The sequence below is a fragment of the Mirounga leonina genome, unplaced genomic scaffold (assembly GCF_011800145.1).
Source record: "Mirounga leonina isolate KUSES-001 unplaced genomic scaffold, KU_Mleo_1.0 Mir_166, whole genome shotgun sequence".
NCBI classification, from domain to species: domain Eukaryota; kingdom Metazoa; phylum Chordata; class Mammalia; order Carnivora; family Phocidae; genus Mirounga; species Mirounga leonina.
In genome coordinates this window covers 454,676-565,067 of record NW_023270418.1, presented here as the reverse complement: position 1 = coordinate 565,067, position 110,392 = coordinate 454,676, and the positions used below count along the sequence as shown (strand labels likewise).

Below are 110,392 nucleotides of genomic sequence, written 5' to 3'. Positions count from 1 at the left end.
ATTCTGGAAGGAACATCAAAACTAAAAAACTGCTGAAGAATCAGTCCTTTTGTCCTACGATGGGCTTTGCAATCTTCACACATTTCATAAAAACCCGGACATGGCAACAAAACACGGAGTTTGCTTCTATGTTATAAACAACGGGAGGATGATTTTCTTTTATTCTGGGACAATTCCCTAGGGTTTAGCAATTTTCTGAAAACCTCTCCTACGTCAAATTACCAGCCTCACCCGTGAAATGCAGCCAATTAAAAATGTCTCTGTGCCTCCTCAGCAAGTTCTTGGCAGCCCAGGCGTGCACATTTTCTTGGGGCTCTGCTTTTAACAACGACCGCATCTCTCCCGCCCCCATGCAATTCTGAATTATGGGAGGAAATGAAAGCAAGTGAGTATCTAGACTAAACCATGGGTTCCTCTATGCTCCAAGTCTCAAGAAGGCTTTCTTTAAAATGATCACTTATTTGGGGTTGCTGTCATAGACAAAGCCCCGCACTGACTCTATTACGTATTTATCTACTAGTTTTTTGATGCTCAAAATGCAATTACATTTTGTCATTTTCTCTATTGGACTGGCATTAATAGAATGGCTCAGAGAAAAACAAAGAGCTGGCAGAGGTTGTGTCCCATTCCACTTTCAAAGAGGTAGACGTATGCTTTCTTTGTCCAGAGACCCCTGCTGGGTAATTCAGCCACAGAGTTCCACCAAATGACCTGAGGGTGGAAATACTATACACTTCACACTCTCTGGGGAAGGCAGCACAGGGCAATTGTTTTTAATTTGTAAGCTTTTGGCCAGAGTCGTCTGGGATCCCATCAGTGTGACTTGTACAATTAATAACACCAGTGAGAAACTGAAATAAGTCAATCAAGTCCCCTGTAGCCTGCACGGATTTTAAAAGCAATATAGTCCCTTGGCCTTCACTAGGAAGTCCCCTACCCTAGAGACTTCCAGGCTTGCAGCGGGGTAAGATACGCACGTGAAACGATCACCAGGCAGTGCAACTTTCTCCTCCTTCACCTCATCTCACAGTTACCAGCCCCACCACCCATCCACCCGGGAGACTGAGCTCAAAACTCGAGCCATCCTTAGCTTTGCCCTACCCTCCCCCTCCCTTGCCTCACTCCCAAGCCTCCTTGATTCTGACTCCAAAATGTCTCTAGAATACATCCCTTCCATTCCTACCCTTTGGTATACATAGTCAGCGAGGGCTTCCACAATGAAGGACCATGGACAGGTTTGGCTCAAACAACAGAAAGCTATAATACCAAATTTGGCCCATAACAGTATATCATATAAGGACTTTCACAAGTTGACTTTGGACTCACCCTTCAACTTAGCTTTAGACCATCTCTTCCAGATGAGCTCCAGCTACACTCAGATTTGAAGATTTCCAAATAGGCCAAGCATCCTCACCCCATCATGCTTTTGCTAATACTGATCTTTTTGCCTGAAACGCCTAGAAGGCAGAGCCCCACCCCCCACCCCCATCTTCACCACCCCACCCAACTTCTCAGCCTGGCGAACTCCTATCATCAAGTCAGGCTCAAATGCCATCTCCTCTGCAACATCTTTCCTGAACTTCCTGAACAGAATTAATCCACCTCTGGATACACAGGCAGTATATAAGTGACGTAGCACTGCTCTCTCTACATTGCGATTTTGAATTCCCCTCCGCTTCCTTGTTAAAATGTGACATGTATGTATTCATGGTGCTCTAGGACCAGTAGGCACTGTGTAAACATTTGTTGAGCGAATGAAGTGGGAGTGTAGGCTGGACTACAAGCAAATTCTGCTAGAATGTAAAAGAAGAGATTATTATGTGCAGAGTGAAGGAGTTTGGAAATGAGAAAAAAAAAACCAAAACACAGCAAAACAAAGAAAGAACCTTATTGTTGTTTAGCGGTCTTTGTGTTTCCCCTCAACTTCCTGGGCAATGTCCTACATTTTCCAGGCTCATCTACCATCAACTGGGACATGGGACATGGGACACGGGACTTGAGGCCCCCAAGACCTCCAGGACAGTCTCCATTCTCTTCCCACATCTGTGGATGCAGAAGGGCCAGGAGGCCCTGAGGCTCTAGAAAATGGTGGGAGCACTAGCTGGGAGGGAGCTTGGGTCCCTGCAGGTTAGAGTGTCTGCAAACAGCTATGTGGGCTGTAACAAGAGGGGGAAAGAAGGCTTCTGTTAAGGCACTGAGATGTGGGGGATGGTTATTACTGCAATGAACTCCCTGCACTGAAATACTCGCAGCTATAATACCAAATGTGCTATACCCAAGATATTCCACTTCTCGCTGCTCAGTGTACAGCCTGTCTGCTAAGCCACAGGGAGCATCCTCAGGATGCTAATAATTATGGAAGGGATTCAAATGCAATCTCCGATAGGTCTACACAGATATATGGGGAAAGGAATGAAGTTCTGGCATCGCAGGGTAAGAGTCCCACTCCCCTGGCCCCGACAAACCAAACAAGCCCAAACCTGGCCACTTCGCCCCTAAGCTACCACCTTCTCCCTGCTCCTCTCAAAGCCAAGCCATAGGACTCTGTTCCATCTGGTCCTTACTGCTTGCGCATCAGGCGGTGCCCTCCCTGTTGCCCACCCCACTCCCCGCCGCCACGGCTCCACTGAGCCCACCACTACCCTCCTAGCCACAACGCCCATCTTTCTTCAGTTGTCCTCTCCTCAGCTCCTGACGAGTGACTCCGTCCTCTTTGAATTCTTCTTGAATTCTATGCCACTGTACTCTCACCTCCCCGCTGGTCCCTCCTCCTCATCTCCAGCTCCCTAAATCCATATTCTGTAAGGTCGTGTTCCTGCTCCCCGCCCCCACCCCCTCATATTTTCTTCGTTTGCATGAGTTGTCATCTTTGGTCTCTTTCTAGAATTGATCTTCCCATTCCAGGTGGGCAACTCCCCATTTCATTTGCATCTCATTTTTCTACCTCTTTCCTGTGACAACCTCATCCATCTGTGTTCATGACTCCCATCCATGCCCTGGTCTCTTTACAGCTGCCTTCCAGACTTTTCCACTGCACAGCCTGCGATACCTCAAATTCAGTAGCCCCCACCCACCAAACTCATCACCTAGTCTCTCCATGGCTTTCTTTACTTCTCAGGAGAGCACTGCCACCCTCTCATTTACTGGGTTCCAAGTCATCTTTGAACTCTCCCTTCCCTTCCCCCCACATTCAATCAGTAATCTGCGCCTTCATCACTTCTTGCCTAGAATATTATTAAAAGCTTATCTCTAACATTCTAGATCTGTCAGGGTCCAGTCAGAAAAACAGAGACCACACTAGGCTTTTTGTTTTGTTTTGTGTTTTTTAACAGAGAGAAAAGAATGGAATTGACGAAGCAGTTGCTAATCTTTTTCAAAAAGTAAAGAGAAGCACACTGATTTAGCGCAGAGATGGGACCTGCGGGAAGCAGCCGTGACAAACAAAGAGAAGAGATAGGAGCGCCCTAATTCAGATGCCTCCAGGCCAGGTTTCCCAGGGCTAGGAGCCAGACCTCCCAGCAGACAGCCCTATCTGGGTCCTGCTGGGGGTTCTAAGGGACAACAATGGAGGTGGTTTGGGGAACTCAGGAGAAAAGCTAGACAGATTCCAACTGTCACCATCAGGGTGAAGGGCCACCATAGGAACAACACTGAGAGGACTAGCTGGTAAGAAGAGTGGAAGGAAGTCTCTTCTCCCCTCCTCCTCCTCTACTGGCCAAACTTAATGGAAAATCAGCTGACAAGGAAAACTGTAGTTTTGAGAATCGTAGTCCCCAAACACAGAACACAGAGTATGGAAGGGTGAATATGGCACATTTCCTTACCTCTATAGTCAATTTTCCAAAGATTCCTGAATTAATAGCATTTATCGAGCATTTATTATGTGCCAAGTAGAATTCTAAGCACTTTCTAGGTTATTAACACATTTAATCCTCAGCACAACATTTGGAGTTATCTACTATTATTATCCACATGATACAAATGAGGAAACTAGAGCATTATAGAGGTAAGTCATTTGTTCAGGGGTAAAAGGCACTTATAATTGGCAGATCCAGGACTCAAACCCAGGATGCCTAGCTATAAAACACCAACTCTCAAACTTTTTTTTTTCTTAAAACTCTCCCACGAACATGTGCCTGAGGAACAGCCACAATGGAATGATGGGGTAAGAGTCCTTACGTAAATGATTCCCAAACTGTATCATGTAAATGTGATTCCCAAACTGTATCATGTAAATGTAAGAATCATTTGGGGAACCTGATAAAAACTGAGATTCCAAGACTCACTCCTCAGACCTCTGGAAGGTCTGAGAAGAGGAATCTGAATTTTATTTTTTTAAAGATTTTATTTATTTGTCAGACAAGCAGGGGGAGCAGCAGGCAGAGGAAGAAGCAGGCTCCCTGCTGAGCAGGGAGCCAGACACGGGGCTTGATCCCAGGACCCCGGATCATGACCTGAGCCCATGATCCGAAGGCAGCCGCTTAACCGAATCAGCCACCCAGGCATCCTAGGAATTTGAATTTTAAATAAGTGATCCTCAGACACCACCCCCATCATTATCCCAGGCCTGTTATTCTGATGTAAATGGTCTATGGACCCCAATTTGAGAGTAATTACTTGGCAGGGGTTGGTGAGAGCAGACAAGAGGATATGAGGACTTTTTACTGACAAGTGAGTAAAGAAATAGCTCATTATTGCTCACTTAAATACAGCTCCTTAGCTTAACATTCAAGGCTCCTGGAGATCTAGTCCCAATCAACAAGTCCAATTTACTGACCAAGCTCCCCACTTTAAACACCCTATAAACCCAGCCTGTCATGGTTCTTAACTACACTTCAGACTCTCCCATTGTCTTCACTTGTAGAGTTCTCTCCATGAGAATGCCTTTCACTTGCAACTCCATATTTCCAAACTAAGTATCATTGAAAGACCCTTTCTAATGCCTCATTGTCCATAAACACTTGATCACATCCATTGAGGCTCTCTCCAACCTCTAAACTCTAACAATATTTTATTTGTACCCCTCTTACGGCTTTTAATATTTTCTACATTATACTATAGGCTCATTTATCTTAGCTTTCCCTCTAGACTGCAAGCTCTGTGATTACTGTGCCCAATTAAATGTTTTATGGCCTGAAAGACCTATCATGGTGTTCAATAAATACCTATGGAATAATTTAAATTAATGAAATGTGCTTTCCTTATTACATGTCAATTAGAAGTGCTGGAATATAGTCGTTTGGAAGGTGTGAGGCGGGGTATTTGAATTTTAAACAAGTGAGCCCCTGCCCCATCCCTGTAATTCTGATTAAATGGTGTATGGACCATAATTTGAGAATACATACTTGGTAGAGTCTGAAGAGAGAGAAAGGGAAAGAATATAGCTTGAGAAAGTCCTTCTGTCCCCCAGTAGAGAATCAGTCTTCAAACAATTATGATCACATCACATCCTGCTTAAAAACCATTCATTCATTCAATGAATTTAAATGTTTACTGAACACATACAGTGTGTTGGACGGTATTCAAGATGACCGGCACTCCTAGAGTTGCGACCCCATTTAGTGTCTAAGTGACCTTGGAGAAGACAGGAATTTCTTTAGGCTTTAGTTTCCTTATTTGTAAAGGCTCTATAGAGGAAAGAATGGATCCCTGGAAAACTGAAAGGTCAATGTGATTCCAGTACAAAGCGTGGTCCAGAGTGAGACTGGTATACAAAATACGGTTATATTATTCAAGACCTTGGAGGTCATGATGAGAATTTTAGCCTTTACCCCAAGAGCAACGGAACCGTAAGTAATGGTTTTCAGCAGGAAGGGGCCGTGCCCAGGGGCATTTATACACAATACCAATAGTTAAAGTTGAATTCGTTTTCCCTCCAGACTAAGGGAAATTAGCAATTACAATCACATCAGTCTAATGTTTTGAGGGTACTAAGTAAAAACAGTAATTAATCTTTAAGATTTCCTCTGTTCAATTTTCTAAGTAAGATGGAAAACTAAATTAAATCTTGCTTACTGGTGTTAACAGAGAGCTCAACTCATTCCTGGAATCACCAATCAGTTTCTTTATGTCCTACATACACCTTTTCTCAATTTAAGATTCTAAAAGTGTTAAGTGTCAGAAATGAAATCTCAACTACAAAAAAAAAAATTTATTAAGTGTGAAAGCAAAACAGATACATCTATTTAAATATTTTTTACATATTTATAGATAAAACAAACACAAATAATTTATCAAAAATTACAAGTTTAAAGAATAGTACTATTTTGAAACAACCAATAAAGTATTTGAAAATACCACATTTTATCCATAATTAGTGAATATTATCTCCAAAAAAATGTAACTTGTATTTTCTTGTGAAAAATATAAGTTTCTTTAGATGTCTGCCAAGATTGTTCAGGAACAGTCCATCCTGCTAAATCTAAAAGTGTAATGCCTTTATTGAGAACTTTTTACCAAATAGCTTTAAAAACCACCTGCATTTTCCTTTGGGCTTAGGTGAACTCTGAATCTTCATTTCACTTGCAGACCACACGGCATCAACATAAACGCTAGCAGGTCAGAGGGAGAGTCTGGGGTTGCTTTTCTTCATACGGAGCGAAGAACCTTCTCCTTCGCTGGGTGGAAGACCATGGTGTATTGTGACGTCCAATCCACGGCACAGGGCTTCACTAAGCCGAAGCAGCCACACTGAAAGAAATCTGCGAGGTTCTGTGTGAGCCCAAGGCTGCCAAGGAAGGAAGAGAACACATCTTACTACATTTCCTGTTGGAACATTCATTCAGACCAGAAACATTCACTGAGAATTTATACAAAGTCCTTTGAAGATCCTGTAGCAGGAATCCAGAGGTGAATCAGACAGGTCCCCAGCTTAGAGGACATTAAAACTGAAGCCCAGTTCCATTTCTGGACCTGAATCCCTATTTCGAGATTCCCTGGCTTCTGCCCAGCAACTTAATTTCCTTCTGAGTCCCCCACTCACTGGAATGGTGACTGCCATCAATAAGTGTCCTTCTTTCCATTCCCATTGCCCTGATTCGCATTTTGATGATCTCAAAGGCCAGAAACATTATAGTCAACAAAGTGGGTTTTTTCCTAAACTTCCTAAGTAAAACATGGCCCTGTCTCAATGCCTTCCAATGACTGATTGATTGATCGATTGATTGATTTTTTATAGTCCAGGGGTCTTTTGTCTTTTTTTAGACCTATCATACCATGAATTCAGAGGGAATGGATTCTAGCAGCTCAGGCTCCTTTCCATTGGTTCTCACAAAGTGCAGCACTTCTCTGGGTGGAACAGGCTGGCCCTTCAGTTGAACCCAAGTACCTTTCTCCTTGGCTTCCTTCTTTTTCTGATCATTTTCCTTCACATGCTTCAGGAAGCTATCTCAGCTCTTTGAGTGCTTAATAAGCTCAATACGTACATTAGTTCTCTTGGCAAGAATCTTGCCCTTGTGTGTTTACGACAACAGCATGCTGGGTGACACTGTAGACTCTTGCAGTTCTGCCATGGTAGCACTTCTGGGGCGTTGTTTTCTGAACGGTGCCCATTCCCTTGATGTCTACAATATCACCTTTCTTGTAGATTCGCATGTATGTGGCCAAAGGAACAACTCCATGTTTTCTAAAAAGTCTAGAGAACATACAGTGGGTGCCTCTCCTCTTTCCTTGGTGCTAGTCATTTTGGCGAATTACTGGAAGATGGCGGTTCCAGGAAAAAGGAAGGAGCTCCTTCCAATTAATCTTACCAATTGGACACTATCTGGTCCTCCAAAAACCTTATTAAAACCAACCCCCATACGCATTAAAACATATCTGTGCGTGAGGAGGACTATGCCATTGCTGCTGTGGGGAGAGTTGTCAGGAAAGTACCATCAACACTCGTCCAGAGCTAGTTAGTGAATACAAGTAACTTAGGGTAAGACAAACAAGACAAATCTTCAATTTGGGCAGGTTTGTGGAAGCGAGATGCAAAGGAGTTCTAAGGCTTTCCTGTTAGTTCCTCCAGGGTATGTTGCCCTTACTCAGTAATTCCCAAACATGCCCCAGTTCTTTCATCTCAGCCCCTTCTTTCAGGCTCTTTAGGGCTTGAAATCCCCTTCTGTCCTTCTCTGTCAGGCCCCATCCCACAGCTCTCAAGGCCCAGCTGAAAATTCCACCTCGGTCACAAAGGCTTTCATCCTTATTCCTCTGGTTAAACTACTGGGAAAGGGTTTTATCCTTGCCAGTCTGAACCAATCATCACAAGCTTAGCACCACCAGCCAACCTCCATCACCTTAGCCATCTCTTCCCAATTAAGTCAATTCCTCTCCTCTCTAAACACAGATCATAGTCCTATCCGAGGCTCTGATTTCCTTGTCTAACAGCCTAACAGTTTCATCTTGTACCACGAGTGTGCTTTAAAATAGACTACTCATGAGATATGCAAGTAAGCGTTAAATCCCCTGAGGGCTCAGGGTGACCTCTGCAGCACTCCCAGCCTCCAAGACCCCGATATGTAGGACAGGGAGATAAGCTTCAAAGCCCGATCATTCTAAGATGACAGCCTTCCTTACAAACACTCCCATTTTCAACTGAGGACAGGTTTTATACAACCGATGCCCTGGAGCAACCACACCCCAAACCCAAAGCACTAGCTTCTCCCTGACACAGATGGGCACATTAAACACGGGGCTAAAAGAATTACTAGTGATAGAAAGGCAGGTGGAAAATCTTGGCAAAGCTCACAATCTAATGCTTTCTGCAGAGAGCCTTGTGGCTGGAATTCTTGGTTATCTCACACTGACGTCATGCCAGCAACATGCAATCTTGTGACCATGTGGCTTGACTAGAGAGCTTCCCCAGCTTGGCAAAACTTCAAAGTCACTTAACTATTTGTGCTGAGTCCAGCAGACTAAGTCCCAAATTCTTACCACCTTGGGGCTCATGACCTTACCACTCACCTCCTGTCACTGAGGCTTCCAAGAAAAAAGAGGTTCAACTCCACCAGACAGCAAGTTAGAGGAGAGCAGCACAGCCTGGGTGGTGGCAGTAGCCTGGGAAACCAATGGCTAGACTAGCATCCTCCACAGGACACAGTGGCCAAAATAGATCTGACTTACTTGTATGGGGTCCTCCTGAGGGACAATGTCTGTTTCATATGCCTGCTCTGCTTCAGCAAGCTGGTTCTCTCGTGGGAGGTCAGGCCCAGAAAAGCAATCTGCAAAAGAAGGTTGGAAGGTACATGAAAAATACTATTATACTGAGGTTCTGTCACTCGTAGTGCATCACAAGACAGTGCTAAACATTCAGTACTCCCCCGAAGACAGTATAACCTAGCCTTCTGTCTAACCAAGGATCACGGTCAGGATAACGACTCAACAGCTCTAAATGAGACTAAGTAAATCTAGTAGCTGATCATTTCTTTAAAAGTTTACTTATTTATTTTTCAGTAATCTCTACACCCAACGTGGGGCTTGAACTCATGACCCCGAGATTAAGAGTCCCACACTCTTCCGACTGAGCCAGCCAGAGTAGTCTATTTTAAAGCATTTATTTTTTTAAGTGACTGTTTTTATTAACCTTCAACAAAGCACAGTCATGAAATAATTGCTTTAGTAATTCAAGTCATGGCTTAAAAGCCTGTTTAGATTCTCAACACATGCAGCATGTAAGTTTTAGATGAATAAATCTATATAAGGTCATTTTTACTGCAATTATCTCACCTTGTATATGCTTCTTACATACATGGCCCTTTGCAAAGGGCCAACTGAAAAAGTTAATCTGGAGTGAAGGACATTTATTTTTTTTATTTTTATTTTTTTAAAGATTTTATTTATTTATTTATTTATTTGTGAGAGAGAATGAGAGAGAGAGAGAGCATGAGATGGGGGAGGGTCAGAGGGAGAAGCAGACTCCCCGCTGAGCAGGGAGCCCGATGCGGGACTCGATCCCGGGACTCCAGGATCATGACCTGAGCCGAAAGCAGTCGCTTAACCAACTGAGCCACCCAGGCACCCGGAGTGAAGGACATTTAAATCCATAATTTGGGGAAGGGTAAGAGTTAAGGTAACTTAAAAACCTCCAAATCTTTAAAACCCTAGTATTCACTGAGTTACTCCATTTAATCCTCAAAACAACTCAAACATCAAGGTCCTTATCCATAAAACAGAGATTATCACACCATCCTCCCTCATCAGACTGTTGAAGGATTTGACATAATATATCTAAAATACCCAGTGCAGGGCGCCTGGGTGGCTCAGATGGTTAAGCGTCTGCCTTTGGCTCAGGTCATGATCCCAGGGTCCTGGGATCGAGTCCCACATCGGGCTCCTGACTCAGTGGGGAGCCTGTTTCTCCCTCTGACCCTCTCCCCTCTCATGCTGTTTCCCTCTCGCTCGCTCTCTAAAAAATAAATAAAATCTTAAAAAAAATAAATAAATAAAATAAATAAAATAAATAAAATACCCAGTGCAGAGGCTTCCAGAGATGAAGTAACTGGTCCAAGGTCACACAACAGCTTCGAAAGCGGCAGAACTTAGACGGACACCTCAGTCAGTGTGAGAATAAAGTTCTCACTTTATTCTCACCATATCTCATGGTCCTTACCACAGTCTATGCTCCGTTTGACTTGCTACAGTCAAACCCATGACTCACTAGAGCAGTCAGCAAATGAAAGGCTTCAAACAACTGAATTGTTTTATTAAGAAAACAACTTTACCCTGAATTCCTGTATTAGAAAAGTATCCAAAACTTTGAGTCCATTTTCTTGCCTTAGAAAGTATAAGAAACATTAAGCTTTCTTTTAAAAAGTTGGTATTATAGTCTCATATGTATCTGTACTTGCCCTAAGAGTCCAGAAAAGAAGGAAGAGAATTAGAATGGAGGTCTCAAATCTTCGGTTCTACTTCTAATTCCACCTCTCACCAGCCACATGGCCAAAACAAGGCACTCGACCTCTCATAGGCTTAGTTTTCTCGTCTATAAAATGGAGACACTGCTTTGGCACAGTCTATACCTTAACTGTTTGTCAGCAAATAGATAGGAAAGTGCTTTGGATTATGTAAAGCATATATAAATATTAGGTATTATAAGATATTAACAATCAGTGATGCTAATATTCATTCTTTGTGCCTGAGTCTGTAGATACCAAAGGGGCAGGAGATGAAGATGAACATTCAGAGGCCTTGGTTCAGTGTTACCAGCTTCATTCCTTTCCTTAGCGTTTTTTCCTTTGTCTGTCTTTATTTCTTTATTATTATTATTATTATTATTATTATTATTGTAGAATTGGTTACTTCCCTGTAAAAGTGGAATGCATTTTGCTTTCGATGGGTAATGCTCTAATTATCTGAGGTCTTACAGTAATTGGCTCAGACTGATCACGGCTGTCCATTCCACGAGGGCAGGCCATAGCAACAAGAATTAGGTTACGCTCATAGAGGAAGGCAGGCAGCAGGAAAAGGACAGAGCTTCATAGGAAGCTGAATGTGGCTACTGCCCTCGAGCGTGAACTCTCTAATGGCCGTGATCTTCTCTGGAAGTGTAATTACCACATCCACTGGTTGGTGATGGATCTTGCATTTCTTCCCCCCTTCTATCCACTTAAGCACTGCATAATAAACGGGATATAAACAGGGTTGGAAAAAATGAGGGAAGATAATCATCTCACAAATGTCTTTAAAAGCATCTCACAATGCTTTTTATATTTTATATCATGTTTTCACACACCTTATGACTTAATTGTATGATGAAAAAAGCCTTTGAATAGGCTGTCAGAAGACCTAAGTTTCTAGTTCTGATTTCACTACTCACTGAGTGATCCTGAGCAATTCAATTCACCTCTCTGTAACTCTATCCGTAAAATAAAAAGGTCAGATTAGATCATTCCTAGGCACAAGATAACAACTTATTATTCCAACCTTTACACAATCCTGTGAGCGTAGCATTATCAACTCCATATTACAGACAAGGAAACTGAAATTCAAGAGTCAACTGACATGCCTATACCAAGAGAGTAATCGACAGGTGGAACTAAGACCCGAAAGCCTTCTGATTTAAAAGTCAAGTCTTTCTACCTTGTTACAGGCTACTGGAAATTTTACTCAAAGGCATTATAAGAAGAGAAATAAATACCTGAAAGAGTTGATTTAATAATAAAAATGTGGACCAAGAGAAATGGAAAGCTGCTAGCATGAAGATATATAAAACCCAAGGGGAACAGGCCACAATCTGATTGAGGTAGGTCCATAGTCCATCTTCTCTGAATGTTGTGGCACAATGATTTGACCAATCTGTGAATTCACAAAAAAAGGAACTCATTATTTAAAAAGGCAACAAACTAGTGATCATTCTTCAAGAAGATAAAATCATTGCTCTTCTATTCAGGCAGAAGAGAAAGTAAGACATGGTAACACAGACTAGAACCCAACTTTAAGAATTTATCTTCCAGGGCGCCTGGGTGGCTCAGTTGGTTAAGCAACTGCCTTCGGCTCAGGTCATGATCCTGGAGTCCCAGGATGGAGTCCCGCATCGGGCTCCCTGCTCGGCGGGGAGTCTGCTTCTCCCTCTGACCCTCCCCCCTCTCATGCTCTCTCTCTCTCATTCTCTCTCTCAAATAAATAAATAAAATCTTTAAAAAAAAAAAAAAAGAATTTATCTTCCAAATGCCAGCTTAACTAACAAAGATGGAAAAAATGGTACTAAAAAAGAAAAAAATGGTACTTCAGGCTCGTGAAGGCTATGATAGCATTGCATTGGTGGTTGGCAGTAAAGGAATAAAAGCAAAAAAGGTCCGTAAGACCACCACTAAAACCATCCTATTCAGCATAAAATAAACTGGCCCAAGGTTAACCGTTCAAGGACTTGATAATGGAGAATAGCTGTATTTAATAAATATCTGCTTAGAAAACCCTTTATCTTATCCAGGATACACAGCAAGAGATGAGCCTGTTATAGCACTGAATAAACTCTTATTAAGGGTTCAGATCAACAGGCCACTGCTGTAGGCACAAGAAATCCTGTAAGCACCCAGATACCATTGGAACATGACCTAACAGCACACGTGGTTATTGGGTGTATTTCTGCAATGGCACCATGATTTATCTCTCAGAGAGAGAAAGTTCAGATAAGGGAATCATGAGAGCGACACCCTAGGAAAAGAGAGGACTTCACTATGGCCTTCGTGACCCCCTAAGCCATGCAGCTAAGAGTAGCAGTAAGGAGAATGCAGGTAGGTAGAGCAGGAACAAGGGAACAAATCTTCAAGGTTTTGTGAAGCCAATGACTTTTGTAGTACCATGACCGTTTATAAAGGGCAAATTATTTTTGAAGTAAGAACTCTGTAAATATGCACCTTGAGGTTTCATTAATGCCTCTGACAATTTGACAAGTAGCTTCAGACATCTTCCCAAAGCAGCACTTAAGAACTCCTAGGACAGAGGGCGCCTGGGTGGCTCAGTCGGTTAAGCGACTGCCTTCGGCTCAGGTCATGATCCTGGAGTCCCTGGATCGAGTCCCGCATCGGGCTCCCTGCTCGGTGGGGAGTTTGCTTCTCCCTCTGACCCTCCCCCCTCTCATGTGCTTGCTCTCTCTCACTCTCTCTCTCTCAAATAAATAAATAAAATCTTAAAAAAAAAAAAAAAAAAAGAACTCCTAGGACAGAAAGAACATTAGTCCCTGACTACTATCACCTGTTTGTCCGTTTTAGTCTTAAAAATCTATTTTTCCGGGCGCCTCGGTGGCTCAGTTGGTTAAGCGACTGCCTTCGGCTCAGGTCATGATCCTGGAGTCCCAGGATCGAGTCCCGCATCGGGCTCCCTGCTCAGCAGGGAGTCTGCTTTGCCCTCTGACCCTCCTCCCTCTCATGCTCTCTGTCTCTCATTCTCTCTCTCAAATAAATAAATAAAAAATCTTAAAAAAAAAAATCTATTTTCCCCCCTTTTTAAGTCTCCTTTGGTTCCTAACCATCTGTCATGACTATATGTCAGAAGCATTCTAAGGACAATCATCACAGAGTAGTAATCAAGGCAACAAGTTAAGGCAAATTACGCTCTCTTTAGAGCTTCTCGTTAGGACAGCAGAAAAAGATGCATCCCATGCACCTGACATGACAAAAAAAGAATATAATTCCCAACAGAAGGTAGAAGAAACAGCTGCTGCATGGGAAAGAATATCTACTTTCTTCCAGCTTATATATTTCTACTGCTCTCTTCTGGGAACTTTTTTGATAATACAGCATGACCTCAAACTGAAATTTTCATAGGACTGATTTCAGACTTAGTGTCAAAGATATGGTAACAAATGGCCACATACATTATCTTATGCAATATAAAACTTTCATATGTGCTAATAATACATTCCTGTCATTGGCTAATGACAGGGGACTCCTACTGTTCCAAGCCGATCCTTTTCCTCTTTAGATAGCTCTGACAGTTATAATGTTCTAACAACGATCTAAAATCTTTCTCCCTGTAACCTGTAGGAGGCTGACACTTTGAGTGTCCACCCTGCAAGCAGACCTCACAGAAGATGAAACGGATGGACGCTACACAGAGCCAGAAGTAGCTGTCACTGACTCACAAGTGAGGCGTGCGCCCATCAGGGCTCCAGCAACAGGAATGTCCCTGGGAAACCACGAGGGTGGGATGACAGTGAGACCTCCTTAGAAAAATGAAGCACGAGTTCACTTTTTCCATCTGTGAGGTAATGATAAATGACACAATGTCCCCATTTAGTGTAAAGAAATACTGTCGGAATACAAATGGGATAAAAGTAACCAAATGCGTTCAGCTAGTCTACAGGGTTGCAAGTGAATATAAAGTGGGACCATTCCTAAGAAACAAAATATAAAAACTGGATCAGAGCCAGAGAATAAAGACAAAGAAGAGGGAAGAATCAATCCATGTAATAAGAAAGCAACTTGGGAAGAATGGAAGCGATGGAAAATTACTTCTGTCCTTATCAATACAGTCTTCTGCTGGACATGGACACCAAACAAAGGTGACTATTTTTAGTGAAGAGAGAAGCAGGAGAGACAAGAGTGGTGTAAAATCTGGCTCCTCTCCCTTAGTATCAAGTCCAAGGGACAAGTTGGTCCATGGGCTGGCTTAAAAAGGTTTTCCAGGAATATGTTTTATTGTTAGGCCTTAAAAGGGCAGTTCTTTCAACAGAACTGTCAAGAAATCTTTTATTTCTTACACCACAGGACATAATTTAAGAGGTTTTTGAATTCCAATGCTCAGGATTACTGATGGCCTTTGACAAGAAAGGAGATCAGGGATCTCAACCTTCTGACTATTAGATCCATTTGAGATAGTGACGGTCACATTGAGCTTACAAAAGCATTCCCTACTGATCATAGACACCCAAGGTGTCAGACAAGAAAGGGGCTGACAAGGTAACTGAAGCCCTCTCCATGCCTATGGCAGGGCAAAAAAGAAACCAGTTCACATAGATATTAAGCATCTTTAAAAATGAAACCCCAAACAAACCAAAACTTGTAATACTGGATGTTTCTGGGGAGGGGAACTGGGAGGCTTAGGGACAGAGTAGGAAGATTTATTTTTCAAAAACTAAACAAAATTTAAACTAAAGAAAGCTGGGGGCCGGGGAAGGCAGGGGGGGTGGTACTTAGGATGCTAAGGGAAAAAGAAAATAAAGTAGAAAAAAACATTCCTAACATCTTCCTGAATCATTCCACATTTTAGCTCAGGATATAAACTAGTGTGCTACTGGCAAAATCTAAGACCTGAGCATGTATATAACAGGAGGGTGGGTGGAAACAGATTCGTAGTGAGGCCAGATTCTCCCAAAGCCTTCAAAATAAGCAAGAAATAAACAGTTAAGGCCAAAATAAACTACAAGCGCTATACGTTTTCCCAGTTAGGTTTGCGAAGCATAGCCATGCAATTGTTAAGAGCTAACCCAAATCCTTCTTGCTTCAATGTAAACCCTGTTCTTCTTGGTCAATCACCTTGGAACAGCTGGATGTCACTCCCTACGTGAGCCCCCTACATGCCTGTTCACACTGCTACTGAGAAGTTATTTTCCCTTCTCAGGGATGCAGAATAAATGGTCTAAGGTTTTCTTCTAAGACATTACTTCCAAACTTTCAAAGACTACTAGTTGTCCCATTAGTCCTGTGACAACATTTATCAAATAGCATGGACGTTCAGGCTTTTGTTCCTTCTCTCCTGTGATCACTTCCTCCCACCCTTAACCTCTCCATGGCCAACCTGTTCTTTTTCCTATTTTTTTTTACTTCTTACTTCCCTAGTTTTGTTCCTGAGCAGCTAATTTTTCCTCACTTCACTAGGTGATAAATCTACACTCTGCCTTAAATGAATTTGTATTATTGACCACTTCTCAAATTCATCAAGGTCACTTTAGGTGAGGTACAATCTCTTGCCAAGTGCTAACAACTAATCTCTTTGAGCATTTCTTGCAGCTTCCCAATGCTGAGTCTTAGAGGCAGCCGTTTCATTTCTGCCGTCACCCAGGCAGAATGTGATATACAAGAATTTACCAAGAAAAGTGCATGTGGGTATGGGTTCATGAGCTTACTGTAAGAAAAATTTATACTTACAGATGAAAGATTCATATATAATCCAATCACAAACGATGGAAAGGAAAAATAAGAAGAATATGTAATAGCGATGGTTGCCAAAACCTACATCAAAAAGAAAAAAACATATTTAATACTTTCTTACAATGATTTTCCAGATCAAGACCTTATTCACCCCTATCCTGTCAAAAGCCTTCACCAAAGTAAAAAATAAGCTTATGCTTTGCCTTTAAATACCACCACACCAAAACCAAACAGCTCTGATATCATGGTCAATTGTCCATGTTAGCTGAACTAATATTTATTTGTTGCTTACCTAAAAGACATCATTTTTGGACAGAACAAGATTTACTAGACACATGCAGCTCTAGGATGGCCTATAACTGCGCTGGAGGAAGGTGAGAAGGCAGGACTTTGGGCAAACCATACCCTATCTCTTCCTTCCATGTAGCGAGTTTAAGAAGTACAATTTTGGAACATCAAGGATCCACTTGATCAGGGGAATAGAGAAAATGAATCTGAAGAGCAGCAAATAGATATGGACTCATTACTGTTGCTTTTTCAGCCTGCTATAATGCTAACCATCCCATCTTTACAGTGGGATGGGGTCCATGAAGCTTGGGGCCCTAAGAATTACCTCTTCACCTATTCTCTAGGAATAGCAGAGAACATCAAAATGCACCAAAGAAACACGACTGTGAAGCAGCCTTTTGTTCAAGATTTTAAAAGCATTTCCTCTGCCGAAGACAAATGACCATAGTTCCTCTGCAGTTCCTCATAATATACCCCTGGTTTTTACAGTGACCGCTCAGAGGAAACTCAGGGCTATAGACCAGGACAAGGACTACTCCCCATCATCTCTGGTTCTGGCTCCTACCTGAGCTTTGAAGGAGGCAAGTGGAGAAGTAAATGAGAGAGACAAGTCACAAAACATGGTAAGAACCTGGTAATTTGGTATAGAAGAGTGGTATTACTAAAATAACCTCAAGCAAATAATTTACCTTTTATATTTTTTCACCTCTAAAATGGAGATAGTAATACCAAACTCAAAGGTGTGCCCTGATGATCAAATAGGATACTATATTCAAAAATGCTTTATAAACTCTAAAATACTATACAAATCACATTCATTATTATCAACATGGACAGTTTTCCAGAAGTGTTAAACCGTGAAAAGGATTCTCAGATAAGGAAGAGCTATAAAATGGACCCCTTAGATGCCCTTTCATTTTTTCTATGAATCACACACATAGCTAAATATATGCTTAACTTCATAGTGTTAACTAAAAAAATTCAATCTCTCACCTATGCACCGTCCAGTCCACAGACAATGCTGATCATATCGAGCGACACAGGAGTTACACACGTGGCAGTGCAGTGACCTTAACGGCTTCCTTATCTAATGGGCAATAAGACAGGTCTGAGCAAAAATCAGCGTCTTAAAGTGGTAACAAATCACAAGCAAAATCTTACTCCTAAGTCATAAAGACATGGGCACAAATAATCCTAAATAGATCATCAGTTCACACAGAGGCTCTGGAATGCCTTATTAATATCTACTTCCAAATATCTATTTTGATTAGGCCATCACTAAAAGGGATTTGACTTCCAGATCCCAGTCACACTGACCAAGGGGAAGTGAGGCAGTAGCAGGCGGCAGAATTGAGCACTGGATTAAGAAAAAGGAAAAAGGAAACCCAAGTTACATTTCTGGCTCTGCCAATAATTTGAGGAAAGTTACTTCCTCCCTCTAGGCCTTGATTCCTCAACTGCAAAATGAGAGGTTTCACTAGGTGGTTTCTAGGGTCATTGTGAGCCTCTGACTTGAAGTTAGTTCTAATACGTGCTTCACGGCGGGAAAAAGCAATCAAAACACACTACGGATCATTCAGAGATTTAACCACGGGCAACTTCAAGAAACTATAAACATCATTCCCTCATACGCTCAAGGCAGAAAACTATTCTGACAGTAATACAAAATTAGAACCTGGTAAAAACGAAGGTGTACAAATATACCATGAAGATTTAACAAAGGCTTACATGAGAAATGTTACCAAGAATTTGCTTTCTTTTTTTTTTTTAAAGATTTTATTTATTTATTTGAGACAGAGAGAATGAGAGAGAGAAAGCACATGAGAGGGGGGAGGGTCAGAGGGAGAAGCAGACTCCCCGCCGAGCAGGGAGCCCTATGCAGGACTCGATCCAGGGACTCCAGGATCATGACCTGAGCCGAAGGCAGTCGCTTAACCAACTGAGCCACCCAGGCGCCCCAAGAATTTGCTTTCTTACTACGGGAAAAAAAAGACTCACAAGACAGGATGTACAAAATGTTCTGAAGTCCAGACAGCCAGTCTCTGCAAGGGTGATGATATTCTGAAAGGCATGAAATTTGACCTTATGATTACATTTTACTAGGGAATGTATAATGCATGGTTATATACCATTCTCACAGCTCTCTCTCCAAACTCAGGTAGCCAGAGAAGCAATGTGGAATACTTGCCACCAAATCATCCTGTACCCGAAAATAATGTTGACTTTTCAAAGCTGCATTTTCAACCACAGCCAATAAATTAGAATGCACAAAAATTACACCTCCTCTTCTCTCCTTTGAATGGCTAGCATCTCCCAGTTATAATCTGCTAGAGAAAAATACATACACACATATACACTCATAAAAACAACAACAACAACAACAAAACCCATCAGTAGACACCAGAACTGATAGTTATAAGCACCATGGGCTTGTCTTTCAAGAACACTGGCTAGAAGTAACAAAGACATTCATACTCTCCCTGACTTCTAAACATTCACAAGCGAAGGAAGCCATGCATGGCAACTGACAGCTTCGCATCTGAGGAAGAGGAGGGCATCTCTTGTCAATAAGGACTCCTCCCTTGCCCCTGCCTGCTTACTCTCCATGTATTAAATTGGGGGAACTTAAGCTAAATGATCATTATCTCAGTGTTACTATAAAGAAATCGAGATCATGTTTGCTAACAGAAATTACATTTGAAAAAGTCTTGGTGGGTATGACCTTAAGAGAAAATAAAAATATTTTTGAAAATTTTTATATAAATAAACGAAAGCATGACAGTGGAGAAATCTCAACTTTGTTGATGTATGTTGCATCTATTACGTACCAGACACAAGAGATCCAGCCATGACAAACACCAACATTGCTATGACCTCCTTATTAAAAAAAAAAAAAAAAAAAAAGTAACATTATAAAGAAAGCTCACCGTTTTCCTTTCTTCTTCAGAAACTTTGGTGAAGCCTGGATCTGTTGCCCAAGTCTTGTAGAAAAAGTAGAGGAAGCCTATTATGCTGAGAAGGAAAGCAAAATAGAAAGGGGTGCCTGCTAGATGTGAGAGCCACGTTAAGGAATGTATCAACTTCCACTAAGAACGGTATAATTATGACCTAAGCAAATTTCATCATTGGTGCCTGAGAATCTCTCTGCATTCTATCCTCACTTTCTGTTATGTATACATATCCCTGCCACCAAACCTGGCCCCATCCTATGTTCTAATCCTACAGGAATTTGCTCATAGTTGCTAATAATTAATCCTTCCCGATTAGTTAAAACTCATGAAATATTGATAGGAATAGTTGCAATGTATGAGGAACATCCTGACGACTGAAAAACATTCCAGATCCAAATAAATTAACCTCTCATGATGTAACTATGGCTCTCCTGTAAGCATCGAAAAGAATATTTATTGATCATTTTTAAAAAATCATTCAAAGAAACAAACCACTTGATTCAGAGATTCCAACTGAAAATATTTCTTTATATATTAGATAAATGCTTGCAAAAATTTCCTAATGGAAAGTTTAATAACAAATTCTTGTCATGTATTAGGCTGTATTAATTTAGAAATACACAAAAAAATTGCTCTCTTTGCAAAGTAATTACAAATCAAATACTATTTTGGGAAAGGAACATATTACAGACACAAGATAAAAAGTATTTCAAGGATAAACATTACCCATTTTGAAATGATATAAATTCTTTGTATGAAAAGTAAAATTTTGCTCTAGGGAAAGATAAATGAAGGTGCACTAAGTAATAAGCCAATACACCAGTAGTAAACCAATTCTCCTTGCCCAATTTAAATCAATATTGACACAGTAACTTTATCTGCCTTCCAAGGTATTATCAAGCTTTTTTTTTTTTTTGAGATTTTATTTATTTATTTAAGGGGAGAGAGAAAAAGTGAGTGAGCATGAGTGGGGTGGGGGGTGGAGGGGAGAGGGAGAGGGAGAAACAGACTCCCGGGTGAGCAGGGAGCCTGACGTGGAGCTCGATCCCAGGACCCTGAGATCATGACCTGAGCTGAAGGCAGATGCTTAACCAACTGAGCCCCCAAGGCGCCCCTCAAGCTGTCTTGTGCCAAACTCTGGAGTGGAAAAGATGGCCATAAATAGCCTCTAAACCCTTGCTATTTAAAGTGTGGTCCATGGACCCACAGCAATGGCTTTACCTGGGAGCTTGTTAGAAAGGCAGAACTTCAGACCTCACCCCAGATCAGACCCTGGATTTTAACAAGATCCTGAGGGGATCCACATGCACATTACAGTTCAAGAAGCACTGTTCCAACCCACAAAAACCACCAGCAGCAACCAGAACATCTGGTTCAGGTAGGCAGGAGCAAACCTTGCTGGTTAAATTTATCAGTTTGTCTGCAGAAGGGCCTGGCTTTAAGAAAGAGATAGGATCGGGGCGCCTGGGTGGCTCAGTCGTTAAGCGTCTGCCTTAGGCTCAGGTCATGATCCCAGGGTCCTGGGATCGAGCCCCACATCGGGCTCCCTGCTCTGCAGGAAGCCTGCTTCTCCCTCTTCCACTCCCCCTGCTTGTGTTCCCTCTCTCACTGTCTCTCTCTCTGTCAAATCTTTAAAAAAAAAAAAAAAAAAGAGGATCTAGAAGAGTTGTGTGAAATGGAATTCCAACAAATAAAGCTTACTTAGAATGAATTAAGAACACTATTATAGAGTACGTAAGTCAAGACCTTTAAAGTAACACATCCTGCTTTCTTCCCATAGAATCTTTTTTTTTTAATTTTTTTATTCTTATGTTAATCCCCATACATTACATCATTAGTTTTAGATGTAGTGTTCCATGACTCATTGTTTGTGCATAACACCCAGTGCTCCATGCAGAACATGCCCTCCTCAATACCCATCACCAGGCTAACCCATCCTCCCACCCCCCTCCCCTCCAGAACCCCCAGTTTGCTCCTCAGAGTCCATCGTCTCTCATGGTTCGTCTACCCCTCCGATTTCCCCCCCTTCATTCTTCCCCTCCTGCTACCTTCTCCTTTTTTTTTTCTTCTTAACATATATTGCATTATTTGTTTCAGAGGTACAGATCTGAGATTCAACAGTCTTGCACAATTCACAGCGCTTACCAAAGCACATACCCTCCCCACTGTCTATGACCCAGTCACCCCCTCCCTCCCACCCCACCCCCCACTCCAGCAACCCTCAGTTTGTTTCCTGCGATTAAGAATTCCTCATATCAGTGAGGTCATATGATACATGTCTTTCTCTGTTTGACTTATTTCGCTCAACATAATACCCTCCAGTTCCATCCATGTCATTGCAAATGGCAAGATCTCATTCCTTTTGATGGCTGCATAATATTCCATTGTATATATATATACCACTTCTTCTTTATCCATTCATCTGTCGATGGACATCTTGGCTCTTTCCACAGTTTGGCTATTGTGGACATTGCTGCTATAAACATCGGGGTGCACGTACCCTTTCGGATCCCTACTTTTGTATCTTTGGGGTAAATACCCAGTAGTGCAATTGCTGGATCATATGGTAGCTCTATTTTCAACTTTTTGAGGAACCTCCATACTGTTTTCCAGAGTGGCTGCACCAGCTTGCATTCCCACCAACAGTGTAGGAGGGTTCCCCTTTCTCCGCATCCTCGCCAACATCTGTCATTTCCTGACTTGTTAATTTTAGCCATTCTGACTGGTGTGAGGTGGTATCTCACTGAGGTTTTGATTTGGATTTCCCTGATGCCGAGCGATGTTGAGCACTTTTTCATGTGTCTGTTGGCCATTTGGATGTCTTCTTTGGAAAAATGTCTGTTCATGTCTTCTGCCCATTTCTTGATTGGATTCTTTGTTCTTTGGGTGTTGAGTTTGATGAGTTCTTTATAGATTTTGGATACTAGCCCTTTATCTGATATGTCATTTGCAAATATCTTCTCCCATTCTGTCCGTTGTCTTGGTTTTGTTGACTGTTTCCTTTGCTTTGCAAAAGCTTTTTATCTTGATGAAGTCCCAATAGTTCATTTTTGCCCTTGCTTCCCTTGCCTTTGGCGATGTTTCTAGGAAGAAGTTGCTTCAGCTGAGGTCGAAGAGGTTGCTGCCTGTGTTCTCCTTTAAGATTTTGATGGATTCCTGTCTCTCACTGAGGTCTTTCAACCATTTGGAGTCTATTTTTGTGTGTGGTGTAAGGAAATGGTCCAGTTTCATTCTTCTGCATGTGGCTATCCAATTTTCCCAACACCATTTCTTGAAGAGACTGTCTTTTTTCCATTGGACATTCTTTCCTGCTTTGTCCAAGATGAGTTGACCATAGAGTTGAGGGTCCATTTCTGGGCTCTCTATTCTGTTCCATTGATCTATGTGCCTGTTTTTGTGCCAGTACCATACTGTCTTGATGATGACAGCTTTATAATAGAGCTTGAAGTCTGGAATTGTGATGCCGCCAGCTTTGCTTTTCTTTTTCAACATTCCTCTGGCTATGCGGGGTCTTTTCTGGTTCCATACGAATTTTAGGATGATTTGTTCCATTTCTTTGAAAAAAGTGGATGGTATTTTGATGGGCATTGCATTGAATGTGTAGATTGCTCTAGGTAGCACTGACATCTTCACAATATTTGTTCTTCCAATCCATGAGCATGGAACGTTTTTCCATTTCTTTGTGTCTTCCTCAATTTCTTTCATGAGTATTTTATAATTTTCTGAGTACAGATCCTTTGCCTCTTTGGTTAGATTTATTCCTAGGTATCTTATGGTTTTGGGTGCAATTGTAAATGGGATTGACTCCTTAATTTCTCTTTCTTCTGTCTTGTTGTTGGTGTATAGGAATGCCACTGACTTCTGTGCATTGATTTTATATCCTGCCACTTTACTGAATTCCTGTATGAGTTCTAGCAGTTTTGGGGTGGAGTCTTTGGGGTTTTCCACATAAAGTATCATATCATCTGCAAAAAGTGAGAGTTTGACTTCTTATTTGCTGATTTGGATGCCTTTTATTTCTTTTTGTTGTCTGATTGCTGTGGCTAGGACTTCCAATACTATGTTGAATAGCAGTGGTGATAGTGGACATCCCTGCCGTGTTCCTGACCTTAGGGGGAAAGCTCTGTTTTTCCCCATTGAGAATGATATTCGCTGTAGGTTTTTCATAGATGGCTTTTATGATATCGAGGTATGTACCCTCTATGCCTATACTCTGAAGAGTTTTGATCAAGAAAGGATGCTGTACTTTGTCAAAGGCTTTTTCTGCATCTATTGAGAGGATCATATGATTCTTGTTCTTTCTTTTGTTAATGTATTGTATCACATTGATTTGTGGATGTTGAACCAACCTTGCAGCCCAGGGATAAATCCCACTTGGTCGTGGTGAATAATCCTTTTAATGTACTGTTGGATCCTACTGGCTAGTATTTTGGTGAGAATTTTTGCATCCATCTTCATCAGGGATATTGGTCTGTAATTCTTTTTTTTTTTTTTAAGATTTTATTTATTTATTTGACAGAGAGATAGAGAGAGAGCACAGATAGAGTGGCAGGCAGAGGGAGAGGGAGAAGCAGGCTCTCCGCTGAGCAGTGAGCCCAATGCGGGGCTTGATCCCAGCACCCTGGGATCATGACCTGAGCTGAAGGCAGACGCTTAACCGACTGAGCCACTCAGGCGCCCCTTTAATTCTCCTTTTTGATGGGGTCTTTGTCTGGTTTTGGGATCAAGGTAATGCTGGCCTCATAAAATGAGTTTGGAAGTTTTCCTTCCATTTCTATTTTGGAACAGTTTCAGAAGAATAGGTATTAATTCTTCTTTAAATGTTTGGTACAATTCCCCTGGGAAGCCATCTGGCCCTGGGCTTTTGTTTTTTGGGAGATTTTTGATGACTGCTTCAATTTCCTTAGTGGTTAGAGGTCTGTTCAGGTTTTCTATTTCTTCCTGGTTCAGTTTTGGTAGTTGATACATCTCTAGGAATGCATCCATTTCTTCCAGGTTATCTAATTTGCTGGCATAGAGTTGCTCATAATATGTTCTTATAATTGTTTGTATTTCTTTGGTGTTGGTTGTGATCTCTCCTCTTTCATTCATGATTTTGTTGATTTGGGTCATTTCTCTTTTCTTTTAATAAGTCTGGCCAGGGGTTTATCAATCTTGTTAATTCTTTCAAAGAAGCAGCTCCTAGTTTTATTGATCTGTTCTACTGTTCTTTTAGTTTCTATTTCATTGATTTCTGCTCTGATCTTTATTATTTCTCTTCTCCTGCTGGGTTTAGGCTTTATTTGCTGTTCTTTCTCCAGCTCCTTTAGGTGGAGGGTTAGGTTGTGTACTTGAGACCTTTCTTGTTTCTTGAGAAAGGCTTGTATTGCTATATACTTTCCTCTTAGGACTGCCTTTGCTGCATCCCAAAGATTTTGAATAGTTGTGTTTTCATTTTCACTGGCTTCTATGAATTTTTTAAATTCTTCTTTAATTTCCTGGTTGACCCATTCATTCTTCAGTAGGATGCTCTTTAGCCTCCATGTATTTGAGTTCTTTCCAACTTTCCTCTTGTGACTGAGTTCTAGTTTCAAAGCATTGTGGTCTGAAAATAGGCAGGGAATGATGCCAATCTTTTGGTACCAGTTGAGACCTGATTTATGACCTAGGATGTGATCTATTCTGGAGAATGTTCCATGGGCACTAGAGAAGAATGTGTATTCCGTTGCTTTGGGATGGAATGTTCTGAATATGTCTGTGAAGTCATTTGGTCCAGTGTTGTCATTTAAAGTCTTTATTTCCTTGTTGATCTTTTGCTTAGATGATCTGTCCATTTCAGTGAAGGGGGTGTTAAAGTCCCCCACTATTATTGTATTGTTGTCGATGTGTTTCTTTGCTTTTGTTATTAATTGCCTTATATAACTGGCTGCTCCCATGTTAGGAGCATAGATATTTACAATTGTTAGATCTTCTTGTTGGATAGACCCTTTAAGTAGGACATAGTGTCCTTCCTCATCTCTTATTACAGTCTTTGGTTTAAAATCTAATTTGTCTGATATAAGGATTGCCACCCCAGCTTTCTTTTGGTGTCCATTAGCATGGTAAATGGTTTTCCACCCCCTCACTTTCGATCTGGGGGTGTCTTTGGGTCTAAAATGAGTCTCTTGCAGACAGCATATCGATGGGTCTTGTTTTTTAATCCAATCTGATACCCTGTGTCTTTTGATTGGGGCATTTAGCCCATTTACATTCAGGGTAACTATTGAAAGATAGGAATTTAGTGCCATTGTATTGCCTGTAAGGTGACTGCTACTGTATATTGTCTGTGTTCCTTTCTGGTCTATATTGCTTTTAAGGTCTCTCTTTGCTTAGAGGACCCCTTTCAAGATTTCCTGTAGGGCTATGTTTTGTGTTTGCAAATTCCTTTAGTTTTTGTTTGTCCTGGAAGCTTTTTATCTCTCCTTCAATTTTCAATGACAGCCTAGCTGGATATAGTATTCTTGGCTGCATATTTTTCTCATTTAGTGCTCTGAATATATCCTGCCAGTCCTTTCTGGCCTGCCAGGTCTCTGTGGATAGGTCTGTTGCCAATCTAATGTTTCTACCATTGTAGGTTACATATCTCTTCTCCCAAGCTGCTTTCAGGATTTTCTCTTTGTCTATGAGACTCACAAGGGGTGTTGACCTATTTTTATTGATTTTGAGAGGGGTTCTCTGTGCTTCCTGGATTTTGATGCCTGTTTCATTCCCCAAACTAGGGAAGTTCTCTGCTATAATTTGCTCCATTATACCTTCTGCCCCCCTCTCTCTTTCTTCTTCTACTGGGATCCCAATTATTCTAATGTTGTTTCGTCTTATGGTATCGCTTATCTCTCAAATTCTGCCCTCGTGATCCAGTAGTTGTTTATCTCTCTTTTTCTCAGCTTCTTTATTTTCCATCATTTGGTCTTCTATATCACTGATTCTCTCTTCTGCCTCATTTATCCTAGCAGTTAGTGCCCCCATATTTGATTGCACCTCATTAATAGCCTTTTTGATTTCAACTTGGTTAGATTTTAGTTCTTTTACTTCTCCAGAAAGGGTTTCTCTAATAACTTCCATGCTTTTCTCAAGCCCAGCTAGTATCTTTAAAGTGATGATTCTGAACTCTAGATCTGACATCGTACTAATGTCCGTATTGAGTAGGTCCCTGGCAGTTGGTACTACCTCTTGTTCTTTTTGTTGAGGTGATTTTTTCCATCTTGTCATTTTGTGCAGAGGAGAATAGATTAATGAGAGAACAAAATGCTAGCAGAGTAACAACGTCCCCAGAAAATATACTCTAAACAAATCAGAAAAGACCTGAAACAGTGGGAAAAGAAAGGGAAAGAGAGAAAAAAGAAAAAGAAAAAGATAAAGATAAAAACAAACAAAAACAGAACAAAACAAAACAACAAAAAAACCAGAATGTGATCAAATATGATCAGGCTGGTATCTTGCCATAAACCATGATCCGTGGCACTGTCCCGTGAGGGTTCCATGCCCCGCTTAGCTACCGGAGTGACATCCCTTAGCAGAGCAGACTTTTAAATACCAGACTTTTAAATATCAATATCAAAATCTAGTGCCACACACTAGATTTTGGGTGTATTTTGGTCTGTTAAAAGAAAGTGCCTCCCAAAATTTTAAAGAAAGAAAAACTTATATATGTACAAAAATAAGGGTTGATATGATGAAGGGCTGGAATATGACTGTAAAGATGCAAATTATAAAAAATTTTATAAAAGGAATTGATAAGTTGTTTGAAAAAAGAAAGAAGAGGATTTAAAAAAAGAAAAAAGAAAAAAGAAAAAAAAGGGAGAGAATGTGATCAGGCAAGGGAGTAGAAAAAAAACATATACTAGAGATTTAGGGTATATTTTGATCTGTTAGAAGAAACTATCTCAAAATTTTAAAGAGAGAACAACTTATATATATATGCCAAAAATACGGGTAACTACTATGAAGGGATAGAATATGACTCTAAAAATGAAAAATAAAAGTGTTTTTTTAAAAAAGGGATTGATAAGATGTTGGTTGAAAAAGGGAAAAAGAAAAATTCAAAAAAAAAAAAGAAAAAAAGACAGTTAAAAATAAATAAATAACTTTGAAAGACTAAAGAATCATGGTAAAAAAGCCATGAATTCTATGTGTAGTATTCCCCTAGCGCGGGAGTTCTGCCGTTCTCATTGATCGGTAAACTTGGTCTTGGCTGGCTGTTCTCGCTGATCTTCTGGGGGAGGGGCCTGTTGCCGTGGTTCCCAGATGTCTTTGCCGGAGGCGTAACTGCCCCGCCCTTGCCCCCTCCCAGCTAAGTAATCTGCTCAGGTTTGCTCTCAGGAGCTTCTGTTCCCTGCAAGCTTTCCGTACAGCTTTGGAGGCGGAGAGTGAAAATGGTGGCCTCCCAATCTCCACCCCAGAGGAGCCGAGAACTCGGGGTCCCGCTCCTCAGTGAGCTCCCAGAGAAAAGCAGTCAGTCACTCCTGGCTCCCCGGTCTCCGGCCACACTCCGTGCTCACCTGGCCTGTGACCGCGCATTTCTATCTCTGGCACCCGACCCCGGGTGGAGTCTCCAAACCCAGCAGATCCCTGCAGTGAGCTCCTGCGCTGCTCCTCCTGGGGAAGAAGGGGAGTCTCCCCGGATCTGCCGCTTGTTGGGTCCCTGCTGGAGGAGCAGTGGCCGGACTGTGCCACAGATCACGATTTATGGCAACCCCGAGCTGAGAGCCCGCGCCTGGGCTTCGTCTCTGCAGCCGGCTTCCCTGCTCCGTTACCTGGGAGCTCTGCCACACTCAGGCACCCCCGGTCTTTCTGTGACCCCAAGGGTTCTGAGACCACACTGTCCCGTGAGGGTTCCACCCCCCACTTAGCCACCGGAGTGACGTCCCTCAGCGGAGCAGACTTTTAAATGTTCCGATTTTGTGCTCCGCAGCTCTATCACTTGCCAGAAGTGGCCGACGGAGGCCCCTCCCCCACCGTCTATCCTCCTGAATATCGCCTCTGATTCACTTCTCCGCACGTCCTACCTTCCAGAAAGTGGTCGCTTTTCTGTTCAGAGAGTTGTTGCTCTTCTTTTCTTTGATCTCCTGTTGAGTTTGTAGGTGTTCAGAATGGTTTGATCCCTATCCTGCTGAATTCCTGAGAGGAGATGAAATCCAGGTTTCCTACTCCTCTGCCATCTTGCTCCACCCTCCTTTTCCCAAAGAATCTTGATCAACACACATGACACATCCTCAAAAATACATTCAGCTGAATCATATGATTCAGCATACTGAGCTGACCCAACTCCGGGCTCCTGTTCTAAATAACTTTCAAAACAAATCCCAGGAGAACTCACTGGAGCCTCTCTCTCTCCAAGTAAAATGAATGCATTCTATCTTCTCACATAAAAGCCAAATGTTCCTTGCTTCCATGCCCTTGCTTTGTGTGGTTCATTAACCTCAAATGCTCCCCACTGCCCCCATCTACTTCTGGAAGTACACTTTGAAGATGTCCAAGCCCTAACTGCCTTCAAGACCTAACATATTCTACTTCCCCTTGAAGGTCTTTCTTGATTGCCTACAGAGAAGAATTCTTTCCCTTCCCTGAAACTAAAGATGCCTGTTCTGTGGTACTTAGACCTTATACACACCTCAGCCTCCCCAGTTACCTTGTGACTCTTTGCAGTTAAAAAGTCTTTGGGCGCCTGGGTGGCTCAGTCGTTAAGCATCTGCCTTCGGCTCAGGTCATGATCCCAGGGTCCTGGGATCGAGTCCCATATCGGGCTCCCTGCTCCACGGGAAGCCTGCTTCTCCCTCTCCCACTCCCCCTGCTTATGTTCCTGCTCTCACTATGTCTCTCTCTGTCAAATAAATAAATAAAATCTTTAAAAAAAAAAAAGTCTCTCAATATGGAACTGAAATTTGCCTTTCTGTAACTTGGGACTGTTTTTCATTCCATAGATCCTGTAGCTCTACACTAAACATCTACACTATAGCTGCCCCATTCCATACAATGCACTGGCTTCCGAATGATAAACTTCGGAACACGTGACAGTGGAGGGCAGTGCTCACACCTCCAGGATAGGCAGCAACCTTGTTCCTTATGCAGTACAGCCTCCTGGTCATGTTCTGCTTATGCTCCTGTTTGTCTAGGTCTCTCTCACAAGAACAGAATTCAAAACAGAGCAAACACACTTCAGGGTTGTCCTGACCAGTGCCAGGGACAGTGCAACTGCTGTTGTCCTTTACAGGGACACTCACATCCTTGTACTACTACTGGAGAATACAGCGGCTTCCATGGCAGCTAGGTCACTCCCTACAAGAGGCTTTTAGTCAAAGCTCTTACTCTTACACCTGAACCGAGGCTGGGTCACTCCCTCCGCAACAAGCCAGAAGCACAGACGTAACGCTCTGTGTGTCACCATTTCTGAGTCTTAATCTTACCTCCAAACGCATCAGTAAGGTCCTATCTTTTCCATTTGATCCTGCCTCAGAAAAGCCAAATACATTAATGCTGAACATATAAAAGGCACCAAAAGGAAGTGATCTTCTGAGGAACCAACCTAGAGTTTCCCTTAAACTTAACTTCAGCATGCAGCCTTCCACACAGATTTTATTCATAAGAGTAATTAATAATGAAATAGGTATTATTTAGAAAATGCCTATTATGCAATGGGGCCAGCATTTTACAGACATCATAGCATAATAATCCTTGCAGCCATCCCATGAACTTTTTTTAATAGCAAAACTGAGACTCAGAGAAATTAAATAATGTGCCCAATGGTACGTGACGAGTCAGAAAAAGAACCAAACTCAAACTCATTCTTTCTGATTCCAAAGATGGTACTCTTTCCGCAGCGCCCCAGACACTCTTCCCATAATGGGCTGTGGGGAGGGAAAGCTCCCACACGATCCAGACTTGGCAACCTGAGATAAGATTAGTCTATATACTCAGGATGGGTCTTTACAGGGTAGCACCTCAATTCATACCCAGAGCAGTTCAAACAGCATTTAACATTCAGCTCTCAAAACACTGATCTGACGGCAGAAGTATGCCACCTACTGACTGGCATGCACTCACCAGCAGCAGGTTCATATGGGTGCGTGGGTCAAAGGGCTTTCTGCTGTTTGTGCAAGGAAAATATCCCATCCTGTCAACTCTGACATCGTAAGAATCTGTCTAGCTTTGGAAATCAATTCTTCTGACTAATGGCATCTTCACAAATGGTGAGCTGCTTGTAATGAAACTCACCTGAATACTAAGTTCTGTAGTTGAGGCTCTCAAACTACAGTGGAGTTACATTCTTGTTGATATTACTTCTGCAAAGTTGAAATAATTCAATATAAACAGTATCTCACTTTTTGTGCAAAAAGCGAAATAATGTGAATTGCTCAAATCTTAAAAATTCATCAAGAAACACAATTTTAAAAGTGTGTTTACTCCACTGCCACATGGGTTGGTAAACAAAAATACCAGCCATCCCTTAGGATCATGTCAATTATCCCAGAATTTACCAGCCTTGGGATTTTTCCAAGTGATTTTGGGTATATATTGTGCTGTTGTTTTATACACTCATGATTACTTATAAAGTATTTTTATATCACACAGTATCATCCAAGCCTTCATTAAGCAGTGGTCATAAGGCTAGTGCTTAAAAAGCTGCCCCCAAATCAGTAATCATGAGACAAAGGCTGTATGTAGTAACATCTTTGATAAAAGTCAAATGAACTCCATGGTATGCTGCACCATTCATTTACATTAAAGGAATCTGAAAAATATTAGAGATAATGCTCAGAAACAAAAAGCATCACTGAAGTATAAACATGCTATGATGAAATGAAATGTATGCACTCTGAGAACTCATCTGCCTCTCTCACTTTACATTGATTCCCTTGAAAAAAATATTCCTGAATTGAGTATATGCATCTCTCCCACAAACACCATTCTTTCTTTTCAAAAGTACCATTACCAGAAAGAGACATAACACAAGTTAAAGGAGCATGTTTACGGGTACATTTCTATCCACCACATTCCTTCTTCCCCTACCCTATAAAGAAAGCAAGGTTATAATGGCTTCCTAGAGTCTCTGCAAGGGGAGAGAGAAACCTGGAAAGAGGTGGGAAGATAAAAATCAGACAAAATGCCTCCCTCTTAATGGGAGATATAAATAGCTGTAAACCAAGAAGTATGCCCTATCCCCACTTCTGTGTGACTAGGCTTGGTCGACCCTAAGAGCACAATACACCCGTAAGCTGGTCTTGGCCTGAGCCTGGCTCCTCAAGTGATAAACCTATTTCTTAGAGGAGTTTTTTTTTGTTTGAAACCATGGGCTGCCATCCGTTAGTTGGCCATGAAAGAATTAAGTGGGCTGTGACCAGCATTTTTAAAAAGGGAAATAGAATAGGATAAAATAACAAAATTTCAGAGTAAAAGCACACATCAGGAGTGTCAATTTTCTGTTTCACATACGTTTTGGGTGGCAATGTAAAAGTGCTTTTACTGTGGAGTGAGAATCACCACTGTAGAGAGCAACACTTCACTGACTGCTGAGGAGGACATGTTTCCCCGAATACCCCTTCCATACAGGCCATCTTGGTACCCAGAAGATTTAGTAACTGCCGACCAAGTTAAAAGAACCATTTGACCTTGAAGAGAGTATCTCAAGGCAGTACAACAAATGTTTATGGGTCCGAGTAAAATAATAATTCATCCTACTGTTTCTTTCCTGGGAGTAATAAATACTAGACCCCTACCGCTTCCATGGTGTGCTCTGAGATTATTTCCGGAACTGAGAAGATTTTCAACACTAAACATTGTCAACCAGAATAATTAAAATGAATACAAATAGGAGTTGCATTCCCTGGATCTCTTCTATTCTAATTCCTAAATTTCTAACACTGGCATTACTATTGTTTAAAGGCAAATGAGATACGCGTTTAAATTTCAGCTTGAAGGATATGAGGAAAGAATAAGATGAACCAAGTCACAAATATCCAAAAAATGGAACTTAGCAGGAAGACCGCTGGTAAGTATACGAGGCTCTTATACCCGACCAAGAACCTGAAAGAAAAAAGGATAAACATATGATACTAGTGAAAACAAGTACGGTCCATATTAATTTTAGTTCTAAGTCCCCTTAAATAATAACAGTAATAATGACAATCCCCTTAAGTAATGGCAGCAGCAACAGCTTCCAGTACCAAGCGCTTCCTGTGTGCCACTTTCCACATGGTAACCGAGAGTTCGTCGCCACCTTGCCCCATTTTCCAAGAGAAAAGTAAAGCGGAGATGCACGTTCCAGTTCTTATAACTAACTTCTACATTATTTTATTCCCCATAACTTTTTATCTGCAATGAATCTTTAGTTCTATTGAGACGTATCATGTGTGTATTTCTCTTTTTGGCATACCATGTTTTCAAATATTCCAAAATACAAAAATTGTAAATACTTGGGAGATTCACCTCACATTTAACACGCTTCCTTCCAGAGGTTAGTAGCATATTTTTAAAAACAAAACAGATGCACACAACCTTAAGCAGTTTCATCCCAAAACCAGCTTGAGAAGCAGACAGGTGACACAAAATGATCTATAAAGGCTAAAAGTGGCACCTGTCGTCAGAACGCTAACCCCCTCACTTGGGTAACAAGCAACGTGGAAGGCTACATATCACTTACTCAAATGTTACTATTGGAGTTTCAAAAGAAAAAAAATCTGTCTTTCATGTTAAATACTCAGTATAGTAAATCCATGCATGAACAGAGTTTACCTGGATCTGTTTTAAAATTTATACCAGGAAAAAACAATGTTGATGACAGGTAGGAAAAGGATTTTTTAAGAGCTATCAAGATCATAAGCATAGTTAAGATAAAATATTTCAGAAAAACTAAAGATCCTAAACTTCAGGCACATACAATGTTGCCAGAGTAGGCCAAATGGAGCCCATGTAACCTCCACAGCATTACCTGTTTGAGATTTTGCAGCACAAATGTTTGACTTAATTAAGTAGTGCAGCGAACTACCTATTTGTAAGCATCTGCTACCACGACCTGTCTACTTCTAACTGGCATCACAAGGCAGCCTGGATCAATAAGCAACTGCCCCTGGAGCCTAAATAATAGAAGTCTGCAGCTGCCTAGCTCCATGAAACTGGGTCTCTACAGAAGGGTATGAGAGAAATAAAAGCAGTATGGATAAAGTTGCCATATGCATTTGTCTCCCATTTGAACTGTGTCCATATGCCAAGCCTAGCATATGAAGCCCTCGACTCACTGTCAGCAAAAACAAAAGTTTCATAGAATTTTCGTATAATGTTGGTTTCTAGTAGAAAACAAAACCTCTAATGTTCCTATCCTGGGTGAGGAGATACTGCCAGCCCTTTGAAAAAGCAAAAGCAAAAACCCCAAAGTGATGACTGAGACTCCTGGGGATCTGGCTTAAAATTTCCTTTGGCAACTGAGTCAATCTAAGTAGTGGAAAATGAATAAATATCTCTATGTTACAAGTTTTCTGAATAGCAGACAATTTTAGGCATTTTGTTATTTTTCAGAAAAATAAGTTTTTACTTTACATTTATATTCTAATTAATTTCCAGCCGACTGTCTGAGTGTCTCTTGAGTGACCAAGAATAAGATTCTTCTAACACTTTGTTTTTTCTCATGACTTAAGCAGCTCATGCTTATTCCAGAAAATGCTGGCAAGCAACAAAGGGCATAGGAATACTGAACACCACACCCTGAAGAGAGCAATACTGTATTTCCTTTTAGATCCTTTTCTATGGGTCATCATCATTACATTTTTCTTTCATTCAGTAAATGAAAATATTGAACAAGAGAAACAAGTTTCCTGCTTATAGGGGCCTTAACACTCCAGGAAATGGTGATTAAGTGCTATGAAGGAAATCAAACAGGGTGATGCAGAGGGTTAGTTGGAGACGGCCTAAGGAGGTGACACTGGACCTGAGGCCTGAATGGTTATGTCTCCTGCTATACAACAACAATATGGTATTGAAACACTTCAGACAAAGACAGAAGCAAGAGCCAAGGCTTGGCGGGGGGGGGGGGGGGGGGGGCAGCATGACCTCAATGTGTTCTAGAAATAGAAAGAAGGTAGAAGAGCAGAGAAGGGAAGAGAGGAAAGAGATGAAATCAGAGGGGAGATCAAATCACATAATACGTCACGGGCAAGGAGTTTGGATTTTATTTTGAAGACACAGAAAAGGAACCAGAGGGCTTTAAGCAGGGAGAAAAGACAGAAACTGATTTATTTGCCTTTTTAAAAGACCGTGCTGATTGCTAAGTGGAGATGAACTATAAAGGGATAATAGCTGAAGTAAGGAGACCAGTTAGGAACCTTGGTCTAGGGTGCCAGCATGGAGACGGAGAGAGCAGACTGACTGGACAAAGAGCAGGAAGGACTTGGTGATTAACTGGATGTGGGAAGGGAAGAATCGAAGATGAAAGTAATCCAAGGATGGCACTCATCATTCACACAGGGAACTGGATGCCATTTTACTGAAAAATGGAAGTGAGAAGAGATTGGGGTGTGGCATGATTATTGAGTAATGTGTGTCAGCCATGGTTCCAACCATTGTAAATGCATTAACCATGAAGCAGGCATTGTCACAATTATCCACATTTTATAGATGAACAAAGTGAGGCACAGAGAGGTAAAGCAACTTAACGTCAGACTGCCGTGTGGTAAAGCCTGACTTGAACCCAGGCAACCTGACTCTTAACCATGACTATATATAATCATGTATAATATTTTCCTAAAAATAGAACCATATGCAGCTACTATTTTATAATTTCCTAAAATTTAATTAGGTTGTTTCAACTATAAAGCATTAAGAGCAAAAATAACAAGCTTAAAATAAGTTTAGATTAAGGAAAAAACATTTCTGAATAATGGGCAAAAATGCTTCACAATGCAAAACAGTCACAAAAATCTTCTCATTATTTACCAAAATCAACAATTCAAAAAGTGAGCTAAGGATCTTTATTTTCCATCAATTGCCAGTTCAATCAAATTACTGGGTTGACCAATTTGCTTTTAGCTAAAACATATGCTACCAAAGCCCTTCCCTCCCACCACCCCTGAAGAAGTCTCTATGTAGTAAGTAACATTCACAGCTCAATAAAAACCTATGATTCTAGCTAATCGACAATAGAAATAAGTAATCAAATAGAAATGCAATAACCAGCCTTGCAAAAACTAATATACACACCTTGGAAACAAAGATGTCAGAAAAAACAATGTTAATAGAAGACATCCTTTTAAAAGCCAAGAATCTGAATTGAAGTCCAGTATGTATCCAACAGCCCACATGGTAATCACTGAAAGCATCAGCAGCAGGAAGAGCTATTAAGAGATTGAGAATTTTAGAACTTTATGGATTTTACATCCTAAGTTTCTAACAATGATTAGTACAACAAAAGAACTACTTCCTAAATATGTAACAATACAACAGCAGGATACAGAGTTTTTTTCTCTGAAATTGCTGATTGATAAATTTGAAGTCTGAGAAACCACAAATCTTGGAAACAATCTTCTAAAAGCCTTAGACTTTATAAAATATTGCTTAAACATGTTTTCTTTTGCTTTCTTCCCCTCCAAGAAATGGCGGTCTTTTAGAAAAGTGCTAATGAGAGCTAACATTTTTAAAAATAATTTCTTTCAAATAGTAACTACAGGTCAGAAAGCATAAAGCAAAACAAAGGAACCACACAAAAATCAATACACCCAAATCTCAGTGAGGAGAGTACAGGAGTTCCAGCCTGAACACCAGATGGTGCTAGCCCCTAATAAAGAAGGTCAGAGGGAACAAATTTGCAGAAAAGATGACAGTTTAGGGCATGTGGAATTTCAGATGCCTATGGGCATCTAGGAGATCCCCAAGAGGTAGTCAGAAAAAGCAGGTCTACCACCCAGGAGAACATTTTGTACACATCAGTATACAGGCTGGAAAGCGATGAATGAACAACATCCCAAAGACTGTGTACAGGTGGAAAGGGGCGGAATCTTGGCCAACACAAACATTTAAGGGGGAAAAAGCTAAGTCATCAAAAGTCACCAAGAGAGAGTGACCGGTGTGACCAGAAAGGCAGGATGAGAACCAAGAGAAAGGTCCCCATGAAGCCAGAGAAGAGAGTTTCAAGAAAGGAGTAGTTCTCAGTTGTCAAATGTCACACGGAGGCCAAAGACTGAATTAAATCCTCAGGATGCTAATCATTCAGGTTTATTCTGGCAAAGTTAACAATGAAGTATCTAAGAACCAACGGTGTGACTGACTGCACTGAAGCCGGGCTCCACACCGCTGCAATGCAGTCCCTTAACTGCAATATACATGACCTTGGAAGCCAGCAGGGCTTTTGTAACAGCAAAGGGAGAAAACTTATTCTGCCCTATTTTCTTTGATTTTTACTTCTTTAAGTATTCTGAGGATGAATACTTTCAAATGCTATCAAATCTTTAAAATCCTAAATCTAATTTGCATGGCAATATAAAATTAGCAAGTTTAGATTTTTTAAAAAGTAGTAAACTTAGAATCTACAAGCAACATAATCTCAGAACAAAACTATGAATTAAATATGGATCTCAAATTTTAACCCCAGACATTAACACTCCTAGATGAGCCACAGTATTTATTTACTCAATAACTATTCCAGTGCGTACCGTACACTGGGCACTGTTCTAGGTACTTGGGACACATCATGATTTAAGATCTTTCTCTCATGGAGCTTAAATTCTAGCAGAAGATGACAAATAAATGTACTAAGTGATTTAACAGTACATAAATACCTGGATCACACAGAGCCTTATAAGTCACTGTAAGGACTTTGGCTTTTATTGGGACAAAGGGGGAGATATCACAGGATTCTGAGCAGATGAATGACAGGACCTGCCCTACATTTCAAAAGATGCATCTAGCTGCTCCATTAGAATGGACTAGAGGTGAGTGGGGGCAAGGAGATGTCAGACACCTGCAGTAATCTGCATGAAAGATAACGGTGGCTGGACCAAAATGCCACTGGTGGGACAGTGACAAGGGGTCAGACTCCCGGATATAGACTGAGGCACAATTAGCCAATATGGTTTTCTAATGGACTGGATACATGGTGTGACAGAGAAAAGGCAAAAATGGCTGGGAAGCCCGAGTTGCCACCTACTGAGAAGGGAAAGGCTGTGGATGGAACAGTGGGGAGGAGTGGGGCAAAGATCAGTTCAGTTTTGGATATGTTATGCTGGAGATGCCTATCAGACACAGAACCGGGTAAGTAGGCAACTGGTATAGGAGTCTGGAAATACCTGAACTAGAGATAACTTTGGAAGCTGTCAACCTGTACATGGCATTTACAGCCATGGAAGTGCACTGGGGGGCTTGGGGGGCTCAGTTGGTTAAGCATCTGCCTTCGGCTCAGGTCATGATCCTGCGGTCCTGGGATCGAGCCCCACATTGGGCTCCCTGCCCAGCGGGGAGTCTGCTTCTCCCTCTCTTTCTGCCCCTCCCCCTACTTGTGCTCTTTCTCTCCCTCTCTCAAATAAATAAATAAAACCTTTTGAAAAAAAGCCATGGAAGTATATGAAATCACCAAGGGAATCACCAAGGGAATGAATGGATTAAAAAAGAGGTCCAAGAACAAAATCCTGGGGCACCCTACCAATAGGGGGTAGGAGAGAAGCAAAGGAGCTGGCAAAGGATACTGAGGAGTGACAGTTACTTCTTCCTCTCTCCCTCCATACATCTGAATGCCAAAATAGGTGCGGTATTTGTGATGACCTCTGCATAGAAATCTGGTGTCTGTGAATTTAGAATCGTTCTGAGGATATAATTACTGATCATTATTAGATAAGATGATGCCATCTGTCATATTTGAAAACATTAAAAATAGAATTTGAATTATGTTCACTAATATGACTTAGATTTTTTGGGCCATTCATGAGAACAAGCTGAACTTCCTAACTTTATCAATTCACATTCACGTTTAGGAGAACATCACTCAGAACTGCCAAGTTAAACAAAGAGTAAACTTGGGGTACATCTCTTGAAATTTCACATGTTTTCATTTTGTGAAGAGCCATCACATGCTTGAAGTCTGCAATACTTATTTTTAAAGTCTAACTCATCCGTGTTGAATGTTACTATTTTCCTCTTGAAAAAAATTTCAATAAAAAGTTCTTTAAGGGCGCTCGGTGGCTCAGTTGGTTAAGCGACTGCCTTCGGCTCAGGTCATGATCCTGGAGTCCCTGGATCGAGTCCCGCATCGGGCTCCCTGCTTGGCAGGGAACCTGCTTCTGCCTCTGACCCTCCCCCCTCTCATGTGCTCTCTCTCATTCTCTCTGTCTCAAATAAATAAATAAAATCTTAAAAAAAAAAAAAAAAAGTTCTTTAAGAAAATCTTCCACAAACTTCCTCGCAACAAGGTATTTTTCCTTTTGCTTGTTTAAGAATCTAAACCGTCTGTTTTCAATTCATTCATTAAATAAATGTGGAAGTATGCTGTGACATTCACAAGATAACATGTAGCTTTAGAGCCATCTAGCTGAGGACCAATAGCAAACTGCTAATGAAAGTGCCAAATTTCCAACTCTGGGCTACGGGATGTGTGCAAAAGATGCGATTAGCAGATGTAATGTAGCACTAAGCCAATTTCCTGGTTTCGCCCTGGTTTCCTCCCTGATTTGCCTTAAGAAACAAACACAAATGAATAAAACAGTTCTTATGGCCCACAGAACAGGACCCATATGAACATACCTCACATTTCTGCAGCCACCTCCAAAGTCTGAACTTCTTGTTGGCTCTCATTTTGGCTTCTGTTTTTAGCATGTGAATAATGAGGCGATTTTTGTTTTGTAGAGCTATATCAAGAGGTGTTTCACCCTTAAAAAGAGAGACAGAAAATTCAATTATATTTTCCACAGAGTATGGGTGCTAAACATTTTATAAGAAATCAGCAGAATCACAGACTCAAATGTATTCATTCTGAAAGTAGCCAGCTACAGTTGATGGTTATTTATCTTGTGGTTAATTGAAAATATATGTATAGCTTATGTTTATGTTGATGTACTAATTTTCTAACTGAAGACATAATAAACTAAGGGAGATAAATACCTGGTCATACCTTAACATTTCGAATATCCAGGCTAGAACCAGCTTCCAAAAGTTTATCAACTGCATTAACATTTCCTGCTGCAACCGCCCAGTGGAGTGGAGTGTTTTGGTGTATTTTATCAACCACATTGAGAGAAGGATTAAACTTTAAAAGAAATCCAGTTGGTTCTGGCCTGTCTCAAAACAATAAAATACCCAGGAGTATTAAGAGAGATGAATGATTTCACGGGTAAATGCAAAATAACAAATTTTTTAAGCTAAGGTATAAATTGACCAATCAGTTAAGTATTCTGAAAACCAAGAAACTTCTTTCTGCAGAGTTCTATTCCAGGGGCTAATAGGAGAGATGCACCCCCCAAAAACACATCTACAAGTGACAGTCTGCTACACAGATAATATAATTTCAATGTCAATACAGTGGAATAACTGCTTTTGTTTTTCAAACTTTTACTTTCATGTTATTGTTCTATTGGTTAACATTTTTTCTTAAATTGTGAATTTAACTTTGGCCAATGCTATGTCATTTACCTAATTAAAAACTAAACGTACAACATTATATTTGAGGGGATAGGCCAAAAGCTAACTTTGCATGTTCCCGTAAACCAATTATTGCAGGCAGAATTCAGTATTTTTACTTTACCATCAATATCTTCCCTTCCTTCGTGACTGCTCAAGAGATTCTTTTAATAAAGCAATATTCTACTTATTTATTCTATCAACATCTTTAAACACTATTATCTGACTTTAGAGTTATCAGCAAAAAAGATGAAATGCTTTTTAACAAAATTCAACCCCCAGCCCCAGCACCTCCATGAACAAAATCAAATGGCATCACAACTAACTCAGTTCCTAGGAGAGAGGTCCTAAGTAAAAGCAGAATCAGAAATTAAGTACAACACTGGAAACAAATTCATAAAGGTAAAACTGGCGAGTATTTGGACAGAAAGAATACCAGAAGTTGGGACTATATGGTGGTCATTAATCACATGTGTTTAGACAATACATAGAAAAACTTAAGTATGTAAATACTTAATATAAACATAGCAATAGACTATATTCATAGATCAGTTACAATTAATATTTTCAGAGCGGTCAACGTCAGAGAACCTCAAAATGTATTGTTTTCTGAAAAGATTTTATCATCTAGATTTCAAATTATGAGAACATTTAAACTTGTAGCTCTTTTTTAAAAAATGCAAACTTAAAAATATAAGTCACATTAATAAGTATATGCTATGGAATCTCTACTTGTTTTGTAAGGAAATTTTTTTCTTATTAGTAGTTTTCAAACTTTTCCCCAAAGCTACCAGGAAAAAGAAAATTTATTTCAGTGGTGCCTGTCTAACCACAACTACATTAAAAGTTCCTATCAGCCACAAGGTGGAAAATCTTTCTTCTTCACAAGGTAGTATCATCTCAACATAGACTAAGATACTTAAAATTATATACACAGTTAGAACCAAGAATCAAAATGAGGCAATTCAGTTAAATGTACTTACCCAAGTACTTTGTGAGCTGATAACATGAGAGGTGTCTGCCCATTTAAATCTGTCATATTCACACTCTGTTCAAAATGAAGAGTCAATCAGACTTACTGTAAACGCAGTCAAAATTCTCTCTTCTCTTAATGGAAGTAGCTCTCTAATACATTCAACATTACCACTGTGTTTACAAGAAGGGTTCAAATATCATTTGAACAAAAGAATGTTCTGCTTCACATCCATGGGGTAAAAATCCATTGATTTCTACAAAATATTCTTAAAGGGAAAATCTGAATATATGGTTTAAAATGTATAATGTGAATGGAAGAGAGCTAAGGGAAGGGGGAGAATGCTGATAATGGCCATCAAATATAAGAGACTGCAGAGACCTTAGGAATCATGGAGGTTACACCTTAACTGACACAGTAGTAATTCAAACTACCGTGTCTTATACAATGGTACCCAGTCTTTATGTAAACACACCAGGAATAGTGAAATGTCCATCTTTTCTGAAGCAACTCACCGTATTTTTGGACTTCTGTTTCCAAGAGTAAAACGTGAAAAATTCTTTTCTATTTTTTAGAATATAGGGGGAAAAAAGGAAACCCTATCTCCACGAGGATATGCTCCTTTTAATAAGTGGGCCCAGGTTTGAGGTACACAATAACGGTTCCATCCAAGTCAAAGAAAGAGTTTCAGTTACCTAAGAGTCTTTTGGGCCCTGGAGGAATACAACTTGGGAAAGAGCCCAAAGAGAAGCAGACAGGGCTCCTCCTCATACTTCTTCCCAAAATGAGACCCAAGAGGTTATAATTATTCTACTTCAGCTGGCTAAGTCTGAGAGAAAGTGCTTATTTAAAAAGAACACAATCATTCCAAGAGCATTTGTGCAAACATGTTTCCACGCCTGTTACAGGCAAGTCTGCTGATATATAAACTACTTTGCTACCAGAAAGCACACCCCAGACTAGTACAGCTGACAGTGAAACTCCCACCGCCTATACCCTATAATTTAACCTGTGCCATAAATGGATGCCTCTTGAGGCAAGTCATTTTTCATGGAATTACTTTAGAGAACAATAATAAGCACACATTCAAATTGGTCTCCCATTTGGACTCAAATAATGAAAGCAAATGATGGGTTAATTTAGTGATCTGACTACCATTTCTACATTCAACCAGAAGAAAAATACAGGCTTTTGAAGTCATGTTTTTGAAAAACTCTGCAAATTACTGGGATCTTAAGGAAAACTACTGCAGGCTTACAAGTTTCAAAAATACCTATTATATGTTACTGTGCTAAATGACCTGTCCTTTTTGCTCCAATGAAGCTAGAAAAGCAGCATTCAATAGCTAGCTTTACTGAGGTTAATATTTGAGTATCTGGATATCTATAACTTCTACTTTAAAAATGAGGACAGACTATTACTAACCATCCTCCCAATCTCTTCAGGTTCACAATAGCTGGAGTATGAGATAGGTTTCAAAACATACCTGTCCTTTGGAGATGAGATAGGCTATAATGGGCATGTGTTGAAATAATACTGCCAGGTGGATGCTGCTGAAGCCCTCCCCATCAATGAGAGTGGGGTCTGCTCCATACTGTAGTAATAATATGACCATAGGCAAATGTCCTTGTCTGTAAATAGAGGATAAAAATTATACTGTTTTCTGTAGCATGCAGAAAAAGAAAAACTTCAGGGAGAAACTGATATCCCTAAGACAGGAAAGATTTGGTTCAATATAAAGAGTATTTCCTAACAGACTTTTAAAACACTGGAGATTCTCTAAACATATTTCACTTTAATGCTCCAAACTTAGAGCTATCTGGAAAGTCTTTCTTGAGTGCTGGTAATACACTTAATAACCTCCCAATGTACTATAAACCTTTAGTTGCTACCACATATAAGTAATTATTTCACATGACTAATGCCCAAAATGAAAACTTTAAAACCACTTAGACTGGGCGCCTGGGTGGCTCAGTTGGTTAGGCGACTGCCTTCGGCTCAGGTCATGATCCTGGAGTCCCGGGATCGAGTCCCGCATCGGGCTCCCTGCTCGGCAGGGAGTCTGCTTCTCCCTCTGACCCTCCTCCCTCTCATTCTCTCTGTCTCAAATAAATAAATAAAATCTTAAAAAAAAAAAACAAAAAAAAACCACTTAGACTTCACTGTTGCTATTTTATTAAAAATGTTTCTTAAAGATTTTATTTATTTATTTGACAGAGAGAGACACAGAGAGGGAACACAAGCCGGGGAGGGGGGGTATGGGTGTAGAAGAGGGAGAAGCAGGCTTCCCGCGGAGCAGGGAGCCCTGCAAGGGCTCGATCCCAGAACCCTGGGATCATGACCTGAGCTGAAGACAGACACTTGACTGAGCCACCCAGGTGCCCCTCACTGTTGCTATTTTAAAAACAAGAAATAATCATGAGCCAGATACACTGAAGTACAACATTCACAGACTACAGGTATACGTGAAGTATTATTTATTCTTAGGAACTACATACTTTTACACTTGAATATGGCTCATTTTCCATGTAAAGCATTGTACCTTGCTAGCTTAAAAGGGATGAGGTAACCTAAATTCTTCAAAATTCTTGGCTATGGAAAAAAGACTCTACTCCTTTTCTTAAATGAACAATTATTCATTTTAGTTTGGGGTTCATGCCAACCCCACCAACCAGAGACTGGAATTAAAATGACAGATGAAGAAATTGTTAAGTATCAAGACAAGCATGTTAACTTGAGCTTCAAATGGCCAATATATACCACAGAAAAGAACTGACTGAGATGGGTATTAAGGAGGGCACTTGTTATAATGAGTACTAGGTGTTATATGTAAGTGATGAATCACTGAATGCTACTCCTGAAACCAATATTGCACTGTATGTTAACTAACTAGAATTTAAACAAAAATTTGAAAAAAAAGAACTGAGTTTACAGTTCTCTGAACTATCACTTTATCCATGTAATCAGATAAAAAGATACTTACTTTGATTATAAGCAAGTATAATACACATATTTGAGTTTTAGCATCATAATGGAACCCTAAATTAAACACTAAAAAACACTGTCTCTGGAAACTCTTTAAAACTATAATTTTTTTTTTTTTTTTTAATGAAGGTGGGGAGTAAAAAGGGAAAGAAAGCCTTTCAAATGGTCTATAACAACAGTTTCTAATATGGTAGTTACTAGCCACATGTGGCTATTTAAATTCAAATTAGTTAAAATTAAATAAAATTAAATAAAAATTCATTTCCTTAGTTGCATTAGTCATATTTCACATGTGGCTAGTGGCCACCACAAAACGGACACTTCCATTATCACAGAAAATTCTGTAAGAAAGTGCTGGTCTACAAGATTCAGAAAATGAACTTAAGTCACTTTGATTCTGAATAGCAATTTCAGTGTTCAAAGAAATCTTTACCTGATGGCCCAGTGAAGAGGAGTCGAATTTAAATCTCCACCCAACTGATCTACTACAGCACCTTTTGAAATATAAAACCTATTAAAAACAGACATAAATGGAAATAAGATTTAAAACTTAAAATTCATGCTGAGAAAGAAAACATTAATTTTTCTTAGTAAGAAATACATGAAAACAGAAATTATGATAACCCTGCCTATAAGCACTCAGACCTACAGAAGTCTGAGATTCACACAAGAGCATCAAACAGATCCCTGGTGGAAATATTCTCAGCATATCAATAATTACTCCTGCTGTCAGGAGCATTCCATTGTAACTGACATACCAAACGCACAACAACTATTCTCCATGTACTCTAATTACTCAGCACTCTCAAAACGGTTTATATTCAAAACATTTAGGATCATCGAGACATTCTACTTAACTTGCAAGACGAAAGGTGGAATTATGTCACTTTTAACAGTTTAGAATTAGAATTACTAGGCGGGACTGAATTCTAAAAGTAAATAGTAAAAAACTCATTCAAAATCCTTTCAGAAAAGTTAGACACTGAGTATTTGGCTTTCTATTTCGGGGTCACAGGTGTGATACAGTGGTATCAAGTAAACCTGTAAGGTAAAGAGACTTATTTTCTTCTGTGGCTTATAGGAATTAATCTCGTTATTTTCAAGTTATACTTCATATATCATATTATCCAAATAATCTAGTTTATTTCCACGGAAAAGGAGTTTGCCAGGGAATATAAAGTGTGTTTATTTTAGTATATTTTAAACGTTAGTACATTTTTATTTTCTTAAACTCCAAGGTTTTTGCTGAGAATATTTCACCAGGGATCTGTTTGATGCTATTGTGTGAATCTCAGACTTCTGTAGGTCTGAGTGCTTATAGGCAGGGTTATCATAATTTCTGTTTTCATGTATTTATTCTAAGAAAAATAGACGATCACTAAGGTTCTTTTCAACACTACGAACTGATGTGTATGGCATGAAGTTTCAGGTATTCATTCACAATAAAAGATGACACACGGTACAACATTCATACTTGACTTGAAGAAAAAGACAAATGAAGAGAGGTCTAGAATAACAAATACACACTTAATTAACACACATATATCCCATCTTACTTTACAAGATCCAGCCTGTTGTTAATAGCAGCCCAATGAAGAAGCGACACATTTTCTTTGTCTGGTTGCCTGACATCATATCCTGCTTCTACCAACTCTTTACAACGTTCAAAAATCCCGTATCTCAAATAAGAAAAAAAAAAAAAGCATAATTGATACCATTAAAATAAGTTCAAATACCAAAATTTCTTCATCACATCTTTATCCAATCTGTCTTTCAGTTGACACAGAAATACAGTAATTAACAAAGATGTACACAGAGAGCATATTTTTAAGCCTTGTAAACAACAAAAGTAAACCTTATTTTCTAACTGATCAGACCAACCCATTTGGGAGTTGAACTTGATTTTCTTAACTAAATTTCAACATTCACATTTCCCCTCCCTTCAGTAAATTTCATTTTATCCTCTACTATATGCCAGAAATGCATAGTGCTGATCCCTGACTACAATCCTATCCCTTAACATGGGAGAGAGACAGCAAAGTAGGAATGGGATAAATTCAACAATACAATGTAGACATGGTATAGTTACAGTAAAGAAAGGAAAGATTAGCCCTTCCTGAAGGAGATGAAGCATGATATATGTGAGCTGTCTCATAGGCCGAAGGAAGGGTATCTGAGGCCGAGGAAATAGCATGGACAAAAATCAGAGATGTGAAACTGCATGATGTTCAGAGAAATATAGGCAAGTTAGCATGGCAGAAGCATTAAGCATAAAGAAAGGGAATGGCAAGAGACAAGGCTAGAAGAGGTAGGCGAAGACTGTGTGGGCCTTCTAGGCCATGCTATGAGTTTAGACTTCTTAGCTCAAAGGGAAGCCACTGAAGGTTTTAAAGAGGAAAGCACACACACTTTGAGTTTTAAGAAAGGTCGCATTAGTGGTGGAATGGGAGTTAATTAATTAGAAGAGGGTGATTCTTGGGCGCCTGGGTGGCTCAGTTGGTTAAGCAACTGCCTTCGGCTCAGGTCATGATCCTGGAGTCCCAGGATCGAGTCCCGCATCGGGCTCCCTGCTCGGCAGGGAGTCTGCTTCTCCCTCTGACCCTCCTCCCTCTCATGCTCTCCGTATCTCATTCTCTCTGTCTCAAATAAATAAACAAAATCTTTAAAAAAAAAGAAGAGGGTGACTCTTGTATAGATATACAGGTGAGAGGCAATGAGAACCTAAACTAAGAGATGGAAAAGGGAGGGACGGACTTGAGGAATATTGAAGAGGGTTATTTAACGGACTATCAGAATGAGAAATGTCTCTTTTTAATGCTATAGTAATTTTTAAAATCATTCATTAGCTTTATTTCTTTCTAACAGTAACTATTAAGTCCCCAACAGACCATTTAGCACTTTCTTTGAAACTTATTTCCATTTAGAGGGACCCGAATGCTTCAACAGGCCCTCAAGGGTCAAAATCACATTTTAGATTAAATAATTTCTGCCTTACCAAAATGTGTGTGCTTATCAGTCTGTCATGGCACTTTTTAAGGTAGAGATACCTGTTTGACAATGCTACGTGAAAATAGTAATAAGAGATACATAATGATACATCTATTCATATTCTCCAAGTTTTAAATGTCAACTTTAATATTTTACTGAAAAATACTCCCTTTATGTGAGAAATATAAGAGTACACATTAATGAGATTTTAGTAATTTAGAGAATGTACTTATCCTAGTTCTCTTTTGCCCTTTCCAAATACTACCTAATGATATTCCCACAACCACTTAAGAAGGTCCAAGATCTGAAGGAAATTTTAGGAAAGATATAAAATGTGAGTTTTTACTGAGATTCCCTGTGAATGTAGCCTAATTTCTTACATTTATTATAACAGAGCTTTACTGGCAGCAGATAAACATTTAAACGCTTCTATGCTAATTAAAGCAAATATTTACCTTAAGAACACTCTTACCTTCATATAAACACAAGAATATAAATAATATCAAATAATATTCACCTAAAGTAGCAGTTCCAAGGGCCTCTAGAGTTCATATAAATTAGTAATTAGAATACTCAAATAATTGTCGATTATTTTTTATCATAAATAACACATTAGTCTCTGTTAAGGCTTAACAGGCTAATTAATCACCAAACATCTTTGCTTTTGACAGAATTGTATCAAGTTAGTGTGATAACATTAGTTCCTTATAAGTTGATTAGAAGCTCTGATGGGCAGATTTGTATTTGATTACTAAGAAAATGTAGTAGTCAATTAATGTAGTCTGAGAGACAAAATATTTCAAAATACGTTCAATGGCAAGAGGTGGGGTGGACGTTAATGAACAGTGAGATCCATGAGGGTGAAAATGTTAGGATTGATTTAATGCACATACCCACATATGGAGATCTTAAGGCGAAACTTTCAAAACATACTTTCATTTTCAGTGCAAGCAAATAACCCGCTGTATGTTTCAAGTGGTCAGAAAACCTATTTTACTTTACTGACTTTCTTCCAGTGCACCCAGTACAATAGGTACATAGAAAGTACTCAATAAATAATTGTTTAAAATATCCATAAATGTGTGAGCTGATATTTCTCCATTCTGTTGACCTATTTAGGTTGTAGTACATTTTTAAAAACTCAGATTTGTGTTTCAAACTCATAGTTTTAGTATCATTTATAATCATTCATTCACTCAACAAAGATTTATTCAGCACCTGATACATGACAAGAACTATGCAAAAGCACTGGGACGACAAGGATAAAAACGACATGCATTTGCTAAGAAGCTGCTCATGATTTAATGGGAGAGACTGGTAATCAACAGCTAATAAGGTGCACTGCATTAAGTGCTCTGATGTTGGTAGGACAAACATGCTAGCGCTAAAACTATGAAGTGAGGAAGGTATACACTGGGATGCCATGAAATGCACAAATGTTATTATAATTCAACAGAACACAGGATAAAATGAAACACTGGGGAGACTTACTGAGTAGCTTTTACAATGTCACAGTTACTAGAGTCCTCTATAAGAGGAAGAGCTTCTCTCGCTTTGGCAAGTTCTTTGCTTTCAGATGCACAGATTCCATGTCGACCAAATCCTGGAGGGTGGGGGCCATGGCTGTGATTCCTGCACTGAAGAATAAGAGTAATTTGACAAAGCATAGTAGGAGAATTAATGTCACATTCAATTACATAAGGAAGCATTTGCTACTGTCAACTGTATCTATGTCATTAAATTAGAATTTCTTTCAGTCTTACAGGTATATCCTAGGGAAGATTTTCATCTTAATTCTATTCACTAAGATGAGATGCTTATTATGAGAAAATTCCAAATTATATATTTTGTCATAAAACAAAGATCACCTGCAAAGGCACAAATGGACCTTACTACCTGTAGTAGGTGGAGGGTAATGGATACTGACACAGTGGGAAGGTCACCAGGCCTCTGCTTTGGGAAGTTGTGGCAGACACACCCTAAGGATACCCCCTAACCTCCCAATAAATCAAGTTCTTGAATATGTATAACTCCCAGGAAAGGAGGAGGAAATGCTTTTAAATATTTGACTGGGGCGCCTGGGTGTCTCAGTCAGTTAAGCATCCAACTCTTGATTTGGGCTCAGGTCATGATCTCAGGGTTGTAAGATCAGCCCCACATTGGGCTCCTTGCTGAGCGTGGAGCCTACTTAAGATTCTTTTTTTTTTTTTTTTAAGATTTTATTTATTTATTTGATAGAGACACAGCGAGAGAGGGAACACAAGCAGAGGGAGTGGGAGAGGGAGAGGCAGGCTTCCCGCAAGCAGGGAGCTGGATACGGGGCTTGATCCCAGGACCCTGGGATCATGACCTGAGCAGAAGACAGATGCTTAACGACTGAGCCACCCAGGCACCCCTACTTAAGATTCTCTTATTCTCTCTTTCCCTCCCCCTCTGCCCCTCCCACCCCTGGCCATGCCTGCAAGCTTCCTCTCTAATGTATGTATTATATATCAAATATATATATATTTGGACCAAACAATAGCCAAAATCTTCCAAATTTGGTGAAAATTATAAACCCACAGCTCCTAGAAACTCAACAAACCCAAGCAGGATAAACCTCAAAACTGTACATGACGGCATATTATAATCAAATCACTAAAAGCCAAAGCCAAAGAGATAATTTTAAGAGCAGCCTAAGGAAAAAGAAACATTATGTTCAAAAGAACAAAGATAAGAATGAATTCAGACTTCTTATCAGTAAGTGCAAGCCAGAACACAAAACACAGCTTTAAAGAGCTGAGAGAATTGCAAACCTGAAACACCAGCAAAACTATTCTTCAAAAATGGGGGTGAAATACACACTTTTTCAGACAAATAAAAGATGAGAAAATTGCCAGCAAACTTATACTAAAAGAAATGATAAAAGAAGTTCTTCAGGCTTAAATGAAAATAATACCAGACGGCAATCTAAAACAATACAACAGAACAGAGTACCTTTAAATATGTACAATTATGTGCGTAAACATAACAGACTTTCTCTCATTTTTTAATTTCTTGATGAAAGTAGAGAAATGGAAGTATACTTGTAAGTGTACTTGTAAAAGATGCTATAATAGTTATAAGATACTATAATAGTATTTGCAGGTAGGCAGTGATAAAGTGTATAATGTTAACCCAAGGGCAACCTCTAAAAAGGCATAAGTAATAGGCTAAGAGTAGAGACAAAATAAAATGCTAAAGACACCCAATTAATATTTTTTAAAAAGGCAAGAAAAGGGGTGCCTGGGTGGCTCAGTCAGTTAAGCACCTGACTTCGGCTCAGGTCATGATCCCAGGGTCCTGGGATAGAGCCCCACATTGGGCTCCCTCCTCAGCGGGGAGTCTGCTTCTCCCTCTTCTCCCCACCCCCATTTGTGCTCTCTCTAAAATAAATAAATAAAATCTTTTAAAAAAAAGAACAAAAATATGGGGTGCCTGGGTGGTTCAGTCAGTTAAGCGTCTGCCTTCGGCTCAGGTCATGATCCCGGGGTCCTGGGACCGAGCCCCGCATCGGGATCCCTGCTCGGCGGGAAGCCTGCTTCTCCCTCTCCCACTCCCCCTGCTTGTGTTCCCTCTCTCGCTGTGTCTCTGTCAAATAAATAAATAAATAAATCTTTAAAAAATAAAAAATCTTAAAAAAAATTAAAAAGGCAAGACAAGAAGGAAAAAAGGAACAAAGAACAGAGAAGAAAAAGAAAAAGAAAAACATACAAGATGATAATATTTTCACCTAATCACCATATTGATAATCATGTTAAGTGCAAATGATCTAAAAAAAAAAATTCATAGATTGTCAGAGTGGATTTTAAAAAACAAAACAAAAATACTACAACTATAGGTTGTCTACAAGAAACCTGCTTTAAATATAAAAGCATACATGGGGCTCCTGGGTGGCTCAGTCGTTCAGCGTCTGCCTTCGGCTCAGGTCATGGTCCCAGGGTCCCGGGATCGAGTCCTGCATCGGGCTCCCCGCTCAGCGGGAAGCCTGCCTCTCCCTCTCCCACTCCCCCTGCTTATGTTCCTGCTCTCCCTAACTCTCTGTCAAATAAATAAATAAAATCTTAATAAAAAAAAAAGAAAAGAATCTAGAGAAAGAGGGGCACCTGGGTAGCTCAGTTAGTTAAGTGTCAGACTCTTGATTTTGGCTCAGGTCATGATCTCAGGGTCATGATATCGAGCCCCACGCCAGGCTCCATGCTCAGTGCAGAGTCTGCTGAAGATGCTCTCCCTCTCTCCCTCCCCCTCTATGCCCCCCACCCACCATTTGTGCATGTGCTCACTCTCTCTCTCTGAAAATAAGTCTTCAAAAAAAAAAAAGAATCTAGAGAAAGAAAATTAAAATCAACGTAGACAGGGGGCACCTGGGTGGCTCAGTTGGTTAAGCGACTGCCTTCCACTCAGGTTGTGATGCTGGATGAGTCCCACATCGGGCTCCCTGCTCAGCAGGAGTCAGCTTCTCCCTCTGACCCTCCCCCCCTCATGCTCTCTCTCTCAAATAAATAAATAAAACCTTTTTAAAAAATCAACATAGAATGAAGAAAGCAGTAAATATAGAAGAAATTCATGAAATATAAGAAAAACAATGTAGAAAATCACTGAAAATAAAAACTTGTTCTTTGTAAAGAATAAATCAATAAAATTGATAAATCTCTAGTCAAACTGATCAAGAAAGAAGATGTCAATGACAAACAGCAAGCTTAAAAAGGGGCTATCACTACAAGAGCCTATGAAAATTAAAAGGGTAATAAGGCAATACTGTGAATATCTTTATGTCAATAAATTCAACCTAGAGGGAATGAATGCACAAATACTTCAAAAGTCACAAGTTATCAAAACGGGCTTAAAAAGACATGAGTAGCACTCTAGCTATTAAAGAAACTGAATTAATAATTTTAAAAGTTTCCATTAAAAAAAACAAAACAAAATAACCCCAACCCCATATAACCTTTAACTGCTGAACTCTATCAAAATACTTAAAGGTTACCAACTCCTTCAGAAATTATAGGAAATGCTTCTCAGCTCATTTTAGGAAGCAGCATTATCCTGATACTAAAATCAACAGACATTACAAGTAAAAAAACAAAACAAAAAAATAACTACAGATTCAATATCCTTCATAAACATAGATGCAAATATCCTTAAACAAAATATTAGCAAAGTGTACCAAGTAATATGTAAAAAGAATATATATTACGACCAAGCTTAATCACTTTAAAACAAATCAAGTGACTCCCCATATTAACAGAATAAAGGGGAAAAAAGCATATACTCATTTCAGTAGAATAAAGCAGTTGACAAAATGCAACACCCATGCATAATAAAAACTCTTGGATAAAGATTCTTGGCACACCAGGGAAAGAATGAAACTTCTTCAACCTGATAAAGAGGTACACTGTAAGAAATCTACAGCCACCACACACTTCGTGTCAAAAGACTGCATGCTTTAACTCTAAAGACTGAAAACAAGGCAAGGATGCTCACCACCACCACTTTTTAAAGTAGGTTCTCTCTCTGCCCAACGTGGGGCTCAAACTCACACCCTTGAGATCAAGAGTCCCATGCACCAAGGAGCAAGCCAGCCAGGCGCCCAACTTCTAATCAACATTGCACTGAAGTCCTAGACAGAATAGAGTAAGGAACAGAAGCAAAATGCATATGGATTAGAAAAGAAGCAAGTCCATCTTTATTTGTAGACAACATGATCACATATAGGAGATCTAAGGAATCTTTGATAAAATTTACAATAGCATCAAAAATATAAAATACTGGGGCACCTGGGTGTCTCAGTTTGTTAAGCATCCGAATCTTGATTTCGGCTCAGGTCAGGATCTCAGGGTCTTGAGATGGAGCCCTGCGTAAGGCTGGGCTCTGCACTCAGCGGGGAGTCTGCTTGGGATTCTCTCAGATCTCCCTCTCCCTCTGCCCCTCCCCCCACTCATGCACATGCATGCACGCACGCATGCGCTCTCTCTCCCTCAAATAAATAAAATCCTTAAAAAATAGTAATAAAATACCATACCCAGCATTTTTAGTTCAAGGGGGGAAGTTCACATCAAATATCTAGCAAACCATTCCTAGAAATCGAAATTGGCTAATTAATCATTCCCTCGTTCTTTTTTTTTTTTTTTAAAGATTTTATTTATTTATTTGTCAGAGAGAGAGACAGAGCACAAGCAGGGAGAACGGCAGAGGGAGAAGCGGGCTCCCTGCTGAGCAGAGAGCCCGATGTGGGACTCGATCCCAGGAACCTGGGATCATGACCTGAGCCGAAGGCAGCCGCTTAACCGACTGAGCCACCCAGGCATCCCCATTCCCTCGTTCTTTACCATTAAGTTGTTACCCAGCCTTCACCCACCTTATTCATCAGACCTGTCTCTCTGAACAACTTTTCACTGTTTACAGACAAAACAAAAACAAAACACCATCCTCAAAGGATACACATTAGAAATAGAAAAGTTGAAGATATTTAAAAGAATGTGCCTAAGTCAATTCCCCAGGAGTTCCAAAAAAGGTTTAAGAAATGATAGTTTTACTGAAATAAGTCTATAGCCCCTCAGTGGGTTTACTGAAGGGGCAATGCTTTTTTCTTCTTTTAAGTTAACTTACAATAAAATCGACTTTTTGGTATGTAGTTCTATGAATTTTAACACACTGCATATAGAATTGTATAACCACCACCAAAATCAAGATACAGGACAATTCCAACACCTCAAGAAACTCTGCTGGGATACTGCTTTGTGGTCAACACCCTCCCCATACTTCAACTCCTGGCAATCACTGATATGTTCTTCATCACTAGTTTCATCTTTCCCAGAGTGTCATATAATGGAATTATACAGCATATAATCTTCTAAGACTGGTTTCTTTCACTTAACATAAGCTTTTTGAGACTCATTCAAGTGGTTCTGGGTTATTCATAGTTATTTCCCTGCTGCATAGTATTCCATAATATGAATGTATCACAGTTTATCCATTCAAACAACCCAGGCAAGTTGTTTCCAGCTTTTGGCAATTTTAAGTAGAGCTGCTATAAATATTCATGTACAAAGCTTTTGTATGAACATATGTTTTTGCTTCACTAAGAGTGAGACTGCTTGGCCATCTGGTGAGTGTATGTTGAATTTATAAGAAATCACCAAACTATTTTCCAGAGTGGCTGTACCACTCTGCATTGCCACTGGCAATGTATGAGAGTTCCAACTGCTCTCCATGCTCACCGGCATCTGGTATGGTCAGTATAATAGGTAGCGGTATCTCATCACGGTCTTAATTTGCATATCCCTAATAGATGAAGTTGAGTATCTTCTCATGTGCTTATTTGCCAGCTGTATATCTTCTTTGGTGAATTGTCTTTTACCCATTTTTTAATTGGGCTCTTTGTTTTCTTACTGTTAAGTTTTGAGAGTTCTTAACATTATACATTCCAGACACAAGTCCTTTGTGTCTAGATTTGCAAATATTTTCTCCCAGGCTGTAGCTTATCTTCCCCTTAAAGTCCCAAATTTCCAATTTTGATGAAGTCCAATTTAGCAACTTTTTTCTTTTATGGATCATGCTTTGGGTGTCACTTCTAAGAACAGCTGTCTTGGCACCGCAACTCCTCTGTTCAAAGAGGAAGTTCTCCTCCCACAGAGTTTCAGGTGCCTGTGCTGCCAGGAGACCTCATTCTTGTCCCTTGAACTTGAACTAGAGGGCTTCTCCTGGAGCGCTCTGTCTGCACTGATGCTCACCTCCATGGTTCAAGTTCAGGCATGGCGGGGAACAGGGAAGGGGACCCAGTGGGAAAAAACAAAACAAAAACGTAAATTAGCTCCTGGTTCAGTGGTTTGTTGAATTCTGGTCTTTCCCCCCAATCTCCCTGCTACAATTTACTTTTCAGAATCTTTAAATAGCTGCTACTTATATTCTGCCCAGTGCCTTCAGTGGGATAGGCAGGGTGGAGGGTGCTTACTCCATCTTACTCAGAACCAGAACCACAAATGCTCTTTTGAATAGGTTAAGTTCTGCTTTATCTGGTGAATTCAACCTCCCCCCTACTTGACAATCTTTACACACAAGCATACACACACACAGCTAAAAATAAACATATAGGTAGTTAGATTAAAACATAAATAAGAACATTACTTTAGGATTCTTTTCATCATATCACAGCAATTATAATTACACGCAACTGGAAAGACTAGCTGCTGAGGAAGAGTTGAACTATACTCAGAATTACTATAATTTAAGGTCTTTCCCCCCACCTCTTGTGACAATTCAACTTCTTTTTTTTTTTAATTCTTAAATTTTTACCTTGAGGATCAAGGACAACCTATTTTTTAATAAAGGTCTGGGTAGTCCTGAACTTAAATCAGTTAGAGTATCAGTAAATAGCAGATGGAGTTAAAATTGACAGAGTGATCAATCTACTTTTTACATCAACATTAATTTTTTTAATTATGATTCACATCCATTTTAAAGATATACCAATATAAAAGTGAACAAAGGGTAAGCAAATTCGGACTATTTTCCTTCCAATCTTGCAGCAATAGAGGTACTATTATTAGGAGTTTGGTGTATCCTACACCTCACTGTATAAATAGTTGACCCTTCAACAACATGGGTTTGAATTACATGGGCCCACATACACAGAGATGTTTGTTGATAAATACAGTGTAGTATTGAAATGTATTTTCTCTTATGATTTTCTTAACATTTTCTTTTCTCTAGCTTACTTTACTGTAAGAATACAGAATATAATACATATAACATACAAAATACGTGTTAATCAACTCTTCGTGTTATCAGTAAGGCTTCTGGTCAAAAGCAGGTATTAGTTGAGTTTTTAGGGAGCAGAAGCTACAGACGGATTTTTTAACTGTGTGTGGGGTCAGCGCCCCTATACCTGGTGCTGTTCCAGAGATGCAGGCTGATTTCAGCCTTCACTTCTATAAAGAATGCTACAACGAATCCCTGTCCATTCTACAGCATTGATTCCCCAAAGGAGGACTGCTAGGTCAGAAAATATATGCATTTAAAGGTAAATAGATACTGAGCAACTACTTTCCCCATTTCACACACCAAACAGCAAGGATGTAAATGTTCTTTTTTCCCTACAAACCTTTCCATAACTGAACATTCTCAATCATGTTACAGTCTTGCCAATCCAATGGCTAAAAAATGGCATCTTGTTTTTCATCTGCATGCCCCTTGTTGCTAATGAATCTGAGTGTGTTTGTTATGTTTACTGGCTCTCATGTCTTTCTTTTGTGGACTCCTTTTTCATAGTCTACTGTTTTCCTAGTTGGCTGGTATATCTTTTCCCATTTGTTATGTTAAGAAGATTAACCCTTTGTTTTTAAACAGATTTTTCATCACAGAAAATTGACACATTCCACAGATACCAATTTGTTGCTTCTCATAATGCCTTAAAGCATTAAGGACATCAGCTTCATTTTTCATGTAGAAAGTTGAAGATTACATCTTTCAATGTAAAGAATATTCACAATTAGGAGCATTTGTTTTTTCAGCAATTATTGTGTACTTATGGCGTACAAAGTGTTATGCTAGAAGCACGAAAGCCATGGGTGTCTATCCTCCAGGAGTCTGAGTCTAATAGAATCTAATAGAGACAAACAGAGTAAAATGATAATGGAAGGCAACATGTGATTAAGGGGCAAAAATGGGTGGTAAAGACTAAAGAACAGGAGGTACCTTCTGTTCACATCATCATTTTTTGCCAAAATCCAAATCAGAGTAAAACCTAAAAAATTATATACAAACTCAAAGCCTGTTTTCGAAGTCAGTGGTCTCCAAAGCCAGGCAAGGCCACTCAAGGCCATATATGCAGTGACCCATTGGGTAATGGGAGAACATGTTAAAGCTTCTATTATAATGACTTTTATCTTTAAAAAAAAAAAGGAGGGGGGAACATCACAAAAATTCACAAATCCGGTTCTTTAAGCTTTACTTATTTTAGCACTGCCAGCCTCTCTTCATTTGTCAAGCAAGTCACTCCTTACAGTCTGTTTACAAGGTGACCTGGGGGCAGAGTAAAAGTTCTACCACCCAGAGGGCTTGACAGGGGGACCTTCAGCATACTGCAGTATACATGAGGGTAAGTTAATTTTCAAGTGAAATTATCTAACTTTAATTAAGTTACCCCTCCCAAAATAAGTGGCTTAAACTGATTCCTACAAAGAAGCCAAGAAGTAGGACAATAATAATAGCATAAGTCCAAGCAAACAAGAAAATGGCAAAGCTGACACTTCTATGCAGAGTATCTTCAGTATCACCTGAAGTAAAAACAAAAACAATTTAATGTGATCTAACAAAAAACCAGCCTCCCTCCAAAAAAAATCAAAATTATCAAAAAGGGTAATTTGAAACAGGTTTCTGTTTATTATCTTTAATTCAAAATCTTACCACGAGTATATATTGAGCTATCAATCAATGAATATAATTTAGAAACATACTGCCAAATCTTACAATAACATGCCCTGTGACGATACAAATTCGGCAAGTGGCTCCTATCCCCAGCCCCCATGTACCTCAAATGGATGGAAGCTGAACTTTTTAAAGTCCCAGCCAACCACATGACACAAAATCATCCCATCAGTGTGTAAGTCAGCGTGCTCAATTGCCAACAAGTCACGACAAACTGCAGTCAGTACCTGGGAGATTTCAACTGTGCGTCTGGAGCCAAGATCCCGGCCAGCTTCTAGCGCAGGCTTCATTGATCATCCATTAATCTCACAATACATGATGCTTCACAAAAATGAAAATTTGGGATCCCATTCACATTATGGTAGGGTTTTACTCTAGGGGTGCAAGCTCAAAACTGTTTTACTGATTTGAACGCATGATCAAAACAGCTTAGAGGGGCGCCTGGGTGGCTCAGTTGGTTAAGTGACTGCCTTCGGCTCAGGTCATGATCCTGGAGTCCCAGGATCGAGTCCCGCATCAGGCTCCCTGCTCAGCGGGGAGTCTGCTTCTCCCTCTGACCCTCCCCCATCTCCTGCTCTCTCTCTCTCTCAAATAAATAAATAAATAAAATCTTAAAAAAAAAAAAAAAACAGCTTAGAGACCACAGCTCTACGTTCTCTCCTTTGCTCTAGGTATCACACCCTCCCAAAATTTTACAAGAGCTACAGGTGAGAAAAGGAATGACCTGCTTTTGGGAGGTCAACTTTGGAGACAGTCACATAAAGATGTTTAACATCGCCAAGACTGAAGCAAAGTTTATGTCAAGATACTAAAAAATACTTCTTAGAAATTACTCTCCAGTTACCAAAAAAACCATTTATTTTTCATTTATTTATTTTTTTAGTATTCTCTAGTTGTTTCGTTTTTACCATGTTGAAATGCAAACCCCTTGAGAACAAGGCCAAAGTCTCAGATTCCATGCTGCCTGAACGATGGCGGCTCACCATCTCCCCTATTTTTGGCTTCAGTTTTTACATTTGTAAAATGGAAGGAGCAGGTTAATATAGCTATAAAGTTCCTTCCACGTTAATGCTGTATGGGTCTAAGAGGAGCTGTTACAACAGTCATTACTGAAATGTGCACTGACAAAGACTTCCAAGCATTGCATACCCAAATACAACCATTCTCTTTCACTTTCAATACTGTGTTCAATAAATTACATGAGATACTAAATACTTTATTATAAAATAGCTTTGTGTTAGATGATTTTACCCAACTATAGGCTCATTTAAAGTGTTCTGAACATGTTTAAGGTGGGCTAGGCTAAGCTATGATGTTCAGTAGGTTAGGTGTATTAAATGCATTCTCAACTTATGACGGGTTTATTGGATATAACCCCTCTGTAACTCGATGAAGATCTGTATGAGGTAATTAGGGAATAAGACACAATTCCTGCTGCAATTCATTCATTCATTCATTCATTCATTCATTCATGAGATATTTACTGAATGCCCTCTATGTGCCAGGCACTGCTCTAGACACGGGATATGGCAGTGAACACAACAGGCAAGATTAAAAAAAAAGTAAAAAGGATACCAAGAAAGAAACATGTAGCTAGCTGAATACCCTCCTTCACAGGGGAGAACAAGATATTATGAAAATTATGTAGGAGAGATATGGATACATCTGTGGTGATTTTTATAATAGAGTCCCTAAATTCTTTGATACGTCTCCATTAAGAGGAGAGGGTCTGTGTCCCTTCCTCTCAAATATGAGCTCTGTGACTGCCTCACTAATAAAATACCGCCAAGTGATGTTCCACCAGTTTGCAGGCCCAGGACTGAGAAACTGGCAGCTTCCTCTTTCTGTTTCTTGATATGCTCACTCTTGGAACCTAGCCACTATGCTGTGCAGAGGCCTGGGGCCACATGTAGGTGTCCCGGCTAAAAGTCAACATCAACTGCCAGAGAAGTGAGTGAGGACATCATCAGATGATACCAACCCCAACTATTAAGTATCCCAGGTTATGAGTCTTTCTAGCAAAGGCTCCAGACACAGTGGAGCAGAAACAAACCATCCCTGCTATGCCCTGTCCAAATTCCTGACACACAGTCCATGAACATGACAATGGCTGTGTTATACCACTATGTTTTGGGGTGGTTTTTACACAGCAATAGAAAACCAGAACACTTAAAAAAAGAAAGAAAGAAAAGACAACCTGAACAATTTTAAGAGATAAGGGATCATACAATATTTTTCACACAGAGATATCGTGAATCATAAAATTTTTTCTAAATAGTAAATAAGTACTGTTAAAGTTACAGTGGGCATTAATTAAAGAGAAACTCAAGATCTAAAAAATCATATTCAAACTCTTATGAGGGTCACTATCGTGCCAGATTATCAAATAAAACAAAGAGCGATCCAATAGATAACCATTAAAATTTCTCATGACATTAACAGAAGTGCCAGAGTTCCGTTTCCAAGTTCATTCATTGGACAATTGTTTACAGAGTACCCACCAGTGCTAGGCACTGTTCTAGATGCTAGGCACACAGCAGTCAACACAACTGATAAAAAAAAAAATCACTGCCCTCATAGAACTTATATTCAGTGGAAGGTAAGAGACAACAAACAAAACAAAGAAGTATGTTAAATGGTATTAATTGCTGAGGAGAAATATAAAAGAAGAAAGGAGACTAGGGAATGTTGCTGGTAGTGGTAATGAGGAGAGGTTGCCGCACTGAGGTGACATTTGCATCAAAACCTTAAAGCGGTGGGGGAATAAGCCATGCGGGTATTTGAGGAAAGAGTACTCCAGACAGAGTGAAGAGTAAGTACAAAGGTCTTAAGGCCTGTGTGGCTGGGGTTGATTAAGCAAGCAAGATAGTAGTAAAAAAAAAAATGAGGTCACAGAGGAAACAAGGGGCCAGATGACATAAGCAAATTCCAGCAAAACCCAACAACACTGAAACTGGAATCAGAAGAACCAAATTCAACCAGAGCAGGAATGCTTTTATCTGTTATATTCACTGATTTATCTCCAGCACCTGTAACAGTGGCCTAACACCTAGCAGAATGAATGAAGTCTTGGCTCGATCACTTAGCAGCTATTTGACTTTTAACAAATGACTAGAATAACAATCTCTCTCCACCTCATAGGGTCACAGTGATCAAGAATGGGGAAATATTTTGCCAACTGAAGAGCACCATATACAGGTGAAATCTTTATTACTGAAAAACAATTATTATTATGATATTATTATTATTAACAACAACAATTATTATGAACAATGACTACTCCACCTTGCCCCATTAATTTCAACCTGTGAATCATTCTCTTCCTCCATCTGTCATGAAATTGGGGCAGGGATATCTTCCCTTCAGCACGAGGGAGTGGACTTGAAGTACTTGAAGGCTTTTGTAAATGAGTGACAGCAATTAAGATATGATAGTTACTCCTATCAACTTTTCCTTGAGATACTCAGAGAAAAAGAAGGAGACATAGTTTCCATGTGAAGATTCTACACCCTTTTGTAAAATCCAGTCAGCTGGCAATTTTTTTTTTTCTGTCAAAGTGCTATAATACCTAATATGATAAGAACAACTTAAGTTCTCCACGTTTTATTCTTTCTCTTAAACCTACATCAGACTGTTGAAAGAAGGACAGGAATGGGGGAGCATGAGAAACACTCTAAGGAATGGAAAGACTTTTTTTTTAGAAGCTAACTCATCCAGTCATCTCAAACTTGGATCCCATTAAGGACAGAAAATCTACCTAACTGACTCCAACTGGAGACAGCTTCAGTTTTCCCATCAGTAAAAAGGAGATCATATCATCTCAAGGATGCTTCAATTCCGTAATAAAATAATGCATATAAAAGCATCTGGCATAAGCTAAGCACTCACTACACGTTGGCAGAATCTGGATATTCTTCATTTATTCAACAAATATTAAGTGAACAGCCACAATATGCCTGTCAGCACTCTAGGAACTGGAAAAGGGCCATAAGCAAAAAAGACAAAAATCTCTTTCTCTCGGAACGTCCTCCTGTTATCTCCTGTAACGTCCCCCACTGGCCCGTTCTGTTCTCTGGAACTACATCTGGCTTCTGGTAGTATCTCCTCCACAGGATAGCGTCTTTTGGGGTTCTGCAGAGAGCTATCACGTACCTCTTTCCACCCACCTTTTCCCCAGCCTGAACTAACAGCCTCAGTTCTTTGGAGTATGCAAGATGTGGGAACAAGAACCAGAATAGGGCTGAGTGGGGCGAAGGAAGATGTCCAGGCAACTCCACCGAAAAAAGAAATCAAGAGAACTGCATGGATTACAGGCCAAGGTCAAGACAGGCTGGTCCCACTCAGGTGTGTCACCTGACACCTCTCCCAGGAGCGGCCACACTCCCTTCCCAGGCCCCTCAGCGGTCTCTACTGGGCACCGAGGTACCGGCCCTAGGGGGTGCCCGGGGCCACCGTGGAGGATGGAGGGCCCGTAAGGCACTCACCCGAACGTCCTCGCCCTTTCTTTCCGGTCGTCTCGGAGAGAATTCCCAGCATCATTCTCGGAGTCTCCAGGCTTCCTCCTCCCCAGCCCAGGCCCCTCCGCCCCCGGAGGCCCCTCTTGGGAGCCGCCTCACACCTACGCCCTCCTCCTCCCCACGGCCGCCGCCGCTCTCCCCGCCCCAAAACGGCCAGCACCCGGCCGCACTCACCTGCGAGCCCAGCCCCGGCCCCTCCATCTCGCCACTGGCGGCCTCGACACGGCAAAGTGGCCGCAGCAACCCGCTGGCCAGCTCGCCTCGAGCCGCCTTTACTCCCACTTCCTGCTTGTGGCCCCGCCTCCGCCGCGGCCCCGGTCGCGCCCAGTGCCGCCAATCGCCCTCGGCAGAGCCAATCCCTGCGCTCCCAGGCTGGGGGCGGGACTTTCCGCTGAAGCTTCTGGGGACCCGCGAGTCGGAAGCCCCGCCCCTGGCCCGCCCCCGCCGTGTGCTTCCCGCCCCAGGCCAAGACCGCGCAGTGCTCGCCGGGGTGGGCGTCCAGCGGCCCTTCACGCCTCACCGGGTCCCGCACACAGGTCCAGGATCAGGCCGTTATTCCAAAGTCACCCCACCACCTACAGAGAGCAAATGCAGACTTGGCTACTAGCTAGCGAGTTAACCTTGTGAAAGTCTCTTATTTTACTTCATTTCCTTTTCTGTGAAATGGGGAAAAACAAGCGTACTTACTTCACAGATTGTCAAGAGAATTAAATGAGAGAAAACGTGCAAAGCTCCTCAGTCATATAGTAAGGAGTCAATAAATGTTAACCATTAAAACATTTGCCACTCCCCACTTTTGTGATCTTGAGTGAGCCACTGCCATCATCTGGACCTCTGTTTTCTTCATACAAAAGAGAAAATATGTGAGTTGTACTGTTCAGGCTAGGGAAAGATTGGGCAAGAGCCCCCCACTTGCATTCTCCACGCCTTTTGTGGACTGAAGGAACTGGCATCTAAAGTGTTCAGGTTCCTGCCCTTGAGTAGCTCCAGTGGGCAATGGGGCTCTCCTACCTAGAAAACACTGGCGTTTTCTAGCCCAGCACTTAACACCACCTTTGTAATTATTCCTTAATATATCTGTTGCCAAACCGAACCGGATTAACACCTTTAAAAGCTAAACTGGAAAGGAACGGAAAACATTATGACTCCCTTATTCTATAAAAATAGTTTTAATCATAAAATAAGTGTCTAGAAATCCAACAAAGTGCTGGGTTTTCCCATAATAAATACCATAATACAATATAATTGTAAAAATTTTTTAAACTCTATTATTATTGGGCGCCTGGGTGGCTCAGTTGGTTAAGCAACTGCCTTCGGCTCAGGTCATGATCCTGGAGTCCGGGGATCGAGTCCCGCATCGGGCTCCCTGCTCAGCGGGGAGTCTGCTTCTCCCTCTGACCCTCCCCCCTCTCATGCTCTCTCTCTCATTCTCTCTCTCAAATAAATAAATAAAATCTTTAAAAAAAAAAAAAAGAAAAGTGGTTTCCTTTAAATAAATAAACTCTATTATTATTATTATCATTATCATTATTATCATAGTACCCTGCCTGTTGGGCACAGCAGCCCTGAGTTGCCCCAGAAGCCCAACCTCTTTGAGGCCATAAGCAAAAAGGACAAAAACCTTGTTCTCTTGGAACATCCTCCTGTTATCTCCTGTAACGTGCCCCAATGAACCATTCTGTTCTCTGGAACTACATCTGTCTTCTGGTAATATCTCCTGCACAGAGTAGTGTCCCTTGGGATTTTGCAGAGAGCTATCATGTATCTGTCTTTCACCTACCTTTCCCCAGCCTAAACTAGAGCCTTAATTCTTTGAAGGAGTAAGAAGGATGTGGTAACAAGAGCTAAAACAGGGTTGGTTAGGGCAAAAGTGGGTGCCCAGGCATCCATCTCTGAACTCTCAGTGCCCAGCATAGCACTGGGACATGGACAATGGTAAGTGTAATTTTGTTGAGAGGATGGACAGATGAATAGGTGTGTCATCAACTTCTATGATACACAGAAGGACAAATAGAAGTGTAAGCAACTTCCTGGGAGAACCAGAAGTGTGAGCATTTAATTTGGAAGGGCCAGGATGAGACATTAGGCAAGGTTTCATAGAGAAGAAAGCAGACCTGGCCTCTCTCTCATCCTGACTCTGCCATCACGTACTGTGGGTATCAGTTCCCTTAGGGCCTGCTGTACCAAAGTACCACACACTGGGGGGCTTAAACCACAGAATTTTACTTTCTCACAGTTCCAGAAGCCAGAAGTCCAAGATCACGGTGTTATACTACCAGGCTGTTTCTTCTGAGGCCTCTCTCCTCGGCTGGTAGATAAGCATCTTCTTCCTGTGTCTTTACAAGGTGCCCCCTCTGTGTGTATCTGTGTTCTAATCCCCTCTTCTTATAAGGACACTAGTCAGATAGATTAAGGCCTACCCATATGACTGCATTTTAATTTACTTGCCTCTTTAAAGAACTTACTTGCAAATACTGTCACATTCTGAGGTACTGGGTGTTAAAACTTCAACACATGAATGGGGGGAGGACAACTGTGTGACCCTGAGCAAATCACTTTCTCTCTCTGTGACACTTTGCTCATTTGTAAAATGGGGCTGAGACTGGCTACAGGAAGCACTAACCTCAATGGTCCCTCTCAGTTTTGATCAGGTAATTTCTCCCGCTGAAACTAAGCTCTATCTCTCCAATCCCCATAGCACTTTTTGGATCTCTTTTAGAGAACATTACTGCCCTCATTTTGCAACTATATATTGAGTTGGTACTAGGTACCAAGCACCATTCAATATTGAGCAAGATAAAGAAAAAAAATTAGTCCCTGGTTTCCTGGGGCTTAGTGTTTAGTAGCAAGAGACAGACTTTAATCAAATGGGCTCACAGATACTGTCCTCTTAGATCAGCCTTGCAGTTCTTGGGTGGATGCTCTTCCCTCTATTTGGCCAAGGACTCCTGGCACACATCCATCTTTATGCCCCTCACCATGCTCTGCTCAAGGTCTGGTACACCGTAGAGCCTAAAAAGAAGTACTGTCCAAACAAATGAGCAAATGAATGAATACAGTGAAAGTCATCGTTTACAAAAGGAAATCAAAGGGGTTCAGTTCCATAAATCACTATAAGTGCTGATTTCACAATGTTTGACAACTCTGGGCCTTGAAGAAAAATTCCACATTAGGGTTTGCTAATCCCAACTGTCACACGATGGGTGGCAACTGACTTCATTCGGAATGAACTTTTGACTCTGGTCTCATTTCTTCCATGGCCTTATAAAGGACAGGAGTGTTTTTTGGAACAGGGGCTTGCGTTTGTAATTATTTCAAAGGCACTGTCATGATCCTTTGGAATGTCACAAAGTTCCACACATCTGTCAGCACAGAGCTTTTCACAGACACCTGTTAGAAAACCCCAGTGCTCACTGATGTCAAGCCAGCAGGGCTGGGTGGGGATGAGTGCTCCCTGGGGACATTCGGGCAACAAATGTTTATTGAGCTCCTGCTTTGTGCCAGGTACAGGCTAAAACACCTGAGTACAGTGGCAAACAGCAGAGTCTCTGCTCTCCCAAAGGCCAAGTCTTTGGGGGGAGGGCAAACACTAATAGAGATAGATAGATTTTTTTTTAAAGAGAAAAAGTAAAAACAAGGAGAAGTGCTAACCAGGAATTATAACACAGGGACCCACATTAGCCTGGAGAGATTAAGAGTCCTTTTCATAAATTCATAAAACTAGGTCAAAAGGACTTTCTCAACTTCCTCTATTTATAGATGGGGAAACTGAGGCTTGGGGAGGGAAATGACTTCTCCAGGACCATCCTACAAGTTAATAGAGAAGATAGGATTAAGGCAACTCTTCTGGCCCTACTCCAAGGCTATCTCACCAACCCTCAAAGTGCCTTACTTTCTAACTATAACCAACCTCACAGATTCTCAGGGCTGGAAGTTGCAGGATGGGGCAGGAATTTCTTAGAAGTCTTGCATGGTCTCTTACCTTCAATGCATGAAGAGCTTCACAGTGAAAAAGTGAAAGTAACTTTTCCCCTTTATTTTATATATAAATCTATATAAATTGTCAAGATCTGGTAATGAGATACTCTAAGTCAATATGGTCTGGGTTAGGAGACCATGGTGTACATCTTACATTTTACTTGCCAGATCAACCAGATGTGTGTACGTGTGTGTGTATGAGAGAGAGAGAGAGAGAAGGTAAAGCAGGAAGTATTCCTACAGTTTTTTTGTTGGTTGCTATTTTGAGTCTTAGTCACCTACTTACAGTCGCATATTTAAATATATATTCCTATGGAAATTTTTCTGGATGTTTCCAAACTGTGACAGCAACACTCAGGATTGGGTAATAAATCCACCTTGACATTAATACAGGTGTGGCAAGACTCGCCTCTCTACCTTCTCTATCCATCTATCATAGCTCCGTATTTATTGGTTTATATACCCACTCCCCCCTTAGTCTCTGTGCTCCTAGATGACACTTAAACAACACTTCCTCAGGGAGGCTGGACTCCTACATCAGGTTAGGACTCCCTGTTAAATGCTCCCATAGCACCTATAGTTCTCCTAACAGCACCCATGGAACATTATTGAATTCATGTTTTGAACATCTATCGTCTCTGCACACCATGAGCAGTTCTGTGAGCATAGAACCTGGCCCTGATTCAGACATAGCTGCGTTCCCAATGCATAGCACGGTACCTGGCCCATGGGAACTCAGCTCAATACTGTTGTATTTTACATCATCATTTGTATTTACATCCCCCGCACCTAGCACATGTCCCAACCCAAGCTAAGTGTTCAGAAAATGTTGACTTGAGTTGAAGAATCCCATCTATGGCTTTATACAGTTTGCAAAACACTTCTGCTTTTACACAGATTGAGACTCATAACATCCCTGTGAAGTGAGCAGAGTGGGGATTAACACTCCACTTTACAGACTGTGATTCGGGAAGCTTTGGCAATTGCCCCAGGGTGTCAGGCTAGAGACTGTGGAAGAGCCCAGGCCCAGAGCTTTGGGTGACAGGCGCAGGGCTATCTCCGGTGTGACAAGGCTGTGACCATGGCAGTACAGACTAGAGACCTCCTACTCTTGTCAGTCCCCTCCCCACCGTCTTCAGCCCCATTGGGTCCTTTTCTCAGGCAATTCATGTAGAGTCTGAGGCAGAGTATTAAAATCAGTAAAGTTTTTGCAAACAAGCAGTCTAGTCTTAACTGGATAAGCATGGAGTAAGTTTTAAATGATAAAATGAAACTAAAAAGTCTGGAGAAGTCTCAGGCAGACTAAAATGCTTAAAGTTGCATGAAAATTTGCAAAACATCCCGATGGTGTGTCTATATTATCAATACATGGTTTTGTGGTTTTTTTTTTTTTTTTTTTAAACAACCAGTGTGTCATTTTGAGTTACTTGGGTTTTTTTTCATCAATTTACCATCTGGAGTTAACCCAGATTCTTGGGGGAGCCTTGCGAGAATTGTAACTTCAGGAAATGGGGTGAGCAGAAAGCAAGGAGTGGTTTCATGGTCGTAGGACTTTTAAAAACCCTCCACCCAATCTGCTCCCTGAGTCAGGATTTTCTCACTCTTCCACATCTCTCAAGACCTGCCCCATCACTATCTCCTTGAATACCCATGTTACCTTCTACCATTTAGGTTATATTGAGCAGACCTTTATCTCACTCTAACTTACATAGTTGGCACCGTTTCTGGCTCTTGGGGGCCACAAAAATTCCAATGAATTCTCTCTTCTACCTCATAGCCCATTAGATATTTGGATGATTAATGACACCCCTGTGTGTGTTGTCCTGCTGGTTACACATCCCCAGTTCTTCCAACCATTCCTCCATTGGTGTAAAGACAACGTAGGGGAAATGCTGCTGTTGTGGGAGCCAGACTGAGGTAGCTTTATATCTTATTACAAGGTAGCTACATACCTGGGCCAAGTCACACAATCTTTCTGGGACACTAGTGCTATTTTGTAAGGTTGTAAAGAAGAGTAAAGGAGAGAATGTGGGCAAAACATCTGGTATGGCATCTGCCTCATGGTGGGTGCTTTGTACATGCCATGGTTATGATGGAACCAGGGAAATCTTGCTTGTAATCGCTCCTCCTTTAGGAGGATTTTACATCAAAAAGGAATGGAGCTGAGATATTCAGAAGTAGAAAGAAAACAAAGGCTGATGTGACCTGGGCCAAAGGAGCTGAGTAGATGAGGCTTTGAGTCAAAAAGGAAAGAACAGACCAGTCATGAGAGGCCAAAGAAGATTCCGAAGATTCATTCATTCATGAAGATGAAAATGCTTACTTCGCAGTGGCTGGCATCATCACAAACAAATTATATCGCGTATGTGAATGTGTTTTGTAGAGTAAATGCTCCCTTGTACTCCTAGAACACTGGTGCTTCACCTCATCGTATGATAATCATTTGTCAATATGTCTATTTCCCCCTGAAGATTGTAAAGTTATCATGGTGGGGAAATGTTGGAGTTCTTTTCTGCCCAGCTCCCTCTTTCATTGGGGAAGCCCTTCTCCCTCAATCCAAGTGGTTCAGATGGGACAGTCCACGTCAGTGCCCTACCTGCTGTGAGCTATAGGGCTGAATCTGTGAGCCAGGCCTGACCAATCAGCGTGCTCCAGTCCTTTGTCCAGAGAGATTGGTCCAAGGCGCGGAGGCCCCAACCAGGGCCAACCAGAGTCCTTCCATGTAATTTGATCTTTGGATGCTGGAAAAGATGTTTCTTTCTTTAGAATTATGAACTCTAAGAGCATTAGCGTGGCAATACAATTTATTCATCCAAATTGTATTGAGGACCAAATTATCAGAGTTGAGAGGATCCAGTCATGAGACATATACCTCTCTGGATATTTTAAACAGAGGGAATTTAATATAGGAAAGTGACTATATAGTGTTGGAAGGGCTGAAGAAACACAAAAAAAAGGTGGGGGGGACTTTGAGTTAACCCAGATCTTAGTGCCACAGGAAGAAGCTGCTGTCCCTAAGGATGGGAGAATAGCAGGGTAGAGGTGGTGTTATCAGAGTCCAGAACCTGGGAAGAGGGGAGGCTGAGCTGGTGCTCTGAGCCATAGAGGTTTCCCAAAGGGGGCCAGAACTGAGACCATGACGGGGCTACACTGCAGGCTGGTGCAAGGACCATGTTGGAGAGCTACTCGGGCTCTGAGGAAGAAGCTTCACAGGCAGGAGTTTGAAGTGCCAAGAACCCCCTGTTGCCCTCTGTTGCTGCTGGGGAGACGCTAACCCAAGTCCAAAGCTGGAAAAGAGCCTCGCTGGTCTCCTCCTTTCTGCTAACCTCCCACCATTGCCTGATTGATGGAGTCTATCTGAAAGCCTCTTGGCGAAAAAGTCCAGAAAATGCAGTTATAGAGTCCAAGCCTCCCTGGAATACACAGCAGAACAAAGCAGAGTAGAAATGGAGCCTGAGAGCAACCAGGCAAAACACCTGCCAAGGTGCTCTGTGCTAGGTCTTGTTCTAGGGACTGGGGTTATAGCAGTAAGCAAGACAGAAAACACCCCACTCTCCAGGAACTTACTTCTGGGGGGGAGAGGGTAGACAATACAAAAGCAAGCCGAAGACAAACAAGGGAATACAGCAGGACACAAAGCATCAGTGGGTCTTAGTGCAGGTTCCTTAGAAGCGGAGTTTGAGATGAAGATTAATATAAAAGTGATGTATTAAGGGTGTGCTCTCAGGAATACCTGTTAAGGTGAGGGGATGTGATGCTTAATTTTATGTGTCCCCTCGGCTAGACTATGGTGACCAGTTGTTTGGTCCAACACTAGTCTAGATGTTTCTATAAAGGTATATGTTTAGATGTGATTAACACTTATGACAGTTGACTTTAGGTAAAGCAGATGATCCTGTATAGTGTGTGGGTGGGCCTCATCCAATCAGTGGAAGGCCTCAAGAGCAAAGACTGAGTTTTCCTGAAGAAGAAGGAATTCTGCCTCCAGACCGAAACATAGAAATTCTGATCCTTAGACACAAGACTGCAACCTCAACTCTTACCTGAATCTCCATCCTGCTGACTTGCACTATGGATTTCAGAGTACCAGTCCAAACAATCACAAGCTAATTCTTTAAAATCTCTCTTTCTCTCTCTCTCTCTCAGTTTTGTTTCTCTGAAGAACTCTGATTATTATGGCAAAGGAGAGGAGGAGAAGCAGAGCAAGGATGTGGTCTCAGCCCAATGCCATGGGGAGCTCTGGAGTGTTAATTGCACCTCAGAATTTGCCCTGCCTCGAGGCAAAGGAGTTGGGCTTTGTACACCTGCATCAGTCAATTCCCAGGTAACCCTTCAGAGAAGGTTGTGTGTGCAAGTTATACACATACTTCAACTCTTGGGAATTTCTTTTCTCTATTTGTTAAGGTCATGGTATTTTAATTCCAGAGGGTAACAGGGACTCCTGGGAAGAATAATATACTATTCCTCCATTGTCCATTGACAAACTAAAAAGGATTTCTCTAATTAGAAAACTACCTTTGAGTTTTGTGGGACATAGGGCTTGGCTTAAGGACTTAGAAGGTCTGGTTTCATGTTCCAGCTTGGCTAACTCACTGTGTGATCTTAAAAAGAAAAAAAAAAAAAGGTGGGGCACTTGGGTGGCTCAGTCCGTTGTCTGCCTTCTGCTCAGGCTGTGATCTCAGGGTTCTGGGAAGGGTCCTGGGTTTGAGCCCTGCATTGGGCTCCCTGCTCAGCAGGAAGTCTGCTTGTCCCTCTGCCCCTTCCCCCCTTGTGTTCTCTCTCTCTCTCTCAAATAAATAAATAAAATCTTAAAAAAAAAAAAAGGCGCTTGCCTTCTTTGAACTGTACCTCCTATATATACCAGAGAGCTAGCCAAGACAATAAAAATCTCTACTCAACCTTGTTTCCCTACTCACACCCTCCATATCTCTACCCTTTGCCACTACCAGGTAAATAACACTTCTAGAAGCTTCCCTGATCTCTCCAGGAGGGCAGCTCAAGTGGGGTTCCTTTAGGGTTTCTGTATATAAAGACAGCACTGACTTGAGGTTACATTAGGCAGGAGAAGATTTGGCTCCACTAAAGGGCTACTGAAGTCCTGTTCATTCCCAGCTATTCTGGTATCCCCACACTATTTGAACCTTGTTTCCCAAGGGTAACTGGGGCAGGTCCTTAATGAACCAGATCAGCGTACTCGAAACAGTATTTTTTTCTTACTCAATCACATATAAAGTGGCCAGCTTCCTCATCGTACCCAACAAATGCTTGTTCTAGATTCACGCAATTCCATAGGTGTATGAGGAAGGCTGGAGCTGAGGTCCACCTTGGCTTTCACAAGGCAAGCAGAGTGTGTGCCCTGGGAGACAGTATGGTCACTAGGGAGGGGCCTAAGCCTAGGAGGATGGTTTCTACCACACATTAACTCACTGCAGACCACTGAACCTGGGTTCTCTAAGCCTCAGGCTCCTCATCTGTGAAATGGGGTGGTGGGGGGCTGGATTAAATACGTTCAGCCCAGAAGAGCACCCAGAACTCCTGCCCAGCCACCAGGATGTCCAGCCTGGTGAAAATCTTCCCTGAAGCTCTTTTGAAAATTATTTTCCTGATGGCTCCTCTGTGTCTTCTGGTGGCAGGTGTTTTCTCCTGAGTGCGGTGTGTGTAGAATATTAAAAAAAAAAAATGTGGCACGGTGGGTGACTCACATTTTAATATTTGCATCGCGGTCATCTATGACAGCCATCTTCTGAATCTTCAGATATTAACATTCCAAACCTCTCCCAAGTCATATTTTATAACCTCCCCAACTCACATCCATCCATGAATGAGATTTCATTATTAAGAATTTCATTTCTCACAGTGGATTTTTTTTCTTTTTAATTTAGGCTCATGGGCAAGGCGCCGAGATGACACGATTTATTGCTTCCAGTTTGCTGGCCTTGGATACTGAGTCTGCCTGTGTACTAACTTTATGGCAGGCTGAACTTCGGCTTCTTTACCAGCTTCTTCCCAAAGGAGGAAAAACTGCAGCCCCTAATACCTTCCAAACAAACAAACCAAAAACACCCCCAGAAGATAGATGCATACCTTTCCCTTGGAACAAAGGCTCACATTTGTTCAGGATGCTATTCTCCCATCCATGGGCTCTCTCAGATGGATTGAAAAAACATCAGACAAATAACTGTTCTGGTAGGAAATGGAGCAGACTGATTACTTCTTAATTAGTATCCATGTAGAGTAAACATCCTTGTGCAAGAAACATCTAAGCATGGTCCTAATGGGCATTAGATTCTGCCTTGAACATATTTACTCATAATGGAGGTCTTTTTTCCCGGCAATGAAATATATATGGAAATACATGTTATTTATTAGATAATACATGTGCATGTGTGTTTTCCAGAGCTCAGAAAGACTTCGAAGAGAGGGAAAATTCATACTCACTGAGTATATTAGTCTCCTGGTGCTGCTATAACAAATCAACACAAACTTGGTGGCTTAAAACAACAGAAATGTATTCTCCCAACAGTTCTAGAGGCCAGAGATTTGAAATCAATGTCACTGGGCCCAAATCAAGATGCATGCCCTCCAGAGCCTCTAGGGAAGAGTCCATTCCTTGTTGCCTCCAACTGCTGGTGGCTGTCAGTGTTCCTTGGCTTGTGGAAACATCTCTAAATCTCTCTAAGCTCTATCTTCACATCACCCTCTCCTTGGTGTGTGAAATCTGTCTCTGCCTCCCTCTTATAAGTACACGCATGATTGCATTTAGGACTCACTTGGGTAATGCAGAATAATCCCCCCACCTCAAAATCCTTAACTTAATCACATCTAAAAAAGACCACTCCCCCATTTCTGTTTTGCCATATAAGGTAACATTCACAGGTTCTAGGGATTAGGACATGGATACCTTTTGGAGGGCCATTTCAGCCTACCAACTGAGCATTTACTCTGTACCATTTCCTACCTGTGTCTGGATACCTGCATCTCCTTCCACAAGCCCTCTCTGAGGAACATACAGCAGGGAAAGAACTTGGGGCTGGGAATCAGGAAACCTGAGTTTGTTTCTTTGGTTTGTTTTGGGGGTTGTTTTTTTGTTTTGTTTTTGTTTTTTAGAGAGGGAGAGAGAGAGGGCACAAGGGCATGCTCGCACACGCCGGGGTTAGAAAAGGGGCAGAGGGAGAGGGAGAGAGAGAATCTTAAGCAGGCTCCATGCCCAATCAGCTCACAGCCTTGAGATCATGACCTGAGCTGAAATCAAGATTCAGACACTTAACCAACTGAACCACCCAGGTACCCCAGGAAATCTGAGTCCTTTAACTTACCATCACAGGTGCCATCACCTTCCTTTTTGGTGCCCAGGACAGACATTGCTAATTGATCACAGCACTTGTTTTTGCCACTCCTGGACTTGACCTCATAACCCTCAATACAATGTTGCAGGAAGTCAAAGTGAATTGAAACCTATTTGCCACCCCTCTCTTAAACCCTCGGTTTCCTCATGTGTAAATTGGGAATACTCTCTGCACATCTACTTTCTAAGGACAGTGTAAGGATCAAATGACATAATGAATGGAAAAGCACTTATAAATGCTTAAAGTAGGTGACCAAAGAAGATATGTCCCCAACAGGAACTCATGGGGAGACTGTCAAGGACAGCCTTGCCTAGAAAAGTAGAGGGCTCTCAGTGCAAGGAGATTATGAAGGTCAGGTTCAAGGGTAGTGAGGATAGATGATCATTCTTTTTCATCCAGTAAAACAACATAAGCAAACACAGCCTATGCATTCAGTAAGGATAGCTTTAAAATAACATCACCAAGCACATAAATCTTACAGTAGTGTTTGCTTGGCTCAAAATAGCCGTCTGGTATGTGTCAGCCTGAAATCAGGATTATACACTTGCTAGGCATCCAGCACTACCAACTCTGTTCAAATTATATCAACCCTTCAGGGACTATTAAAAATGCACCCCTCCAGGGAGTCTTCCCTGATATGGCAGAGGGGCCCTCTCCCAACTCTATATGGATTTTTGTCACTTTGTGTATGCATTTCAAGTTTCCCTTAGATGGAGAAAGAGACAACTCATTCTTGTCTGCATAGATGTTTCATAGGCTCTTGCCAAAAAGCTTTTAAGTGAAGACCCTAAATCCCCAACCAAGATGTCAAAGTGTCTCTTCTTCCTTTCCATTTTTGGAGTCAGAAAACTACGTCTAAACATTTTGGTGACTGCTTTGGGTCAGCCAGGTCCAGCTGGCCTGTTTTCCCTGGGATCTGGTTCTAGGCTTCATTCTGCTACAGACCAGCTGTGTGATCTTGACAAGCTCTGAGCCTCAGCTTGCTCTTCTATAAAATGAGAAGGGTGTTGAACACTGACCTCCCTGCCTCTCAGGCTTGTTGGCCATGTCTAAGAACCCAGGCTTTGTTGCAGACAGACTAGTTCAAATCCCAGCTCATTTTCATTCTAGCCGTGTGACCTTGGGAAAGTTGCTAAACCTCAATGAGCCAGTTTTTTTAAATATAAAATGGGAATGCCTACTTTCTAGGACCATCAGTGAGGATATTTCTGTATATTGCTTAGTACAGTACTTGACATCTAATAAGTGCTCAATGCGTGTTAGCAAGAGTAGTTATCTTCACAAAACTGCTTTAGTTGGAAGAAATGGTGTTGTCAAAGTAGAGGTACAGTTAGGCAGAACAGAAGCATCTGGGCCTAGACAGGGGGCTCAGGAGCAGGCAGGTCTAGGAAGGGGGATCTTCAGTCTGAAGTTCAAGATCAGGCAGGTTGTGTTGAAGTCATCGTAATGGTAACAGTTGACACACACGATGGAATTGTCCTAGGCATTGGCAACTCTCTTCCCATTCTCCTTACCCTCCACTCAAGACTCCAGGTGTTTCTGGACCCAGCCTGATAGGAATTGAGAATATGGGCAGCATGGTTATCAAATACAAGTTGAAGACCCTAACTGTGAGAGTAAGCAAGGACTTGTTCTTAGGAGCTAAACAGGACACCGGTTATACTCATGAAAGTCCAAGGTCAGCTGCTTCCCAGCACTGAGGCAGCAATCCCCTGGTGAAAGTCAGGCCACAGCATGTCAACCTGGATGTTTCCCAGAGATAACTATTCTAACAGAAGGTGATGCCATTTTACAGATGAAGAAACTGAGACTCAGAGAGGTTAAATGATTTGCTTAAAGGTCACACAACCTTTAAGTGGCAGAGCCATCTATCATCTCCAGGTCTTTTGGGGTCTCATCCTTGGCTCTCTCTGCTACGTGATGCTATCCTGAGATTCCAGGAAAGAAAGGGGTAGACCCACTCCAATTTCTCCCCTTCCCAAGCATTTCCTGTCTCTACTGGATTGACTGCGTTGGTGTCACTGGTCAGTAGTATCTCTGTGGGGGAGCCTCATCTCACCCTGCACCCCTTTTTCTCCTGAGAGTCCTTACTGCTCACCTGGAAGCCAAGTGAGGAAGGGAGCAGTTTGGGGGCCAATAGGAAAATTGGGGGTAACATTGCTGGAGGTGTACAAATTGGTACATGTTTTCTGGAGAGTTGGTAGCAAAATGTACCAAAAACCTTAATAATCTGGATATGATTTGATGCAGCAATTCCACTATTAGAAATTTATCCTGAGGAAATCATACAACAAATATATAAAAATACGAACAAGTGCAAAAAAAAGAAAAACAAAACAAAGTCTAAAAAGTCTTAGTGAGGGATAATGCAAAGGTAGTATATCCATACAGTGAAATACCATGCAATCATTCAAAGGGATGATGTTGGACTATATTTATTGTTATGTAAGTAAACAACAGGATAAACCAAAAATAGGCCAAATGTGTAATATGATCTCATCTTTTGTAAATAAATTATATTCATTTGTGTATACACTGTGATCTCTCCTGATTGGTATCCAACCACTTAGCTGACTCCCCAGTTGAGTTGACCCTCCCCTTCCACCTGGAAACCCCCAGGAATGATGCTCAGATTCATGGAAGGTTCTGGATGGAAGGCTGTGCCTTTTTATCCCCCACTTCTGCTCCCACCAGACGGCTCACATGGTCAGCAGGTATCAGTTTAAAGGTTCTCTAGCCTCTTTATTCCAATGTCCTCGTTAGTATAATTTCATAGTTAAATATTATATAAATTGAAAAAAATGAGTGAAAACAGGAAAAAAAAACTCCTTTAAAAAAACTAAATTGCTTTGCAGAATTCAACCGCTATCATAATGATGTAGTTACAATGGATTGGCGAGGGGGAGTGTGGTTTGGAAAAATTCAAGATTCTGCTCTCAAAATGCTTCCTTCTTTTTCTTCTTTTTCTCAGAATGCTTCTTCAAAGAAGCCAAACAGGAATTTGGAGACAAACTATCATGGTGTCTATTAAAAAAAAAAAAAAAAAAAAGACAAAGATGAACTCCTTTCAGCAGAGTGATAGCAACATAAAAAGCTATATTAAAACATTGATACATTTTAAGTTAAAAATAAAAGATTTAAAGTATGTATAGATTTTATGGTTATTATCATTCATTATTTCAATTAACTTTTTTGTTTAACCCACTAAGCACTGTCCCAATAATATCCTATAAAAAGGCTTCTGCTACATAGGTCTAGAAAAAGGAAGGATATGCTGTATCTGGAAGATTATAGTGAGATTATGGTTATTTTTACTCTCTGTGCCTTTCTACGCTTTAAAAAAATAACAGTGTCTCTTGTTTTAAAATCAGAAAATACCATAAAGCCATCACTATTTGGAGAAAGGAAAACAGAAAAAGAAACTTCAGGATGAGGGAACAATGTGCTGATGCTTGCAGCGTGCCCTGGGGAGACCCCGTCTGTTTTCTGATGACTGGAGCTGGTAGGATTATTTTCTTATAAATCATAATAGTGATCACGAGTTTAACTCCTTGGTGTCACCCTATCCTGAGGTCAGGTTGACATCAGCACTCAGACATCTCAAAACACTTAATTGCCATGAAAAGGGGGCATAGGGACTCAGGCAGAACAGGTCTGGGGAAGGAGAGATGGACATCCCCAGATGACACAAGCCAGGCGTGGGGGCGGGGGGGAGGGACATGAATAAGCCAGATCAGAATCAGGCTGGAAAACGGAGGGCAACAGTTCTGAGCACCTTGGGGTTACTGTCATTCACAGAGGTTACACCAAGTTGCTTAAGGTCACCAGCCAGCAGATGCAGCCTTGCACAAAGATGGGCGCAATTTCCTTTCATATAAAAAAACCCAACAGCACAATCTTTATTTTTTTATAAATATAATATTTTTTCCATAGAAACTTTTAAATAATTCTTCATTCTTGACTTATAGAAATATTTGTTGGAAATAAACTTTTTTTAAAAGATTTTATTTATTTATTTGAGAGAGAGAGCACAAGAGGGAGAGGGAGAAAGACTTCTGGCTATCATAATATGAAAAAGGAAACCACAGGCCCCAAAATGCCATTACTTAGGCCAAGTCACCAAACCGGGGCTTAAGACCTAAACTGATTGAACTTTTAAGCTTCCCCAGAAATGTATTCTTAACCGGTCAGTCAGGAATTTTCTGGCCAGCACCAACACGGTAATCTGTCACGTGTGCCCTCTCTATCCCCAAAAGGAAGACGAGATAATCCCACCTATGAAGACCCTTTGGTCCCCAGATGAAGGTGACCTCACCTGAAATACTCTTTTTCTGTTTATGACGTCCTTGTCCTGCTTTAGAAAACCTTTTCCTTTTTGTAGCCCTTTGGAGTTCCTCTCTACTCGCTGGATGGGGTGCCTCCCAGTTCATGAACTGTTTCATAAAGCCAATTAGATCTTCAAGTTTACTCCGTTGAATTTTGTTTTTTAGCAATAACTGATTTTAAAATTATAGTAAAGTTGTTAAAGTCTTGCATTTAAAAAAAACACCAACAACCAGATGGAAACAAAAATTTTTTCTCATTCCAACACCTTTGCATAGTACACTTGGCTCCAGCGCTGGCAAGGCTGGGACCATGGGGCAGACAAAAAGAAAACCTGACAGGTTTGCCGTCCTGCCCTTGGCAATAGGATTCTCATCTGTGCAAGGACATTCTGGGGAGATGGAATTTAGCAGCAGCTCAAAGAGAAAAGATTCAGGGCTCTTCTTGGAATGGATGATCAAGGCAGGGGTCACATCCAAAAGCACATAGAAGTCATCACTGCATGAAGTCTAGCTGTGCCTGGCACAGGGACACGCAGAGTAGAGGTGAGGCTAGATTTCACCCGCCCTTCCAGTCCGGTGTTAGGAGTAGGGGCAGCATCTCTGTTTGGGATTCGAGCCCCAATTGCAATCCCATTCCAGGCACTATTTGGTAAGTTAACTTCACTCTAATGCTGAGCAATGGGCTTTGGGGTCAGCCAGACCTGGATTCATATCCTGGCTCTACCACATATGAGTTCTTTAACACAGAGTTTCTAAACCAATTCAAAATAGAGGACGTGTTGGAGGGCACTATTATGCTAAAATTCAGTCAATATGTCTGTCGTTTTATGTAATTGACCCGTGCCTGCCAAGTGACACGCAGAGCAAGGGCTGAGTTACATGCATGATGGGCACCCCCCTTCTCTCATATTCACACACATACAATCAGTGTAACCTTTAAGACTCAGAGAGAAGCATCACTTTTTAAATCTTTCTCAATCAGCTCAACTCTTGCTCAGCTCCCACCCGCCTGGTTGGCAGAGCCAGGAGACATAATCTTGGTCATTTGTGCTTGGGCATGCATTTTGACCTGGCACAGTCCCGGAACTCTGAGGAGGCACCTAGATTCTCACATGGCCACGCGGACGCTGATGACCAAGCCAGTGTGTGTGTGGTCCGTTTCCGGGAGGCAGCTCCACTGGTCGCGCCCATGCCGTCCCAGGCTCACTTGGCCACTGGGCCTTCATGGTGTTCCAAGAACATAGTGCTTTATGATTAGTACTCAGGCAGCCCCGTAGCCCTCCTCCCCTGTCAGGAATCCTGCTACCTCCGGGGAGGTGGGAAGAGGGGGTGCAAGGGCTTCTCTCAGCCCTCCGTTACCCCAGTGCTGTCGTCCCAGCTCCCCCAGGCTGGGCCACACTCCTCTTTTGCTCCCTCGAAGCCTCTAGCCCCTCTCTTAGGAGCCCATCTACCTTCCCCTGACATCTCGGAGCTGAAAGAAAAAAATGTCAGCTCCCCACAACCATCCAGGTCAGAGGAGCCCGGAACGGAGAACGGAATACCCGAAGCAACTTCCTGGGAGGAGAAAGGGAAATGTACTTTTCCTTTCCTTTTCAAACTTCCTTTCTTTCTTACGGTTGAGTTTAGAAAGATCTTTACTCTGAAAACGAATCTTTTGTCAGGTAAGTGATTTGCAGATATTTTCTCCCGGTTGATACTTAGCATCTCATCTCTCAACTAAGTCTTTCACAGCGCAAAAGTTTTTCATTTTAATCAAGTCTAGTTAGTTTAGTCTTTTCTTTTATGGATTGTGCTTTTGGTACCACATTTCAGAGCTCTTCCATTAACTCATGAAGGTTTGGCTCCTACGTTCTCTTCTCAGAGTGTTATGTTGTTACATTTTACATTTAGATCTATGATCCATTCTGAGTTTATTTTGTATAAGGTGTGTGGTGTAGGCCAAGGTTCATGTTATTGGCTATTGATGTTCTATTTGTTTCTACCAAGTGAGATAACAGTGCCAGGTTCTACAGGAGTCACGGAAGTAAGCTGATACCCAGGGAGGTGGGATGTCTGAACACAGTCCCTTGCAGGAAATTAATCACGCTCCCATGTGTGGCTAGAATGAGCCTGATGCTATGGAAGCCAAACACTTCACCAGTGAGTCCGGAAACTATGTTGTGCAACCAAATACCATTCAGACTAGATCCCTAAGGAGAGTCCTGCTGCCCCTTGCATCACAGCCTAGAGCATATTTCTGTTCGAAGCAGGAAGTAAACATTCCTGTTTGCAAATTCCTGTTGCACCTGATAGCATATTATGTGTAAAGACAGGAAAGGGAGTGTCTTATAGAGACATAGTCCCAGAAGTGGAAAGGGCCCAAAGTAGGAAATCCCTTCTATAGCCTCTTGGAAAGACAATCTTCCATTCAACCAATATACATGGAGCAGCTACAATGTGTGAGGAACTAGGCAATAAAGATGCTGAGTGAACAAAACGGATATGGTCCCTGCTCTCTGGTGGGGGAGGGGAGCGGTGGGGAGTGTAGGTAATTATATATACATACACAATACCTTATGCCAAAAGCTAGTGAAAGGATGCAGAAGTAATCTGTGGCAGGGACATCTAACCTAGACTTGGGGAGCCCTATGATGCTTCCTGGCAGAAGCGACAATGAACTTGCGACCTAATAAATGAATAAATAGCAGGTAGAATGGAATTGGTGTGTGGGGGGGGTGGTCGTAAGAAAGAAGAGTCTTCCAGGTGAGGTGGAGAAGCACATGCAAAAGTGCAGAGGTGGGAGTGGGTGTGGTGGGGTGTGGATCCAAAGCATCCAGTATTGCTGGTGTGTAAGGTGCAAGGAGAAACCGAGAGGGATGAAGCTGCCATGTCAGACCATGAAGGGCATTGAAAGTCACAGTAAGGGATCCAGCCATTTCATGAGGATACCAGGAATCCACTGGAAGGAGTGTAACAGGCATGTAGTGGATGCACATCTGTAATTCAGAAGTCTCACTCTGGCAACATGGAGGCAGGCGGCTGGCTGGGGCATTGGTTAGGAGACTGTTGCAGGAGACGATGAGACCAGAATGGGGGCAGTGAAGAATGTTCGATGCATTTACATCAGAGAAGGATCCGAGGCCTAAGGACCAAAGATGAAGTTTTAAAGATCGCTTTGAGAAACGAGGGGAAAGAGTTGTACAGAGAAATGGAAGTTAAGTGGCCAAGTTGAGGACCAGTTAAGGAGGAACTTTTGTGTGGACACTCCTAGCCAGGAAAGCCAACTTATTATCCCCTCCCCCCCTTGAGACCTCCCACGCTGAACAGTCCTGTTGGAACAGAACTCTGCTTCCCTGTCACTTCCCTGTCCTTGTCCAACTTCAGCCCTGAGGTACCACACAGAATGAGTCCATCTCCGCTGGTCCATGTCAGCCCTTTGACCATTTTAAAGACATGGGTCACATTCTCTCAAGCTTTCTTTTCTCCCACTCATGTCTAGTTCCTACAACTATTTCCCATTTGGCACGGGTTCTCACCCCTCCTCTTCCTGGTAATCCTTCTACCTCCCGCCTTTTATTTTCATGTGGTGGCCAAATTCTGGATAGAGTCTGGTCAGCCAGAGTAAGCATTGCCTTCTGGAGCCTGGACATTCTACCCCTGGCATCCTCACACACTTCTGCCCTTGTTGGGAAAGTTGCCTCTCCCTTGGACATTTGAGCCAATATCCCCCAGTAGGATCTGTGGTCATCATGGGCACTGGGCTCAGGCCCAGGCCCAGAGCCTCAGCTGGGGAAGTTGGTTTAACGAGGCCCTCACTGTCTCACCTCCAAGAGCAGGCAAACTTGGTCTGGGAGCACATGACCCAGCCTCACCTGATAATGGATTTCCTGCCTTTTCTCCTCTCTTGAGAATCAAGGCACCAGCAACAATTCACTGACTACTTTTGGGTGTGTGGCTTGGTGAGGAAGACAGACGTGGGATAACAACTCTGACTTCAGGATCCATGCAACTTTGTTGGGAGAGAGGATATAGAATGGGCAGTCAGAGAAGACCTTTTAGGGAGGAAATGGGGCCACAGGTAGGCCTTGGAAGACAGGAGAAAAATCAGCTGATGATAAAAATAAGGCAGTGTACTAGGATGGAAAGGAGAAATGCAGAGGTCAAAGTGTCTAAGGTGCAGAGGTCAAAGTGTCTAAGGTGGACCTGGGGAAAAAAAGATACTGTGGTCTGAGAAGAGACTCTATATATGTGAACATTGAGAGAAAATGCTGCAAAAGTAAGTTGGAACCATATTGGGCTGCCAGCTAGAGAGGTTGGGCTCTCTTCCAGGCAGGGAGTTGCCAAGGATTCTTGAACCAGAGAAGATGATTGAAATGGCTGGTGGTTTGGTTTCTGATATGGCGAAGCTGGATAGATGAATCCACACTCTGCTGTGACCCAGGAGGACAGAGCTTCATGATGTCTAGGGAGGATAAAACGCTGCCAGGAAGTGGTCCAGGGAATGCAGAGAAGCACCTAGCTGGCCTAGTTTTAGCTTGCCTTCAGGTAATCTTTCCAGTAGCCCTCCCTAGAGGGATAAGGACAGAGAGAACAGCTAAATATTCAAGACCCATATGTGGGACCCCTTTGTTCACAAATTATTAAGAATTTCAAGGTGGGGGCACCTGGGTGGCTCAGACGGTTAAGCGTCTGCCCTTGGCTCAGGTCAAGATCCCAGGGTCCTAGGATCGAGCCCCATGTCAGGCTCTTGGCTCAGCGGGGAGCCTGCTTCTTCCTCTGTCTCTCTCCCTGCTCATGCTCTCTCTCTCTGTATCTCTGTATCTCAAATGAATAAATAAAATCTTAAAAAAAAAAAAAGTTCAAGGTGGTGGGGTGCCTGGGTGGCTCAGTCGTTAAGCATCTGCCTTTGGCATAGGTCATGATCCCAGGGTCCTGGGATCGAGCCCCACATCGGGCTCCTTGCTCCGCAAGAAGCCTGCTTCTCCCTCTCCCACTCCCCCTGTTTGTGTTCCTTCTCTCGCTGTGTCTCTCTCTGTCAAATAAATAAAATCTTTAAAAAAAAAATAATTTCAAGATGGCAACATTAAACCAAACATGAGGCCCTTCTAAGCATAGAGTCCTGTGCAACTTTACAGGCTGGATGCCCATGATGTCATTTCTATCTGAAGATAAAGATGAGGGCAGGTTCTTACCCAAATGCATGCAGTGGGTTTGCAAGGGGTTCCCACATTCAGAAGGCCCACAGCCAGTCATTTCCCTCTCTTTCCTGGTCAGGTGATAGTCCAGCATTCTAGCTCAGGCAGTCAACTTATAGCTGTTAGCTTCATAAAAAGAACAATAGACAAGGGACAGGAAATCTGAGTTCCAATCCTGGTTTTGCTTTAAAACTGATGTGAGTCACTTTTGGACCTTAGTTTTGTGACTTATATTAAGTGTTCTGTAAGTATTGTTTTTATTTCCATAAATAAATCCCAATTGTAGAATCTCTACCGTAGAGCTTCTTGCTGGAGTATTTGAAGGAAGATGCAGGTTCCAATGATGGGTCTTGGGTTGCAGAAAAATCTGAGTGAAATGCATTTGTATCTCAGAGCAAACTCCAAATACCTTTCTGTATCTTAATACCTTCCTACCTCTCTAGAAAAGTCACCTTTGGCCACTCTCTGACAAGGATATAATTTAAGAGACTTCAGGTCTACTCTTAGCTATTCTGCCAACTCTCTGTAGAACCACAGACAACTGATTTCTTCTCCCTATGTCTCAGTTTTCCCTTCTCTAAAATGTGAGAATTGACAAGGTGATCTCCAAGATCCTTTTCTGCTCTCAGTGCTCCATTTCCTTGAATCTGTGAAGTAACTGGTCCAGCATTTGTCATCACCTGGTGTTGAGATGAATTTATCTGTCTCCATCAATAGAAAGTAGGCTCACTGAGGTCAAGTATCATTGCAATCTATCTCTGAATCTCCATTTCCTGGCACAGCACCTTGCACTCAATATGTGTTGAATGGACAGAGCTATCAATGGATGGACAAGGTTGCCTGGAGAGAAACTTAAAACAAATGAGCCAAGCAAGTGAAAACAGAGATATAATCAGAAGAATCAGAAGAATGTGCAAAGGAAAGAAAGAAAATTAGAGCAATATTGTATCAAAGGAGACCGAATACTGGCTGACCAACATCTCAAATAATGCAAAGGAAATTTTTTAAATTTTAGGTTTTAAAAAAAAAGACACCAAGGACAACTGGGTGGCACAGTTGGTTAGGTATCTGACTCTTGGTTTTGTCTTAGGTCGTGATCTTAGGTAGTGAGATCAAGCCCCATGTCAGACACCATGCTCTGCACGGAGTCTGGTTGGGATTCTCTCTCCCTCTCCCTCTGCCCCTCCTGCGCATGCGTGCTCTCTCTCTCATATAAATAAATAAATCTTTTTTTAAAAAAGACACCAGATTCCATAATTAGGATGTCATTCGTGAGGCTGCTAAAAGTTAAGAAGTGGGTGGATCATGAAGTGTGGACAGCAATCATAAAGGAGTCAAGAAATTTGGTGGAAGAACAGAGAAAGATAAGAAGGTCTCTAGGCATGTGGCAACATTGAAAGAAGAATCATTGCTTATTTATTGGTTTCTTTTTTTTTTTAGATTTTATTTATTCATTTGAGACACAGAGATACAGAGAGAGAGAGAGCATGAGCAGGGGGAGAGGCAGAGGGAGAGGGAGAAGCAGACACCCCGCCGAGCCAGGAGCCTGATGTGGGGCTCAATCCCAGGACCCCGGGATCATGACCCAAGCTGAAGGCAGACACTTAACCATCAGAGCCACCCAGGTGCCCCGGTTTCTTTGACTTAAGAGAAGGAGACCCAAAATATTTGTTAACCAAGAGGAAGGAGTGAAGGAGAAAGAGACTAAAGATTTTAGAAAGGGGTAAAGGAGGCCATTGATGCATTGATGTCCTGGAGAGGTCAGAAGACAGGACTGAGAGCACAACTTCCTCTCCAAATCTGCCACCTACAAAGGTGCATGACAGGTGGATCACTAGGGGCTATAGAGGGAGTCCAAACATCAGAAGGGGCTTGGGCAACTCAACTTTTAAGATCCCTTCCCACCAATTCTGTGATCATCATGTCCATCCATCCTTATTGTGCCATGTGGTCCACAGGCAGATGATAGGAGACAGTGGGAAAAAATCTTCGAAATGAAGTCCAGTGCCTGCAGTATTTCTTGACTTACCAATGCCAGTAACTGGCCAAAGAGCAAATTAGCCCTTTGAGACAAACTCTGCCTGCTTTGGAATGTGCCCTAAAGGAAAGAGAGTGGCATAGTAGAAAAAGAACCAGATTGGGAGTCAGGAGTTTGGATCTAGTCTCTCCTTGTAATTCTTCATGTGCCCTTGTCCTTTGGGCACATCCCTTCTTCTCTGAGTTGCAGTTTTTCTTGGAAAACAGGAGTTCAATATAGGAAATTGATATATTTCTATGCGTTCTGACTCTTGAGTGTTACAGAGTCATCCTGAAAGAGTTGGCACTTGTCTCCATGGTTCTTGAGCAGCTCTGTGTTTAATGTGGACTCTGTGGCACAAGGAACAAAAATGAGGCTGGAGCAAGTAAGTCCTCTGGCAATTCACCATGACACCACCACAGAGCTCGAAGCATTGCCATCAGCTCCAACAGGAAAACCCACATGCTTGTCAATGACATTCTGGACTTTCTTGTTTGGGCTGTGGCACCAGCATGGCTGAATCATGTTTAGAAGGGTCATGTCTGGCTGTGTGTTAATGACACAGATGAAACTCAGCATTGCCTAGGGGGACTGAGTTCCTGACCGAATTCAAGTTCTGAGTTCAAAACTTGGTTTGCGCTTTGTTGACCAATCTCTACTAGGATTAAAGGGAAGTGGACATATCTTTGTCATCAAATACATCGTGATAATTAGCCATTTGTTAATTCATTTAAAAATGCATGTGCAACCGCATTATTCATTAAATGTATGTGTATTGGATGGATGGAGGAATGGATGGATGAATGATAGACGGATGATAGATGAATGGATGGATGAGTGGATGAATGGATGAGTGGATGGATGGATGGATGGGTGGGTGGGTGATGGATGATGGACAGGTGATAGGTTGATAGATGATGGATGAGAAGACCCAGGATCTGGTTCACAATATCACTCACCAGATGGGCATATGAACCAGGATTTTTCAGTGACAAATGACAGAAACCTTAATCTAAATGGCTTAAGAGGAAATTTTAAAAAGAAAGAAATATGTTGACTTACATATCAGAGAAATTATCAAGAGTACCAAAGTCCCATTTATCTTGCAGCTCTGGTTTCTTCTGTTCTAGCTTCATCTTTAGATGGTCTTCTCCCACCTGGTAGCCAGTTTCATAATCAGCAGCTCTGTAACCCCAAAGGGAAGAGTGCCTTTCCCCCAGGAGTTCTATAAGAAGTCCTCAAGAGGGTCCTCACTGGCCCACATTGGGTCACGTGGTCATCCCTGAGCAAATTCTGTGGCCAGGGGGGTGCAGCGTTCTGATTGGCTGGGTCTGGGTCTAGAGGTGATGGCAACTCCAATGAAATACGTAGACTGAGAGTGAAACAAGGTGGCACTCCCAGAAGAGAAGGGAGTGGACACCAGGCAGGCAAAACCCAGCAAGATGTCCTCTCACTGGATAACTATGCTCCCAATTGTCCTGACCACACAGGCTTCATGTGATGGGAAAGCCCTTTGACAGAGGCGAGTGGCTATTCTTTTCACTCGCGTCATTTATTAGTTACCACCGTTGCTCCTCCTCCCTCTTGAAGCTTTCCCCCGCATCTTGGCCTCCAGGTTCCTCCCTTTTCTGATCTAGGCCATTTAACCTTTCATGCCATCCAATTTGACAACTCACCATCAAGTGTATCTGATACACTTTGTACTTTGTAAAAAGCACCTACAACTTCATCAGGCCCAGCAAGAAATATGGCAATGAATAAGACTCCCTCTCTTCCTGGGAAACTCCCCATCTACTCAGTGATAAATCTCCCTGCATTGTTCTCTAATAGCTTGGTGTGCAAATCTCATCTCCAAAACAAAACTGCCGGCTCCTTATGGGCAAGGCCAGGCCTCCTCCTTCTCTCAAGTCACTCACATCCCTCCAGGCTGTATCATCCTGAGAGTACCTGTCATAGGCCCTTGGAACTCCCATCAGTGAATGATCTGAAGCTTTCCTGTAAGTCCCAACCTTCTTGCTAAAGGATCCCCATGCTCCCAGCAGCCAGTTCAGTCCTCCTCTTTGCTACCTCACACCACGTGCCTTGATTCCCACACCATGTCACCCTGGGGTCTTCGGTCACCACATCACTGGCACCCTCACCCTCAGCTTAACAGTATCTTCCATCTTTGGCTTCTAAAGTCATTGGAGCAGCATGGCCCTGGCTGTCCTTTGGATCTAGCTATCTGCAAGCTGAGGAGGGAAAGGATCCTTCTCTAGCCTCTATCAGACTACCCTGCAAGGCTAGAAACAGGGTAGCAGCTTCATGATCAGCCCTATTAGTCAACAAATATGTACTGAGCATCCACTACTCTGTGCCCAGAACATGTGCAAAGGAAATTGGTGAATAGGCAGGCAGGGTTCTGTCCTCCAGGAGATCACAGACCTAACCCTAGGAGAGTGAAGCTTCTTATAATCCATAGTGATCTCTTCTATCTATTCACTGGGATGGGCATGAAAGGAACTTGGTACAAGTACCCCAGGTGGCTTGGTTATAGTGCAGGGGAGTGGGGAGGGAAGGACAAGAGTGGCCTTCATGACAAGCTACTCAAAATGGTCCTTCTATGTCATTTGTCAATCAGGTCCCTGGACTTAACATACGGACCCAGACTCATTCTCCCCCCACCAACTGCCAGAGGGGGTGTGGGGGCAGCAGCTGCCCACAGGCTGGGGCATCTTAGCTTTGGCTTCAGCCATTCATTTAAGGCAACCAACCAGGGCTCTCCTGGGAGGTTCCTGTACCCTTTGCTTGTACCAGTGTGCCCAAACCTGCAATGGGTACACTCTGAAACCTTGCTTCACTTATCTTTTTCCATCACTGAGCACAGGCCTGTGTGCTGGGTCCAGCTCAAAGGACAGCTGATGAAGAAGTCTAAAGTGAAATGAAGCAAATCAATCTGAACCAAACTGAATGGCCCTCTCTAAGGCACTCACAAGACAGAAGTTGATCTTTTAAAAAGGAGGAATGTTTCCTGATCCATCTGCTCTTCACTGAATAGCCCTTGAATTCCTTCTTGAAGTTGAGGATTTCTTTGGCACACGTCTCTTCTCTCCTTTGAACTCAGAGGTGAAATTGCTCCCAGGATCTCAGTCCCCTTCTCTCTGGCCCCACCTCTTCTTTCTGCCATTAAAATCAGTCGCTGCCTTTCATATCCACATGGGAGGGGGTGGGGCTCCACTAATGAATGTTTGAGAAACCCTTTGAGATCTTGGATGAAAGGCACCTTATAAAATACAATTAAAAATAATAGGGGTAATTACTAGCTGGGTTAGTCCCTGGAGGTTAATTAGAGAGTTTTCCTCTGGCAGATTCTGAATCTGTGCAGAAATACATGGGTTCAAAAGGCGAAACTGATTTGAGATTTCAGGGGCCACTGTTAAGCTACCTCCATTCCAAGATGGCAACTTTGTTGAAATCCAAGGAGCATTGCAGCAGGCCAGAGCTGGAAAAGATCTTTCAGATGATCTAACTCTCTTGGTTTGCTGATAAAGTCAGTGAGGCCCAGAGAGGTGATGTGACTGGCTCAAAATTGCACAGCAAGCGTAACAACCACAGCTCTGGAGGTCCAGTCCCTGGACACCCTCATTGGGGTGGGGGTGGGGACTCCTGTCACCACTCCTAATCAGTAATGTACTCTATCCAACCTATGCATACTGGTGACCTTCTATTGCAGAGTAGAACGCTGGAATAAGAGTCAGACAGAGCTGAATTCAAATCCTAGCTCTGACACATATGACAGACAGTGCCTAGCAAGTGCGCCTCAGTTTCCTCGTGTGTAAAAGATTTCACAAGGTTATGAAAATGGGAATAATAATACCTGCCTCAGAGGGTTGCTGTGAGGAAACAATGAGCAATGCACACCGAAGCACCTGCTATGGAGCACGTGTTCACTCAATGCTGCTTAAATGAGCACTGCAAGAATGAGTCTTGACCTACCGTTCTTGCTTTACATGCCTACGTTCAGTCTAAATTTAATGAGCCCCTATTATGTGCAGAACACTGTGTAAGGCTCTCCAGTACTTTATTTCACTGAATCATCACCACATCCCCATGAGGTTAGCTGCGTGAAATTGAGGTTCAGGGAGGTTAGCTAAGTCGTCCAAGGCCACACAACTGAAGAGGAGGCAGGACTTGAACCCATGCTCTCTGCCAGTATGGACACTGCCTTCCTTCGTGAAAAGCACGAGCATTGTTATAACCACAACGGAGCCCCCAATGATACTGGAGAGAAATAATTGAGGACATCCGGGAACAGGTAGAGCCAAAATGATCCATCGAAGCATTTTTGTTTTCAAGGTTATGAAAATTAAACTCTTCTCCTTATCTACTATTTATTTATTTTGAGCATCTGCATTGACGCAGGAAGTCAAATGATCTCCCTCAAGAAAAACAGTAACTGGAACTGAATTTTAGAATCAAGAAATCTAGATTCAGCTCTTGGATCCACTCCTTAGAAACCACATGACTTTGGTCAAGTTTCTTAACTTCTCCATTTTCTGAGTCTCATGGTCCTGGTCTGTATAATGGGGCTGACACTTCTGACTTTACCCCTCACATGGAATCTTCAGAGGCTCAAGGAGCAAGAACACAGATGTGCTATGTCAGTTGCAACCTCCTTTACAAATGTAAATCGTTACTGTTACTATTCACAGTTTAGAAGGTTTTCACAGTGATAGAGGAGGTAGCCGGAAGCCCCAGGCCGGTGGAGTTCAGGAAAACTGACTCACCACTTTTCTCCAAAGGACAGTTCAGAGCATTCATCACTCTAAGCTCAGATTATTTGGTTGGAAGAGAGCTTTTTAGGGGACCAGTACTTTGAGATTCAATTATAAATCATAATAGGTTCCATTTATTTGAGATTTCAGTTTTTTCCCAGCCGAGTCCCATTTGTAATGGGACTCATAACATGTTATGTCACATTTTCTACTTCTGTGTGTGAAGAAGAAACTTGGCCCCTATGAAAGGCTGCTGGGTAAGGCCAGCAAAGGAGGAAAGAAGCTGACCTTGAGCCGTTCTCCCCATGATTTCCTCATCAATCAAATCTTTTCCAAATACCTTCTAGAAACTAGAATAACCAGGACTATATTCTTCTGAACTATTCTTTCAGAATGGATGGCTCTGAGTCATCCTCTCCAGGGATTTCCAGAATTGACCAAGAGAATGATAGTGCCTCTGACCACCAGAACTAAAGGGAGCTCAGGTCCCCTTCTGCCAGTGTTTGGGCCTTCTGGAGAGACAGTCATCTAACACCTCCAGTGACGGGGCACCCACTCCCTCCCTTGGTCAGACACTTGCTAAAAGTTGCTCCCTATCTCTGGCCACCATCTGCCTCCATGTAATTCTCTCTCACTATGCAAGGGTCTGTCCTCTGGAGCCACAGGGAGAGATACGCCCCTCTCCAACACCACTGGTAATGTGTCAGCCCTGAGACACCTTCCCAAGACTAGATGTCCCATGTTAGAGGGATGGGGTGGTACAGAAAAAAGTGCATGGCTCTAAGCATCAGAAAGAAAGGCTTGAATTCAAATCCCAGTTCAACAACTCATTAGATGCATGACTTTGGGAAATTTACTTCACCTTTATTGTCTTATCTTTAAAAAACAAATAATTATCAATACTTCTCTGGATTGTTATAAGGATTTGAACTAACATATAGAAAGTGTTCACGCATAGTAGGCATTCAACAAGTAGTAGTCTTTATATGGCAAGATTCATTCATATTTAAAACACTGATTGAGGGGCACCTGGGTGGCTCAGATGGTTAAGCGTCTGCCTTCGGCTCAGGTCATGATCCCAGGGTCCTGGGATCGAGCCCCACGTCGGGCTCCTGGCTCAGCGGGGAGCCTGCTTCTCCCTCTCCCTCTGCCTCTCTCCCTGCTCATGCTCTCTCTCTCTCTCTGTATCTCTGTGTCTCAAATGAATAAATAAAATCTTTTAAAAAAATAAAACACTTATTGAGGGCTTACTTTGTCCCAGGCCCTTTGCTGGGTACTGTCCAAAAGGGAGCAGAAAGAAAATGGGCTTTGGTATCAAAGACCTGGGTTCTAATCCAAGCTCTACCGTTTACCAATCCCATGATCTTAGACAATGGACTGACTGAGCCTCATCATCTCATCCCTGCACAGGTATTCCTGAGCCTTACCTATCTCATCTCTGCAAAGGGATGCTGTGGGGATTAAATGAGATGATGCACATCAAGCACTGAGCCCAGCACCTGGTTCAGTGTGAGGGCTCAATAAGTGGCCACCATATTGAAAGAGCCAGAGATACTGAATATGTGATGGAGGTAACGCAAGGCTCAGCTCAAGCATGGCAATGGATATCTTATTACATAGAATTTAAAGTAATCATCTAATTTTATGGTTCCTAACAATGAACTCTGGACTGCTTCCTCTTTCTACTAATTTTCCCAGGGGGATAGATTTTTGAATATACAGGGACAAAGTCCTTTAGCTTTGTTGTGTTATGGACACCCACGGGAATCTTCTATATAAGGATGGAAACAGTACCAATCAGCCATGTCTCTGACTCTTTTTTTATTAAGATTTTATTTTATTTTATTTTTTTTAAGATTTTATTTATTTATTTGACAGAGAGAGAGACAGAGAGAGCAGGAACACAAGCAGGGGGAGTGGGAGACGGAGAAGCAGGCTTCCTGCGGGGCAGGGAGCCCGATGTGGGGACCCGATCCCAGGACCCTGGGATCATGACCTGAGCCGAAGGCAGACGCTTAACGACTGAGCCACCCAGGCGCCCCAAGATTTTATTTTTTTAATTTTATTTATTTGACAGAGAGATAGAGAGAGAGCACAAGTAGGCAGAGCGGCAGGCAGAGGGAGAGAGAGAAGCGGGCTCTCTGCTGAGCAGGGAGCCCCATGCGGGGCTTGATCCCAGAACCCTGGGATCAAGACCTGAGCTGAAGGCAGATGCTTAACCGACTGAGCCTCCCAGGTGCCCCCATGTCTCTGACTCTTAAGAAGTTTCATTACATTAAGGTATGAGTGGCTGGTAGCTGAAGGTTTCCAGAGAGAAGGCTCCCAACCTGCAGTGAAAAGTATAGTGACAAATTCTAGCCGTCTTTGAGATTAGAAGGTGTCAGGGCTGGGGTTCAGGGCCAGCTATAGCTTCTGTTCAGAGCAGAGAAACTAAGGCAGAAGATCCTTCGTGTAGACGGGGACAACATAAGGGAAGGGAGTAGGTGGGAGAAGAAAACTCAGTAAGCACCAGGGCTCGCTGGGCCTGCAAGCGAGGACAGCACTGAGACCTCTGAGGCCATCCCCTGGGGGGGATGCGTAGCTTGGGATCTTCCCAGGGCTTAGTCTGCCACTTCAGGGTCTCTGTAGGGCTGAGAAAGGCAGCTGACAGAGATGTCACTACTAATCCTAGTCTTTCTCTCCATTTGAGCCACCGGACCCAGGGAGAAACAGGTGGAGGAGAAAGGAACAGGTATGGTTTTGTTGCTATTCAAGAACATCCATGCAAAGTGCCCATCCTAGCAACGTTCAGCATGGTGACTATAGTGAATAATTCTGTATTGCATACTTGAAAGTTGCTAAGACAGTAGATCTTAAAATCCCTCATCACACACACACATAAAATGTGTAACTATGTATGGTGACGGATGTTAATTAGCCTTATTGTGGTGATCATTTTAGAACATATACTAACATTGAATCATTAGGTTGTACACCTAAAACTGTTATAATGTTATATCCATTATATCCCAATAAAAAATGGTTCTAAAAAAGTGCCTATCCTACTTCTGTTCTGGCGATATGATAAAGGAAAGCCATGGTTCTCAGCCTCTGTAAGTCACCTGGGGTCTTGCAAACATGCAGATTCTGATTCTGTGGATCTGGATGAAGGCCCAAATTCTGCGTGTCTGAAAAGTTCCCAGGTGATGCTGAGGTTGCTCTCAAACTCTCTGCCTAGAAAACAAACCAAATGGTAGGGGGAATAATCTTTTAAAAAAATGCATTTCAGGGTGCCTGGGTGGCTCAGTTGGTTAAGCGACTGCCTTCGGCTCAGGTCATGATCCTGGAGTCCCGGGATCGAGTCCCGCGTCGGGCTCCCTGCTCAGCAGGGAGCCTGCTTCTCCCTCTGACCCTCACCCCTCTCATGTGCTCTCTGTCTCTCTCATTCTCTCTGTCTCAAATAAATAAATAAAATCTTTAAAAAAAAATGCATTTCAGCCAATGATAGAGACTTCAAGGAAGGGGAACCTGGGGCCAGGAGTGAAACCAGACCCTAGTCTAAGTGGATACATGTGAAAAGAAATGGTCCCATCTTCTAGGAAATTCTACACAGTCCTGTGGTCTAGACCTGTTTTGCATAGAACTTTGCTAGGAAGGAGAGGGTGACACTTGGCACTAGTTCTTGTACCCGTGCAGGGTGGGGAGTCAAATTGGAGACCCCTCCACATAAAGCCAGGACTCAGGAAGTCCTATACCATGAGAAAAAGGGTGATCGATATAAATAAAAACAAAAACAGAGAAGTGTCTATGTCAGCCCCGATTTGGAGTAGTTGGGGGAAAAAAAGTCCCTGAGATTTTAGAGCTACTGGATGACCTTGTGTGATGTGAGAGTCTGAAATGACACTGGTAGCATGGTCTTAAAAACCCCCAAATGATCGTTTAAATCTAAAGTGGACCCTGGTCTTCTATCGGGATGTCCCGATGCCCCACCGAAGCAATGACAAAATCCTCCCTGCAGCAATGCACCTCAAACCAGGCCATATGGGATTGTCATAAGATTTTTAAAAATAGGGGTTCATGGGGTGCCTGGGTGGCTCAGTCGTTAAGCGTCTGCCTTCGGCTCAGGTCATGATCCCAGGGTCCTGGGATCAAGCCCCACATTGGGCTCCCTGCTCAGCGGGAAACCTGCTTCTCCCATTCTCACTCCCCCTGCTTGTATTCCCTCTCTCACTGTGTCTCTCTCTGTCAAATAAATAAATAAAATCTTAAAAAAAAATAGGGGTTCACAATCAACAGCTCAATGCATACAAGGAAGCAGACTGCAGCAGAAATAGCAAACCTTAGAATCAGGCCCTCAAAGACTTCAGATACTGGGATATAGAATATAAAACAATTATAGTTAATACGTTTAAAGAAATAAAAGAATAAAAAGTGAGTAAAGAGCAAGAGATCACGGTAGTCCCCCCTTTATCCACGGTTTTGGTTTCTACTGTTACAGTCATCCATCGTAAGTGCGGTGGGGAAATAGACAATTCTCTCAACAAGGTCGGGTCAACACAGTCAGTAGCCACTTAACGCCACGTCATGGTGCTTACACCGTCGTTCACATCCTTCATCTCATCACATGGCATGTTATCATCCCGCAACATCATAAGAAGAGGGGTGAGTACAGTACAATAAGATATTTTGAGAGAGAGAGACCACAGTCACATAATTCTTATTACTGTATAGTGTTGTGATTGTTCTATTTTACTATTATCGTTATTGATCTCTTACCATGCCCAATTTATAAATTGAACTTTATCATAGGTATGCATGTATATATATAGGAAAAAACATAGTATATATAGGGTTCAGTACTATCCACCATGTTAGGCATTTGCTGGAGGTCTTGGAACGTGTTCCCCATGGATAAGGGAGGGGACTGCTATATAAGAATGAACAGGTAGATGAGAGACGATGGACTCTGAGAAACAAACTGAGGGTTCTAGAGGGGAGGGGGGTGGGAGGATGGGTTAGCCTGGTGATGGGTGTTAAAGAGGGCACGTTCTGCATGGAGCACTGGGTGTTATGCACAAACAATGAATCATGGAACACTACATCAAAAACTAATGATGTAATGTATGGTGATTAACATAACAATAAAAAATTTTAAAAAACATAAAAAATTTTTAAAAAAAGAATGAACAGGTAGATTTGAAAAAATAATCAAAGTGCCTACTCATGATAAATCAGTATCCCTAGCTTCCTATATTAAAGCCAACACACTTTCTATTAGGAAAACACTTGGAACTTTGTCTGTCCCCTCCCTGGCCACTAAGTCACCTGTCCATACCTGCCCAGTGTCGCAGCAAGGAACGTTATCCAAAACATTTTTCCAGAATCATCCCTCTGCCTGACCCATCTTCTCGTGCTACTTCTCCTAGCTCTGGGGTGCTCTGGCTTGCTTCTCCAGTTCCTGGCTTCGGGCCCTCCTCCTTATTTAGGTGACATATCCAGACTCTCAACGGCACTTGAGTCCCCTGTTTCACGATGGCACCCTCAGTCTAAGTGTGAGGGGGCCTCGGACGTGACCGTGTTAGCAGCCGTTATGATCATGCCCCATTTCACCACCACAACCCACACACCAGTTCAGAGCACTGGCATCCTCACAGACAGAGGAGACAGGCTCAGACTTACTGTCATTCAGCTAGAAAGCTACCGAACCAGAATTCCAAACCTCTGTAAGTCACCTGGGGTCTTGCAAACATGCAGATTCTGATTCTGTGGATCTGGATGAAGGCCAGATCCCAGGGCTCCACCGTGGCCCGGGCTTGTTAGTCCACAGCTATGCCCAATTAGAGCAATGATCAATAACCAACCAGCACTTTCTGTTCCTTCATTATAGTTAACCCTTACCAGCCTTCCTCAAACTGAATTGACATCCTCTTAGTCTTACCCAGTTGATTGGGAAACCTCTGGGTCATTGCCAAATGCAGACTTATGCTCAAGGAACTGTTAATTTATGGTCCATATTTCTGAAGATAATCCATCTCTGGTTATAGTCAGTAGAGACGTTAAGTATAGGTTCTCTCCAACAAAAGTCAGCCTAAGCACAGCAGAGAGGGGAGACAGGGTCCCCATGCATCTCCCCTCCTCCTGTCTCGAGGTAGTATCTTCAGGCCTCACAGAGAAACATTTTTAACTCTCAAGAACATAAAAAAAAAAAACACAAAACATGGGTGCCTAGGTGGCTCAGTGAGTTAAGCATCTGCCTTTGGCTCAGGTCATGATCCCAGAGCCCTGGGATCGAGCCCCACGTCCGGCTCCCTGCTCAGCCGGGAGCCTGCTTCTCCCTCTGCCCCCTGCTCATGCTCTCTCTTGCTATCTCTCTCTCTCTCTCAAATAAATTTTTTAAAAAATCTTTTAAAAAAAAGCATCAGACTCTTGATTTTGGCTCAGCTCATGATCTCAGTGTCCTGAGATCTAGCCCCATGTCAGGCTCCATGCTGGGTTTGAAGCCTACTTAAGATTCTCTCCCTTCTGGGACCCCTGGGTGGCTCAGTCGGTTGAGCGACTGACTCTTGGTTTCAGCTCAGGTTGTGATCTTGGGGTCATGAGGTCAAGCCCCGAGCGAGCTCCATGCTGAGTGTGGAGGCTGCTTGAGATTCTCTCTCTGCCCCTTCCCCTGCTTGTGCTCTCCCTCTAAATAAATAAGTAAATAATTAAAAATCTTTAAAAAAAGGATTCTCTCTCTGCCCCCCCCCAAAAAAACCCCCAAAACATGACTGCACGTGGTGGGCCCAATAAGGAGGACAAGTCAGCAGCGGCCTGGCTCACAGGGTATCTGGGCATCCTTGGAAAGGTTTCTAGGTGTGCTGGGAATCTTTCATGCTCCACTTCACATATCCTAGGCTCACCTTTTAAGCTTAGCCATTGCTCTGGCAACAAGCTGTACCACAGGTGCACAGAATACCTCTTGCTTTCTGGGAGCTACTACTCTGTGATCCTTAACCTCTCTGTGTCCCAGTTTCATCATCTGGAAAAGGGGCATGATAATGGCACTTACTTCATATGGTTGTAGTGAGGATTATATGAGTTAATAAATGCAAAGTATGTATAACCATGCCTGGCACAAAAATAAGAATTATAAAAAAGATAGACATTACTATTATTCTAAGTATCATAATTATTTCAGTTTTATTCAGTTTTATTCTTACTCTGTCTAGGGTTGGGTGCCAGAAGAGGGAGACTGGGCTTCTTAGCTCTGAGTCTGCCAAGCTGCCACGGATGGGAGTTGACTTGAGCCCTCAGGCCTCAGGGGTGGGAGGAGTGGGGCAGGAAGGACAAGAATTCCATTTACTGAGGGTGCAGAGTCTCAGAGAATTCTTACAATGCCTCAGGGAGAAGGTACTCATACTACCTTCTTTTTAGATAGGAGGAAACCAAGGTTTAGAGAGGTTGGAGGACTTGCTTGAGGTCTCATGGCCAAGAGCGGCTGATCAGGCCTGACCCACGGAGTGTGGGCCTGGTACCTGGGGCCACCAGGTGAGGCTGCAGAGGTGGTAAAGGGAAGGGCATGTTTCTGTTGTTACCTGATTGATACTGTCCAGGAAGAAGAGGGAGCTAGCTGAGAGGTGCCTCCCAGCCCCCTGTACCTGCCCACAGACGCCCCAGGGGATCACCTGTCGGGGCTGTGAGAGGAAGGCGGGCCCTTGAGCTCTGCTTCCCTAAAGTACATCCAGGTGGCTGGGCTCCAGGTGAGGTGGGTGGAGAGTAGGGGTGTTGGAAATAGCACTGGGCCAGGAGTCAGGACCTGCATTTCAGGCCTGGCTCCCTGGGCAAATTTTAGCACCCAATCCAGGGCCTGCTGGGCAATGGGTGCTCCATGATTATTGCTGAACAAATGAATGAATGAACCAGTGAATGAATAACATGGTCCCCGCTGTCAGAGAGTTTCCAACCTGGAGGACACAATCATAAGTCTCCGCAGAGAGCAGCAGGTGCTGTGTCAGGCCTGTAGGCCAGAGCACAGGGGTTGTGGAGTCAGCCCAGGAAAGTGCCCCTGTGACCTGGGACAAGGATAAGGGGGATTCCAGGAGGCAGAGAAGGGGGAAGAGCACGGAGCCTGAGGTTTGCTGCATGCACAGAGGTTTAGAGGCAGGGCCAGTTTAGTATCTGAAAGATCCTTATATTCTGCAACATATTCTGTTCTGACGTCTTCCCTCCATTCTCCCAAAGCAGAACTCCAAACTGTACAGTTATCTATAAATTGGCCCACCTCCCCAGCACGGGATTTCTAAAGTCTGGCCTCATACAAGGAGCTGGTTTAAAACAGAGATCTGTCAGCTCCCGGGCCCCAGGGTTCGTCTCTACCCAGCAACTGTAACAAGGCCTGGGACCAACCCAGCCCTCAGGGAGGTCTGGGCCCGGACCTCTGTCCTCCTCCTTGGCTGCCCACCCCCCATCACGGTGTTTACACATCCCCTCCCCACTCCCTGGCGGCAACGCCCCACTACCTCTCCCTACTCCTCCCTGGCGAAATGCCACCACCTCTCCCCACCCTGCCCTGGCCAAACACAGACAGAGGAAGCTGGAGAAAACCAGACGGGCAGGCCTCACGAGGCGACAGTCAGGCCTTAAGGAACCCAGGAAGAAGAGGGTGACATGGAGGTCACTGGGGTTCCCCGAAGCCAGAAAGACATGGAGAGAAGCTGCTCTCTGCTGGAAGCTGAAGAGCAGGGAGTCTGGCCCTTTTTGCTCCCCGACAAAAGTTCCTGTGAGAGTGAAGAGAGTGATGGCAGCCATCATGATCCTTTGCATCTTTACAGGGCTTTATAGTTTACAGCCCCTGCTTACACAAGGTATCTACTCTAACAGAGATGCAGCAACAGGAGGGGAAACCAGGTTCACCCACAGTCACACAACGGCAGGTGGAAGGTCCACGTCCAGGCCACAGCTCCACCCCAGAGACTCGCAGGACGATGTGCGCTGAGGAGCTTCAGACCCTGCTGGCCTGGGGCACTTGGATGTCAGGACCACGCTTCAGAGGCCTTGTGGGATTCCAGGGAAGGAATGGGCTAATAAAGGTGATGACCATGATGAGCACGTTCCTCAGTCATAGAGCTTTTACCCCACGCTAAACACCCACTTGTGTCTTTGAGCACCTCACAACACCTCTATAAGCAGACATCACCATTTCACTGAGGTACCCGAGGGTTAGTGAGATTAAGCCATTTAGCTGTTAGGAAGGTTCAGTTAATTAGTAATCCTGTTAGAACCAGGATTTGAGACCAGGAAGGACCATCCCAGAGTTTGATTTCACAGACACTGCCCTACACTGCCACCCATGAATAACCATCCAGAAACAACATGGCTCCCCTTCACTCTCCCACTTTAAGTGGGACCTCTTCCCAAATTTCACTGACTGGGCCCCCTGCTGGCCAGCCAAGGGTTACATGATCCCCACAACAATCATTGACTACCACCTAGTGGTGTCACGTGGAATGTCACATTTCTATCCCTTTACCCGATTTTTACGATGTTCACTCCTTATCCCCAGGGCCTGCAACAGTGCCTCGCACAAAGAAGACATTCAATAAATATTTGTTGAATGAACTTAAGTGATTCTTAGAGGAAAAAGAAATATAAGCTAGGAAAACTAGAGCATTGGTCGCCCCAGCTTTTTTATTCCTAGAAGCATCCCAGGCCCATATTTTATGTTCCCTGACAGCAGATCTGAAGGAACAAAGAACCAGATGGAGAAGCTGGCTCTCCTCAGTCAGATGAAGGTGGCGGCAGGCTTCCCTGACCTCACAGCTGCTAGAAGCCCTACAACTCCTGTCTCCATGATCCCCTGACTTTCCGAGGAATTAGATCTTGTCTAAGCAAGAGCAGTTTGACCTAACAAGGCAAAGGAATGGAAAGAAAAGAATTCAGTAAGTCTTTACTTTCCTTCTCCTCTACTTCCAGTAGAAAGTCAGCTCCGAGCTGCCTTGAAGCAGGAGGTCCTTCCCGGAGCTCCTGACTCTAAAATGAACTCCTGGTCCTCTGGCTAGGGAAAGCCCTGTAGACGAGGCTGCCTGATGTGGTGTTATCAAGAGCCTGAGAAGCCGTGTGATTTCCTCTGCAAGGACTATGAACAACCATAACTGGATGAGAAAAGCACAGCGCTCTCACAAGGGAGTCTCCTACTTCCGGTCCTCCCCTGCTCTCCCCAGATTGACTTCTCTTTCCTGTTCTGAAGTCTTGTGACTGTTCTTCCCTCCATCCAGCCAGTTCAGGTTAATCTTGATCCATTTCCTCCTGCAGCCCCTGGCTGGGCCACCATAAGTCAACCATAATTCTGATGACGCAGCCATTGTCTTCCAGCCTGGGCTGTGAAGACACAAGAGATCGGTGGAGCCCACTCTCCAGTGACTCCTGTAACCCAGCGACTTTTCTGTCCCCACTCCTAGCTCCAGTTTATTCTGCTTCCACGTTCCTGGACTCCCCTGTGATTCTCTAGGTCACAGTGGCCTGCTCCCCCATTCCTTCAAAATACCGCTCCCTGACTTGCATGGTCATTGAGAACTGAATCTAAGTCAACTCCAGATGAGTTCCATTTCCCACAAGGATTGGGCTTCTTAAATACTGTGTTAAGTTTTAAAGGAGACTACCCTGCCAAATATTCTTCATTCTCCATTTTGTTTTGTTCTGCTATGCCCAGGGGTTTCTCACAGGCCTTAAAATTCTCTGCCTAGAAGGAATTCCCCATCCTCACTTTCCAAGTCATTTATTCAATCGCTAAGTCACTCTTGCTTGTGGATACAAGTGCATATACTTAAAAAAAATTTTTTTTTTCCTGAGCATTGGATCAGGCACTGTCCCAGGCACTGGGACTCAAAGACATGGTCCTTATTCTCAAAGCACTCACAGTGCAATAGGAGAGAAATATGTCCTCAGATGCTTAAAGTACTATGTGATCAATGTTTTCATATCGACATATCTGTGGCTGTGTGAGCAAAAGATAGGTCCAAATTAAATTCATTTTAGCAAAAATAGATATTACTGGTTTAAACAACTGAGATTCAGCAAGAAACCTTGGCTCCAGGCATAGTGGGTTTCAGAGTTCAGATGATACCATCAGGATGCACCCCCACCCCCCACCCTGGGCTTGGTTTCATTGCATGTGCTTGGCTTTCAGCGGCTGGTGATACCCACATGGAGTAGAATGAGAACAGGTTCAGATACAGGGATGAGCCACACTCTCCCAAAATATAACTGCAAATTCACATAGTAAAATTAGCTACACATACACTTTCACATACACTCTTCCACACAACAAAACTATTCTTTATAAGGACTTTCTAAATGACATTGCCCTGCATGCTCAACTCTAATGAAAAGAATTCGAAACACAAAATTTGGGGCCGGGGAGGGCACCTAGACTGATAAGTATATCACAGGGATGGAAAGGGGAGCCTCTGGGAACCATTAAGGACCTGATAGATGAGAGTCTTTGGGATCAAGCTTGGCCTTGGGAGAGAACCCTATTTGAGATCTCCATTCTCTTTGGTAGAGAACAGGTCCAAGGGGGGTGGGGGAGGGCACAGGCGGGGAGAGAGGCCTCCACAGGCACCAGGGACTTCTTAGTTTTAGACTCATCACTGCTAGAAAGCATCTCATTTTACAGAGAAGGAACTGAGACCAAACAGATTCTATAATTAATAATTATTAAATTGGAAATATACTATACATTACAAAACAGCATATTGGATATTTTGTGTGCATAGACCAAAGTATTTGTGCAGTTGTTTCCATTGTAGAAGTATGACTAGAGATTTATATTTTCATTTATATTCTCTATATTCTCCTCTCGGCAGCCTGAGGGACTTTTCTGAAGCACAGAGCTGATAAAGTTACTTCCTTTGATGGAATCCCTTTTGCTCTCAGAAGGAGATTCATATTTCCTATTATGGCTTCTAGAAATAGAATTCTGGGACAACCCAAATGTCAGAAATCGAAGAGAAGTGTCCCCATGAAAAGCTGGGACCTCCAAAGACTAAACCTTTCGTGTATTTCTCATTAGTGAGAAATAAACTACCAAGAAATTGCTTGATCAAGCTTGGCTCTGGGTGAAGAAACATTCTCTCTCTTGAGAATTTGTAGCCACAAGTCAGTATCATGTTGTGGTCCTAACACTTCAAATGATAGATGAGATTTCTGGGGACATCCTATAAAATGAAAGCCATGCTGGGAAGGTCCCCCAGTCAAGTAGCAAAAGAAAACAAAAGACCTCTCTGGAGGAGCTTGGCTATAATTCAGCCCTCAAAGGATTCCCACAGATAAAGTCCCAAAGAAAGTGAGCAGCTCGGGATGCCTGGGTGGCTCAGTCCGTTAAGCATCTGCCTTCGGCTCAGGTCATGAACCCAGGGTCCTAGGATCAAGCCCGGCATCAGGCTTCCTGCTCAGCGGGGAGCCTGCTTCTCCCTCTGCCTGCCACTCCCCCTGCTTGTGCTCTCTCTCTCTGACAAATAAATAAATCTTAAAAAAAAAAACCACTAGAAATTAATACCGTAAAAAGTGAATTTAAAATTCAGTGAATGGATTAAACAGAAGATTAGACACAGTGCAAAAGAGACTAGTAACCTAGAAGGTGCATCTGTAGAAATTACCCAGAAAGCTGCCCAGCATACAAAGAGATGGAAAATAAGAAAGAACTTAAGTGATATGGAAACACAGAAAAAGATACTTTAACGTAAATTGAATTAGACTCCCAGAAAGAGATAGTAATAAAAATCACGGTAAGAATTAGCAAGTATGTAAGACTTAATATGAGTTCCTATTCTAAGCTGTTACATAATTAATCCATTAATCTTCACAACAAACCTATAGTTTTGGGTCACTGAATAAGTGAGTGAATAAATTTTTCTGATTGTTTTAAATGCTTCACAGTTAAGTTTTTAAAGGGAATGGCAAGAACTCAATTTGGCCGCAGCATGGGCACATGAGAAGAAGCCATAGGAGCTTCGGCCAAAAATATTAGCTGTCTCTAGCCGATCTGAAAAATGAGCTAGCTAACAAATATCGTGATGTAGAGGGAGAATGGTGACAATGTGTGCAGCGTGCTAACACATTCCTTATCTTTTATAAGGGAACTTGATATTCCCTGCTGTTGTTTTTGACAAATCAAAAGCAGAAATATAGTTTTATTATACAAAGCCATAATATTAGCATCTAAAAGAATTAAGAATGGAAACTGGATATACTGGTTGCTATTGGGAAATGAGAGTAGGAGAGACTTCACGTTTCACTTTATACACTCCACTGTCATTTGAAATAGAACTAATGTGCATACATTGCTTCCGTGATTGAATTTAAAAAGATCAAGTGAGCCAGGTCATGCAGGGCCTTGAATGCCAAGCAAACAATTCTTTAGTTATGGAAGCTCATGCGACTTGGTGGATGGTTTACTGCCCGGGCTCACCGAGGGCAGCAAAAGGCTCCAGGACAGCCATTCCTCACAGGGACGGGGACCGGCTGGGGTAGGATGGGGAGAGGCCGAGATAGGTGATTGGAGTCAGGGCAAATGAGAAACATCTCGTGAAGTTTCTTGCCTGACACATCTCCGTTATCTCATTTGCCGGTGTCCTTTGCACAGGAAATCACAGGGGCTGTCCAGCATCTTGATAAGCCTCAGGCGGTCACCAGATTTCACGCCTGCTGCCTCAGGCCCCTTGCCATCCAGAGAGTAGAGAAGCACTCTCCGCTGTTTCTCAATCTCAGGAAAACTCTTCCTTTTCTATTCTCTACCCCCAGCAAGAAGAATGGTGCTCTGGTAAGAATTTGATCAAGAACTATCTTCTTTCAAAGACAGTTTTGTTTTCTTCTTCTATGTCTGCATGCTTGTGAATTCATCTTAAGGGAGGGCGTACCGGAAGCCAGGGGCACATCCCCGCAAATCAGGACACATGAAGCTTCCTCATGGAGGCTTTGGGTGCTGGTAACTTGGACTGTGGGAGAGCCACACGGGGTCCACCAGGCTCTTTTGGCTTCTTTCCTATCTCCTTATACTCTCTCTTTCTCTCCAAACGTTCAAATCTGCAACTATGGAGAGATGTATTTTGCTAATTTTAATTCAGGGAGCAAGATGGCATCTGGCAAGACATTCCAAAGCTAAATTGTTTTTTTTTGTTTGTTTGTTTTAAAGATTATTTTTTTATTTATTTGAGAGAGAGAGAATGAGAGAGAGCACATGAGAGGGGGGAGGGTCAGAGGGAGAAGCAGACTCCCTGCCGAGCAGGGAACCCGATGCGGGAGTCACACTTGATCCCGGGACTCCAGGATCATGACCTGAGCCGAAGGCAGTCGCCCAACCAACTGAGCCACCCAGGCGCCCGCTAAATTGTTTTAATAACATCAGGTTTCACAGATTTGCTTGCTATTCAAAGGTGGTTTTTTCCGCTTTGCATCCTTGTATCCAACATTGTTCAAGCAAAAAATGTAGGGCACAAACTAATGGGGTAATTGAGGAGAGTAATGAAAGGACCGGTTACACAGGAATGGGCAGAGCTAAGGGAAGTCTATAACGGATTCTGCTGAAGACCCTTCTGCAACAGCCAAGTCGCACGGTTCCTTGGGCAGTGAGAGCCGCCTTCGTGGGACTCTGCAGACCTTCCCTTGACATTGCCCTTCCTACAGCCACCGCCTGGACGGGGTACGGGCGTGAGGGGCTGAGGCAACTGTCCTACAGAGGTGTGCAAGGTTTTCTGTGCCAAGAATGCCAAGCAGTTCGGGCCGGGGACCAGGTCTTTAGAATACTTGCACCCTGAGAAGCCCTGGCCGGGTCCTGGCACCATCAGAAGGGGATCGACCAATAGCAGGGCCCAGAACCATCCCCGTGTGCAGCCTCCCTTCTGCCCAGCGGCAGCCCTCACCCTCCCAAAACTGAGCTGTGTCAAATCCGCGGTTCTGGGAAGTGGAGACATGTTTCTAGAAGTTTTCTAGGAGTTACCTGTGGAACTCAAGGTTTGCAAAGCCTTTGACTCGGAGTCTGGGCGATTCCAGGGCCAGTGTGCCCCGCCCAGGGTCTCCTAGCCCGTGTTTGTTTGCTCAAGTCTACCAGGCACTTTGTCCACATCCTTGTTTTGTAAGAAGGGAACTTACCAGAATTCCTGAACCAGAACCTCCCGGTGCCATCCTTGGGAGCCCGTGGCCCCTTCCGTGGCTCCGTGTGGGTCTGGGGAGCGGGCCACACCCTGCCGAGCCCCACCCTGCATGCTTCTAGGGAGCGTCTCTTCTGTTTTTGAAGAATTTCTGTTCTTCAGAGACAAGGCTGAAGGGGAAAAGGAAGGAGTTACCAGAACTCAGGAGGACCGTGGCTGTAGGAAAGGGCCATCAGACGGGGGAGGAGTCCTTAGACAGAGTAACACGTCCACTGCTAACTCACAGCCTGGCAGAGAGAGACAGCCAGAAAGTCACAAATGCCCAATCATCCTCCTCCCACCCGCAGATTCCGTGTCTCCCTTTCACCGAAAGCAACCAGGAGCCAGAGAGAGGGGAATGAGGATGGTGAGGACGCAGAGAAGGGTAGAGAAGTTGGAAATGAGATTTCATGGCAAATGGAGAAAATCCATCTCTTCTTTTTCTTTTTTAAAGATGTTATTTATTTATTTGAGAAAGAGAGAGAGAGAACGAGTGGGGGGAAGGATGGAGGGAGAAGCAGACTCCCTGCTGAGCAGGGAGCCCAATGCGGGGCTCGATCCCAGGACCCTGAGATCGTGGCCTGAGCCGAAGGCAGACGCTTAACTGACTGAGCCACCCAGGCGCCCCAAAATCCATCTCTTCTTATGGTCTCCACACAGTTGGTATTTCCTGGGACTTTCTCTGTGTGATTGGATCAATTTCTCATGGTACTGCTCAGGATGTTCGTTTGACTATCTGCACCTCTCTATCTGCTGTCATTTCTTCAGAATTATCTCCTTGAGAATGGGGGTGCCTGAGTGGTTCAGTCGGTTAAGGGTCTGCCTTCAGCTCAGGTCACTGATCCCAGAGTCCTGGCATGGAGCCCCGCATCCCCCCTGCTCAGTGGAGTCTGCCTCTACCTCTGCCCCTCCCCCCTGCTTGTGCTCTCTCTCTCTCTCTTTCTCAAATAAATAAATAAAATCTTAAAAAAAAATAAATGCTTTGAGAAAGGAACATAGTTTTATGAGGGTTTTCTTGTTTGTTTTTTTAAGGTGGGGTACACACATATTTATAAATATTTTAAGTTTATGATTTTGACTGCTCTAGGAAGAAATCCATTGTAAGAGTGACTTAGACTGTGTCCCCCACAACAGAGTGGGGTACTGGGGACACACTAATGGCCAGGAGGAAAGTATTTCCTGTCCTTATAAAGCCGACATGCTGGGCCATTTCTGGCCAAGAAGCTTGGCCATCCTCATACCTGTCATTGCAAGAGGTCACATTCTCTTCATGATCCTATACTATGATCTCCTTTCTGATGGATAGACCTCCTTCAGTCACTGAGATTGTCCATAGGTCATGCCTGGGTCTTCCAACTTCCTGGCCCCTAAGAGGAAATCTCAGTCCCAGGCAGAAGGCATGCCAAGCTCAGAGTCCTGTTCTCACCACACATAACCTGTCCAGATTTGTCTCCTCCTACCTGCTGCAGACCTGACATGCTTAGAAGAGGTGTTTGAACCGCAGAATATTCCCATGGCAGTAGAAGGTCCATGTTGCAGTAGAGAGAGTCCAGGCTTTAGAGACCAGAGAGAACTGGTCTGAATCCAGGTTCCAGAACTCTAAAGCAGTGTGGTGTTCAGCAAGTATCTTTTTTCTTTTTTTTAAGATTTTATTTATTTATTTGAGAGAGAGAGACAGAGACAGAGCACAAGCAGAGGGAGCTGCAGGCAAAGGGAGAAGCAGGCTTCCCTGCTGAGCAAAGAGTCCGATGGGGGATTCGATCCCAGGACCCTGGGATCATGACCTGAGCTGAAGGCAGATGCTTAACCGACTGAGCCACCCAGGCGTCCACAGCAAGTATCTTAATCTCTGCAAACCGCCTTTTCCCTCCTCTGTAACATGGAGACCATAATCCCCACATAGCAGAGTGGCCCTGAGAGTCAGTGAGCATACAGCAGATGCTCAAGTCGTGTTTGTGTTCCCAGGAATACCAGTGGAGGGTTTCTGAGCATCGATCCCACTGCCCCAGCCTGGGAGAGCACACTCACACCAGTGAATCGAAGTGACCAGGCCTTTCTGCCAACTTTCCCCATGGAGATCCTGGCCTTGCTGAGCCTCACCTTTGCCCTCAGTGGGCTGGTAGGAAACCTGATCGTGCTCTGGATCCTGGGCTTCCGCATGCAGAGGAACACCTTCTCCGTCTACATCCTCAACCTGGCAGGAGCTGACTTCCTCTTCCTCTCCTTCCAGGTTGTCTATTCTCTGAAGGCACTCGTCAACTTCCATTCCGTGCCCCTTTCCATCCCCAGGTTTTTCATCATCGTGTGGACCTTTGCCTACATCGCAAGCCTGAGCATTCTCCCGTGTCATTAGCACAGAGCACTGCCTGTCAGTCCTGTGTCCCATCTGGTACCGCTGCCACCGTCCAAGACACACGTCAACTGGGATGTGTGCCCTGCTCTGGGCCCTGTCCCTGCTGCTGAGCATCCTGGAAGGGAAGTACTGTGGCCTCCTGTTACGAGATTTTGAGGATGGTTGGTGTCGGGCATTTGATTTCACTGCTGCCACCTGTCTGATTTTCTTATTTGTGCTTCTCTCTGGGTCCAGCCTGGCTCTGCTGACCCGATTGCTGTGCGGCCCCCATCGGCTGCAGGTGACCAGGCTGTACGCAACCGTGGTGCTCACAGTGCTGGTCTTCCTCCTCTGCGGCCTGACCTTCGGCATTCACTGGTCCTCTTACGCTGGATTCGGACGAGTTCTGATACAGTCCTCGGGCATCTTAATCTGGCTCCGATTGTCCTGTCCTGCATCAACAGCTTTGTCAACCCCATCATTTACCTCTTCGTTGGCTCCTGTAGACAGCGGTGGCCCCAGCGACACAAGAGCCTCAAGATGGTCCTCCAGAGGGCTCTGCAGGACATATCAGGAGGGGTGAGAGTGAAGCCAGCCTTCCTCAGGGAACTCTGGAGATGGCAGGAAGCAGTCTGGTGTCCTGAGTCAGGCAAATGTGGCTTTGAGAGCCAACTTTCTGCCCATCAGTTTGGGAGGTTTTCTTGACTTCTCTCAGCCTCTGAGCGCCCTGATCTTAAAACCTTTAGGTTTTAAGATAAGGCTTAAAGTTGAGATAATGCTCCTCCTCGTGAGGACTGAGACAGCGCCTGTCAGGAGAACACTGAAGGGCAGTGCCTCAAGGACGGCCTCACCCAGGGCCTTCATACCATCCCGAGCTTTGCCAACTCTCAGGTCCCCTTCTGAAGAATCCCACCTTCAGCGGAGGCTGAACACGGTGCAGGAAATGTCGAAATTCTCTTTGGTCACTGCACTCAGGAGGGACTAGAAGAACAGTCCTTCACAAGTTTCTGTGGTCACCCTCCTGCCATCTGTCTCCATAAAATTAAAAGAATTAAAGTGCAGTCTAGCCCCAAAGAGCAATCTTCTTTGATTTTGGAAGGCCCTAGAATATCTCCCTAGCTTAATGAATGTATATTGAATAAATGACAATGTATGAATAAATGATGAATTTTTACACCAAGGCTGTGCTAAACGTCCATTTACCAGATTTGAGTCACCATCTGTTTCTTTCTTTCACCATTGTCAGTTTGTGCAAGCACGAAGTTGAGTTTTGTAACTGGACAAATCGACGTCAAAGCAGGCTTAAGGTTTGAGGTAGGTCGTCTTGCTGTGACTTCCTGTCCCCCGCCCTCTAGTGGAACCCCAAGTACTTCCCTTCTCATTCCCCGCCCCTGTGCCTTTGCTCTGGCTCTCCCTCTCTGGAGCTGCCTGATCCTTCATGGCACATTTCCTTTTTTTTTTTTTTTTTTTTTTTTTTGAGATTTTATTTATGTATTTGAGAGACAGAGCAGAGCAAGAGAAAGAGCACGAGCTGGCGGGGAGGGGCAGAGGGAGAAGCAGATTCCCCGTTGAGCAGGGAGCCCGATGTGGGGTATGTGGGGTTTGATCCCAGGACCCTGGGATCCTGACCTGAGCCAAAGGCAGACGCTTAACCAACTGAACCACCCAGGCGCCCCCTTTATGGCACATTTCCAATGGGTCTTACTAGACTCTGTGTTCTCTGAGGACAGGATCTTCGTCAGATTTACTTTTTATTCCACAGAGCCCACAACATTCATTTTATTAATCCGATTACAGAAAAATACTTCTAAAGTGACATGTTCTGTAAAAATAACATGTTAAGTTTAAATGTTGCATCGTCTAATAATTTTTTAGTTCTTTAATTGAGGTACAATTGGGAGAGAGTGTTGGCACAGATCCTAAGCATACGCTGCAGTGAGTTATAGCAATGATACACCCAGGTGACTCAAACCCCAAGCAAAGCACAACACATTTTCATCACCTCCGAACGTTCCCTCATGTCCCTCCCGGACATTCCTCCTGCCCTAGAGACAATTATCATTCCTACTTCTATCACCAAAGATGAGTTTCTCCTGACCTTTGAGTTCATATATTTAGGATGATTCAATGTACTCTTCTTCTTCTGTTCCTACCTTGTATCACTCAGCATAATATTTTTAGGATTTACCCAGGCCATGGCATTGCATATGTCAGCAACTTGTCCTTTTGATAAAGCTGAGTACAATTTTATTGTACAGGTATACCACCATTTATTTTCATATTGACAGGTATCTGTGTAGTGTTCCATTCCTGGTTATTGTGAATAAAGCTACTGTGAACATTCTTATTCAAGTCTTTTTCTGGATATGTGTTTTTATGCCTCTCGGATAAATAACCTGAAGTGATATTGCTGGGTCACAGAAAGATGTATGCTCAACTCTGAGAAATTTCCAAGCTCTTTTCTAAAGAGATTGTGTTATTGCGCATCCCCACCAGCAATGTCTGGAAGTGCCAGTTGCCCCAAATCCTTCTTAACAAACATCGCCCATCTCTCGAATTTTAGTCATTCTAATGAGCATAAAGTGGCATCTCATTGTGTTTTAATTTGCATTTCCAAAATGACTTATGAAATTGGCATCTTTCCATGTGCTTATTGGCTACTTGTGGTTTTTTGAAGTGTCTAAGTTTTGCCCATTTTTATTAAGTGTTTCCCTTTTTGGTTATTTATTTGTAGGAGTTTCTATTTATGCTGAATGAGTCTTTCCTTAGTTTTGTGTATTATAAATATTCATCCAGTTGGTGGTTTGCCTATTCATTTTTAATGAATTTTGTATTCTAGAGCACTTTTAGATTTATGGAAAAATTTCACAGAAAGTACAGAGAGTTCCCACATACTCCCTCTCCCCATCCCCGTTGCCCTCCCCCACAGTTTCTCCTATTACTAACACCTTCTATTTTTTTTTTTTTCCCCAGGCCAACTCACGTTAGTTTTATTTACAGATC

At 42.5% G+C, this 110,392-nt stretch overlaps 2 protein-coding genes across 5 annotated transcripts; one reads left to right on the top strand and one right to left on the bottom strand.

The window, feature by feature from the left end:
* Positions 1 to 4,610: 4,610 nt before the first annotated feature.
* Positions 4,611 to 62,601, bottom strand: ZDHHC13 (zinc finger DHHC-type palmitoyltransferase 13). 4 transcript variants are annotated; one of them, XM_035012434.1, is made up of 18 exons: positions 62,495 to 62,577; positions 54,596 to 55,108; positions 48,849 to 48,994; positions 45,926 to 46,048; positions 44,803 to 44,880; positions 42,871 to 43,015; positions 41,395 to 41,459; positions 39,906 to 40,068; positions 39,539 to 39,664; positions 36,011 to 36,144; positions 32,745 to 32,845; positions 19,784 to 19,908; positions 18,855 to 18,917; positions 17,850 to 17,943; positions 16,566 to 16,649; positions 12,116 to 12,273; positions 9,103 to 9,200; positions 4,611 to 6,727 (listed from the first exon to the last, which is right to left on the bottom strand). In XM_035012434.1, exons 2-18 carry the CDS (start codon positions 54,599 to 54,601, stop codon positions 6,589 to 6,591), a joined length of 1,848 nt encoding a protein of 615 aa, XP_034868325.1. In that variant the 5' UTR covers positions 54,602 to 55,108; positions 62,495 to 62,577; the 3' UTR covers positions 4,611 to 6,588. The 4 variants fall into 4 exon arrangements, with proteins under 4 accessions (XP_034868325.1, XP_034868324.1, XP_034868327.1 ...); XM_035012433.1 differs by lacking the exon at positions 54,596 to 55,108 and having other exon boundaries at positions 62,495 to 62,601; XM_035012436.1 differs by lacking the exon at positions 54,596 to 55,108 and having other exon boundaries at positions 48,849 to 48,989; positions 62,495 to 62,587.
* A 12,620-nt stretch (positions 62,602 to 75,221) lies between these two features.
* MRGPRX2 (MAS related GPR family member X2) lies at positions 75,222 to 108,360 on the top strand. Its single transcript, XM_035013698.1, is given in 6 exon segments — positions 75,222 to 75,260; positions 79,596 to 79,630; positions 107,023 to 107,398; positions 107,400 to 107,766; positions 107,769 to 107,966; positions 107,969 to 108,360. Coding segments are annotated over 6 exon segments (1,080 nt in total). The 3' UTR covers positions 108,034 to 108,360.
* Positions 108,361 to 110,392: the final 2,032 nt, after the last annotated feature.

Coding starts and splice junctions, on each gene's coding strand:
- ZDHHC13 (XM_035012433.1), bottom strand. CDS start 62,521: ATGGAGGGGCCGGGGCTGGGCTCGCAG. Junction 43,016..44,802: donor CCTCTTCACTGGGCCATCAG/GTAAAGATTTCT, acceptor CTCTATTTACAG/ACAAGGACATTTGCCTATGG. Junction 16,650..17,849: donor GTGGACTGGACGGTGCATAG/GTGAGAGATTGA, acceptor TTTTTGATGTAG/GTTTTGGCAACCATCGCTAT.